This window comes from Rhinolophus hipposideros (genome assembly GCF_964194185.1).
Source record: "Rhinolophus hipposideros genome assembly, chromosome: 10".
Taxonomy (NCBI): domain Eukaryota; kingdom Metazoa; phylum Chordata; class Mammalia; order Chiroptera; family Rhinolophidae; genus Rhinolophus; species Rhinolophus hipposideros.
In genome coordinates, this window is record NC_138056.1 from 35,592,608 (window position 1) to 35,714,503 (window position 121,896).

The following is a 121,896-nucleotide window of genomic DNA, read 5'->3' on the forward strand; positions in this document are numbered from 1 at the left end:
TCTACCACTTATTGTGTGACCCAGGCAAGTTACTTAACCCCTCTGTACCTCATATCTGTAAAATGGGAATTATAATTGTTCCTTCCTCATAGGGTTATTGTGAAGCATAAATGAGTTAATCCATTAAATATCTGAGAGTCTGGCACATAGTACACTTTCAAAAATGTTAGCTGCTTTTCAAGTGCCTGTGACAGTTGTTTATGAGAGGAGAAAAGAATAGGTTGACTATTCCTCTTGTGAGTCATATCCTCTTGGGAGATATTATTTTTATGATGCACAAAATTGATATCCTTTTATAAGGCACATAAAGGAAATAACTGATCATTTCTTCCTGAAGAGTTTTCAACTTAATTTTATGTTTTATGGAGTAACTCTCACCTGAATCTTTTTAAATACTTCAGTGGCAGTACACATGCTCTCCACCCTTGGTTTACAAAGCAGGGCTTCCATTTAAATAATATTAGACTTTTACAATTCATGCTCATTTCTAAGCCCTTTAAGAGATGAGTCTTGGCTGTTATTTTAACTGAGGGGCAGAGGATATTAAATATAGGTGGATGTAAATTAATTTGACATTTATGAAGCTCCTGCTCTGTGCTAGGCACTGCTCTAAATATAGAGGATTTAGTGGTGAACAGGACAAACTCCCTGCTGTCACTGAGCTTACATTCTAGTGTGGAGGACAAACAAGGAACTAAAATAAGTTTTTAAAAGTATCAGGAGGTAACTGATAATTCATAGAACAATGAAGTGATGTTATATACATAAGGACCAAGTGACTGTTTGAGATTGAGTGGTCAGGGAAGTTCTCTCTAAGGAGGTAACATTTAAGCAGAGGTCTGAATGACAAAAAGGATCCAGCCTTTTTTTCTTTTCTTTTTTTGTCCAAAGAGATGGCATTCCAGGCAAAGGGAATAGCTAGTGCAAAGCAGGACTGAACTTACCTGTGCCTATCTGCTTAGGAATGGAAAGAAGGCTGCTGGAACATAGCAGGCAAGGGGCAGAGCCACACAGGATATGTGAACAGGGAACAGATAGTGTGAGGCTTTGTACTAAAGGCGAAGTTTATTCTCAGTGCAATGGGAAGCTACTACAGAGTTCTACTCAGGGGTTAGGGGATCTGATTTACCATTTAAAATCCCTCCAATTGCTGCATGGGGAATGAACTCAGGGGGCAAGACTGGATATGTGAAGACTGGTTAGACAGTGGCTTGGACCAGGATTATAGCAGTGAGATGGCAAGAAAGGTCAACCTGGGAATTAATATTTTGGAGGTAGAGCCAGTAGAATTTACTGATTGGGATGTGAGAAAATAAGAAGAATCACAGACAACACCTCACCTTTTGGCCTATGAAACTGGGCTGATGGTACCAATTATTGAGATGGGTAATGAGGGGGTGGGAAAGTGGGGAACAGATGTGGGGTAATAAGGTGAGAGCTCTTGATATGTGCTTATCTTAATTCTGAGTTGCTGATTAAACATCCAAATGGAAATATTGAATAGACAATTACAGAAGTCTAGCGTTCAGGGTACAAGTCAGGGACTGGAGATATAAATTTGAGAATCATTGGCCTAGGAATGATATTTAAAACCATGGGACTTGACGAGTTCACCCAGTTGAACAGTATAAACAAAGAAAAAAAGTTGAAGACCAAGTCTTTGAGCACTCCTACCTTTGGAAGTCTGATAAAGGGGAAGTTGCTGACAAGAGACTAAGAAGTAAGCAGGAAGGTGTAACAGAAGGAAAACAAGGTGGATCTGGTGCCATAAAAGCCTAGAGAACAAAGTGCTCCCATGAGGGAGGGATCACTAATGTCAAAACTGCTTAGTGATCCAAAAGGATGAGGACGGAGAGTTGATCGGACTTTGGCAAGATGTGGGTCTACAGTGACTTGATTGGAGACTTCTCAGTATGTGGAAGGGGTAAAAGCCCAGTCTGGGGTGAGAAAGTAGAGTCAGCAAGTACAGAGTGTAGTTTTGAGCTCTGCTATATAATAGGAAGCAGAGAAACCAGGCAGAAGTTGGAAGGAGGGGGTTGTAAGGTCAAGGGAGAGTGGAAAGTTACCCGTGTGGTGGAAGTTAAACAGGTGACAGGCTGGGTAGGGAAACTGTGAGAAGGGAAAACACAGATCTAAACTTTGTTTTCTGGCCTCAGGGAGTTTATGATCTTGTCTGGGAGAAGTTGATAGCCTAAGAAATTTAGGCTTTGGATTGAATAAAACAGTATCTTAATGCTGAACACAATGCCAAACAGTAAGAGCTCAGGAGATGGAAGGAAGCTCTAATTACAAAACAGTTTGAAAACACTCTAAGATAGGAGGTCATTAAGAACTAAACTGAGTAATTAGATATTAGAATTTCAGAAAAGGGAAAAAAAGGTTTGGTTACTGTCACAGTGACATACTTTCCAATTAAAAATCAGGACCCATCATAAGACAACAGGTTAAAAAAAATCTGTTAATATATTTATGTGAAAATTTTTGCAAAGCTCTACAGATTTAAAACACCACTTTAGTAACTTACTTAAACAATTGCCTTTTTTGGAAATTTTATTTAAATTTTATTTAAATTCTATGTATCCCCAAATACCCTGAGCCGTTTTCAGGCCTCCGTACCTGTGCTCATGCCTTCCCTTTCTGGCTGAAGCACCAATTTTACCATAGCTTTTAACACAGTGTATTGGTAGTTTCTATTTGTGTACTTTTTTTTCTTGTTCTGTCTTTGGGTTTTCTAGACTGTAAGTTTTTCAAGGGCAGGGTCAGATTGTATTCATCTTTGTTTCTCTTGTACCAAGCCGAGCTCTTGGCTGATCTCTACCAATGTCTATGGAACCCAACTGAATCTAGTATCAGAATTGTGCTAGACAATCCTGGACACATCTCCGTGAAGGGCAGATAACTTAAACACCCCACTACAACTTTGACACAGATTTATAACATGAGAAGTAATCAGGACCCCATCCTTCGTCATATCCTCTAAGTCTCACAACTCCAAACATAAATCCTAAACTGTTTTATATCACTTCCAGAAAAACTTGTTTTTTCCCTCATTCAGTTTCTATTTAAAGTGAATTAGCATCCGGAGCAGTCTAAATATACTTCAGGCCCAAATTACTAAGCTCTCTTTCATTTTTTCTTGTTTTTAATTTGAAAGTATTACGTGCTCATGGTAACGAAGACAACCTGTACAAAAGTAGGATAGTGTAAAAGGAAGGCTCCCTCCTATTGCTGACCTCCAGGTCCTCTTTATAGACACAGCCACTATTATCAATTTCTTTTGTATCCTTCCAGTGGTATCCTATCCTATTACAACATACTCCAATTTTTAAACATAAATACTGGCAATCCAAAGATTATTTTGGCAATTGGCTTGTTCCTTTAACAGAATATACTGGAGATTATTCCATAATGGAGATTTTTCCTCGTCAGTGCATCTTTTAAACAGCTGCATGGTATTCCACTTCCCATTTTATGACATACCATTGTCTGTTTAACCTATTCCATATTGATAGAAATTTAGATTGTTTTCACTCTTTTCCTACTGTGTTTATTATGTATTAAATTATGTTGCTCCCAAAATTCATATGTTGAAGTCCTAACCCTTAGTATCTCAGAATGTGGCCTTATTTGGAGATAGAGTTCTTATAATTGAGATAAAATGAGGTCATTAGGATGGGCTCTAATCCAATATGACTGGTGTCCTTACAAGAAGAGGAAATTTGGATAGACACTTAGGTAGAAAGATGATATGAAGACACAGGGAGAAAACCATGTACAAGCCAAGCAGAGAGGCCTAGAATAGATACTTCCTCAGAGCTATCAGAAGGAACCAACCCTGCTGACACCTTGATCTCAGACTGCTAGCTTCGAGTACTGAGAGACAATACATTTATGGTTTGAGCCACTCAGTTTGTGGTACTTTGTTCAGACTCTACAGATCTCAAAGGAAAACTTAAAGTTACCATGGGAAATTGTCCATTCCAAGCAAAGAAGCCCCACGACAGTTAGTCCCCCTTAATACTAAGATGGTTGAAATGAGGATCCTTTGATACTTCTAAATTCTTCTTTTGTGTGCACAGTTAGAAAAAGCTAACTATAAAATTAGGTAGAAAGAATGGAAAACATATGTTTAATTAGGCTTTTGAAGCTTCAAAATGAGGATTTAGATAATGGATCTACCTATGATGTTGTTTAGATGTCAATCCAATTCTTTGAGGTATTAAAAATGGCCGTCCTTATTTTAGAAGGGGGAAGGTCATTTGGAACTTGACTTGTCAAGGACGGATAGAAATTATAAATGCCTCCAGGGCAAAACTGGGATCTAAATGTTCTTTTATAAACTAATGAGTTTTTCTCATGGCTAAAAGGTCTATGTTTGTGTCTATGGGTGTTTATATATGTATGTTGTGAATGTGAGACAATTTCCTACCTCCAGTTGGTTCTGTTAAAATTAATTTAAAGGCAAGTGCTTGTAAGGATTTGGGTATTCTAAATTCTCAGAAAATTGGAAACTAACCCAAATGCTTTTCAAATTTACATGATCTGTGATTAATCTTTAGTAAATAAAAGCTAGCTTAAGTTTGTTGGTTAATTAAAACAGACATGTCTTAATTTTACCTCAGTTTACAAAAAAAAAGAATCATTAGTGAACCTAGTGAACATAGGTTTTCCTACTTTTGGCTTATATGCCAATGAAATATCTTATCTGCTAATGAAATGTTTTTGTTGAGGAAGCATATGTTTATAAAATTATGAAATGTATATGCCAGTAAAAGAACCTATATTTATAGAGGTTATAAAACGTCTTCATGAATTTGGCTTCTGAGTTTTCATTAGCAATTGAGGTTTTAAGGGTTTATATTTCAAAATATATAGGAATAACTTTGTGGTGTTCCAGAAGGGCCCCTGGAACACCTCAAAAGCTTTGTCTTTTATGTTAAATAAAATGCTTCATAGGAAGCATTGTAAAATAAGTGATGAAAAACTTCTAGGGTATATTGTATGGATAAACTATGGTTATAAATTAGACAAATAGTTGCCGCTACCAGGAAGCCCAAAATGGCTGCTTGGTTCTTTCAGGCTCTCATTTTTCAGTTTTTACTTTCCTTCATGCATCACAGTGCATTTAAGCTGGATTTAAGTTAGATGAAGGGACTTATGAACTGACATTATTGAAAGGAGACATCTTACACTGTTGCCAAAGTGTGATGAAGTCACTTTAAGAAAATGCCAATTTGGTAACAGCTGCCTTTCACAGTGAGCTCCCAGGGGACAAAAGACTTTAAAATTTATTAACTGCCACCTAGAAAGTTTGTATTTTTGGAAAGGACATCATATAAAAGACACTTTCCAACCTTTTTGGAAGGGAACTTATCAGGCACTTAACCACAAATGGACATCTACCTATCTCTGATACTCACGTCCACTTACAATGGACAACAAAGACTGCTCTAGGATGAGAAGCTGCTGACATCAGAGATAGACAGCTATCCCAAGACATTGACGAGGCCTGTATACCTATGGATTGATGTTTAACTCAGAAACCACCATTTTGTTTGTCTTTACCTGTCTGCTAATTATATTAGTCATAATAATAGTTATACTTGTTCTTTGGGTTTTTCTACATAGTCTGTTTATGATTACTGATGTAAATGTTATACTAGACATAAAATACAGAAAAATGAGACAGGTGGCAAAATTTGGGTCATGATAGTTTACAGGATAGAAATGATCGAGTGTTTTTTGCAATGAAGGCTAATGAGACCTGACTTCCTCCCTTTACCTGCCCTTCTCTTTTTGGGAAAGTTTGACTTCAACTCACTCCACGGTTATGGTATTGCCCCATCCCCAGTGGTCCGACAAGATGATGTCGATACTAAGACTTGCTAGGAATGAGCCTTCCCAGTGCTGTGAGGCCACACTATCTGACCAAAAGGTTGGTAATCAATGCATTCTTCAGACTGATTTAGGACCAAAGTGGGGAATTGTGGATGAAAAAGGGGTTCTATAGACCGTAACCTCACAGGTAGATATGATCATAAATTACTAAGTGGGCAGGTAATCATGCCCCAGGAAAATAACTTCTTTAGTAAAAGGTTTATCTTTGCCTTAAGCAAGCCCTGTTCATTATTCCTGTGCATCTAAGTTAACACACGTTTGCAATGCTAGAGTAATCCTTTTTCAGACCCCTTGGAGACATAACTACCCTCAAGGGAGCACATAATCTTGTTAACTATCCTATAATCCAGTCCCCACCTTCATGTAGTCACTTAGTTCTCTCTTTAATTCCAAATGCATAAAAGAAACTGCACACTGTCATTCTAAGGATTCCCCCCTAGTGTGTTGAGCTTTTTGCTTCTAGGCATATCCTAGTTGGCTCAAATAAATTTTTATAGAAATTCTCTACAGATTTGGATGTTTTTGCATCAACAGAAACAGTGTGGAGAGGAGAAACAGCTGTCAGCTATGTTCTTTTTGGTTCCAAATGATAGCAGTACCAGTATGCACTTTCTCCTAGAAGTCTGTGCTTCTGTTTTTTACATATGCACCTTCATATGCCCATTGCCAGACAGATAAGATATACTAAGGGAGGGCTACACCTAGCAATTTGTGAATGCTGCTCTTCAGGGATCTGGAGAAGCACGAAGGTCCCCTTGTTCTTATTGGGAGCCTTCTGGTGGATCACAGCCTACAAAGTATTGACCATTCAAGACCCATAAGAAAACAATTGAGTTGGAACTGCAACAAGGAATCCACTGAAAAGAGGGCCCTCTGCTGCTGGGACCCAGGGAAAATATTTCACGTAAGAAAAATACAAATAAGTCAAAGTTAATTTTCCCCCAAGACACAGTGTTCTCTCAAGGCCTCTTTCTTTTCTTGTCTTTTTTTTTTTTTTCCTCCGAAGGCACACAGTTCCGGAGCAGAAGCTAGGAAATCAGCCCCAAGATAAAATTGGTTTTCCCTCCCCTTTTAATCTTCTGAAAGAGCTGCCAATTCTAGAAATTCCTCCTATGATGAGAAGATAAAGCAGAACAATGCTGTGGAACTAAGCAAATTCCTAAGGGACATTCTTCCAGGGTGTGTAAAGCCTGCCTGGAAATGTGTATTTCCATGGGGGGGGGGCGGGGTGGAAAGTTTGGAGTAGGAAGGGTGGGTAGACTAGAGTTGGTAGCCACAGCCATACAGAATAATCATAAACTTCTCCAGAGAATAGCAACTCCATCGAGTCTCACCTCCTGGGAGGTGTAGGCATGTTTATTAGTGATTAGAGTGCTTCATCCATTTCACATTCTCCAACCTCTCCCAATCCCCTCCACCCCCAAAAAATAAGAAAGGAAAAATATCTGACATATTTCTTTCCCATTATGTGTTGGAAGTAATTTTCTGCTTCTCTTACAGCCTTCTCACAAGGATTATTTTTTAACTGAGAATTGCAGTTCAACTCCGTCTACCACATTAGACTGTGAATCTCTGGAAGGCGCAGACCGCCTTCTCTTACTCTTTAAGGGACAATCATGTGGATTGGAGTCAGAACTCAGTTTGAATCATGACTCCAGCTTCATCTGTAAACGGGGATAATTTTTCTATCTGCTTGACGTGGTTATGTAATTTTTACATCTAACATTTGAGGGCAAAAGCATAATCTCACTCAATTCTCATGAGGAAGGTATTACTAGGGAGACTGTATGTAAAAATATTTTGTAGCACAGAAAAGAGCCGACAGGCTGGGAGTTGTTGGGCGATCTTACCTGGCTGCTGGGGGGATCACATGAGCGCTTGTGAAAGCGCTTTATACAATCCACGTTATTGGTCACTAATTACACACCCCACAGCACCTGATCCACCGTGAGGACTCTGTAAACAATGGGGTGGAGGGAATGACTGTGTATCTTGTCTGTTCCTTTCAGTCTTCCAATCACAAAAGTAATCTCCGCGCGGCCTGGGGAGGAGATCACGAATCTGGGAGCCGCCGCCGAGATGGAGGCGAGCGCGGAGTCCCAGGAGAGGGCACGGAAACAATACAGTCCTTCAGTGGTTGGCGGGCTTCGGACGCCGGGCCGGAGTCCCCGAAGGCGCCCCCTCCCAAGCTCTGGGGCCGCCGGGAGAGACGTCCACAACCGGCTCGACATTCCGCGGGCGAGAGTTGGACCCCGACTCCCACTATTCTAGCTGGCGCCACACGGGACTCGCCCAAGCCCCGCCCACTAGCTCAGGTAGGCCCTCGCAACCAGCCAATCCGGAAGAAGCCTGGGCGCAAAGGCGGTGCTTCCCCGACCGGAAGTGACGTACTGTGCTTGGCTGGCGGCGGAGTCGGCCGAAGCTTTCTGCCGCGGCTCAGGCAGCTGAGCGGAAAATGGCTCGGACCGCGGCGGCTTCGGCGGCTCGGCTTACGGTGGAGGCGGAGGCTCCAGCGGCGTGAAGTGAGGAGCGGTGAGTGCGGCGGGGGCCAGTCCCTGGAGCCCTACTCTGCAAGGGCGGCGAGGGACCCCTGGGATCCCGGGATGGAAAGGTGCTTTGCCGGGGCCCCGATTTCCGCGGGTGCTCGCCCCTGACCCTCCATCCCGTACTCCTGGCGCCGCCGGAGCCCGACTCACCTCCCTCCGGGCCTTGCTTCCACCCAGGCCGCTGCCGACTGCGCCGCCGAAGGTGCAGGGGGCGCGCCAGCACCAGGCCCCTCTGGTCGGGGACTGGGGCGGGGGAGCTGGGAGTTCGTTTTGTCCCCGAGGGAGAGCGGAGGCCACCCTCTGGTCCCTCGGGACGGGGCTGGAGCCGCAGTGGCCGGGGCTCTGGGAGAATTGTGAAGTTCTGGCGAGTGTGTGTTGCACTTCTCACTGTGCCTCCTCCCCCACTTGTTTTCACCTCCTCGTCCCATCTGGGGCTTCGGGGGCTAACGATCCTTTATCTTCTCCCGTCCCCGTGATTGCCTTTTCCGCCGCGAATCCACTTGCTTCGCGAAGACACTATTATTTCAGTGTGTGTCTTAGCGCATCGGCTTTCTCCGAGGGCGGTCCGGTGAACTCTTTCCGAGTGACGGAGGAAAAATAAATAATTGAAGAAACAAAGCACATACTTATTTTCCTCACTAAATGGTTTGGCTTTGAAAATGAGATTCTCCAGCTGTGGAATTTTTTTTTTTTTCGGGGGTTGAGGAGCAGGGATGGAGAAGGGAAGTAAGGAAGGCGAAAACTAAACGGGGAGGAACGCCTGGAGACCGCGGACGTGGAAGCAACGAAGGTGGTAGTGCTTTCCCTCTATTCCCCTGGTGGAAGTTGAGGTTGTAATTATATTTTTATTTTCAACAGTGGGTGTTGCATTGCGTGTTAAGGAAGGAGGCCTTCCTCTTTGAACAAGATTACCTGTTACATAGGTACCTTAAAATCTTTCCAGGTGGGTGTCAAGCAAAAAAGTGCGGCTGGGAAAATTGTTTAATACGGTATTGGAGGATCAGAGCCATGGATTGGGAGCGATGGAGAAAAAAGAAAGCTGTGCTTAGAAGAGTGGAGGAGACATAATTTAAAGGGGGGAAGGCTGTACGGAGGAGGTCCAGGAACGCTGATTCCAGGAGAGACTTTGTACCTTTGCCTCCTTGGCTAGTGGTCAAGTCTCCACGGGACACTTAGCAGCTCTGCCATAGTTGGGCTTTTTGCTCTTACGGTATTCATAGTAGCGAATCAGATTGAAGTGCCTTAGTTGACAGCTAAACATTTGAAGATAACTGCCTCTTTAACATTAAGATGGTCTTTGAGTACTGAAAAGCATTGTCACTGAGAGAAAAGACATGTTATTATTTAATTCAAACTTAATTCAAAAGTATTTTATATAGGTACAAAGCACATATAGAGCTTCCACAAGTAATTTTGCCTACATTAATAGATTCTAAAGTAATCTTTTTCTTATGAAAATCTCTGTTGTTTTTCGTATGAAGGTTGCTTGCGGTATTTTTTTTGGAAAGCGATATAGTTTAATGTTTCCATCGGTAAATTTCACAACTTTTTCTGTTTTATGGAATATTAAAGTTGATATGCTTGCATTTAGGAATCTTAGAAACTGTAACTGTAAGTAACTCGCTGTATATTAAGCCTGTGATCTTTTTGTTTCTCGCTTCCGCCATGAATGGTTCTAAAATTTTAAATTAATTGATTGAAAATTCTCATGTCCAGGAATCTTTCTTTCATCTTGCACAGTGTCTCGCTTAGTAAGCACATTCAGTAAATGAGTGTTACTTATTCAGAGCATCAGACCAAGCTTTTCAGAGCAGCAGTGTGACACACTTTTTTTTAATGCTTTATAACTTGTGTTGCTTTGATAACATAAATTAACCATTTTATTATGTATTTTCCATATTCCAAAAAGAATTTAAGGCAGGTAAATGATAAAGGTGAATGTTTTAGTGCCGTGGCTTCACATTGTCTATGACTTGATTAGTTACTTGTACCTCAGTAGGGCTAAAAATTGACCCTCTGAAAGCTCTTACTGTTTTTAGAGGCCGTGTAAGGGTGCCTGGCACTGCAGTGGTTCCAGAGATAAAAAAATGAATAAGATAGTGCTTGTCCTCAAGAAGTTCTTTAGTCCGTCCGGGGAGAAAAAGACAAATCACAATCGTATGGTTGTAAGGGCAGTAGATCCAAGTAGTACAGGATGTGATCACCTGGGCCAGGGGATGAAGAGGGAATGAATGAGTGCATCTTATCAGGAAGGTGATGCTCAAACTGAGTCTTGACCAATGAATTCCTTCTGTTAGTGAGGGTGGGATTAAGGTGATCAGGTTCTAGACCCCGCAGGGATACTACTGAGCAGTGAGATAGTAAGCAAGCTGCTTAATATCTCTGGTATCTGGTTTTTTATTTGAGAGTTGACTCGCAAATAAAATCAGTGCTGTCCAGTAGAAATATTAACTGAGAGCCACATATGTAAGATATTTTATATTTTTTTTGGTAAGTCTTTGATATCTGGTGGCATTTTACACTTATTACACATCTCACTTCGGACCAGCCACATTTCAAGCACTCAATAGGTGCTTATGGTCAGTAGCTACCATATTGGACAGTGCAGATCTACAGTATGCAAATTCTGCTTTTCTACCTTCGATTCCTGCTTGAAAATGAAAAGCAACTCCTATGAGAAATGTGTTACTAGTAATTTAAGTTTCTAGTCATTTTGATAGTATTCATACATGATGCTCTCTTTTTGTAATTAAGGTCATACTTGGAAATGATATATTTCAGGTTGTTCATAGGGTTATGATTGGGACTAGAAGAAACTTTGTTTTTCTTGTCTCTCTAGTGGTCACATTTTTGATAATCTTTTTTTTGTACATTTATGTGTATTTTGTATCCCCCTTTCTCTGCAATCTGTTATTTGTCCCATGTGACGGATTCAAAACAATTGGAGAGGACACATGGACATTTTAAGTAGTTAAAAAGGAGATTTATGCAATATTAAACTACCTTTTGGATTTCTTAAAATTTTAAATTTAGCTATTTACGTTCAGAACAGAATGGGATTTTGAAACATTCTTGATTTTAACAGATTTAAAGGCAATCACTATTGACTAAGTGGCATTTATCTTTTAACCTTGAGAATGCATTTTGAAGATACTGTATAATTTAAACATCCTTACTTTTAGACATATGGCTCTCTGTTAGTCTTACAGTACAGAAGGTTGCATTATTTATATGAATAAATGATGTATAATGCGAAGTCACTCAATTTGCTATGTATTGAGTTTAGTTTAAAAAAAACCCCAGTAGCTTATTTTAAATAAGTACTGATGACTAACAATGATAAAGTAAATAATATCCTAACATTTGTATTGATGGATGATTATTGCTTAACTAATGCTTTCCCCCTCCACAGACCATATTTTCTGTGAATTAAATATGGCGAGTATTTTTCTCATTTTCTTAGAGAGGAAAACTAAGCCCAGTGAGGCTGTGACTTGTTCAGCATAATATATTAGAGGCATTGCTTCAACTTAAACATTGTCTTATAATGCTAAGCCTAGTGTTTTTTTCTTTCATGTAGTACTTGAGTGTTTAGATAAATAACACTTACCAGATTTTGGAGTGTTTATTAAAGAATGGATGCTTCCTGCTTTTAGGGAGTTTACATTCCACTTAGGAGACCGACTACAATACACATAGCAGAAAGTACTTTAGTTATAAAAAATTGTTAATGGGAAAGAGAAGCTGTAAGGAATAGTATAGGTATATTTAAAATAGATGAGAGTTAATGAGGCAGGATTTTTTGTTTTTGAGTAGAGTTTAGATCTTAAACTTGCTGTAGGAAAAAGGTGATGAGATGTCAAGGACAGTTACTTCAATGTACACAGAACAACTTGGAAACTTAGGTTTAAGGAAAGATTTGGTTTGCAAGGCTGATTTGAAAAGATGACAGGAGAGAGGTAAAGTAAGAGATGAGAATAGATAGCTGCGATAAATAATTTAGAGGCCAGTGGTCAAATTTTCTATTGCTCGGGTTAGTCAGGAAATCTTAGCACAGCCTATGAATGTGTGGCTTGAAGGGTGTGGAAGAGATGGTGAAGAGGACTAAAAGAGTGGTGACTATAAACGAGCAGCAGAATAATGCTAGTTTCTGTTGTGAAATGAGGAGAGGTTTGACAAGGAATCTGACTATGAGAAGAGAAAGGAATAGGCAGTACTAAAAATTGGTTAAAAATTTTGCAGTATGGGAGTTACTAATTGAAGCAGGCTATTTAAAAAAAGAAATTGGCAATTTACCTTCAGAAAATAACAGAAACAAAAAATTAAGTATTGTTAAAGTTCTGCTGTGAAATGAGAGGAAAAAGCAAAGACAAAGTCCTCTTTCAAAATAAAAGTGAGGAAACTGAGAGGAGAGAATAGAGAAATCAGTGCAGGCACTTACCTTGTTGATGGGAGAGAGAGAGACATGCTTAGGAAAATACCTGTCTAATTAGAGAACAGGAACACACTATTTCAAATGTTTTATTTGCAGTTTTGGAAATTATGTGAAGCATGTATTTCCTCCCCCCTCCCCCGCCAAGATAAGCACTGAAGGAGACTTAATTATACCTGTAAGGAAAACCATAGTGCTATGAGTTGCCATAACCAAACTGATTTATTACGTCACTTTATATGTGTTCATAATTTAACTTATGACTGTTTTGACTCCTCTTTTCAGTTTAGAGTGTAAGTTTTTCTTAGATTACAGTGCTGCGTTGGGAAAAGGTGCTCTTTCTCTTTGGCTCAGGTTTCATAGCCTGGTTTCATCTGACTAGATCTTATGACACTTATCAGACTGGTATTCTGCCTGTATTGAAATGCATGACATGACACTGTAATTGTTTAACTTTTTAAAAAATAATCAGATTTATTGAGATATAATTTATTTACAGTAAAATCAATCTATAAATTTACAGTAAAATTTACAGTAACATCAATCAGTAAAATTAGGTGTACAGCTCTATAAATTATGACAAATAGTGACAATGTGTCACTACTACCACCACAAGATATAGAATATTTCTATCACTCCAAAAAGCATCTTTATGCCCCTTTGTAATCAGTACCTTCCACTTACCCTTCAGTCTCTGGCAAGAACTGATTTTTTTTTTTCTTGTTCCTATATGTCATATAAATGTTGCTTTTCCAGGATGTCATATAAACTTGCATTATACAGTATATACAGCCTTTTAAGTCTGGTGCTAAATTAATTAAGTCTTCATTTAGCATAATGCTTTCGAGGTTCAATAAGCTGCCTTAAAAAATTAACTAATTTTTAGGAACATTTTAGATTACAGAAATATTGTAAGATAGCATAGAGAATTTCCATAAACCGTGGACCTAGTTTCCCCTATTATTTTTCTATGTACATAAACTATTGATTTTTAAAATTCATTTCAGGTGCAAAATACTGATATTTGATAATTGTCCACAACACAAGATTCTAGAATTACCATATTTTGTCCTGTATAAGGCTCACATTTTTACCCACATTTGTGAAGGAAAAATAAGGATGTGCATTATACATGGGTAGTACTAATTCCATATCTATATAAATGTTTTTAATTATTTTATTTATTTGTATGAGTTAAAAGTGTAACTCTAGAAATCAAAACGATATCCATATGCAAAATAATACCCTGAAATACGATTATCAGTTTTGTTGAACTTATGATGAACTTGTAACGACAAAGAGTTCTTGGCCTTCTATGATGCGTAAATATCATAAATTTGTTACTGGTACATAGCATTTCTTGTACGTTATATCTGTTCTTGTGTTTTATAATTATTTGTTACATAAAATTTCCTGTACCATAATATATTAAAAACATAAATGCTAAAATTCCTTTATAATATAAAAAAGTATAAATCTAAATGTTAACAAATAAAAATTTGAATTAAAAAGTTAAAATGGAAGATTTTTTTACCCTGAAAGTTTGGGCCAAAAACGTGGGTCCTCATTGTACACAGGAGTGCATTAAATATGGCAAAATATGGTAAGTTTTTTAAAAAACTATTTTTCAATTACAGTTGACATACAATGTTATATTAGTTTCAGGTGTACAACATAGTGATTAGAAGTGATCACCCCCATAAATCATGTACCCATCTGACACCATACATAGTTAGTATAACATTATTGACTATATTCCCTATGCTATATTTTACATCCTTGTGACTATTTTGTGACTACCAATTTGTACTTCTTAATCTCTTGTTCTTTTTCACTCACTACTCCCAACTGCCCTCCCAGCTGGCATACATCAAAATGTTCTGAGTTTTTTCTGTTTTGTTTGTTTATTTTGTTCTTTAGATTCCACATATAACTGAAATCATATGGTATTTGTCTTTCTCTGACTTACTCTACTGAGCTCAGTATCCTCTAGGACCATCATTGTTGTTGGAGATGGCAAGATTTAATTCTTTTTTATGGCTCACTAATATTACATTGTATGTAGTATGTACCACTTCTTCATTTAGTCATTCATTGAGGGACACCCAGGTTGCCTCCACATCTTGGCTGTTGTAAATAATGCTGCAGTGAACATATGGATGCACATGTCCCCTTGAAGTAGGGTTTTGGGTTTCTTCGGATAAATATTCAGAAGAGGGATTACTGCGCCCTTGTCTCTTGTTATACATAGCCTTTGTTTTAAAGTCTATTTTGTCTGGCGTAATTTGAAGTGAGTCTCTTGTAGGCAGCATATGTAAGGGTCTTGTTTTCTTATCCATTCAGACACCCTATCTTTTGATTGGAGCATTTAATCCATTTACATTTAAAGTAATCGTTGCTAGATATGTAGTTATTGCCATTTTATTATTCATATTTTTTATCTTTTTTTTTTTTCCATCTTAAAGAAGTCCCTCTAACATTTCTTGTAATACTGGTTTGGTGTTGATGAACTCCTTTAGCTTTTTCTTGTCTGGGAAGCTCTTTATCTGTCCTTCAATTCTAAATGATAACTTTGCTGGGTAGAGTAATCTTGGTTGTAGGTCCTTACCTTTTATCACTTTGTATATTTTGTGCCAGTCCATTCCTGCCTGCAAAGTTTCTGTTGAGAAATTAGTTGACAGTTTTGGAGCGCCCCTGTAGATAACTAACTGCTTCTCTCTTGCTGATTTTAAGATTCTATCTTTGTCTTTAAGCTTTGGCATTTTAATTATAATATGTCTTGGTGTGGGCCTGTTTGGGTTCATCTTGTTTGGTACTCTCTGGCTTTCTGGGCTCGTATGTCTATTTCCTTCACCAGGTTAGGGAAGTATGTCAGTTATTTTTTCAGTAGGTTTTTAATTCCTCTCTTCTCCTTCTGGTACCCCTATGGTGCGAATGTTAGTGCACTTGATGTTGTTCCAGAGGCCCCCTTAAATTATCCTCATTTTTTGGATTCTTTTTGTTGTTCTGTTGGGTGTTTTCCGCTACCTTAACTTATGAGACTGACGCGCTACCTACTGCGCTAACGAGGCACCTTACCTTAACTTATAAATTGCTGATTCGATCCTCTGCTTTATCTAACCTACTGTTGCTTCCCTCTAATGTAGTTTTCATTTCAGTTTTGTATTATTCATTTCTGACTGATTCTTTTTTTTATGTTTTCTATGTCCATTTTTATGTTTCTGCTGTCTTTGTTGAAGTTCTCCCTGAGATCATTGAACATCCTTATAACCAGTGTTTGGAGCTCTGCATGTAGTAGATTGTCTCCATTTTGTTTAGTTCTTTTTCTGGAGGTTTGTTCTGTTCCTTCATTTTGGCCATGTTTCTTTGTCTCCCCATTTGGCTGCCTCCCTATGTTTGTTTATATGTATTAGATAGAGCTGCTATGTTTCACAGTCTTAGTAGATTGGCATTATGCAGTAGGTATCCTGTGGGTCCCAGTGGTGCATTCTCCCTGGTCACCTGAGCCGGGTGCTCCAGGTGTGTCTCTTGTGTGGGTTGTGTGTGCCCTCCTGTTGTAGTTGAGCCTTAGTTACTGTTTGCACATCAATGGGAAGGATTGACCCTAAGGCTCATTGGTTGTGAGGACTGGCCATGACTACAGTGGAGGAGCTGCTGTGTATGGGCTGACTCTACAGAGCAAGATTTGCTTTAGAAAGGCTCTGGTCCCTGCCCAGTCTGCCCTGTGAGTGTGTTGTCCTTGGAATCAGCCAATTGATGCTTGGTCAGAAGCTGGCCACCAGGCATGCCAGCCTTTGGGCCTCCTGGGAGGGGCCCTGCTGCAGGCCAAGTTCAGCCACAGACTTGCCCTGCCAGGGGCCTCCTTGGCATGAGTCACAAAGTAATCCAGAGATGGCTGCCACCTGCACTGGGCTTGGAGGCACTGAAAAGGCAAAGCCATGAACTGAGGCCAGCTGCTGCTAGTGCCAGGCTTGGGGCTGCTTAGCAAGAGGTATGGGGCATGCCAAGACCTATGCTGCTTGTTTGGGGTTTGTGAACTTTTGAGAGATTTTGGGAAAGTCTGCAGTATGAACTAAGATAGGCTGTTTGTATGGAAACGCCACAGGAAGTGGCCTGAGTGGGCCTGAAAGTTGGGTGAGGCTGGGTCTCAGGACATCACCAGTGCAGGTGAACAGTGTGAACCAGGTTGATGTAGACTCAGGTACAAGCAGCTGTCTTTGTCTCCACACTGGGAGGGGGAGGGCTCAACAAGAAAATGGATTTTGCCAGCACCTCCGTCTGGGAGATAGCTGCCCCTCCAGCCCTCTCTCTGAAGCCAGACAAGTCAGTTCCTTCCTATGTGTCCCTAGTGCTTTTCAAGCCACTTTCATGTTGCTGGAGCTCAGAGCAAGTGAGTCCATCAGCAAGTAAGTCTGTGCTTGGGTCCTTTAAGAGGAATGACTGGGACTCCAGCTACGCTCCCTCTCCCTCATCCACAACATCCAGTGGTTGTGGGAATTTCTCAGCACTGGAACCCTGGGCTGGGGAATCTGGTGTGGGATAGGGAGCCCTCGATCCTCAGTGGGGGGATCTCTGAAGTTGAGATAAGCTCTCCTGATTTTTAACCCCACATGCGGGTGGAACCAGTCCATTTTGCCTCTCTGCTCTTCTGCCAGTCTCGATGTAGCTTCGTTATGACTTTAGTTGTAGGACTTCTGTTCAGCGAGACTTCAGGCAATTCTCAGTGATGGTTGTTCTGTATAGTTGTAATTTTGATGTGGTTGTGAGGAGGCAAGCACATTTACCTGCTCTGCCATCTAGACCAGAAATCCTCTAGAATTAAGTTTTTTGAAGTTAAATTGTGTGAAGTTTTGTGTTAAGATGATGACTTTTATTGTGAGTGAAAATTTGTCATTTTAACCATTTTAAGTGAACAATTCTGTGACATTAATTGTATTTACATGTTGTGCAACTATCACCACTATCTATTTGCAAAATTTTTCATTACCCCAAATAGAAACTTTATACCCAGTTAGCTGTAACTACCCATTCCCCTTCTTTCCAAGCCCTGGTATTGCTAATCTACTTTCTGTCTCTATGAATTTACCTATTCTAGGTATTTCATATGGGTGGAATCATGCGATATTTATCCTTTTGTGTCTGGCTTATCTAACCTTGCGTAATGTTTTCATACATGTTATAGCATGTGTCAGAACTTTACTCCTTTTAATGGTTAAATAATATTCCATTGTGTGTAACGTGCCACGTTTTGTACATCCTTTTGTTGACGGACACTTGGGTTGTTGCATCGTTTAGCTATTGTGACTAATGCTGCCCTGAGCATTTGTGTACAAGTGTATAAGTCTGCTTTTAACCCTTTGGGGTGTATATCTAGGAATGGAGTTGCTGAGTCATATGGTAATTTTGTTTAATTTTGTGGAAACACCAAGTGTTTTCCAAAGTGGCTGCACATTTTATACTCCCATCAGCCAAGTAGGAGGATTCCAAATTCTCCACATCCTTGTCAACACTTGTTATTCCTGTTTTGTTTTAAATTATAGCCGTTTCAGTAGCGATGAAGTGATATCTCATTGTGGTTTTGATTTGAATTTCCCTAAAAAGTAATGATGTTGAGCATCTTTTCATGTGCTTATTGGCAATAAGCTGGGTTTTTTTTTTCTTTCTTTCTCTTTTGCAAAATGGTTTATTATCCCAGAAGGAGGCCCTCCATTGGAATAAGCTGGGGTTTTTAAATAGTAGGAACACACTTATGGTTCCAATAACTAGACAGAAGTGGTATATATGTTTTTAATGTCATTATATACCAGGCATTTTATGTATTTTTTAATTTAACCCTACAACACTATGACACATGATCTGTGTTTTACAGATGAGAAAACTAAGACAAAGGCAGATAAAGTAGCTTGCTTAAGATTACACAGTGAGAGGGAGGTGTGATATTCAAGCTCTGGTTTTGCTACTTACTACATCTTCTCCTTTTTTATCACTGTTCTACAAAAGTAGCAATTTTATGCAGTTGGTTTCATGAGAAAATAAGATTTTGTTAGCTAAAGAAATTGATGGAGTTTGGGTGGAACGTTCCAGAAGTATTCATGTCAGTTTTTCATTATTTTTCCCTATTTTGGGGTTCTCAGTTGCAACTCAGTTTTATATTTTCTTACCTTAATTCACGTTGGAATGGAGGCATATACCATAAATTTAGCACAAAAGCATACTGTTTGTTATTTGTCGTGTTGGAATTGGGTGATGTTAGCGTGTATTTAATGATTCATGTTAAATGAAGGAACAGTAAAGTAGTCCAAAGTCCAGCAATTATCTCCACAAAGCAGTATTACTGTTGGGATTCTGAGTTAGATTGAAAACTGCTTTGTCAGTAAAACGTCTTTCAATAGGAACCTCTTGCTGTGATTGTGTCCCCCCTCTTCTTGTCTCCCTCCCAAATACTTGCAGTTATACACATACGCAGTATAGAAAGTAGTTCTGGATGAATGCCCTGGTTGTGAATCTTTTATGTGTAGAATGTTGCTCCTAAGGGCTGAAGGTAGTATAATGACTGCTAGTGCTTGTTAGAGTACAGGGTGGCCATTGCTTTTTGTCCAAATGGGAGAATGAAGCCCTTTATTAATTGTAGTACTTGGGCAAAGCATAATTTTAATTGTGATATGGAGGTTAAAGAATGCCATTATCCAGGCCAGGCTCATCCATCTTTAAACTTGTGAAGAAGCTGGGAGAGGCTCTTCTCTTAGGTTTTCCCATGACTCACTCTTCTTATGTCCAGGTTATGGTTCTAATTTCATCTTTTTCCCTGACTAATAAGAAGAGAAAATTCTTCTATTACATATTTATCACCTTTGTTTCAAAATAGTAAATCTTGCCAATGGTGAAATATTTAAAACTATCAGTTTAGATAATGAAAAGTAAATCTTTCCACCGTTGCCTTCCCAGTACTCCTTTGTTAGGTATTGACTTAGTAGTTTCTTACCGTTATCACCTGGCCTCCTACGGTGTCTTCCTTACCTAGTCAGATCCTTCCACCTGTGCTTCCGGTTCTGTCTTACCTATATCCAGGATCTGAGCTAGTATTTATCTCCTATCTCTTGTGCTTGTCAGACTTTGTTCCCTGAAGCCTTCTCTTCAACCTATCACATGTTGAAGGCCTTTCCGGTTTTTAAATAGCCAAACCTGACACCTCCTCTTGTCTACCTATCTCTCCTAGCTCTTTCTCTTCACTGTCAAAGCATTGAAAGATTAATGTCCTTCTTACTTTAATTCCTTTTTTAGTTTTCCATACTTGTATAAACTGTCCTCTTTGAAAATCACTAATGAGGGTTTGTGGGGGAGTGGAAATGTTTGTGGGGGAGTGAGGAGTGACTGCTAATGGGTAAAGGGTTTCTTTTGGGGTTAATGAAAATGTTTTGAAATTTGGTAGTGGTGGTCATACAACTGTACATATAGTGAAAACAACTGAATTGTATGCTTTAAATAGGTGAATTATATAAGTGAATTATATCCCAATAAAGTTGTTCTTAAAATAATCAGAAATAGGGGGTGGCCGGTTAGCTCAGTTGGTTAGAGCACGGTGCTGACAGCACCAAGGTTGCTGGTTCAATCCCCGCATGGGCCACTGTACCCTCCTTAAAAATGGAAGGAAAGACTTAAAAAAAAAAATCAGAAATGAACTCTTAGATCAAGAGTATTATTTTTAGTCCTCATTCTGTAGTTTCTTTATACCTACTGTGTTTCCCTGAAAATAAGACCTAGCCAGAAACTCATCTCTAATGTGTCTTTTGGAGCGAAAATTAATATATTACAGTAAAATAAGACCAGGTCTTATATTTATTTTTGCTCCAAAAGATGCATTAGAGCTGATTTTCCGGCTAGGTCTTATTTTCAGGGAAATAAGGTGGCTGTTATTTTCCTCTGACCTTTTGTTTCTTGCTTAAGTACTGGTGGCTCTCATGATTTCTTCCTTGTCTCTTTCTCTTCCCTGTACACATTCTCCCAAGGCAATCTCAACTACTTTCAGGACTTTAGGTCTTCAGTTTTACATAGATAACACCTCAAGATTCATCTCTAGCCAAATTGCTCTGTGAAGCCCAAGGCTAGTATTTCTAATCAACAAGCAGACTTGAACTGTATTTCCCACAAGCACTTCAAAATAGTAATGTGTTTTTGTCTGACTGAAAAGGACCATGTGGTTCTGAAGAACTGTTCTGAGAATACGTGTGATTTTCTTCTTCTCGCAGCGAAAGAAATTAATGGTTTATTATTTGGCACATTTAAGATGACTTCTGGGCTGGGTGGTGGCTCAGGTGGTTGGAGCTCTATGCTTCTAACGCCGAAGGCTGCCGGTTCGATTCCCACAGGGGCCAGTGGGCTCTCAACCACAAGGTTGCTGGCTCAACTCCTCGACTCCCACAAGGGATAGTGGGCAGTGTCCCCTGCAACTAAGATTGAACACGGGCATCTTGAGCTGAGCTGTGCTGAGCTCCTGGATGGCCCAGTTTGTTGGAATGTGTCCTCTCAACCACAAGGTTGCTGGTTCGATTCCCCCAAGGGATGGGGGGCTGTGCCCCCTGCAATTGACAATGACAACTGGACCTGGAGCTGAACTGCGCCCTCCATAACTACGATTGAAAGGACAACAACTTGACTTGGAAAAAATCCTAGAAGTACACACTGTTCCCCAATAAAGTCCTGTTCCCCTTCCCCAATAAAATTTTTAAAAAAAGATGACTTCCAAATACTTTAAATGAAAATGAATGAAACAAGAGTGGATTAAAACTATTGTATCTATTAGGTTAAAATACTCCTTTTAAGTATGAAATTTTTGTGTACTCTTAAGTCTCTTACAGATTACCAAAGACACTCTGCAGTGAAGAATTGCTTCCTAATCTGGTTGATGTTAGATTTCATTTCATTTTTTTGTTTAACAAACACCTGAATGAAAGCTTGCTTGTTTCAGGACTGTTCTGGGTGCTGGGGGTATAGGAACCGAACAGATAAATCCCAGCTTAATGAAATTTACAGCCTCGAGGGGAAAGATAGACAATAACGTTAAGTAAAATATATGGTATACTGGGTGGTAAAATGCTAAGGAGAAAATAAGCCAAGTGCATAGGCATGGAGTTAAAGCCAGTTGTGGTTTTAACAGGGTTATCAGTGAGGACTTGACTCAAATGTCACCTTCTCAATTAAGACTTGCAGAAGGTTAGAGTGAGCTGTTCAGCTATCCAGGGGAAGATCAGTGCAGTCAGGGAACAGGAGCAAAGGCTGAGCGAGAAGCATAATGTATTTGAGGAAAACCAAGGAGGCCAGTGTGACAGGAGCAGAGAGGAGAGTGTCAGGAGAGAGGTAACAGGGGGGCCAGTGCTTGGAGAACCTGGTGGACTGTTGCCAAGATTTTACCTTTTCTTGGAGCTGTTGAAAGTGCTGAGCAGAGGGCTGAGAAGATGTAGGTTTTTCCAGCATCACTGGCTGCTGTGTGGAAAATAGTCTGAAGCGGGGCGGGATAGAGGGGTGGCAGAGACAGATTGGAAGGCTATTTCAGTAATCCAGGCAAGAGATGATGGTTGGATGGTCTAGCATGGTAGCTGGAATATAATGAAGAAATGCCTAGATTCAGAAATATTTGAATGGAGAGCCCGTACGTAGAGTTTATGTACACATCCATAGCTGTCTGATAGAACCACCACCAAACATTGCTGCCTTCCTGACAAGCTATAATTGAATTAGTATTTTCTAATTGAAATAAGAAATATAGTAGATTTACTGGAGTACATAGAATGGTGAGCGTGTACAGTCACCTCCTCCACTGATAGGAATATTCTACTATTCATTTTTAAATGTTTTACAATGCAGCAAGTATTCTTACGTAAATGGATCATGTTATGTGCAGTGTTCATTATTAAATGGCTTACAGATGGTGAAAATTTGAGAAACCATATTTCATAGTTTAGTTTCTTTTGCAGTCTTATCCTTTCCCCATATCTCTTAATGAGTAAGGGTGGTGTCCGTACTTTAGCCTATAGATTGGCAAATGAAGAGGGATAATACAGCTCTATTTGTTTTTTGGTTTTTTATGGTATCACTAAAGAGTTGAACTTCTTGTGTTTATAATAATTTGCCACAAGTAGGTAAAAAAACACCCATATACTATTTATAATGCAGGTGTTGTTTATTTTTCAGATACCATGTGTAATATACATATGAAAATGTAATTAACATGTGGGGAGTGGATTCTTTTATTATGAAATAGCACGTAAGTGCATAAAGCATATATGACTAACACACAGTTGTAAAATAAATACTTGTATAACCAGTCACTAGGTTCGGAACTAGAACATTGCTGGTATCCCAGAAGTTCCCTGATTGAAAATCTTTCTCCCTCCTTCTGTGAGTAACCACTATCCTAAATTTTGATAATCCTTTCATTTCCTTCACAGTTCTACCATTATATAAGCATTCATAAGCAATATAATACTTTTTTTGAACTTTGTATGAATGTTTATAAGCATTCGTAAACAATATAATGTTTTATATTTTTGAACTTTGAATGGAATCGTATGTATTTTTCTCTCTCCATTTGCTTAACATTGTTTCTAAGTTTTATCCATTTTTTAAAAAATTAGTTTGTTTATTGACATTGCTGTATAGAATTTCATTAAATGAACTGTGATATACTAATAAATAATTGGTCTTTGTCTTTGGTTCCTGTCATGCATCTTCTAAAACCCTCGGATCTCCAGAGTGTCTTGTATGCTAATGAGATGACTGTTGTCCAGGACCTCTAGATAGCTACAGGACGGGACTGGTCACCAGAAAGACCAAGGTTTGACTTTGAGGGTAGGAACTTTCAACCCTACCTCCTAACCTCTGGGGAGGAGAGAGGAGCTAGAAATTGAGCTAATCACCATGACCAGTGATTTAATCCACCATGCCTATGTAATGAAATCTCTATTAAAACTCCTAAATTCTAGGGTTTGGGAGCTTCCAGATTAGTGAACACACTGGGGTCCTCTTGGGAGGGTGACGCTTCCAGAGAGGCCATGGGACCTCCATGCATTCTCCCACCCCACCCTTACCCTGAGCATCTCTTCCACTGGCTGTTCCTGAATTGTATCCTCTATAAAAAACTGGTAATAGGTAGCCATGGTAATATCTAGCAAATTATCAAACCTGAGTCGGGATCATGGAAACCCATGATTTGTACTCAGCTTGGGCAAAAGTGTGGGTAACCCAGTACTTGGAAATGGCATCTAAAGTGAAGACAGTCTTACGGAACTTCGCCTACGTGGTGTCTGACACTAAGTGTCAGAATTGAATTGAATTGTAGGACACTCAGTTGGTTTCAGGGGAATTGGATGTTGGTGTGGGAAAAAACCCCGTATATTTGGTATCAGAAGTGTTGTGAGTAGAAACAGACCATGAACATAAAGTTTATTCCCGTTCATCCCTGCAGTGGGTGTGTTTTCCTTCCCCTTGTTTCATATCCTTGTTACAACTTAGTATTGTAAGATTTACAAATTTTTCTCAGTGTTATATGTTTGTAGTGGTATCTCACTATGGTTTTAATATGCATTTCTTTGATTACTAATAAGATTGAGCCTTTTTTCGTATATTTATTGGACATTGGATTTGTGTCTTTGCCCATTTTTTCTTTTAGATTAACTGTCTGTAACTTGTAGGAGTTATTTATTTTGGATTTGAGTCCTTTGGTTATGTGTTAAGATCTTCCTTTCTGTGGCTTGTTTTTAATCATTCTCTTGGTGCCTTTTGTTGAATAAAAGCTCTGAATTTTACTATAGTCAAATTCATTAACTTTTTCTCGTATTGTTAGTGCTTTCTATGTGTTTAAGAAATTTTCCCCTTCTCAGATTCTAAAAATTTGATAGTTTTTCCTTTCACAGTTAGGCATTTGGTTTGTCTTGAGTTGATATCTGCTTAAGATGTGAGGTAGAAGTCCATTGCATTTCCCCTCCATTTGCTCTAGTAACCATTTATTGAAAAAGTTCTTTGCCATGCTCTGATTTGCCACTTTTGTCTTAAATCAGGTGTCTATGTAGCTTTGTGTCTGTTTCTGGGCTGTTAGCCTGTTCTTTAGATTTATCTCTTCCTGCATAAATACCATACTATCTCAAGTCAAGTTAGCTTTATAATCAGTCTTCGTTGGGTAGAGCGAGTCTTCCCATCTAATTCTTTTTCAAGGGGGTTTTGGCTATTTTGGCCTTTTTGGTTAGCAAATACATTTTAGAATAGCCTTGTCAAATTTTATTTTGCAGGTCTGTTTGAATTTTGATTGGGATTGCATTGAACCTATAGATTTATTTCAGAAGTGACATCTTTATAAAATTAATTCTTCAAATTTGTTAATATGGGTAAATATCCTATACAGTCACATAGTCCTAGTATTTGTCAGCAAAGTTTTGTAATTTCCCCTACAACTTTTTGTTATATGTATTATTAGTTAGTTGGTGGGTATCGTGTGTATGTGTGTGTTGTAAATATTACCTTTTTGAAATTTGAGTTTTCTGACCATTTGTTGCAGGTATACAACAATTGATTTTTTGTATGCATGAGTATTATATCCATCAACCTTGCTAAATTCTGGCCTGTAGTTCTATTATCTGCATAGTCTTTGGATTTTTTCACTTAGTCTGTGAATAATATTTTGTTGCTTCTTATTTTATCCTACTGTGCATTTCGTTTTGTTGCCTTTTTGGGTGTCTGGGAAGCTATAAAATGTTGATCAGAAGTGGTGGTGGCCATCTGGTTTTTGTTCATGGTCAAGGGAAAGCTTTTAAGGTTTTACCATTAAGTATATTTGTTGACACCCTTGGTCAAATGAGGAACTTGCCTTCTTTTCATAGTTGGCTAAGAATATCTACTGAGATGAACGTATGCTTTTTCTATTTTAATTCTTTATTGATGTGGTAAATTGCATTTTGTATCTAAAACTGAGATGTTTAGGACTTTCTGTATTTGTATTTGTAAGATTGGTTTATTTTCTTTTCTCACCCCTGGCTGGTTTTGTTAGCAAAGCTACAGTAATTTCATAAAAGATTTGGGGAATATACCTTCTTGTCTATTCTCTGGAACAGTTTGTGAAAGATTGTTATTTCTTCCTTATATAAAGCCAGTGAAGCTCTCTGGCCCTGCAGTTTACTTTGAAGAAAATATTTTTGACTACTAATGGTTGTAAGTTTATTCAACTTTATGTTTCTATTTGAGTAAGTTACTGTCTTTTAGGAATATTTCTACACTTTAAATTTTATTTACTTAAATTTAGTAACAGTATCCTTTATCTTTCTAATCTCTGCTGTATCTGTTGGATGTCCCTTTTTTTATTTTCTCAATTACAGTTGACATTCAGTATAATTTTATATTAGTTTTAGGTGTACAGAATAGTGGTTAGACATTTACATAATTTACGAAGTGATCCCCCCATTAAGTCTAGTACCCACCTGGCACTATGCGTAATTAGAATATTATTGATTATATTCCCTATGCTTTACCCCCTTTTTTTATTCTTGGTATTGTTTATTCCGATCTTATTTTTTCTTGATCAGCGTTACTAGATATCTTATTAGTATTTTCAAAAGAACCAACTTTTGCCTTTGTTGATCTTCTCGGTTGTATATTTCCTGTGACACTAATTTCTTCTCCGTTCTTTATTCCCTTCCTCCTGCTTTTATTTTGCTGTTATTTTTCTAATTTCATGACATGGATGTTTAGTTCATTAATTTTTCAACCTTTCCACTTTTCTAGCATCTTTAAAAATTACTATAAATTTTCCTTTATTTACTGTTACAAGTACTTAACAAGTTTTGATATGATGAGTGTTTTTCCCCATTCTCTGTAAGTTAGTTATCAGTTTGGTATACAGTTAGCTTTAGTATATTTTTTAAATTGTTATCACCTTAACATGAGTAAGGGTAAACATTTTTACTTTTTTTTGTGAACTGCTTATGTAGACTATTAATCCCTTTTTCTGTATTGTTTTTCTTTATGATCTTGTTATATATTAGTAAAATTAGCTCTGTCTCTGTGATATGAGTAGCAAATATTTTTTCCCAGTTTATTTTTTATTGACATTTTTAATGGTTAAGTTATTTTTATATTACCTTTCAGCACCTAGAACAGTGCCTGGTACAGAGTATACATCCAATACTTACTGAAGAAATGGATAAATTCAGTGGTGCGTGTTTGTCAAACAAAAGTTCTTTCTTTAAATATTTATGTACTTGAATATTCTCTCATGGCTTCTAGGTTTTGAATCATACTAGGGCAGCCTTCTTTATGTCAAGGGTACATAGAATTCTGTTTTCTTTGGATTTTATGAGTCTGTTTTTTTACATTTAGATATTTAATCTTTTTATAATTTATCCTATTTGGCCGATTGTGAACACATTTCTCTATGAAATGTTAACAATTTCCTAATTGCAGGTTAATTGGAAATTATATACTTCAAAAAGATACGACAGGCCTTAGTTAAAAGGTATTACTGGGACTTAAAAAATAAAATTTTCTTCTGAAAAAATAACTAATAGGCATTTGAGATACTTTATTGACCTGAGGGAAGGGATGACTTTTGGGAAGACAAAATTTTCATTACTATCCAGAAAGTAATGATGCTGATTTGCTTTGCTTTTTTTACCCCCTCTCCTCATAAATTCTAACCTTGTGTTGTCCACTAGCCACGTTTGGCTGTTGAGCACTTGAACTATGGCTAGTCTTAGGTTGAAATGTGGTAAGTATAAAATATGTACCAAGTTTTGAAGACTTAGTATTAAAATAATGTAAAATACCCCATGCATTTTTTAAAATGTTGATTACCTGTTGAAATGATAATATTTTGGATATAATGGATTAAGTAAAGTATGTGATTAAAATGTAATTTGTTTGTTTTCACTAATATAGCTATAAAAAGTTTTAAATTGCTTATGTGGCTTGCATTCTATTTCTATTGAACAGTAGTGCCCTAACCTAATCTTACCCAGTACAGGGGCAGTCTTCTGTTTTGTTTTTGTAACAGATTTGTACAGTGCCTAACACGAAAGAACTTGTTTCTTTTGTCAGATGAGTTTTTCCCTCCACGAATCAGTAGCGAGAGTATCATCTTGTCTGCTGGAATTTTTCCTTTTAACACAGATGGAAATTTTAAATTTTCTGTTGCCATCTCCCTCTTAGTTTTCAAGATAATGTTTTCTCTCCCCACTTGTTTATTCTCAACTCATCCACGTGATTTTTCAATTTTACTTGAATTATTAATAAATGAGTTTTTTTAATGTTTTTGTTTCAGAATTTGAACTTCTCTGTTAAAAGAACTGTGTCTTAAATTCTCTAGTCATTGATGCATCATTCAATAACTACAGCTTGAGAGTAGAAGGTGAATAAAACAAGAATTCCTGCCCTCGATGAAATTATAAATTTGCCAGTAATCTGGTGATAAAAAATTAACTAGTAAATCGGTACATGATAAAACTAAAAAGCGGTATTAACTAAATCATGATAGAATTAAGAGAAACAATACAGTTTATTAGTGAAGATAGAAATTAACCCTTGGATTGCGGAAGAAAGTTGTTCTTTAAAATGGTTAAAGTATGTTTAGACACCTAAAGATTCCAGATAACTGTTAAAATATGTCATACTGAATTAGAACTGTTTGAATTTGAGCCCTGATTTCGCCACTTGCTAGATGTTATGAGCTTGGGCAGGTTATATAACTTGTGTGCTTAAGTTTCCTCATTTGTGTACCAGGGTCAATAGTAGTAGCTACTTAATAGAAAGATTGTGAGGATTGAATTAGTTAATATATTGCTTGAAGCAATGTTTGACGTATAGTAAATATGCTACAATTTTAACAAATACTTTCAATGGTTACTATAGTCTTCATAATTTGATTTTTAATGGTGACATGGTATTCAGTTCTAAGGGGGTACTGCAATTTATTTTTCTTTGTGATTCATTTTCAGTTTAGAGGAGAAATATTTGTATTGTCAAACTCAAATCTTTGTTTTTCCATTTTCTTAGGTATCTTGAATTTTAAGATCAGAAAGCATTTAGATGTGTAGCAGAACTGATTTTTATTCTTTTTTCTGAGATTTAAATTTAAATTGTAAATGAATTTCTACACAGAAGAAGCCAAGAGCTTTTAAATTAATTGTTTTGGGCCTGCAAATGGTATCCAAAAGTTGAACTGAATAGTTTAATTGCCTTCTTTTGAAGAATTTTAGAGTGGCTAAAGCGCGGTGATCATCACGGTGCTACTTTATGTTGGGACATTTTTGACATGGTATAGTCATCGTCCCAAAACTAGTTATGGGAAAACCCAAGTTTTCCCAGCTTGGGTTAGGAAAACAGTACTGAAGTTTTCATTTTGAATTAGCATGTAGGAAATTATTTCCTGCTAAATGTTTGTCATCTACTAAAGTTTTATTTTTTTATTTCCTGCCAAATTATTATTAAATTATTTCCTGCTAAATGTTTGTCATCTACTGAAGTTTTATTTCTAAAAATTAATGGAGTGTGTCACTTACAGTAGCTCCAGAAAAATAGCTGAAGCACAGGGTTACTTTTGGCCACCTTTTAAGTCCTTTATTACCTTCTGAGCATACGTGCAGGATAATCTTTTGGAAAACTAAAATACGGTAATTTAGCTGCTAATACACTGCTCCCTACTGACCAAAGTTGAACTTACTTTAGCATATACATACTGCTTTACGTTGGTACTAGGGATACAGCAAGCGAACGAACTGATGTGAAAAAAAAAGCACATTCATTGTTAAGATATATTTCAAACTATTTTATACCATTGTCAGTAAATGAAAGGTAACATTAATTTGAAATTTTTGGATTAAGTGTGTTCTCCATTGGATAAACTGTACCTTAAACTCGCTTAAAAAAATAATCCAGATTCCCGTTTCAGAACAATGTCCTGTCATTACCAAATATGGTAGCCCGGAGAATATTTGAATAACAAATTGGCATTTTGCTTGTGGAAGATGAATTACAGTCCATTGTCTTTTATAATGTTTATCTGTCTTGATTTTGTGAAAAATAGGTGGTGTGCTGTGGTGTTCATAACAGGCAATTACATTTGATTCATATCTCCCACCATATATCCTTTCTCTTGTGCAGTCTGAAATCCCTTCTTCAGGACTGTCCATTAGTCCTCATTCCATCCTGTTAAAACACATATACGTAAAATTAATTTACATATTAAGCAAGGTGATTTTAAGTGTTGCCGGGAATAAAGACATGAACAAAGCAGGCTTCTGCACTTAAGTTTATTTTAGTCTGTTGGGTAGATATGCAGGTTAGAGTTTGTGTTAATAAAGATATTAATTATTATGGCAGAAAGTAATTCTAAACAGACTCAAGCAAAGAGGTGGATTTATTGGCTTACATAAATGAAAAGACTGGCCTTGGACATGGGTTAGATCCAGATGCTTAATGTAATATCCAGAGTCTGTCTCATTTCGTTTAACTTAGCTCCGCTCTCTTCTGGCTTGGATACATTCTCAGGCAGCATCTCAAGTGGTAGCAAAGATAGCTGCAGCAATGCCAGGCTTAAATCCTATCAGCTTAGCCACCTCAGTGATAAGCTTCCTTTCTAAACAGTTTCAGAAGTCCTGGGGTTAACTCTGATTGGCCAGACGTGGATCCTCTGGAGTGGTTGGGGGAGGGTCGAGTGGGGGTGTCGGGATGGTCTAGCCCTGTTTGAACTAGGTGGAATTAAAAGGACATCAGTAGTTTCTGAAGTTATAGATACTAGTACCACAAGAAAGCATGCCGAACAGGCAAAAGCAACCATAAATCTACAAAATAAACATACAATTTTTAGTTGAGCTAAAAAAGATGAATTCTGATAGGAACTGCTTTAAGAAAAGCTTCAGACAGGAGGCTGCATTTGAATTGGGCCCTGAAGGACAAGTAGATGTTTTTTCCCAAGGCAGCATGAGTAAAGAAAGGACTTTCTAGGTCACTCATTTGAGAAGTTTGGCAGTGAAAGGATAAAATTAAAATGGAAACTACTAAAGTCTAAAGGAGAATGTTGAGAAAATTTCCACCTCAGTATGGAGAAATCTTTATGGCAGAGGAGCAGAAAAGCAAGTAAAGGAGGAATTAATGCAAAGGAGGGAATCATTCATTATAAAGAAGTAGGGGAATTCAGTGGGATTAAGAATGTAAGTAGAGGGGACAGCCTTAGAAAAAGGGAACGTCCATTCCCTGAGGACAAATGAAGGAAGGTGGTTGCAGTGGCTCTGGCGGTTAAAACAGAAATTTACTGTTAAATAGGTAAGTAGCTTCAGTTTTGTGTTGAAAGTACAGAGAAAAGGTTTACCAGTTATCTACTGCTATGTAACAAACCATCCCAAAGGATTCTGTGGGTTAACAATTTGGCTTAAACTCAGGTTGGGTGATTTCTTCTGCTGGTCTTGGCTGCTGTCACTCCTGTGGCTGTGGTCATATGGACCGTGGATGGGTGACTGTAAGATAGTGGCTTCACGCATGTGTTTGGTGGATGGTGCTGGCCGCTGCCTAGGCCTCTCTCTGGCACGCTCCATTCTCAGTGAGCATTCACCTGGCAGTAGCTGGATTCAAAGAAGTGAAGAGTCAGGCCTTTTATGACCTGGGCTTAGAACTCCCACAATCACTTCTTTCATATTTCGTTGGTCAAAAGCAAGTCACAGAGCCAACTCTTGTGGTGAAGAAAAGAAATAGACGCCACCTCTTTAAGGGGGAAGCAGCAACGTCACGCTGCAAAGAGGAGTTTCTACCGGAATGGGAGGAATTTGTGCCTGTGCTCCACTCCCCCCAGCACTTTATGGGGAAAAATTTCAGTCATGCAGCCAAGTTGAAAGAATTTCAAAGTGAAAGAATACTCGTGTGCCTACCACGTAGATCTACTGTTAACATTTTACTATACTTGCCTTATATATTTATCCATCTATCATCCCTGTTTCCATGAATTCATCTTATTTTTTTTTGATGCATTTCAAAGTAAATTGTAGACAGCAGTGCTTTCCTTTCTTTAAGTACTTTGTGTATATTTAGCAAGAATGAATATTTGTGTACAGTTTTTTATTTTGATAAAACTTACACACAATGAGTACAAATTTTAAATGTACATTGTGTAATATTGCGGTCTACCACTGAAGGGAAAATTTTGGAATAGCTTCTCTGCAAAATGCCTTATTTAACCACGGCTGTGTAAAAGAATTGCAAAGGACGTCTCCTTGAATACCTTTTTCTTCATGTCCTCATCACTAATTATTTTTCCATTTAGTATTGCCTCAACACTTGGGACTTTCATTTGTGACATATTAATTTGAATCTGCTTTGGGTGTTTCCCTATAGCTTTTCATTAACTATTTTTTGCATGTATACTGTTGATAAGCACTACGCTATTATAGAAAAAGATGTGAACAGGACCACTCTTGCTGTTTAAGTATTGAAACTAGGTGTATCTCAAACCAGGTGAGATCAATCGTAGGTGCCATTTATTGAGTGCTTATACTCAGGGCCAATGATAAGCACTTTTAGTTGCATTGTTTCATTTAATCTTTATAATTTGAGAGATAGATACTTTTTCATTTCAGAAGTTAGGAAACTAAGGCATGTGGAAAAGTTTTCACTTGCCCAAAGACTTACAGCTTCATAAATCAAGGTGATGTGACTCCAGACCCACATTTAACCCCTGTGTCATATTGATTAGATGCAGGGAATGTGCCATCTGTTACACAGGGAAAAACTAAGCTTTTAATTGGTCACATTGCTTCACAGGGCAATCTTTATCTAAATTAAGTGTTTGTCTTAAATAGAGAAGTATACATTTTAAAACACTGATCTATGAGAAAATTTAATAAACTGTCTTCTAGTCCATGAATAAATATTTTAACAATTTGAAAAGGAGAAATTTTAGAATTATAACTTGATTTAACTGAAGATAATCAGAAGTGTGATCAAAACTATGTGACAAATTCAGTTTTTCATATGGCATTTTGATAGAATAAATACTTCCTTGATTTTATTGACTAGGTATTGAGTACTTTTATTACTAGCTTTTGAGCAGTTTAACAAATAGCAAAAGATTGAAACCATTTTTGCCTTGCTATTTGCATAACAGTAAATCCTGTCTGAAGTCTTAGAAATAAATGAGTAGCATGTAAGCTATTTCATGCCAAGAATTCTGCCAGAAGTACCACTGGAAAATGGTAGCCATTGTAACAGCTGAAGTAAAAGCTTGTTAAATTCAGGAGCTAAGTTTCCTATTAAGTCAGGGAATTGGATAAAATCATGTATGTCTAAACATCTTCCTTAATCCAACAGTAACTATACAAGATACTTTAAAAGTGTCCCTTCACCCAGATTTCCCCCAACTGTTCATTTTATTTTATTTTATTTGGTAGTGTATTTGTAAGTGGCTTTAAATCCTAACTGAATTATATGGGGTAGGTTAAAAACAAAATATATGTGTTTAAAAAATCTAATTGACTTTATGTTTATTTTTGTGTATAGGTCTTGCTACTTTGGGAACTACAAGGAACAAACAGATTAGGGGAAGGTTGGTCTTTTCAGTGGACATGGCTCAGATATCCAGCAACAATGGATTTAAACAGTGTTCGTCTTCACATCTGGAACCAACGAGAACAAAAGATGTAGACAAAGAAGAAGCATTACAGATGGAAGCAGAGGCTTTAGCAAAATTGCAAAAAGACAGACAAGTGACTGATAATCAGAGAGGCTTTGAGTTGTCAAGCAGCACCAGACAAAAAGCACAAGTTTATAACAAACAGGATTCTGATCTCATGGTGTTTCCTGAGTCAGATACCCAAAAAAGAGCAGTCGATATTGATGTAGAAAAGCTCACCCAAGCGGAACTGGAGAAACTATTGCTGGATGACAGTTTTGAGACAAGGAAAACGCCTGCCTTGCCAGTCGCTCCTGTCCTGAGCCCTTCGTTTTCAGCACAGCTCTATCTTAGACCTACTATTCAGAGAGGACAGTGGCCAGCTAGTTTCTCTGGGCCTTCCACTTACACTTTACCTTCTGTTCATCAGTCAACTTACAGTAGTAAGCAGAGCGCATTCCAAAATGGCTTTAATCCCAGAATGCCTAGTTTTCCATCCACAGAACCTATATATTTAAGTCTTCCAAGACAGTCCCCATATTTTTCCTATCCTTTGACACCTGTCACACCCTTTCATCCCCAAGGAAGCTTACCTACTTATCGTCCAGTAGTCAGTCCGGACATGGCAAAGCTGTTTGACAAAATAGCTAGTACATCAGAATTTTTAAAAAATGGGAAAGCAAGGACTGATTTGGAGATAACAAGTTCAAAAGCTGCAATCAGCACTCTACAGGTATCTCCAAAGTCTGAAGATATCAGTAAATTCGACTGGTTAGACTTGGATCCTTTAAGTAAGCCGAAGGTGGACAGCGTGGAGGTGTTAGGCCATGAAGAACAGAACAGCGTGCCAGGTTTGCTAGCAGAGGATCCCTGGGATGCTGTTCTCCTTGAAGAGCGGTCACCAGCAAGCTGTCACCTTGAACGGAAGGTGAATGGAAAATCTCCTTCTGGGGCAATGGTAACAAGAAGCCAGTCTTTAAATATTCGAACAACTCAGCTCACGAAGCTCCAGGGCCAAATAGCTCAGGTACGGTCTTTTCTTACTAACTTCTCAAACTGAGTAGTACAACGCAATTCATTTTTGTGGGCATGATTTATTAGGCAAAAAATATTTTTCATTTTGAATCTTGTTTTCTTCATTCTTAAGTGTGCTGTGACCCTTAGATTGTGTGGTCAAGGGTTAAATGTGTTTTGGTCTTATTGAAAAATGACTTGCTATTAATACTATCTTTTCTAGGATTATAAATTTTAAAAACCTCTTATCAAGGATCTTGCTACTATGGATAGGCATTTAAGATCATTTTTCTCTGTCTCTCTATGTCTTCCCATTATATATGGTCCTACTTTTTCTTTCTTCATACTTTTTGGTCCTACTTTTTCTTCCTTATGTCTTTTATTTTTCAAGACAAACAAGGAATTCTGGTTTTCAACCCTATCATAGAAATTCCCAGTATATTGTTTTATTGTTTTTAACCATGAGTGAGTGGAAGGGAGAGAGGGAGACTAACCCTAGAGAGATGGGCGAAAAGCCATTTAAAGGACTCTTCACACCTGTATTGATAAAAGCAAAGAATGGGACTATAGTTTATATGATGTAGTTGCTGATTCCTATAGTCTTACCATCTGGAAAAATCAGTTCAGGGGGGCACTGGGGCAGGATGTCTTCCCTCAGAAGAGAAACAGTGGAGTTTAGACTTTGCCTTTCCTAATATAGGATACCTAATTGCAGATCTGTGTTTTATTCTTATTAACTTCTGAGGCTCCTGGGACAGTTGAGCGTCATTTTCACCTTGATGTGAATGATATCATTCAGCCCCTAATTTCTCTTCAGGCACTGGGAACAAGTAGCATTCAGGGAGGGAGAAGTGAATTTTGCATAATCTGGGTGTGTTTATGTTCAATTGTTGACTTTAAAAGGCCATTTTGGGGAGAAAGAAGCAGGTATTAAGGTTTAGAAGAAAGGATGGATCTATTTTGGATGACATGATCAGAATCCAGAAAAATGTTAACCAGTGTAATGGTTTCCAAATGTATTTTGACTACAGCTCACAGTAAGAAGCACGTTATTAAAAACTCTCGTAAGCTTTTCAGTACTATTTACATATTTAGTAAGAATCTCTGAACACTTTCAATGTAAAAACTCACAAGTTAATTATACATTTTAAATCGAATCATAAATATAATCTCAGATTATTTTATCTTAATAGTACATGTCTTGGTTTTTGGTTTTGTTTTTACAAAAGTAACAATTATTTCTGGAAGTTTTTGAAGGGAGAAGGAGAAACTTTAAGGCAAGGATCATCATCAAAAAAAAAAAAAAAAAGTACGGGGAGGACATACCTAGGAGTGGAATTTCTGCTAATTCTTGTTTAGCTTTTTGAGAAACCACCAAACTATTTTCCGTGGTGGCTATATCATTGTACATTCCCACCACCAGTGTCTGAGAGTTCTAGTTTCTCTACATCCTCACTAACACTTGCTATTTTCTGGTTGTTGTAGTCTAGCCATCCTCGTGGCTGCGAAGTGGTATCTCACTGTGGTTTTAATTGCCTTTCCCTGATGACTAAGGATGTTGAGCATCTTTTCATGTGTTTATTGGCCATGTGCATATCCTTTTGGAGAAATGTCTGTTTAAGTCATTTGACCAGTTTAAGAATTGGATTACTCATAGCAGTTTTATTCATAATAGCCAAAAAGTGAAAACCACCCAAATGTTGATCAACTGATGGTGGGTAAACAAAAGTGGTCCATTCATACAATGAAATAATATTCACCCATAAAAAGACATGAAGTCCTGATATATGTATGTATGCTCAGCACGAGTGGACCTTGACAATATAAGTGAAAGCCAGACACACAAAAAGACCACATATTGTTTGATTCAGTTTACGTGATATGTCCAAAATAGGCAAATCTATAGAGAAAGGAAGCAGATTAGGGATGGCTGGTTAGCTTGGTTGGTTAGAGCGTGGTGCTGATAACACCAAGGTTGCTAGTTCGATACCCGCATGGACCACTGTGAGCTGCGCCCTCCTTAAAAAAAAAAAAAAGAAAGAAAGCAGATTAGTGTATGCCAGGTGTTGGGGTGTGAGATAAAGGAGGGGATGGAGAATGATTGCTTCATGGGTTCAGGGTTGTTTTGGGGGAAGGGGGTGATGACAACATATTCTGGAATTAGAACATTTCAGTGTTCTAACCACAGTTAGAACCTGTGGTGATGGCCACACCATTGTGAATGTACTGAAAGCCAGTGAACTGTACATTTTTAAATGGTTAAAATGGCAAATTGTATGCTCTGCATTTTACCTCAATTAAAAAAAAAAAAAAGGCACTTGTCCCCCTGATCCTTCCATCCTGCTCAGGCCAGGTCACGGGTGAATTCATATTTGGGTCAGTGTTCCGATAGAGAGATCCCTCCCCAACTGTGGGTCTCCTTTCTACCTGGTGAGGTATGGCAGCTTGATACCATGCAGCGTGGATTAGGGGGACTAGCTGTTTACAGGAGTTGTTTGGGAAGGCCAACCGCCTGGAAGCTGGAGACCTCAGGAACTAAGGAAAGTTATCTCTGCTCTCAGAGAAAAGGAAGCTCCTGTCCTGCAAGGAGCGGAGTACAGGCTCAGCCCTCCCATTGGCAGAAGGCAAAGCCCCTCTTGTCCTGGCAGCCCAGGAGGAAAATCCAGGTCACTTGTAAATAATCCTGCTCCTTGCATTACACCGTTGTATGTATGCATTCACCTCCACAATGTATGCGTTGAAGCCACAATACATGGATTATATATATTTTTAATAAAATATTTATAAATGAACTTGATTTATTTCATTGTCTCTGTATCTTAAATCCTAACCTTCCCAGCATTGGAAAGTTATCCATTAAGGGAAACAGATTGTTCCAGGTGAGCTAAGATGACTATTCCAAGTGAACTGTGGTTATCATCTTAAACAAGTTGAGGTTTCTGGAGCGAGTGGAATTATTTACTGTCCTACGATCTAAGACTGGGACTCAGAACCTAAGAGTTTCATGCTTTTTATCTGTACTGTAGACATTCAAACTGAACTCGTGTGTGTGTGTGTGTGTGTGTGTGTGTGTGTGTCACAGACACAGTAGATAGTTCCTTAGAATCCTATGATGCCAAAGCGACCCATATCTATTTTATAGTTGAGGAAACTGAGATGTAAAGAAGTTAGGAATTACTCATTGTTTTCATGTAATCATGGTATTGTATGTAGGTAAATGAGCTCTTATACTTTAGAGATGTATACTGAAGAATTTAGAAATGAAGTGTAATAGAGTAATAAGTTACCTGTTACAAGCGATAATTCAAACATGGGTCAAATAATCAGCCTCCCAAACTCAGTGTGTGTCAGTCCTGCAGAGGAGTTTGGGCTAACTCAATCCTGCTTTTACGTGTGTTTGCGGATGTGGGCAGGGGAAGGAAGTGGAGTGTGGAATTTAAGGGGAAAGAGAACTTTTTCACACATATCGTAAGTGATTCTGAGACAGCCAACCTGTTCTCTTGAACTGGCGTTTGGAACCTCGGGGCACCTATGAGGTTAGGAAGGTGACAAGACAAATAGCAAAAGTTAAAAATAGAGCACCCTGGGAACAGTTTCTTTGTAACTTAAAACCCCTAGCCTAGGTTGTAATGCCTTTGCTGAAAACTGCTTCCTTTCTCTGCTGCCCTCTTTAGTTTAGACTGGTCACTTCTGGTTCAACTCATGTTTTGTCCACCCTTTCCTTTGGTGGGGCAGGACTGTGGTACCTATGTCCACCCCTTATACTTTCTCCCTGCATACATTTTTTCCTGTTCATTTTTAGTATTTGTCACAGTACCTTCTTGATATTTTCCTTATTTGGGGTGCTTTCAGAAAGAATTTCACAGGACTAATGAGGATAGGTAGTCTCCTAAAGATAGAAAGAAGTTCCTAGCAAGATCTGGGAAATCAGATCACGTGGAAGATGCAGAGAACGATTAGTTGCTCAGACTCTTAAGAATTAACTAGGCTTCTTGGCAAGACCAGTTTTAGCAGAAGCATGTTCTTAGGTTTTATTTAAAGTATGGTGGAAGGATCAAAGAGAAAGCAATTGAGTTATGAGAGACGTGAGTCAAAGCAAAAATAACATGGCTTGATCAGTTGATTAATCAGAGATTGGAGCTAGATGACTACATGTATTTGCATCAACAGCTTTATTAAATAGCACAATGTCTGAAATTTGAGGTGGCTGAGGCTCCCTGCCCTGTCTTGAAGGAGTCTTAACTGCAGTATGGCTGGGATACAGTTGTTAATCATTCCAGTATACTCTGCCCTATTAAAACCTCATCTAATGATGATTGTATTTGAGCACCAGATTCTAAGAAGAGCCAATGGTAAATTATAGTGTATCTTGAAAAGACTACGGTCATTCAGGATCTAGAAGCTCTGTCATATAAAGAACTGTTGAAAAGATTGGAGATATTTTGCCTGAAGAAGAGAATATTAATTGGAGATAAGTCACTTTGGATCTGAGAGTTTCTTCATCTGTAAAATACAGTTGGTTAGACTAGATGATTTCTCACATCCCTTTTAGGAATAATATTTAAAGTTTGGAAAATTGCCATGTAGAAGAGGAAGTGGACTTTTTTTTCTTTTGAAGTTTTGTATTTTGAACATAGTTTCTCAAACCAATTCAGGGAGTAGCATATCTGAATATTACAGTATTGTTAAAAAAAGATGAAATAGTGGTGTACTAAATTTTTCAGTCTATTAAATAAGTATGTTACTTAGTGCTATTAAGTAGCATTTTGTGGTAGATTTTAATAGCACCAAGGGGTAGCAAGTGCTGAAAGTTAAATACATTTTATAGAAAACATGAAATTAAGCAAATCCTATTTGTTTATATATTTCCTATGTGAATTGAGAAATTTACTAACGATTTTAAAATCCATTGTCCCAGAAAGTAGGACAAGGAACAGTATTCAAGGAAGCAGGTATTATAGTTAAATGTTGACAAAAGAACTTATAAAAATAGCTATTTAATAATGGTCCTCTTAGGTCGTCAGTGCACAATTATTGAAGGTATTTAATCAGAGGTTTGGTGTGCACTTGTTACAGACGCTCTAAGAGAAATTTTATATTCAAAGAAAAGTTCTAAGCCCTCTTACTGATTATAGGATTTCATTTTCTGTGTACAAGAAGTTCTGTTTCATGTAGGCCAAAAGGGCAAGGTAAGCAGAACACCATTAGTGTTGAAGGTCAGTGGCACACACATTGGGTGGAACTTTTAATTTTTCACACACCATTCATCGCTATTTGAAAACTTTTCCCTGTGGTTTATGTTTTTTGTTGGGAAATAAGATTGCAACGTCTAAGTTTTAAAATGACTTTATATAGTTGAGTATTCATTTCCTGTAAGAATTTTATGCTTCGTGGTAAAAATTCAGAAGGGTGTTTTTCTTCTCATTCAGCAAGCTTACTTCCTGTTTCCTTCTAGTGTCGTTTGTTTTGTTAATAATAATTTAAATACTTTAGTTCAAGTGTTTTGTGAAAAAACCAGGAAAAGATATACCGATTCATACTGTCTTCTGGCAATTTAAGTTTAAATCAGACTTTTAGTTAATAGCTATATATTTAGCTACTTTGAGCAGATTTCAAAGATTTTACTAGTGAATCAAATTGTTTTCAGAGATGTGGTTTTGCAAAGTTCTGTGGATATTTACTCTTTCTAAAAGTTAGTTGTGTTAGCATTATAAACATTTATATCCCCATTGACAGAATGTCTAATTATCATTAATTATAAAGAAGAGGGAAACTTGAACAAAACGTGATTTTCATTGTGCAGTGTACTTTCATTGTGAAGTACACTAATTGAATGGGTTACTGAAGTCTTTGTAAAATTTTTAAAAATTTCAAATAAAGTAGTAACCAACTTTGTTCTGAATAGTAACTGGTGTGTGTGTGTGTGTGTGTGTGTGTGTGTGTGTGTGTGTGTGTGTATTTAATGCTTAAAGTAAATTTATTGAAAACTTGGTTGTGTGCCATCTAATTTCTGGGATAATGGCATGAACCTTGGACTTGTGTAGGCTTTCATATTCTTATAACTGCTTTACAGAGATGTATTGATAAGTTTTTGTGAATTATTTAAAATCTTTATCGCTTTCCTTAAACCCGTAATCTACCCTTTTCACTGCCGTCTAGTAGATGACTTTGCTACCTTTTTTTTTTTTTTTTTAATGCTGAAGTCAAGGCCATCCTTTATACGTACTTGTCCACCTTAGATTTACCCTTTCTGGTTTGAGGGAAGAAATATCCCTCCCCTTTTCCAAAACTTAATTCTTTCACCTCTTTTCTTATTCATGTCTCCCCAAAGTATTTTCTACCATTATTCTTTAAAAAGGAGTTTTCACTCACTGCCTTTCCAGGCTCTTACTGTCCTCCATTGTTCTCACCATGTTGCAGAACTTACTTCTGGGAACATGAATACTAATTGCCAATCTAGTGACCCTATTCACTGTCCAGCCCAGTTTGCTTCATTTGCAGCAATTGACTACATCCTTTTTTTTTTTTTTTTTTTTTGAAACTTCTCTTCTGTTGCCCTGGTTAAATCTCCTTCCTAGTGTCCCTCCTGTGATCTTTGACTCCTTTTCCTTTGTTTAGCTTCTAAACATAGGCATTCCCCCAAAGTTTCGCTCTTGGTTGTCTTTAATATCTCTTACCTGTTCTCTCTTGTTCGGTGCTTTATTCTTTAGGCTCCAGAGTACAGAACTTGAAAGCCACTGGTCTAGACTCTTGTAGCAGTGTAACTGTTTGGCTCTTTGTGGCTGAGATGCTATGATGCTTAATTTTTTTTTAATTAAAATTTATTGGGGTGACAGTGGTCAACAAAACTACATAGGTTTCAAGTATACAAGTCTACAATACATCATCTATATATTGTATCATGAGTTCACCACCCAGAGTCGGTTCTCCTTCCATCACCATGTATTTGACATGATGCTTAGTTTTATGTGTCAACTTGACTGGGTGCTGAGACCTTTAGTCAAACATTATTCTGGGTGTGTCTGTAGGGTGTTTCTGGATGAGATTAATATTTAAATCAGTAGCCTGCATAAAGGCACATTATCCTGCGTAATATGGATGGGCCTGTCCAATCAGTTGAAGGCCTGAATAGAACAGAATGGCTGACCCTACGGCCAGTGAGGTGATCCTCCTCCTGCCTGACTGCCTTAGAACTGGAAGATGTTTTTTTTTGCCGTCAGACTCAAACTGAAATGTCGGCTCTTCCTGGGTCTTGCGTCTGACTGATTCAGACTGGAACTCCACCATCGGCTCTCTTGGGTATCCAGCTTGCCAACTGCATATCTTGAGACTTGTCACCCTCCATAATCACATGATCTGATTTCTTAAAATAAATCTATATGTGTGTATGTCTGTGTGTGTATGTACTATATATAAGTAGTATATATATATATATATATACACACAGACATACACACATATATATAAATGTAAAGAGATGTCCCAGCTTGATGCCTAGTGAAGGCAGCCCCTTATTGTGTCCCTCAGCCTGCTAAAGAGACTGTCTCCTATTGATGGAGTTTGGACCCAAAACCCCGTTGGCTGGGATACTGCTCTCTCAGTGATCCTGATGGATGCTGACAGTAATTAGCAGAGAATTTCCCTGTAGAAAATTGCAGAAATCGGATGTTCCCCAAACCTAGGTGTTCAGCTCTGGACTGGAATTTTTGGAATACAGTATTTCTAGATAATGACCAAATAGCTGCATGGATTTCCAAACCCAATATGTTTATTTACTAGAGAATTCAGTATCTTCTGCAACAAATCTCTGCTTTGTTCCATATATTGGATAATGGCATTAGCAGTTTTTTCAGTATTGATTTTCATTTGTCACTTCCATTCATTGAAAAATATTTGAGCGTATACAGTATGAGAGTTACACATATTAATCATTTGCAGACCCCACCCTTAAAGAACTTGGGTTATAAGGGGGAGACAAGATGTGTGTGCATATAACGGCAGTGCAAAACAGAAAGCCTTGAGTGCATATAAAGTATGTACAAGATCAATGGAAAAAAGATAATTTGATGTTTTGGTTGTTTGAGTGGAGTTTGAGAGAGGGATAGGGGTCAAGTGTTGAGGGACTAGGTGTAAAGTTAAAATGGTTTTTTTTTTGTTTTAGAAAGAAGGGAAAAAAATCAAATGCTAATATATGAGATGAAATCATTGGCAGCCCAGCTGTTTTTCACGTTGTGGACAGAACATTTGGGTTAATTTACCAGATTCTATTATTACCTTAATGTATGAATAGAGTATTAGTTATTATAATCTATTTTTGTCACTGTCGATTGAAACTTTTAACCTGCTTGAAAGGAAGAACCTAATTCATGAAAGGCACTATGAAAAATACATTTTGGTTAAAAAGATCTAGAAATGTCACTAAGGACATTCAAAATCTGTTAATAAGTAAAACATGAAAAACAGTTAAAGAAGGAAAGATGATTATTGGGTCAAGCAAAAATACAGGTTTTCTATAGTATTACTTCTGCAAAGGTCACATGTTTTTCTCTTGACGTTTTTAAGGCTTTTTTGGAGACTTTTTTAGAGGTAGAATGGCATAGTTGATTAAGTGTGTGATTCTGAAGCGAGGCTGCCTGGGTTGAAATCCTACCTCTGATTACATTAGTTGTGTGACCCGTGTGTGAGTTAATTCTCTGTGCATCATTTTTTATTCTATAAAATGGGGATAATAATAGTATAAAACCTACCTACTAGGGCTTTGTTAGAAATAAATAGTACATACATACCTACCTGTAAATTTCTTACAGCAGAGCCTGACGCGTAATAAATGTTCAGTAATTGCTAGATATTTTTCTATTGTAAAATACACTTCTTAGCCACTTTTAAGTGTACAGTTCAGTGGAATGATATTAAACACATTCACATTGTTGTACAGCCATCACCATATCCTCCCCCATAACTCTCTTCATCTTGTAAAACTGCAAGTATACCCGTTAAGCAACAACTTCCCGTTCTTCCTTCCCCCAAGCCCCTGGCAACCACCATTGTACTTTCTGTCTTTATGATTTTGAATTCTCTCAGTACCTCATATAAGTGGAATCATACAGTGTTTGTCTTTTTGTGACTGACTTATTTCACTTAGCATAATGTCCATCCGTGTTGTAGCATATTGCAGAACTTCCTTTTTAAGGCTAAATAATATTCCATTGTATCTATCTCATTTTGCTTATCTGTTCATCTGTTGATAGACACTTGGGTTGCTTCCACATTTTAGCTGTTGTTTGTGAATAATGCTGCTGTGAACACGGGTGTACTAATATCTCTTTGAGACCTGCTGGGTATATACCCAAAAGGTGAAATTGATAGGTCATATGACAGTTCTATTTTTAATTGTTTGAGGAACCACCATTTCCGTGGCTGGAGAATTTTACATCACTACCAACAGTGTATAAGGCTTCCGGTGTCTTCACATCCTCTCAACATTTGTTTTTTGTTTTTTTTTAATAGTAGCCATCCTGTGTATGAGGTGGTATTTCACTGTAATGTAGATATTATTTTTAATAATACTCATAATTAGAAAAAGATTATCTTATAGATCAATAGATTAATGAAAATTACTGCTATTTTTTTAGGAGATTATTGAAGGAATTACATAGTGCCTTATAGTTTTTCAATGTTTTGATTCTTACGGCAAATTCATTGGTTATACGAGTATATAAGTGAATTTTAACTTGTTTTTAGAGAGAGCAAACATCCAAAAATTGAACCAGTGGTTGAGTGCCTTCTGAACTGGGTATAAAGCTCTACAAAAATATAAAATTCAATAAAATTTGATTCTTATCTCTAAGGAGCTTTTACAACAAGATGTAATGATATAGTGTTTGGTTCAGACTAAATGTTTAGAAGTGCTACCATGTTTCCCTGAAAATAAGACCTAACCGGAAAATAAGCCCTAGCATGATTTTTCAGGGTGATATCCCCTGAACATAAGCCCTAATGCGTCTTTTAGAGCAAAACTTAATATAAGACTCGGTCTTATTTTCGGGGAAACACAGTAGGAGGTAAGAATTGCTTCGTAGTGAGTAATCATAAAAGGCATGATAGATGAAGTGATATTCCGTTGGGCGTTAAATCTATTAAAATTTTAATATATTTTTTTTCACTTGTGTTGTGAGGGCAGTTTAGAAGGAAGGCAGTGAAGACAGATAAAGTTTCAGAGGCCAGGTAGCTCAATTTGTGTTTTATAGGAACAGGATATGATTCAAGCTAACTGGAACATAGAAATCATTTGGGAAGCTCTGGGAAGCATGATTGGATTAGACTGTGACGAACTTGGAGTGTCATACCAGAAGATGTGTTAGAAACATCGAATCCCAATTTTAGGGTAGTATGATGTATTTGCCACTGTGCTTGTTTCTGTAACACAAATTAACTGATGTAATTGGTAAGTATGAGATTGATGTCAGTATAATAGGGAAGTAACAACAAAAGAACATGACAAACAAATGAAAAAACAAAAGCTTATAGACACAGACAATAGTTCGGTGGTTACCAGAGGGTAAGGGAGGGAGGGGGGTGGTAGATGAGGGTAAAGGGGATCAAATATATGGTGATGGAAGGAGAACTGACTCTGGGTGGCAAACACACAATGTGATATATAGGTGATGTATTATAGAAATGTACACCTGAAATCTATGTAACTTTACCAACAATTGTCACCCCAATAAACTTCAATTAAAAATAATAAAAATAAATGAAAACTTTTAAAAAATAGGGAAGTAGCATTAGTTCAAACAATCTTTACCAGCATATTAACATTTTAAAGCAATCAAGAACAAACTTTCTCACAATTAAAGAGAACATTAGTAATATAAAAAAATAGTAAGAAAGACGCTGAAAAGTCCTGCAGAAGTGTTCTTATTTAGTGAAAACGGTGGTTGTGTGAGTGGCTTCAAGAATGTTTTCATAGGGGCCGACCCGGTGGCTCAGGCAGTTGGAGCTCCGTGCTCCTAACTCCTAAGGCTGCTGGTTCAATTCCCACATGGGCCAGTGGGCTCTCAACCACGAGGTTGCTGGTTCAATTCCTCGAGTCCCACAAGGGATGGTGGGCTCCACACCCTGCAACTAAGATTGAACACGGCACCTTGAGCTGAACTGCCACCTTGAGCTGAGCTACCTCCCGGATGGCTCGGTTGGAGAACGGGGCAACTGGACCTGGAGCTGAGCTGCTCCCTCCACAACTAAGATCGAAAGGACAACTTGACTTGGAAAAAAAATAAAAAGTCCTGGAAGTACACACTGTTCCCCAATAAAGTCCTGTTCCCCTTCCCCAATAAAATCTTTAAAAAAGAAAAAAAGAATGGTTTCATATTCCACAGTTTTAAGTACTCTGGTGAAGCAGTTTAGTACAAAGAAGCTGTGAAGACATTTTCCTTTCCATTAAGAATTTTGTTCAAGAAGTCTATATCTTGGATAACACTTTTAAGTTTATTGAAATTGGCCACCTACAAGCAATGCCTTCAGACTTCCATAGCACAAACGAGGAAACAGGAGCTCCAGGTTTAAGGTTCCAAGTCCATAATGCTAGGTGCAAATTCGAGTGGAGATTGAACTATGCCAGTATTTTTATTGGGTCTTATTATTTTAGTTAGGGCTTTGATTATAAAGTTACATTGATTTTGAGAAATCTGCCTTAACTCTGTTTTACCTATAAGCTCTGTTATTTTTAGTTGTGATTTTTCTAGAACTCAAGACTTGGGTTTTTGCTTTTTTTCTTCCCCAAGTGTACATATCACAGTCTAGCAGAAAGGGCTCTGCCACATTTTAAAAGAAGAAAATTCATAATCTTGTATTCCATGGTCATTGAAATCCATTAAAACTCTTGAAATTTATATACTGTGTTCTGGTTCACTTAATTTTGAATTGAGAGTGTTCCAATTCTAATTTTAATTGAGATTTACATTTGAAATTTGTGCCAAATTAAGTTATTTTTATGTAGTAACCAAAATACCTCTAAAAAGACTGCTATTTGGCTATGCTTGGGTGGTGAATTTATTTCCTAAATGTTGCACACAAATTTAGATCAGATATAAATTAACTTTTGAAGGACTGTCAGATTGTTTATATAAGTTTATTAACATATTACAAAATGCCCACTAACTCCTAAAACTCATTCTTTTACATAAAGAACCAGCTGCTTTCTTGGAACATGAAGCCCAAGTTAAATACCGTGTTTCCTTGAAAATAAGACTTAACTGGAAAATAAGCCCTAGCATGATTTTTCAGGATGACATCCCCTGAACATAAGCCCTAATGCGTCTTTTGGACCAAAAATTAATATAAGACCTGGTCTTTTTTTCAGGAAAACACGGTATGTAGACTTCCTGGCTTATTAGAGGAGTCCCAAATGGACTTGATCTCTTCATTTTCTTAAAATACAGGATACTCCCTTAATTTCATTCAGCTGTTAACTTAGCATTAGTTTCAGGAAAGTTTTGAATGGAAACATCTTTAGCATTCCATTCTTATTGACCAATACAAAGAGTTGCTTATTTCTACTTTTGAGCAAGTGAAAACCAATGAACTTTAAAATAAGGCTTAGTCAGCATTACTTTTAGAGATAGGAGTCCATAATTTAAAACTTTGTTACTGATGTAAATTATTTTATCATATTTTTGTAAAAATGTGTTTATGCTGTGCTGCTATTTAGAATTTTGGGGATCTTATACTTTTAAATAAAAACACTTCTTTTGATTACAGAAAGACCCAAAGGGGACCAGTAGTTTGCCAATTGGGAGTTCTCTTCTACAAGAAATTGAAGTACAGAATGAAGAAGTGGCAGCTTTTTGTCAATCCATTACAAAGTAAGGAATTTTTCTTTATAAAGATTTTTATTAAATGCTCACTTAAATACTTAACGTGAACCTGAAATCTATGTAACTTTACTAACAATTGTCACCCCAATAAACTTAAAAAAAAAAAAAACTTGAAAATTAGCTTTGGTAATAATTCTAAAATTTTAAATTATTTTCTCCTTGTGGCTTAACATTTTAAGACAGACAGTTAACTAGCACATTAACACAAACTACAGTTGAATCTGTCTTCTTGTTACATTTCTTAGCATTTAGAAGGAAAAACTGAACACAGCCAGGGTTCTCCGTGTTTTCTTTCCATTCTATCACCATATTACTCAGACTTTTGTTGTGAGTGTTAGAAACCCATCTTAACCTATCTTAAATCAAGAAGGGGTATGCATTGGTTCACAAACCCATATAGCAGAAAGAGGAAGGATGGGACAGAGCTCAGTGACAGCCATTTCCAGGAATTCATGCACTGTAATCGAGCCCTCCTCCCTTTGGACTCTTCCTTTCCCACTTCCTATCCTCTACTTTCTCCCTTTTCTCCCCCTACCCTTCCTCCATGCATGTTGGCTTCATTTTTTTCTACTGCTGATGGGGTTTTGAAGCAGGGAATATAGCTACTGATAGCTTAGACTTCACATTCTGATATTCTTAAAGGAGAGGCAGACAAAAGGAGTCTTCAGCCAGCTCCAGATAGAAAAAAATTCACCGGAGGATAAACACATACATTGTGTCTGAGGAGATAAGATATGTTATCAAAAAAAGAGAAAATAGATCACTGGGGAGTTTATTCTCAATCCTGTATTTGTCCCAGTGTGGTCTGCTTTAAGCAAAGCAGAGTTTGGGGTTCCCATATCATTTAACTAGATTTTCTAAACTACTGGTAATATTTCATTAAAACTGTTTTGCTTTATGTTACCTTTTAATCAGCATTTCTTTTCTGCAGAATATCTTAGGGGGGAAAAGGAAGAAAACCATCTGTAGAGCTACTTTTTCTTCCTGCAAAGGTTACTCTTAACTGAATTTTTAAAACTAATGTTTTTCAGTAGGCATTTAAAATAGACATTTAGATGACTTAGCATGCAAATTACCTGTATTAAAAATTACCTATGCCTTTATGCCATTATACCATTATGTATGTGTGGTTAACAATTTGGAAATAATCTTTTTACCTTAATGGTTTAGAAATAATCTGTTATGTGTTCATCTAGTTTCTTTAATTTTCTCCCCCAACAAGCCCTGTATGCTTTCTTTTTGACTGTTGAGTGACTGTTGCATTTGAGAAATTATGCTCTCTGATCTGCCTTTTCCCCCCATTTGAATCTTTGAGTTATTTACAAAAACTGCCAATAAGCTAAAATGGTTATTTTTATTTACACACAGACACACACACACACACATACACACACACAGACACACACACACACACACACACACACAATGGCTTACGTAATGTGAAATCCCAGATGAACTAAAGAGAGAATGAGTTCTTTTTGAAATTTTATTTTTTTCAGGAGAGTATGCAACAAATATTTCAGAGCAGTAGGAAGTAGAGGTGTTTTTGAAGCTGTTCGAGGAACTTCTCTTGTTCTCCTTTGACGTTGGAGGTTGGGGTCAGGAAGTGTCCTTGAAAAAATTAATGGCTCTTTCAATTTTTTCCAATATGTTCATATCTGCAATGCATTTTAAAAACAAGCACTTATACTCTTAGCCAATTCTTTAGTTTTTGAAATCTCCTAACATGATTCATTTAATCGTTTAAATTCAGCTGTGAAATTAGTATAAGACTGTCAGGATAATAATTGTTTACAGTTAAGATTACTGTATAACAGACTTGGAATTTAGTGCCAGTTCTAGGCCTTGTTTTTTTGCTTCTATTAAATTAGGGAGTTGGATTATTGATCTCAAACATCTCTTTCATTTAAAGCTCTTTTATACTTTGATTCAGGACACTATTAACTGTATTTTTCTGGTTTTTTCTTGTTTTCTTTTCACACTCATTGTAAATTGATAAAGCTTGCTATATCGACTAGTTATTGGTTCACAGAAAATTCTTAAAGGAGTGTGAGATATCAGTAGAAGTTTTTGCTGCTGCATTTGTGGTTTCCCTAAGATGAGAAACTACACTCTAGGCTTGTCATCCTGAATGACCTTCTATTTCTTTTCTTCATATATGTTTCATATCTAATATCTATATCCTACAATAGTGTTTTGACCCCCGGGCCTCCCTATATGTTTTCAAGGACTTTATCTGTAAAATTTTATTTTAAACAATGCTGTCTCTATACTTTTCTATAAAGTAGTGCTAATTCAATAAAAATCCTCATTTTTATCTCTTCACTTTTAAAACCCTCAATTTTATCTCTCTTCTGATTTTTCATGATTTGGCTCTATCTGTTGATTGAGCACACAGTAGGAAAATAAACTGTAAAGGACTTTAATGTATGCCTAGAGATATTAAATTTCCTAAACTATAGAGCCACATTAAGCAAACAAAGCTGTTTCTTTGGTTGCAATAGGGAAATAGAAATGTTAGAGAGAAAATGAAACAGTTAAAAATACTCTATATAGGTAATCACTGAAGAACGTCATACTGTTGGCATAGTGTCCATAAAAGTACTTTATCTGGTCTGTTATATTGAAAGTGAATAGTGAAAAGGAAATGATTTCCCGCCAAAAAAGTCAAGTTCATTGCATGCAATTTTTAGTCATTGGAATTTTTGTCTAAAATTTTTGTTTTCTGAGCTACCCTGTTTCCCCGAAAATAAAACATAGCCGGGCCATTAGCTTTAATGCGTCTTTTGGAGCAAAAATTAATATAAGACCCGAAATTATATTATTTTATTATATTATATTGTATTATATTATATTATATTATATTACATTATATTATACCATAAGACTGGGTCTTATATGATAGTAAAATAAAACCAGGTCTTACATTAATTTTTGCACCAAAAGATGCATTAGAGCTGATGGTCCGGGTAGGTGTTATTTTCAGGGAAACACGGTATCAGGAATTTGACTTTCATCATCCTTGAAGATTTCTGAAAATTGAAGCCTTATTTGGATGTAGACAAAAATTCTCTACCATTTCACATATTGGTTAATTATATGATATTCTGTGAGCGTCTGTTTCATACTGTAGAAAACAAGAATACCAAGTATGTGAAAAACAATATGAATCTTAGGCTGGGTCCTATGAAGATCTTGCCATTGTTTTGCAGAGTGGTAAGCTTTGTAGCAGTCAAATATCTGAAGATAATGTGTCCACATCTAAAGATGCATTTCCAATATCAATTTAAGTTTATTACTTATTACTTTTTTTTATTTACATTTCTTTTTAATATTAGATCCTTTGTGGCACTTAAGTTTACAGTGCAGAAACCAGATTTGTTCGTTCACTTTTCATTCATTTGACAAAATACTTATAGCACTTATCAGGTACTAGGCCCTGTTCTGAGTGCTTTTATTACTTAATTCACGTAATTCTCATAACAACCCTATGAGGTTAGTAGTAGTAGTATTAGTATCCCCAGTTTACAGAAGAGGAAACTGAAGCAGCAAGACTTGCCTAAGGTGACACAGCTGGTAAGTAGTCAAATCAGGGTAGAAACTCAGGTTTAAATCCTGGCTCTAGAGACGGGTCACAAACTGACAAACTTGCTGCCCCTCCAGAACCTTTCTTTCTATCAACTCAATCTATTTCATTCTATTCCTATGGCTTGATTATTTTAATCTCTGCAGAAGCAAATTGACAGTACTCCCAGCATATTTTCCATTTATAGCTCTATGGAAAGCAGATGGGAAGACTGGGACTTGACTTCTAACCTTCAGAAAAAAAGTTAAAGGAAGCTTACAAGTCTAAAGAAGGCATCAAATCCTCCTTTGTCTTCCCATAGCAGAATTACTAACTGGAGATGAGCCATACACCATGCTCACATATTTAAATTTAAACTATATTGAGGCTCTGAATACCTATGAATACCTTCACAGGCAGTTCTTACCATTCCCTAAATTTGAGAAATCATTTTAAGGGAATAAAGGCCACCTAGCCCTGTAAAAACCCGTTGTCTATGTTTGTTTGTTTGTTTGGTTTTTTAATCATTGTCTAACAAGCAGAAACAATGTGTAGGGAAAACGGATCTGAGAAAGAAAGGTTTGTGAAAGACAACAAGCTTTTTATTCCTCTGGCAATTATAATTTAGAGCTAAATTGCCTACATTATCAGTGATTCATTAAAAATGTACCATTTTGTGTAATTATACTGTGTAGCAAAAGAATCTGAAGCAGAGAACCTCATTTAATACCATGTATCCAGTGTATGCTTGGCCAATGTTGATAATGTTACCAAAGATATCCTGGCAGTGCTTAATCTCTTGCCTTGGATTCTTTTTATTTAAAAGGCAAATGCTGGTATTTGGAGTTTTGACAGGGGTCTATTCATTGCAGTTCTCATGAGCTGCTCTAGAATTGGACAAAGGCACAGAACTGAATGGCTGTAAGCATGCAAAAAAGCCTTGTTCAAGACTCTCAAAAGCAGCTTAAAAAAAAAGAATTTAAATTCTTCTTTCTTGTGAACAGATTGAAGACCAACTTTCCATACACCAATCACTGCACAAATCCAGGCTATTTGTTAAGTCCAGTCACAGTACAAAGAAATGTATGTGGAGAAAATGCTAGTGTGAAGGTCTCCATTGAAATTGAAGGATTTCAACTACCAGTTACTTTTACATGCGATGGTAGGTTTGTATTCCCCAACTGTCTTGTTTTGCTCTGATTAGGGAGAAAATGTTTAAAATGTTAGTAGCATTCTCTTCATAAACCGACTTTGTTATTATTATTCTGTTAAGAAAATTGTGTATGTATGTGGTAAAATACTTACCATTCATTAGTTATCCTTTTAAAAAACCTGGCATTTTATAAGATAGTTTTCTGGTTAGGACTAGTGGGAAGACAGTTTACTTTTATCACTACTATACATATTTCTCTGAAAAATACTGAGTACTTTTGTTAATCAGTGGCTCTGGGCCAAAACCCCAAAGCATTAGATAAAAAGGCTAATAAATAGTTAATTAGGTAGAAAGTCCAATTGTTTATTTTCTTTTTTCATTTTATGGCAAGAAAAACGCTTGTTTATAAAGAGCTGTTAATGAAATTGAAATTCCAGTTATCTTGCTAAGCTCGAAGTAGAAGATAATTCTCCTTTGGTTCTAAGTCTTCCTTCCAAATGTGATGTGTGGGTATCGTTTTTAGAGATGTACCCCCAAGTGTGTAGGAAATTTTTTGTTACAGTTTTAAAAACTACCTTTATCTTCTTTCATAGTTTATTGCTTTTCACAATGTATATTTTACTAATGAGATTCCAACAATGGAATAAGATTCTATATTTCCTCAATGCTTTGGCTTTAAAACTGCCATTTTTTTCTTTAATGGTTATGATTTGGAATATGTCCAATATTTGGATACTTTTTTGTAGTTTTGCACTTTTCAAGGCCGTTTTAGAAAAATATAAATCTGAACCAAAATATTAGCCAACTGTAAAAATCATTCTTTTAGTTTATAAAGGAAGAGTTATTCTTTTTAAATATACCTTACATTTGGTTTCTGGAATTGTTTAAATCTAAGTACAATAAGAATTAAAATGGAAGGGAAAAAAAGTCAGTCAGCCTCATAAGCATGAATATCAGTGCTTACCCATTGCTAGCAGATGTTTTAATTTGTATCAAATTTTGATTTGCTACATCAAAATCTGATTGTTTTAAAAAAATACTTTGAATGCATATTTGCTTCATAAATGTACACGTTTATAATGTACATCTCTGTTAAGAAATGTAATCATATTATGGTACAAATGGTTTGTATGTTCAAATGATAAATGTTGCCATACATTTGACTATTTAGAAATGTAGCCATTGTATTAGATAGAGATTTTATGGCCTTTTCTGCCATGTTGTTAATTTTCATGAAGTTTGAGTGTAGTCAGTGTCTTCTAAATTGAACATAGGAACTCAAAGTATAGAAATAGGTCCCTTTAAAGGTTACCTTAGTTTTTAAAAGAATGGTAATTGAACAGCACTTCCTACTTGCTAGATTTTTATTCTTCATTGGAAAATTTACCAGGCAAACATTTAAAATCGTGATTCTTTTTCCTTATAATTTGTTTTAAATCATTGTTTTCTAGGTACTGCTAAATGTCATCCTTTTTGGAGGCGTCTGCAATTGGAAGATGGCTTTCTTAGCTTAAATCTTCCCTGTCTAATACAATAACCATTAGCCACATGTGGCTACTAAGCACTTGATATGTGGCTAATATAGATTAAGATGTGCCACGAGTATAAAAATAGACACTGGATTTCAAAGACTTAGTTTGAAAAGAGAATGTAAGATATCGCCTCAGTAATTTTTAGATACTGGTTATATATTGAAATGGTATTTTAGATCTATTAGGTGAAATAAAACATTAAAATTAGCTTCACTTGTTTCTTTTTACTTTCTTCATTGTGGCTACTAGAAAATTTTAAATTATACATGTGACCTGCATTATGTTTCAGTTGTATAGTGCTGTCTTAGATTATAAGAAATACAATCTGGATAAATGTGTACTTAGAGTTAAATGAACAAAATGAAAATGATGGCTAACTCTTTTACAGTGAGTTCTACTGTGGAAATCATTATTATGCAAGCCCTTTGCTGGGTGCATGATGACTTGAATCAAGTAGATGTTGGCAGCTATGTTCTGAAAGTCTGTGGTCAAGAGGAAGTGCTGCAGAAGTAAGTGCATTCATTTAACTATTGAGCAACATCTTTTGAAATTTCATTTTTAATAACTTAAATTAGACAATATTCAAGTTATATTTGTAATCCCAAAATACTGAATCCTACTGAATTGATTCATTGTATTAGTAAACTTGTATTGAGATGTACTTTGTCTAAGAACTCATGTCTAAGACAGTGGAGGGATTTCAGAGGTAATTAAGACATGGTATTTCCCTTAAGAAGTTTATAGTCTCAGACGGGAAGAGTGGTGGGCAATTGGTAAGTGATAAGTGAATTTAGTAGCTTTTCTTTTTGCAAAGGATCAATAGTCACATCATTATAGACTGTATTTTCCTTTTGCAGCATGTACTATTACTTTATACACAGTAGTCAGCTGTCATTTCCTTTTTAGTTACTGGAGATAATCATTATATGACTCTTTCTGAACCGGGTAATTATTGCATCTAGCTTTTAGTTTACTTATAGATTTAGTCTCTCAGTCTACTAGAAATGTCCTGTCCCTATTTTTCTTATTTTCTCCTTCATCTTCTTTCTTTTTTGCTTTGATTCCTCTCATATAGAATTATTCCTGTACTTAAACACTCACATTTGGTTAAAATACTATCTGTATTTTACCATTCTCTTCAATTTCTGATGCAGATACAATGTATATTTTACTCTCACCTCTGTAATTTTTAGTTTGAAGAGAATAATACTGATGAATAATTAATATATTTTAACAGTAATCATTGCCTTGGAAGTCATGAACATATTCAAAACTGTCGAAAATGGGACACAGAGATTAAACTACAACTTTTGACCTTCAGCGCAATGTGCCAAAATCTGGCCCGAACAGTAAGTGTTTGTCTTATAACTGAATTGCATTTCCTTAGATCTAAATAATTCTGCTAATTAGCTAATTTGCAATTTGTACATTTGCCAAGATTTCTGGGTTGGACTGGAAGAGATGAATTCCCTACCTCAATGGGAGTCTTCAGTGGATGGATAGGGTAGGTTTTCAATCATGCAGGTTTAGGTAGCATGCTACTCAGAGCTGGAGGCCTATTTGAAAATCAAAGTGGAAGAATTAGAAACTTGATTTGTAATAGTTTTTACACAAGTGTGAAAACATCAGGGTCAGTCAAGGACAAATGAGGAAAAAGGAAGGATTTTGAGTACTAAATATGGTTTTGGGGAAATAAAGCATCTACATTAACCTTTGTACCACATTGAGAAAAATATATTATTTTTCACCAAATGAAAACTAATTCTGTATTTTAAAAGTACAATACTTTCTTTTGAGTTTAAAGCAAAATAGCATGCAGGAAAACTTTTGGGTGGGAAAATATCAGTTATTTCTACTTTTTCTTTTATTTTCTTAGGTTTTGCTCATATGTTAGAATTTATTTCAACTGGGTGAAAACTATTTCACAAAATTCAAAAGTACATTTTAGCAATCATTAGTAACTTCTCTTTTCAGTTTCTTAAGGGTTGATGGTCTTTAGTGTATTTGCATAGTGTGCACTTATGGTAGAAGAGACCAATATTTTGTTTATTGAGGTTAAGGTGGAAGGAAACTTGATTATCATTAGAAAAAAATGCAGCCATTTAAACAATCTCTTCCCTATCTGGTTCCCACCCCACCTTCATTTGGCTGTCAGCCATCTTTAAAAGTATTTTTAGCTTTGTATTCTCTATATAGAACAGAAGGAGTTTTTTCTTTGGGAGTTATTTATCTATCAGAAGCTAGACTTAAAAGCATTCATGATTTTCCATTTAAAGAAACAAATCCTTTCAGAATATTGATTCACTTTTCTTCTGAGTCAATTACAAATAATACTTAATTCTGATAATGTTAGTCTCGGTTCTGAAAAATCACTTCAGTTTTTGGTTTTTTTTAATTAAAGTTTATTGGGGTGATAAGTGTTAGTGAAGTTACATAGATTTCAGGTGTACAATTCTGTAATACATCATGTATACCTCACATTATGTGTTCACCACCCAGAATCAGTTCTCCTTCCATCACCATATATTGGACTCTGTTTACCCTCTTCTAGATCCACCCCCCTTACCTTCTGGTAACCACTAAACTATTGTCTATGTCTATGAGTTTTTGTTTCTTCATTTGTTTGTTTTGTTCTTTTGTTGTTTTCAATTTTATATACCACATATCATTGAAATCATACGGTTCTCTACTTTTTCTGTCTGACTTATTTCGCTTATTAGCATTATAATCTCAAGCTCCATCCATGTTGTCACAAACGGTACTATTTTATCTTATGGCCAGATAGTATTCCATTGTGTATCTATACCACAACTTCTTTATCCATTCATCTATTGAAGGACGTTTTGGTTGTTTCCATGTCTTGGCCACTGTAAATAAAGCTGCAGTGAACATTGCAGCAGGTATGTCTTTATGAATAAATGTTTTCAGATTTTTGGGGTAGATACCCAGGACAGGGATTGCTGGGTCACATGGTAATTCAAATCACTTTGGTTTTAAGAATTTATCATACCCTTAACTATAGGTAACTTGTCAATAGAAAGACCAAAGAGTGGATTTGATTTTTTCGTAAACATTTGTGTATATGTTTGTTTAGGCAGAAGATGATGAAACTCCTGTGGATTTAAACAAACACCTGCATCAAGTAGAAAAACCTTATAAAGAAGTCATAACAAGGTGTGGCATCTAAAGTATTCATTGCAGGTTTTCAAACTTCATAAACTTTAGGATGTGAATACATTTATTTTGGTGAATAAAACAATCATTTTTGTATACAGTATCCTTCAGCCACAATCACTGTCTTTATTTCAGACATCCTGTCGAAGAACTTTTAAATTCTTATCACAACCAGGTGGAGCTGGCTCTTCGAATCGAAGTAAGTCTTAATTCACATTTTGGCATGATGACTTAAAGAATGTTGTCTCTGTTCTCTTTTAAATATTAGTGTTGTCATCAGACTAAGTATTTTAGATGGATTATTTATATTATATTATATTCTTGATGTCAATGTTTGATGACTTGTTTTCTGACCCAACTTCTTATTAACAAAATTTCTCAATAATGCTTAGCCAAGATGTCTATGCTCACTTCAACTTTGTTACTAAGAGGAACCTCCAGTCAATTCAGAAGCATTTCTTGAATGCTTACTATATGCTAGGTGTTGGAGTTATGAAAATGAATGACCTAGTCCCCTCCAACCAGGAACTTAAAACTAGTGATAGGAGATTTAAATAAAATTTCAGTATGGAATAGTAAATGTACTATATAGGTATGGACTGGGGTTTTGTGAGGAAATTGAAGAAGAGCACTTTCCCCAATTTGAAGATTCCAGGAAGGCCTTCCAAGGGGGATGTTGCCGGAGTCACATCCTAAATAGTATGAGTTAGCTAGAAGAAGATAGTTGGGAGGACATGTGAGCAGAAGCACACAGGTGTGATACATATATTGGAAGTATATATGCACTTAGAAGTGTACGAGTACGAAGAATATGAAGTGTGAAGTTGAAGGGTGGGAGATGCCGTTGGAGATAGCCAGATGTAAGTTACCATTTTATAATACATATTAAGGAGTTTTACTTTATCCTTAAGATCAGGGGGCCATATCCGGTCCACTTTCTATTCTTGTAAATGAAATGTTTTGGGAACACAACCACACCCATTAGTTTATATGTTTTCTATGATTGCATTTGTGCTCATCCTAGAGTTGAATAGTTGGGACAGAAACTGTATGTGCTACAAAACCAAACATATTTACTATTTGCTATTTTACAGAAGAAGTTTGCTGATCCCTGCTCTAGCCATTTAAAGTGTTTTTAGCTAAGGGTAGGAAATGGGATGGGGTCCGTGACATGGGTAGTCCTGAAATGTGAAATCACTCTGGCCATACTGTGGAGGTTATATTTAGGGTTGGCAGGATTGGTTTCAAGGAGATTACTTAGGAAGTAAGTGAAAGATAATGAGTGTGATGAAAGTTAAAAAGGAGGGAACTGATAGACAATGTTTAGGAGATGAAATTGGTAAGATTTTGACAGGTAATGAGATATGAGCAAAGAAACAGTGTAGGATGACTTCCATATTTCTACCTGGCAGTACATTCTTATCAGCATATAAACATCTTCATTTATTCAATAAATTTTTACTGAGTATCTCCTCACTACAACGCCCTGTTTTAGGTGATAAGGATTCGGCAGTAAACACAAGAAACTGTAATCCCTGTCCTTAGAGAGTTTAACTTCTAGTTGGAAGAAACAGGCAATAAAATACACTAGCAAACTATATGTGCTATCAGGTAATAAGAGTTACAGAGAAAAATAAAGGAGGAGGGTGATATTGCAGTTTTAAATAAGGCAGTCAGAGAAGGCCTCATTGAGAAGATGATTTTGGGTAAAGAACTAGAGGAGGAAAGCAAGAAGCTATCTGGTTATCTGGGGGGGAGGAGTGTGCGCGGTATATTTAAGGTCCACTAGATCTTTGTAGCTAGAATAAAATGAGGGAGGGGACAAGAGTAGAAACAAATCAATTAAGATGCTTTGCTAGCAACAGGAGAGATGATGATGGCTTGGACCAGGATGGTTACAGTAGAAGTGGTGAAAAGGGGTTGAATTCTGTGGTGTACGTAGTGTGATTAAAAAATAGAGTAAATGCTTAAATTTTAAGAAAATTTATTACAGTAAAAGGCACACTGCCATTAATCTTTCTCAAAATACTCCCCCTCGCTTTGAACACACTTATCCCATCGTTCTTGCCACTTTCTGAAGCAGTTCTGGAAGTCCTCTTTTGTGAGTGTCTTTAGTTGCACTGTCATGGCTGCCTCGATGTCCTGAATCATTTTGACTTTGGTGAAGAGCCAGAAGTCGCATGGTGCCACATCCAGTGAATAAGGTGGATGAGGACACACCGTAATGTTTTTATTTGACAGAAATTGCAGTACCAGAAGCGTTGTGTGACACGGAGTCTTTCCTTTGTGATCAAAAAATACAGTGAATTCTGCTGCCAAGTGCCATCCAATGGAAAGGCAGGGAAGCCTTAGTAAACTGTGTGTGACAAGTTTCAACTTGTTTGGCACAGTCAGTCAGGTATGAGCTACAGTTGAGAGGTATATTTTAAAGTATGTAGTAAATCATCCTCCATCATGACAACGCTCCGTGTCACATATCGCTTCTGGTGTATGGCAATTTCTGTCAAATAAAAACATTACAGTGTGTCCTCATTCATCTTATTCTCCGATCTGGCACCATGCAACTTCTGGCTCTTCTCCAAAGTCAAAATGATTCAGGACATCGAGGCAGCCACGACAGCGCAACTAAAGACAGTCACGAAAGAGGACTTCCAGAACTGCTTCAGAAAGTGGCAAGAACGATGGGATAAGTGTGTTCGAAGCGAGGGGATATATTTTGAGGGGAATTAATGGCAATGTGTCTTTTACTGTAATAATTTTTTAAAATTTAAACATTCACTGTATTGTTTGATCACACCGCGTATTTTGAAATTAATGCTAGGATGATTTACCAATAGATTGACCGTGGAGAAAGACAGGAGGAGAGATGGAGAGCAAGAGAGGGGAAAGGGAGAGAAAAGTTAAGCGTAACTCTAAGATTTTCTACCTGAGTATTTGGAAATCTGGAGTTGACTTTTAATGAGATGTGGAAAACTGAGAGGAGCAGGTTTGGGGGTAAGATCTGGTACTAAATTTTGGACGCTATGTTTGAAATGACATTATTCATCCAAATAGTGATGTTGAGTAGGCAGTTGGATATGAATCTGGAATTTAATGGAGGAGGTCTGGCTAGACATAATAATCTTGGGAATCATTAGAATATAGAATATATCTTTTTCAGTCATAAGATTGAATGAGATCACCAAGAAAATCATTGCAGGTAGAGAAAAAGTGTTCAAGGACTGAACCCTGGTTATATCTCCCATTTTAAATAAAACAAAAAGACACATTTCCCTGCAGCAAACACACCAGTTCCCTATTCTCCTTGCAGCAGAACTCTTGAAAGTTAATCTGTTTTTGCAGCTTCAACTTCCTCTTATGAATGCATTCCAGTCAGGCTTTCAATCTCAACACTTCCATGAAACTGTACTTAAGAAGATCATGAAGGACTTCCATGGTCATGTTTCTAGTAATAAGTTCTTAGTCTATTTTCTCAATTTTTCTGTGATGTTTGATAGAGTTGATTGTTTCTTTCTTGAAACACTCACATGGTCTCTGGGGTATCACCTTCTTGGTTCTACTTTTCACTTTATCTGGTGGCTTCCTCCTGATCCCTTTTCTTCCAGACCTCTGGACATTAGGATGCCCCAGTGCTCTCTTCTTGGACCTCTTCTCTCTATAGTCACATCCTAGGTGATATCACTTAATCTCATGTCTTTCAATACCTTACATCTGCTGATGACTCTGCAATTTATATCTCCAGACTTAACCTCAACTCCAAATTCAAATATCTATTACTTGATATTTCAAATTTAAGATATAAAAAGCTGAATTTTTAAATATACTACCCTTCATATCTATTCATCACAATTCCCCTTCTTAATAAATGGCAACTGTGTCCTTTCAGTTGCTCAGGCCAAAACCTTGAAGTCATATCTGATTTCTCAAGAAAAAGATCTTTCACATCCCACATTCAGTCTAATTCCTGTCAGCTCTCCCTTGAAAATACATCGAGAATGTGACCACTTTTTATCACTACGAAAGCCACAGTCCTACTCAGTTACAGTATTTCCTTACTGGTCTCTCAGCTTCTACCCTTGTCTTTATATAGTCTGTCTTCTGCAGGCAATCAAAATGACCTTTAAAAAATAAGTTACTAAATGCATTGTGGTGTCCTGGATTGTATTCTGGAAGAAGAAAAGGAAATTAGTGGGAAAACTAGTGAAATCTGAACAAAGTCTGCAGTTTAGTTAATAGTAACGTACCAGTGTTAATGTCTTAGTTTTGACACATGTAACATGGTTATGTAAGAAGTTACTCAACCAAGCTTCCTTTAATGTTACATGGGAACTCTTCATACTAGTTTTGCAACTTTTCTGTAACTCTAAAATTATTCCAGAATGAAAGCTTTCTTTAAAAAAATGAAAATAAGCAGAAAAAAGCCAATGTAAATTAGAAGAAAATCAAAGCCAAAAGAAGGTTCTTTGAAAAGATTAATACAATTTATAAACTCTTTAAAAAAATGCTGTCATGCTATCCTTTTGCTCAAAATTCTGTTTACTATCAGTAAAATTCAAAGTCCTAATCGTGGCGTTAAGGCCCTCTGCATTCTGACCCATTACCTCTCTGGCCTGGCTTCCTACCCCTTTTCTCCTTTGACCTGCAGGTGTGCTTCCCAACTGGGACTCTGGTGCTTGTTTCCCCTGCTTTTCATGTTCTTCCCCTAGGTGACTTGCGTGCCTTACCTTTTCAGTTCATTAAGGTTTGTGCGCAAATGTCTCATCAGAGAGCTCTTCACTGATCATCTTATCTACAATAGAGACTCTATCATATTTACTCCTATTTTTTTATAGCTTTACTGAAATACCATAAAATTTACCCATTGGAAGTATACAATTCAGTGATTCTTTTAGTAAATGCATAGAGTTGTATTTTGACCACAATCCAGTTTCAGAACCTTTTCATTACTCAAAAGTTTCCATGTTAAAAAAAAAAGAAAAAAGTTTCCAAGTGCTACTTTGCAGTCACTCCACATTCCCAGCCCCAGCTCTAAACAGCTACTGACCCGGTTCCTGTCTCGATAGATTTGCCTTTAATATTTCATGTAAATGGAATCACACCCTATGTAATCTTTTATATCTGATTTCTTTTGCATACCATACTGATTTTAAGCTCTGTCCATGTTGTAGTATATAAGTTGTAGGATGTATCCATAGTTTGTCCCTTTTTAAAAATTGCTGAATAGTTTGATTGTATGGATATAACACTTTTTGTTTATTTGGTCACCAAATAATGACATTTGGACTATTCACAGTTTTTGGTTATTATAAATAATGCTGCTATAAGCATCCACGTGTAAGGCTTTGTGTGGTTATATGTTTTAATTTCTCCTGGGTACGCGGTAAGAGAGGTCAGGGAGTTACAGCGGTTTTAAATGCTCTTCACCTTAGTTTTTTAGAGATAAGATGTTAATTGATTTTAATAAGATGAAGTTAGGGTTGCAGTAGGGATTCTGAGGCAAGGAGTAATGAATGGTTAGGCTTCATATTCTAAGGGGAATGCAAAAGAGCTGACCAAGAGCAGGTAAAAGGAATGTTTAGTGGCATGCAGGTTCCTGCTAAAATTGGAGACTGCTGAATCTGTATGATTGTGAGATTTTCTTTCGAAGTGCTCAGCTGCCTGGTAGAAGAAGCAGAGAAGTCTCTGAGCTCAAAGAACAGGTTTTGTCAGAATGAGGGTGTGAGAGCTGGCAGCAACGCAGATTGTGATCAATATGATATTGTAGGTAAGATTCTGATAGGGTACATTATTGGGCTTGAAGATGCTGTGAATTTTCCACATGGACATTTATGTAACTGAGGGTTATTATTGGATGCAGGGGAGAACGTCAGATAAATATCCAGAGAAAAATATGGCATGGAGTGGGGGAAATGACTACATGTCAGTGGCAAGGCAGATCAGTCAGTCAGGGGCCGAGTCAGGAGACAGAAACTATAATATTAATAGTTCTTTGAACAGGGAAATTTAAAGAATCATTAATTACTACTAGAGGACTCTTAAGACAAGAGTTGGCATATTATTGACATGCTAATTCTGGCCTGTCTCATGTTTTCCATGTCACTTTCCATGCCCTAATAGAGTTGAATTGTGACAGAGACTGTGTGGCCCACAAAGCCTAAAGCGTTTACTATCGGACCTTAAAAAAAATTTGCCAGCTGTGCTCTAAGGGATCCAGAAGTAACAGGTGCAAAAAAGCAGCTCTCGACTCGAGGTTGAGGAGCAGTAGAGTGTGAAGGAAGTCTGGAGACTCATGATAGAGCCTCTCCCCAACCCCAAGTTGAAATTGAACCTCTTTGAAGAAGGTTTAGCTATCACAGGAGCACACAGCTTGCCTGTGGGAAAGAAACTTGCCAGAACTGTCAGATTGAGTGATCATGGCCGGATGGTGTGGCTGGCATTGTTCTTTGACCTCCCAGCCTGAATTGAAAAATGGAGGAAGGGAACCCTGATGAGAAGAATCTTCATGCTACTGCCTTTGAGTATCCCTTTGATGCTTTTTATTGACAAATCCTAACACTGTGCCAGCTGGCAAAGGAGAAACGTTTATAGGGTCTATATCCAGTATCACAAAGTAGAGCGAAGAAGGGTAGACTTGCAACTAATAGAAAATTACTTGATAATTGGCACATAAAAAATGGTGGAGAATAGTGTAGGAGAATGGTATGAGCCTCAAAACTGGAAAGATTCTGCATGAAGGTGGAGGAGTAAAAGTAAGCAGAAATATAAGTAAGCAAAAACGGGGAGCTAGATAACAGACCTTCAAGCCCTGAGGACCGCAGGGTAATTGGGTGTTTGAGAAAATGTGGTGGTTTCGTGGCAGCATGAAGGCAAAGGGAACATGCAGTTTATGGTAGCCAAGCCTCAAGGGCGGAAAAATTTTAATTTTTAAGGGATGTTACAGTACTGAGTTTCAGCCCCTTCTAATAGTACTTGGCATGTAAGTTTGACATAAATGTTTCATGAGTTAATTCATTATGTAAGAATTTTTTTTAATGAAATACATACTTTAAAATGATGATGCAGGAGTGGAGGAGTATTTTAAATCCTTCTCATCGCATAAATGATTTTATAATACATTTGTACATGTACACTTTTAAATCATGGTAAAATCAACTGTGGCTGAATAATTCAGAGGGATTGTCCTCAAGAAGTTTTTTCATCAGACAAAACATTTTTTTAAAAAAAGAAGGTTGTATAGATGCAAATGATGCTTAAAAGTTGACTCACTTCTAGTTACTGTTGCTCAGTGTTAGTAATATGTGACCAGCCTCTGAAGAACTTGGTTTTTGATAGCCAGTTTTTGCAGGAGGGAGAGAAGGGTTTATGTTTTTAATGTGGAGATTATTTCCAAATAAGAAGAAAAAAGATAACTCCATTTTTGTATGATTTAGAAATTTGTTATTGCTGTTGCTTCTGACTCATATGAAATTAATGGCATTTGCTTGTGAATAATTGTGTCAGACAATGTGAAAATTAACCAGGTGCTGCTTTTTCCTACTTTAAACTATATAATTGAAAAGCTGTTTTATTTCTTTTCTTTTTCATCACAAAAGAGTAAAGGATATCTGTTCTTAGGCATATCAAAAATGTCTAGTTTCTAACTTCATGTCTGAAATTGATCCTTTAAATTCCACATACTTACATTTATTTTACTTTTTATTTTTAAAGAACCAGCACCGAGCAGTAGATCAAGTAATTAAAGCCGTAAGAAAAATCTGTAGTGCTTTAGATGGTGTAGAGACTCTTGCCATTACAGAATCAGTAAAGAAGCTCAAGAGAGCAGTTAATCTTCCAAGGAGTAAAAGTGCTGATGTGAGTAGTTTTTTTTCTCAACTAGCATTTTGTTAAAACATGCAAATATGTGCTTAAGTGAGCATCTGTCACTTAAAGGGGGAGACTTTTGCTTCTGCTGGACAAGATGTTATCATTCTAACTTTGGCTTTTGTTTGAGTTGATTGCGTAAGGTGAGGAATTCCTGAGAAGAGATGGGCTGCCTTGGAGAGTTGACATTGCATAGGTGGACGCCAAACTGAACCTTTGGTGTGTGGAGGAGGAGCTATGGCATAGATGAGTTGGTTGGGGATTTTAAGGTAGACACAGAGCTTGAAGGACCTGGATGGTAACAGGTGCCATTTCTCCCTCTGGATAGAAATGCCTATGTCTGGCAGTAGGGGAAGCTCCATATTGGACTGCACCTCCTCCTTGTTGGAAAGACCCACAAGCTTCAGTAATAGTGACTTACTGCCTCAGCAGCAACCGGGTTGGGAGCCCTCTTTTGCTAGCATACTGTTGCTTTTAATAAAAGCTCTCCCCGTGGTATTTCCAAGGGGATTTAATTGACTGTGTTCATACAGATGTTCATAGCTCTTATTGGAAGGATGAGAAAAGGTGGATCACAAGACGTGATAAATTTAAAGTTATGTTGATGGTATGCTCCTCAACGGATATCTAGGTGATAGATAGCTCAATCCATTTATTCTCACAGAGAGCCTATCTGTATGCTATACAAAAATTTGGGTCTTTTATTATGCGCTTGTTCTTCGAAATTAAAAAAATACATATGAAATCACTTGGAGGTGATCAACTACCATGGTACTAATGTCGTCTGAGCTTTCTATTCATTATTTCACTTGCTGGGTAAAGTAGGAGGAGAGCTCGATTTAAATGCTTACAAGAGTTTTTTGGAGAAACTAAATGGTAATAGAGTTCTACCATGTTTCCCCGAAAATAAGACCCAGCCGGACCATCAGCTCTAATGCGTCTTTAGGAGCAAAAATTAATATAAGACCCAGTCTTATTTTACTATAATATCAGACCGAGTCTTATATAATATAAGACCAGGTATAATATAATGTAATGTAATATAATAATATAATATAATACAATACCAGGTAGAATATAATATAAGACTAGGTCTTATATTAATTTTTGCTCCAAAAGACACATTAGAGCTGACAGTCTGACTAGGTCTTATTTTCGGGGAAACATGGTAGTTTCTTTAAGGAAATCCATGTTATGCTAATACCATGTTTTCCCGAAAATAAGACCTACCCCAAAAATAAGCCCCAGTTAAGTTAGTCAGCCAGACGGACACATTTAGTATGTTATGACGATGTTCCAGAAGAAGATGACATGACTGTATTTGAATAAACGTAGATTGTTGTAGATGAAAAAATAAGACAACCCCTGAAAATAAGCTCTGATGGAGCAAAAATTAATGTAAGACCCGGTCTTATTTTCGGGGAAACATGACAGTGTAGCAACTAATGGAAAATAAAATACTGTATTAGTGTACTTCACGTTTTTGGGTTTCCAATGTTAAATTGTTTAATGAGTGAGATTTTGTTGTTTTTGTATATTCTGCAATAATTCTCAGTTATTCCATGATTTTCTTGATACTAAAAATAATCTATTTGATTGAGTTTTTTTACTTTCTTTCTTACTGTTTTATTAATTCTGCAGACACTTTTGGGAGATTTTCCCTGCAAGGGGGTTTCTGGATACTGCATTTATAATTAATTGTATTGAAATGAATGAAAGGTAAACTTTATTACATTATGGGCAGTTTTCTGAACTAATTTGTATGTGTGTATGCAGGTGACTTCACTGTCTGGAAAAGGAGACAATAGCAAGAGTTCATCGAGGGGTATGTCTTTTTAAGTTCTTTAAATTTTATCAGTAATTGTTGCTTTTTCAAAGAGTTATATTAACAACTTCTTTAAATCTAGGCTCACTGAATCCTGAAAATCCTGTTCAAGTAAGCCTGGACCAATTAACCGCAGCAATTTATGATCTTCTCAGACTCCATGGAGATTCTGGGAGGAGTCCTGCAGACTGTCCCCAAAGTAACAGGAGCGTCAAGGAAGCATGGACCACAACGGAACAGCTCCAGTTTACTGTGTTTGCTGCACATGGCATTTCAAGTAACTGGGTATCAAAGTAAGTGACCATTTAAAAGAAAATATGTACAGCTCTACCTAGAAGTTGTTCTAATCTTGTAAAATGCCAGCATCTGCTGTTACCTTGCTATTAAATGGATGATACGAAAATCACCCAGCAACCTTGTGGTTTTCATAAAAATTACAGAGATGTTTGAAGCTGTTCCAGTAAAAAATATCACTCCTACTACATGTGAAAAAGGCAGGAAAATATATGTTTAAACTTACAGGGGCAAATGTTGATTAATAAATTAGTATTAGTATTAACTATTATTAGTATTAATAATTAATAAAATTAATAAATATTAGCATTAATTATTAACATAGTTAATAATTAATTAGACTGCTACTTTTTGCCTTTCCTTTTTGGAACCAGGGTAATTTGTAACAGAGTGTTTTGGCACTAGACTTTAACACTTTTTTCCCCCTTTTTAGTAGTTTACAGTTTAGGCTTTGAAGTCTACAAGAGCGTATTTCTTCTATTGAGTTTTTAATATGGTGGGGTTTTTTTGTTGTTATTGTTTTGGTTTTTTGTTTGTTTTTTTGTCAATATCATAAAGTTTGCCAACTTCAACTTATTTCGAAATGACTAATAAAAACTAAAAAGTCTGAATTGCGTATTTTAAATGAAGTCATTTCATAATAGTTTAATGCTATAAAATAAGGTAAACCCTGGTGAAGCCATACCAAACAAATTCTGTTTAAAATTGAGCTTTAGATAACACAGATAAGTAAGACGTAAAAATAATATAATGAATGTGATACATTAATTCATTCAATAAATATTTACTGAGCACCATCTGTGAGCAGTATTCTTAGTGCTACTAGGGATGAGCAGCAAACAAGGCAGCAAAACCTCTCTGCCCTCCTGGAACTTGCATTTAAACGGATACTACTGCTTTCTGAAGGTATTTAATTCTTTTAAATAGTTATAGGGATAATACTATCCACGTCTTCTATACACACACAAATAAATTTAGGGACCCAATGAGTAGAACAAATACTTACTAGCAGACAGTACAGAAAACTGCAGTAATAATTAACATAGAAAGTTAATAAAATACTGAAGTAAAGAGGGATAGATGGAATGAGGTTGAGAACAACCATTAAATAGCTAGGGGTGTTATGTGAACCTATGAGATTAGATTTGAAATATAATTAGAATGATGAATATGTTATATATATGAACAGAGTGGTTTACGTGTAAGTCTAGCAGTCAGTTAGAATACTAGTAGAATACAGTTTGATTGAACCTAAGACTCCTTCCCTACAAGATTGCCTGATTATATGTAACCCACTCTGTACTTATGGCAATTATGGGCTAAATTATTTCTATCAAATGAGAGAATATAATGTCATCTGTCCCCATGGATGGAAGCATTCTAATAGATTGGGAACACTGACTCAGTGTAGTCAGAACAATGCACTATTAATATGCTTAAATGACTTTATTTCAGTGGTTTAGCAAAGGAAAATGGTATCTACAGAAGATAATGTTTATACTTTTTCTTCCTAGAATTTACCTAGAAATGAATAATTACTCAGTGTCATTCAACTAAAATCTAAAGCTAGTAACTAACTGAACACAAAATTCAGGTAAATTCTCCAGCTGGTATCATTTTGCCCCTTAGAACGGCAACTAGGGATATGTGTTTCCTTCTGTATTTCCTTTGCTATACCTCTGTTTTTACAGAATTTGCAATAGTTAAATTTCAGATGTTTTTCCATAAGTTCAAATAAATGGTGGCCAAATTATTTCAGATAATAGTCACTTTTAGGGAAGAATGGCTAATATATATTTGTATTAGTTAACTAATTTGTATTATCAAATAAAAATGAAATTAAACTCTTTCCTTTCTCAGTTATGAAAAATACTACTTGATATGTTCCCTGTCTCACAATGGAAAGGATCTTTTTAAACCTATTCAATCAAAGAAAGTTGGCACTTATAAGAATTTCTTCTATCTTATTAAATGGGATGAACTGTAAGTGAAATTTCTGGCTTTTTTTCTTTTCAGTATGCCCTGTTCTTTACTTTTTTTCTATATATGAACTCTAGTTTTTATTTTATCACAATTTCCATTGAACCCCTTAAATTCTTACTGACATCTTTAAGGTCTCTTCTAGATAGATTCTATAGAATAGACTGAAATTCTTATTTAAAAATCTGAAATACTATTTTAAATCTACATGTTAAATTGTAGAGAGATGCCTTTAATTCTTCCTAGACTCTGTCAAGTTAAAAAAATACATATAATTCTAGAAAAATGGTGTTTTATAACATTGCTTACTTTAGTATTTATTCTGTAACACTGTGTATATGAAGCCTAGTTTTTGGTTGACAGCTTTAAAAAAGTTATCTTAAGTCCATGTACAAGATGATATTTTGCACTGTTAATATTTTTTAAATATTGTTTTTAAACTAAGGAAATGCTTTCATTATTTAGGCAGATAGATAATTGCGGAACTATTTTTTATTCTGCATTTAATAAATAGCTTCCTTTTTAATTATGAAAATAACACATGTCTACGAAAGCAATCAAATAATTTAAAAATGCATATAGGGTAAAAAGTGTCCCTTTATTTTCAACACTTACCATCTCATGGCTCCTCAGAGTGATCACTATTGACTTTACGTGTTCTTTCAGGCTTAAAAAGAAAAAGTATTGGTAAACATATATGTCTGTGTGTATGTGTGTATGTATGTACATACACATATACATACACATATACATACACATATACATCTCAAATCAGAAACATTAATCTAGTTTTTCCTAAAGGAAATAAAAATGACTACTATTATTTTGCATAGAAATTGACATTGGAAGTCTTAAGTAAAAGCATTAACAATGTTTTAAGAAAGAAATGATATATTTTAATGAAAATTTTAATGAAATGTGTTTATTTAAAATTTTTACAGTACATGTTAGCCAAGCTTGCTACTTAAGTAAGGATTACTCAGGATTAAAGATATTTGATAAATCAAATAAATCACCTAAAATTTTCGGTTTCATTAAAGGGTTAATCTTCATATTTGATCTAATTCGTGTTTTTATCAATACCTTTTTCCCCCATAGAATCATTTTTCCCATCCAGATATCACAGTTGCCATTGGAATCACTTCTTCACCTTACTCTTTTTGGAATTTTAAATCAGAGCAGTGGAAGTTCCCCTGATTCTAATAAGCAGAGAAAGGGGCCAGAAGCTTTGGGCAAAATTTCTTTACCTCTTTTTGATTTTAAACGGTAAGTGTAACTGAGTGACAGTGAGTTAACGTGGACACACTGCAGCATCAGAATTAGCTAGAGAACAGGGTGGGGGACCGTGACGTACAAGAGATAATGACCTGCCTTAGTTTTTCCAGCGTGATAAAGGACGACAATTCAGAGACACAGATCAGAGGGAACCAAGTTATTTATTCTGCCATAATTTGAACATATCGATATGGGTATTCATAGGATTGTTTGCCACTCACTGTTTCAGGACAAAAGCAGAAGCCAGTTCATTCTGTAACTGTCATTTTATGTAAAGCACTATATCATTGACATAATAGTTGTGGTTTTTTAGGTGCCCCTGATATTACTAAAACAACTCCATTTTTCCTCTGCTCATCCCTTTCTCATCCTTAAGTTTCAGAGTCTACAACTGGACATTATTCCCTTCTCTTTACCTGACTGCCTGACTAACCTACCGTTACTCCTTTGGGCCCCTGCCCTTTAATCTTCAAAGGTCCTACACGGGTGCAGAAATTCATGGATACTTAGGGGTAAAGGAATTCCTTTTGAGCTTTGTGTCTACCCGTAGCCAGTGGAATAGTGTAATCTATCTGGCCTTTCCGCTGACTATTTTGATTATATATTTTAAGTAATAATATGTTCCATGAGACCATCAGGAATCATCCTAAATAAAAAAAATAAAAAAATCAATTGAATTAAGTTTCCTGTGGTACATGGTAACATTCTGAAGAGTGAAGCTGCACATTAGCATATTAAAGTGTCTCTAAAGTTCTGCAGTCAAGCCTATCGTGTTTGATAACAATATTACAGTAATAACAAGCACATAGTATTTACTGCATGCTGTGTATTAGTCTGAATGCTATCTGTATATCCGTATATCCCTCACAACAACCCTATGACGAGAGGTGTTGTTCTTATCCCTTTTTATAGAGGGGAAAATCAAAGTACCAAGAGCCTAAGTGACTAGCCCTGGGGCACTTAGCCAGGTAATTAATACCCGGTAGAACTGGGATCTGAATCTAGGCAGTCTGGCTCTAGGCTCTGTTTTCTTAACTGTTATCCTGTATCGCCATTCTCAAACTTATTGGATACCATGGTGCTCTTTTTGTTCTAGATTATATCTTTTGAAACATTGTGTCCCTCTGGACAGTTTGAAAAATGATTTATTAGTAATAACTGATCTATTGAACCTACAATAAAACAATTAAAAACTGAGAATGAAAAATTATGCTAATCTAGTTCTACTTCCCTTTTCCTTTTAAATGGCAAACACCATTTGATTTTCTAGGAATTATTTATTAAAATCATGTAATTTTGATACACCGACTTCACAAATTTTGTTCTTAAAATATTCTTTTCCCATGTACTGAACTATAGCATTTATTTCTATATTTTTCTTTTAGTTATTTCTCCTATATTGGAGGAGGCAATATAATATTTTTTTATTCTCTACCTTTTTGTGGGCTCAAATTTTATTTGACACCTGACATAACCAAAGACTGCACCACCAAAGACTAGAGAAAAGCAGTTGAAGAGATTATTAATGACATGTGTTTAGAACCTTTTGCCAAATAGGATCCGTAACTACTCTATAACAATTGGAGGGGAACTGTGTTCTCAGTTGTCTTTGATAAATTAACGTCAGGGAATAGTTATGTGAGAAAGTAAAATGTAATTGTTATCATTATCATTCATTTTTATAAATAAGTTCAGTTCTAAAAACCTTCTTGCTCTTGAAAGCACCAAGAGTCTTTGCTTCATTAGAGATGTACCATCACATTTTGCCACTTTTGTTTTATAGTAATAAAAAAAATTTTTAGATGAATGACAACATTCTTTCAAAATTCAAGAGAGTTAGGTGCTGGGCAGTTGATTTCTGTTAGACAATTAAATAGTTTGTGTCCAACACTGCTGTTAAAACAGTGAGCACATGGCATTAAGCTGGAAGCTTTGCCAAGTGCAGTGACCTAGGTAATCTTAAGGCTTAGCATTCAAAAAAGACTCAGAAATTAAAAGGGAAGATGATTTTACATTAACATATATAGAGAAACAGTGTTAATTAGTGCAGTTAATGTACTAGAGTATAGTGATCAGAAATCTTGGTCTTGAAATTCTTTTAAAAATAATTTGTGTTTTGGTTCAACTTGTATATAACCTGATGAAGTTAATATCATGCAAGCCAAATGACTTAGATGCATTTTAGTCAGCCTTCGATAACAAATGAGTTAACTCATTTTTAAATAAACAGAATCAAGCATTAACCTGCTTTTCCTTTACAGCTGTATCTCAGGGTTACCAAGTAATTGATGTGAGAAAGTTTTTCGTAGAAAATTTTCAGTTAATAGATACAGAAGGAATCCTAGAATATCACAGTTTTGCAACCCTTACTGAAATAATTTAGGCCAGGGTTTCTTAGTCTCGGCACTACTGACATTTTGGGCCAGATGATTATTGTGAGAGGCTGTTCTGTGCATTGTAGGATGTTTGGCAGCACCCCTGGCTTCTGCCCAGTAGATGCCAGTAGGACCCTCTGGCATCTGGTAGTACCAACCAAAAATGTCTCCAGACATCTCCAAATGTCCACTGGAGTCCAAATCACTCTTGGTTGAGAACCATTGACTTAAGTAGTGATTATCAGAGCCTGCTTAAAACCATTAAGTGATGTGCTTTTCCTGGAACTTGATAGTGGATGGTTTTAGACTGACAGCACCTGAATCAACTGATTTTGTTAACATCACAGAAAGAGAGATAAACCAAACAATGTATGCCTCTTTATTTGATAAAATAGGAAGTAGTATACAATAGAAAATATTAAGAGTTCTTGCCAGATAACTAAACGTGAATCATATCAAGCTTCTGCAACTACTATTTTATAGAAAATACAGGCTATACAGGGACATGCTAAATGACCAGTGGAATGCAATCAATAAAATCGAGGATATAGAAAAATCTCAAAACAAAAGATCTGGTTTCTTCACTAAATGGCAGGGGGGAAAAAAATGAGAAATAAAACAAGAGCCAGCAAACTTTTTCTGTGAAAGGGACCAGATAGAAGTAGTTTAGGCTTTGTACGTAGTATAGTCTCTGTCACAAAGACAAAAGCAGCAATAGACAATATATAAGTGAATGAGCTTTATTCTAATAAAAGTTTATTTACAAAACCAGGTGACACGTTGGAGTTTGTCGACCCTTGAATTAAAAGATAACTTAAAAAGCTTATATAACCAAATGCAAGTGTTGGACCTTGTTTGGATCCTTATTCGAACAAACCAACTATAAAATAAAATTTGTTGTTGTTGAGACAATCAGGAAAAGATGTATACTGACTAGGTAGCTGATGATTTTAAGTAATTGTTAATTTTAAGAGTGATAATGGTATTGTACTTATTTTAAAATAAAGCTTTATTGTTTAGAGATATATAACATTATTTACAGATGAAATAATATGATAGGAATTTGCCTTAAAATCTAGTTGTGGGTGAGAGTGGTTCTACAAAAGACAGACTATAATGTGTCAAAGATATAAAGGCTATTCACCTATAAGAGAAAACATTAAGATGGGAATCTAGTTTGGGAAAGGATATTTGCTGTAACAAAGTTTAATGAAGTTTATAGTTTCTTGCTTTTATGTATCGTGTTATTTTTCAGAAATTTCTTCTGTGCGAAGATATATGATATCTTTATTGATAAACGTTTTTAGTTTAAATGGGCCATAAACTGATAGTCTAGGGCAAGTGTAAGCATGCTACAGCCCACCGCCTGTTTTTTGTAAATACAGTTTTGTTAGAGTGCAACGCACATGTTTATGTATGTATTGCTAATGGCTACTTTTGCAGTGTAATAGCTGAGTTGAGTCTCTGCAATGAAGATTGTATGGCCCAGAATGTCCAAAATGTTTACTATCTGGCCCTTTGGAGAAGTTTGCTGACCCCTTAGTCCAGGGCACAGATATAACTTTTCATCTCAAATGACTGTTGCCATTCGCAAGTGGTTACTGGTTTGAGGGGCATATGTTTTCTTCGAGTAAAAGTCAGGGAGCAATTCTGTAATCCAAGCTACCACCTTGAGAAGTATTCCTTTGTGGACTGTCCTGAAAGACTGTGCTTCACCTTCCTGTTTATAGAAGTCATTTTGCGGACAGGTGACTCTGTCTTTACCCAGCTTGTGTTCTATCCCCAACTGCATTTCTCCTACGAAATGTTCATTCATTCTTCTTCCCTTTGTTTTAACCCCCACACATCAATACATTTACCTAAAGGATCAGTACATGATGGAGAGTGACTCCTGACGTGTTCTTAAAGATGTTATTTTACATATATATATATGTAAATATATATAGAGAGAGAGAGGGAAAGAGAGAGAGGATGCTTCATAAATGTTTGACTGCTAGCATTTCAAATTCATTACCATGTGTTGTGAGTTTTGAATTAATTTTTAAAATGAAAACCACGGTGTTCTTCTATTTACATTCATGAAGGTTTTTAACATGTGGAACTAAGCTTCTGTATCTTTGGACTTCGTCACATACAAATCCTATTCCTGGAACAGTCCCCAAGAAAGGATATGTGATGGAAAGAATAGTGTTGCAGGTAATGGTACTTCTTGACATGTGGAGAAGTTTAAATTTAAATTTCTTTATAAAAAGTGTATGTGTACCATGATTTAGGTTATCATTAAAGAAGCAAAATTGATCTTGTTTCAATCTTAGGTTCTATTTTCAATTTCAATGTCAAACCATTTCCTATTTCTGAGAAACAGTAAAATATACTTTTGTACCCATCCCAAGTAACACATGCTCTTGAGAATTACCAACAATGGTAATCACTTTAAACAAAATGACAAGAAACATTAATAGTCAATCTAAAATTCACCCTGATGGGTAAAAAAAAAAGATTTTCTCAAAAGACAATGAAGGTAATGTAATAAATATGTGGCCTGTTCAGTGTAATTTGATCAACTTCTGTTAAACTTTTAAGGTTGATTTTCCTTCTCCTACATTTGATATCATTTATACCACTCCTCAAGTTGACAGAAGCATTATACAGCAACACAACTTAGAAACATTGGAGAGTGATATAAAAGAGAAACTTTTTGATATTCTTCACAAAGATTCATCACTTGGGTATGCTCCTTTGATTCTGTTTTTTGCTTGGGTATCTCTTACAATGTAAAGCTCAAGTTAATGGTTTATTAAATGCCCTGATTTAGTTCATGATTTAGCAATGTTCTTGGTATGGAAAGTTTTCTATATCTGTTTTTAATTATATAAAACGACTGTATGACTACATAAAAATTTAGAAATTTGTATAGGTCAAACTTTTTACACGATCAAAAGGCAAACAGACTGGGAACTGTATTTACAGTAAATAGCAATAGATTAATTTCCTTAATGTATAAAGAATCTTTTTATATCAAGATAAAAACCAACTACTTATTAGTAAATTAGATAAAGAATATTAATAAGTAATTCTTCAGAAAAGAAATGCAATGCCTGTTAAACATCTGAGAAGATGTCAACCTCTCAGTAATCAAGGAAAGTTAATACAAGATACCATTTCACACACATCACTGAAAATTAGATTGTTGAAAATTAAAATGTTTCATCATATAAAGTGTTGATGAGGATGCAGAAAAATGGGGATTATACTGTTGGCAGAATTCTTAAAAGCTTTTGGTGAGCAATTTGGCAAAACCTGCAAAGGTCACAATGTGCATAGTCTGACCTAGCAATTCCACTCCAGTTAGTTATATATCTTAAGGGAAACCTTTTTATATTTGCTTGTGGAGACAAGAATACTCATTGCAGTATGTATTTGCATTTTTGTAAAACTGATAGGGAATGTCCATTAATAGGGGTTAAATCTATGATACATTTATCCAACAGAATGCTATGTAACTATTAAGAATGATGTTATAGGGGTGCCGGATGGCCCAGTTGGTTAGACCGAGCTCTTAACAATAAAGTTGCCAGTTCAATTCCCACATGGGATGGTGGGCTACATCCCCTGCAACTAAGATTGAAAAAAACGGCGACTGGACTTGGAGCTGATGGGCTCTGGGAAAACACACTGTTCCCTAATGTTCCTCAATTTAAAAAAAATGAAGTTATAGCTATGTACTAATACGTAATAAGATGTTAAATGAAGACAGCAAGGAGCAGAATAGTGTTTGTAGTGTCACCATTAAAAGAAAAAGGATTTACATATACCTATGTATTTACTTCTATATAAATGGACTCTCTGGAAGAATACAAGTTTAGGCAGTTGACACTGGCAGGGAGATTAGAAGGAGAGAGACTTTGTACCTTTATTCAATATTTGGATTTTTTCAGTATTCCACATGAATACATTTCAGTGCATGTATTATATGCAAAAGTAGTTGGATGGGTAGTAAAATAGTGAGGTCTTTCTTTCACATAAACATTTGTCATTAAGATTAAGTTAGGATCTCCAAAACAAGTCCCTTTTTCATTTTGAATATTCCTCATTGAGCTGTGTAATCAGCTTCTAAAATTTTGTAATAGCATTTGTGTCTTATATGACATATGATAAAATGGACGAATTCCTTGCTGTTAGGGTGGATTTTGCTTATTCAACTGATTTCTAGTGCCTGGCATCTGGTTAGAGCTCAAAAATTTTTATTGTACTGAATTATCCTTAATTTTCATAACTAAGACTCTTTTATCAAGGCAGAATGATTTCTATCCCCCAAATTAGGGTAAATTAGTGCTGTTTGCTGCACATTGCGTTTTGCTATTCCAAATTAGTATTAATGATTCTACCAAGAAATGGCTATCCCAAAATGAATACATTTCTTCTTTGTATTTTTAATCATTGAGACTATAACTATCATTATGATATCATTGAGAAGTAATTTAATTTTGTTATGTATGCAGACTTTCTAAAGAAGACAAAGCCTTTTTGTGGGAGAAACGTTATTATTGCCTCAAATACCCAAATTGCCTTCCTAAAGTACTAGCAAGTGCCCCAAATTGGAAATGGGTTAATCTTGCCAAAACTTACTCATTGCTTCAGCAGTGGCCTGCATTACAGCCTCTGACTGCATTGGAGCTTCTTGATTCAAAGTAAGTCAACTGTAACTGAATTTATTTGCTCTGTTTTACTGTCAGTTTTTCCAGTAAGGTATTATGTTGCAGGCGTACTTCCCTTTGTTTTAACGTGAAAGCAATTCAGTACAATGTAACTGTGTAAATGTATAGTTTTACAAACATATCTTTTCATTGAGGTTATTTAAAAGACATGTCATGTCATTTAAAACTAGCCTAAAGAGAGAGTTAGGTTGTAAATTTTGGATAATTTGTTATATTTTTATGATGTAGGCCAGAATTAATTTTCATAAGCTTAAGGTTTCTAAACAGTTCCCTGATAATAGAATTTGTATAGCACAGTAAGATTTTCTTCCTATATATAAAAAAAGAAGCACATTGTTTTTGAATAAAGAGCTATTTGAGCATTGTTTGTTAGGAATAGATTGAGATTGTGTTTTCAGGAAATACAGCTTCATTAGAAAGAAATCATCATCAAATCTTGATTTTTTTGTGGTACTCTTCTAGATTTGCTGATCAGGAAGTGAGGTCCCAAGCTGTGACCTGGATCGAGGCTATTAGTGATGATGAGCTAACAGATCTTCTTCCACAGTTTGTGCAGGTGAGGTTTTTACTTGGTTAGCGACCCTCCTTACTTTCCCCAAAGCTTTTATGAGTAGGGAGCTTGCTAAAGGATACCCTTTTCGTTTTGATACTTCTAGAGTATGGATATGTTAAGGTGCATTGCCTTTGGGTTTAGTGTCTATTTTTTTCTACTATTGTCAGCTGCCCTATTGTAATTCTTTCACTTTTTAGATTCTCAAAACAAACCAGACTTGAGCTTTTCTTGCATTTTTCTTTTCTGGCCATTTAAACATAGCTAATGAATGTTACTCCCAGGTATATACTTTTCTGCTTGATTTTATTAATTTAGCCTAAGTTAATTCATCTCTTTTATTTTGATCAGTATTATCTTTCATCAACAAGAGTAAGCTTTATATAATTTCTCTTTTGATATTTTTATACTAACAATGTAGTTAGCCTGGGTTTGACCATTAGTAATTCTTATTTTCCTTTATGTATAGGCATTGAAATATGAAATTTATTTGAACAGTTCATTAGTGCGCTTCCTTCTGTCCAGGGCATTGGGAAATATACAGATAGCACACAATTTATATTGGTAAGATTTAAATTTTCTTAAGTGCTCTATTTCCATTCCTAGTATTTATACAGATGACATACTCTGAAAGTCTAAATGGTATACTTAGACTTCCTACTGTGAATAACAGATGTTTTATTGAGGCAATATTATAAAGATGCTAAATTTTTTATGTCCTTAGAAATGAAACAAAAAATAACAAAGCTCTCTGTTGCAAAGATACTTAGCATGGGAGAGCTCTATACTAGTGAATAAGTTTTCACTTGCTTACACAGCTTAAAGTAAATTCCTGGATACCAAAAATTGAACTTGCTAAATTGATTTTTGAGAGATGTTCATCCAGTTTTCAGAAGTGGCTGACGTAAATATTTTGCTGTATTAGGCTCCTCAAGGATGCCCTGCATGATGCACAGTTTGGTACCCGATACGAACATGTTCTGGGTGCTCTCCTCTCGGTAGGAGGAAAAGGGCTCAGAGAAGAACTCTTGAAGCAGACAAAACTGGTACAGCTTTTAGGAGGAGTAGCAGAAAAAGTAAAGCAGGCTAGTGGATCAGCCAGACAGGTATGTACGCACAGGAGGGAACATAAATATTTTGATGTTAAAGGGTCTGTACAGTGCTGACAAGTTGTTATTCTTTCTCAATAGACATCCAGTAGAACTCTAACTAGACCTGTGCTATTTTGAGATGAATTCAAAGGTTGTTTAAAATCTATAGGAAAAGATTTCACAACCCAACTCAGAAAATCCATGCTTTTTAATTCCCATGCTTATATTTCCTTTCTGGTTAAAATTGTTCTCTTGAGTTTCTTTTTCATTATTTTGTTTTTTAACCTTTTGTAACTGTATAAGTAAAACTATGAATTGATGGTAATGTTTTAAACATCCAAATAATGAAGAAGTTTATAGAATAAAAAAATTAAGACTCTTCCATCTTTATTTTCTCCCTGTAGTTCATAGTTGGCTGTAGATCCATCTTGGTAATTTTTTATGATTTTACACATGAATACACTTAAGTATACATACAATTTTTTTGGAGTTTAAAACAATTTTTTAATAGAAACGTGTGTATGTTGTTGAGGTAAAATTTACATAACATTTACACAAATTTACATAAATCCACCATTTTAAAGTATACAATTTGTTGGCTTTTAGTACATTCACAATGTTGTGCAACCACCACCACCACTGTCTAAATCCAGAATATTTTCATCACACCAAAGGGAAAGCCTGTACCCACTAATCACTCACTTCTCATCCCTCTCCCCTGCTGCCCACCCTGATAAGCACTAACCTGCTTTCTACCTTTATGGATTTGCCTATTCTGGACATTCATGTAAATGGAATTATACAATATGTGGCCTTATGTGTTTGGTTTCTTTCACTTAGCCTAGTGTTTTCAAGGGTAATCCATATTCTAGCATGTGAACGTGCTTCTTCCCTTTTTATGGCTGAATAACATTCCATTGTGTAGATAATACCACATTTTGTTCCATCCATCAGTTGATGGACATTTGGCTTGTTTCTACTATTTAGCTATTATGGAAAATATTGCTATGAATATTACTGAGTTTCTGAGCACCTGTTTTCACTTTACCTAGAAGTAGAATTAGTGGCTGGTATAGCAATTTTATGTTAACTTTTTGAGAAGCCATTGAACTGTTATCCAACTGCACCATTTTATATTCCCACCAGCAATGAAGGAGGTTTCCAGTTTCTCCACATCCTCACCAATATTTGTTATTTTCTGGGTGTTGATTTTTAATTTTTATTACAGTCATCTAGTGAGTGTGAAGTAGTATCTCATTGTGGTTTTGATTTGCATTTCCCTAATGAGTAATGATTTTGAGCACATTTTCAGGTGTTTCAGGCCATTTGTATATGTTCTTTGGAGAAATTTCTTTTGTAAGCCCTGTTTTAATTTGTTTGTCTTTTTGTTGTTGAATTGTTAAGAGTTCTGTATATATTCTGGGTACTAGACCCTTATCAGATATACTATTTGCAAATATTTTCTCCCACTCTGTGGATTATCTTTTATTTCCTTGATAGTGTCATTTGATGCACAAAGATTTTAATTTTATGAAATATAATTTATTTTTTCTTTTTGTTTCTTGTACTTTTATTGTCATATCTTAATGGATTCTTATTCATTGTCAAATCTAAGGTTGCAAAAATGTATACCTATATCTTCTAGGAATTTTATAGTTTTACGCTTATATTTACATCTTTTGTTCATTTTGAGTTATTTTTTATATGGTATGAGATAAGGGTTCAATTTCATTTTTTTACATGTGGTTATACAGTTATCCCAGCATCGTTTGTTAAAGAGACTGTTCTTTTCCATTGGATGATTTCGGCACCTTTGCTGAAAATCAGTTGACCATAGCTACGTGAATTTATTTCTGGACTCATTGATTCTGGTCCATTGATCTATATGTCTATCTTTATGCCATACTGTTTTCATTACTGTAGCTTTGTAGTAAGTTTTGAAATCAGGCAGTATGAGTCCTTTGTTCTTTTTCAAGATTATTTTGGCTAATTGGAAGTCCCTTGCAATTCTGAATTTTAGGATCAGCTTGTCCATTTTTGCAGAAAGCAGTTAGAATTTTGATAAGGACTGTGTTGAATCTATAGATTGATTTGGGAAATATTGCAATCTTAATATTAAATCTTCCAGTTCATAAACATGGGCTGTCTTTTCATTTATTTAGATCTTTAATTTCTTTCAGCAGTTACACTTTTTTTTTTGGTAAATTGCTTTTTTTACTTCATCTTGGAGAATTCATGTCAGTACTTTTAGTCATACTTCGTTTCTTAATGGGTACATAGTATTACAAGGTACTGTAGCATAAATTCTGAACTGTTACCTCTAGGTCAATAGGTTGTATGTGTATTTTTTTTTTTTACCCAAACCGTCCTGCAATGAACTTTAGAAGTTTTTGCCCCTTGGCTAGTATTTCTTTATAGGATATTCCTACAGATGAAATAACTGAGTTAAGAGCCATGTACATTTTTAGTTTTAATAGTTTCTATTAGATTGCTCTACCAAAAAAAGAAAAATGTATACACTTGCCTCCTCACCAACAGATTGTGAAAGTATCTGTTTCCCATCCTGTTGCCAGCTCTAGATGTTCCTTCAATTTTTCATCTATTTTTCATCTATTCAGATGAAAAATTGCATCTCATTTTTGTTTAATTTCTATCCCTTTGACTGTTAGTGAGTTTTAACTAATATGTTAAATACAAACGTGTACTTTTGCTCCTATATTTATAGCTTTGTCCATTGTGATTTCATTTTTATAGTAAAAATCAACACTCATTAGCAATAACTCTTTTTGACCATTTGACAGTTGGGGCATTTTAAATGTTGGGTTCACATCATAATTTTGTTGTCTTAAAAATAGGTGTTTATTTTCATTAGGTACTTACAGTACCAATCTCTTTTCCTAGGTTGTCCTCCAGAGGAGTATGGAACGAGTACAGTCTTTTTTGCTAAGAAATAAATGTCGCCTCCCTCTCAAGCCAAGTCTTGTGGCAAAAGAATTAAATATTAAGGTGACACATAAAATACTTATAAGTTCATATTACATTTCAAAATAATGTGTAGGAAGAAGGCAAATGGGCAAGTATGCTTAAGGCAAAAGAGGATAAAACCTGCATAGGTTGGTTATAAATATTTGTGGCTGTCTGTCTGTATAAGATCTGTATTTTTCTCAGGATATTTTTACCTAATCACCATTTCTGAAAGAACAAAACAGTGTAAAATTATTTACTACCTCAAATTACATTATTTTTTACTATGGTATAATAGCTATATGAGAGGTATATATTGTAATTCTAGTGATAAAACTACCCACTCACAGGTTGGCATTTTTTCCTCTTCCCTTACGAATATCCAGATACACTTCCTGGGTTTATAGCATTTTTTAGAGCCATCAGAAAGTAGTTGAGTAATCATCCAAATTGAGTAAAATATTTTGAGTAAAATTGAGTAATATATATAATATATTTTGAACTAGGCTAATAATAATACGAATAGTGGATTTTCTCAATCATGAGTTCAGCAAAAGCAACCAATTAATTCATCCATTAGTGTCTGTGATTTTGAAAGGCCAGGGTCCAACTATCCATAAAAGAGTTTCAGATTTCATTTTGGTTTTTTAAAGTTGACATGTGGCTACTCTTCATTGAAATTTAACAGTGGGTGCTTGACTTGCATAATTGTCATTTGGGGGCAGGGTGATTACATTTTCCCCTTCGGTTTTGTTATTTGCTTTTAAATTGGTCACACTGTCTTAAATTAGTTTTTAACCAATTTTAAAATCAGAATTCATCTTTGCTAATGAAATTGTTTAATTTAGTGTCACAATTTGATTTCATGGCTTATTAGTAATATTAATTTTAAGAATACCATAAATAGGAGAAGTAGAGATTTCATCCCAGATTACACTGATTTAGACGAAAAAGAAGAGTACACAAACTTTTGTGCTTTGTTGAGAAATTATGACACTTTTAAAGTTCAAATTTTTAATAATTTTTGTCACAATTTTTTAACGTTTTGCTTCTCTGCCTAGAGAGTAGTAGATGATATTTTACTCATATGTGCTATAAGTTTCAAAAAGTATTTTTATTTTATATACCTCTTATCTGCCAGATAATCTATTATTTCATCTGCCATAAGTTAGAGGAATAAAGTCAGAGGACAAATGCCTAGGACAAAAAATTCTTAAACCCTTTTTTATTCCAGTGTTATCTTTCTAATGCTTAACATGTTGTATTTGTAGTCATGTTCCTTCTTCAGTTCTAATGCTGTGCCCTTAAAAGTCACAATGGTCAATGCTGATCCAATGGGAGAAGAAATTAATGTCATGTTTAAGGTGAGCAAAATAAGATTGCTTTGTTTTTAAATGAAAATTTAATTCTTTTCTCAAATTCCTTTTCCAAAATTGCAAAAGTAATGTTGTTTATTTAATGTTTAATTAAATTTAATTATTATGTGAAGGGTTATCACTGACATAAACTGTTTCCAGGCAGATTTGGGAATAAACGCAACTCGGCTAGAGCTGCTGCCATGCTGGTTGAGCACATCATAACTCCAGGCACTGCCTTTTACACAGATTGTGATGTGCATGGTACCCCCTGGAGCTGTGCAGTGCTGAACTGCCAAACCCTGAGCAGTGGTGCTGTGAGAAGCAGCAGGAGTGGAGTGCACAGAGTAATCTATTATCAGTCAAATTTGTGTGCATTGTGATCATAATTAATATATTTTGAAGAAAGAATGGAGAGTTTTAGCTAATTCAATGAGGTTGATTAGTAGATGTTCATAAAGATAGCTTCTCTTGAACCGCCTTTTATATATATAGCAGCTTTCCATATACTTGGATCTGGTTTTGGACTCTATTTTACTGATGTAGTTGCCTTTTCCTAAAATAGGACCATCTGTTTAAATACAGAAATTTTATACATTAAGTTTCAGTGTTTGTTAAGGTAAATCCCCCCCCCCTTATTTTTTTCATAATTTTCTTGGCTAATCTCAAGATTGTATTCATCATTATGAGTTTTTAAGTTATTTTATCCAATTAAAAAAAAAAATGAAAACTTGATGTGATTCTAGTTAGAATTAATTTATTTTGGGAGGCGAACTTCTTAAAAGTAAACTTTACTTTGAGATAATTGTAGATTCATAGTTCATTATACAAAGTTATACAGACATCCTGTATACCCTTTACCCAATTTCCCCTGCTGGTGACATCTTGCAAAACTATTGTACAGTATCACAATCAGTATATTGGCATTGATACAGTCAAGATATGGAATATTGCAATCATTTGAAGGTCCCCCCATATAACCGTTTTACAAAATTGAATATAATTCATATGCCATAAAACCCAACCTTTTAAAGTATGTACAATTCAGGACACTGAGACGTGAAGAGGTTAAGTAACTTTCTCTGGAATGCTGCAGAAAAATTAAAAGGTAGTTCTATTAATCTCTTTTTCACTCTTTTCACTATTTCCCCTTCCCCCCCCCCGTATAGCATGTAATCTCTTAAGTCATTTGGAAAGGTTTAAGTTTCATTTTGTTTCCTTGATTTCAAGGTTGGTGAAGATCTTCGGCAAGATATGTTAGCTTTACAAATGATAAAGATTATGGACAAGATCTGGCTTAAAGAAGGACTAGATCTGAGGATGGTCATTTTCAAATGTCTCTCAACTGGCAGAGATCGAGGTAAATCTAACTGTGTCTTGGTATCTTTGGGGGGCGGGGGAGGGAGTTTAGAGTACATCTGCCCTAAGGGTCCTGATGCTGGTACACTGTGATTTCAGTTGTTTCTAACTTTAGTTTTGCTTTATTGATTCATTTGCTCATGATTAAATAACTCAGTAAGTAGACCTCATAAATGCTTTGCAGTAACCAGAGTTACCCATTAATTGACCCAATGATGACTTTATGGTCTTTAGCTTTTGAGTTAAAATTAAGGCCACCTTTAAGTTAAACCAACTGTGATTTCATTTCTGTAAAATAAAATAATGGTGAAAACGTTTCTTTCTACTAAAAACTTCATCTCATTTATTGAATGTGTTTTTGTCCTTACCACATATGTTAAATGTGAATAATAATAGTATTACACTCATAGAAATATTTTGATAATTAAATGAGATAATGAAGGTAAAACACTCCAGTATCATACATATTAGGTGCTCAATAAATTGCAATTATATCATTATTCCCATTCCACAAATGTTTGTTGCATATCCACCATCTGCAAAATGCAAATAACATGTGCTGATATTTTAGAGGAAAGCAATTGAAGTTATACACAAGTAGTTAGAACATGCTTTAGTAAGCTAAAAGCTCTAAGAGAATTACAAAGGCAGTTCTGTAGGGATTTAAAGGAGAGAAAAATCACCTACAGTGGTGGAAATGAGAAATGCTTCACAGGTTCTAGTCATAGACATCAGGAAGTCACCTGAAAGATAATCGTATTTAATCATCCTTCTAATATTTGCCATTCAATTTATGCTTAAATGCCTATAACGAAAGGAATTCACATCATCTCAAGGTAGTCCATTCTGTCCTGGATTGTTCTCATAGCTGTCGACTTCTTCCTGGTATTTCAGATGAATGGGAACTGACTGCTGGTGTCTTCTAACCATCAGTTCCACTTTTGTTCATAGACTATCATATAATTAAGTCAAATCCTTCTTCGTGGTGATCAGTATTATGGCCTCAGACCCTGAGTTCCATATTCTTCAGCGATTTGTCACATGTGACTTTAAATTACCTTATCACCCAATTGTTTTCACCTTAAAGGGTTCAAGTGGTTCACAGTCTCTAAGAATGGTACCTGGATTTTGTAGAATGCAGAAGGGTGGACAAAGTGTAACGCATGTAGAGCTTATTAACAAAGAAAACCATTGTGCTAGCTCCTGCTAAACCATATCTTGGCCATTTTGCACTTGTACATTTTGAATCTTAGGCGCAAGTGTAGGACCATAAAGTCTGCGTTTTGTCATCTGTCATCGAACCTTGTAGTTTGTGTCATGAGCCAATTCGAAGGACATACATTCTGTAGCTTTTGCTAAATCATTGAAAAACATGTTTATTAAAAGGGCCAAACCCTTCTTGCACATCACTAGAGATCTCCCTTTGGGTAACTGTTAAGTCTTTGGGTATTTTATTTTACTTGGTTACTCATTTACTTCATTTTATTACCAATACTCCACATTTCTCCATTTTATCCATCAGGGCAATATGGGAGCCTTATCACTTTTTTCCTCAAGTTAGAATGTACAAACTTTATCTTGTCAAAAAGGAAATATGGTCAATGTAAGAATTCTTGATGGTTCTTTTTCATAGAAGTCTTATAAGATGGAAGTTGTTTTGTCAAGTAAGATTTCACAATAGACTACCATCCCATTAGGTTAGTTTTTCCGTCACTCATTTATTTCATCTAAGTTGAACGTCTTGTTTCTTCTTATGGAATCCCATGTAACTTTGGAGGCGATCAGATCACTCTTGTTTTTTATGTTCATAATTAATGATTGAGTGCTTATTTTGTGCCTTGCCCTGTGCTAAGCTTTTGACTTGTGTTATCTGGCTGTATCCTTATTTTTCAAATGAAGAAATCACATCCACATCCTCTCTGAAGTTTTTAACAAGCACCTCAGTCTGTAGTAACTCTTCCCTTCTCCAGAGTCAGCAATTGTCTTTAATACTCACCAGACAGTTACTGTATGTTTTATATCTTCTCTACTGGATTGATTGGAAGTTTCCTCAGCTTAGGGAACATATCTGATTTACAGATAGTAGTACTTTGTATATCTTAAGAACTTCGGTCCACTGTTTTGTGCACAGTAATTTGTACATATGGATGTTTGATTATGGAATTAGAAGTTAGTATGTATATTAACAATTTGATTAAACATAGTCATAGAATCAAGATGCAGTTACTTGTTGAAAGGTAGTCACTGTGAACTATAAACTAGATGAGGCAACAAAACAACATCAAAGATCCAAATGAATTCATTCTGCCATAAGTGACCAGAGTACTAGTATTATAACCTGGCCCTGCATAGTTTTTTTGGGGCGTGGCCTGGAGTCCTTGGCCTGCTTAGTTTCTTCCAGTCCTTTATTAAAAGCAGGTCTCTGTATCCATATCTTATTTTGATGCCAATGCATCTCCCTTATGTGAATAATATGTGCACATAGTAAAATACCACGTAGCATGTAGCAGAACAAATTGAAAGGTAAATATCAGTTTCCTCCCACACCTTCATCCCCAATCCTAGGCCTCCTACTCCCAAAATATGACCACTTATACAGCCCTCTGGGAATATTTTGGGTATATTCCAATATACGTAAAGTCTTTCTTTTAAACACAGTTCTCCATTTGGATTTTGTCTTTAGAAACATATTTTTGAGATCTTTCTACATAAGCACGTAGAGATGTACTTCATTGCATTCCATTGTGTAGATGTCCCATAATGTATTTGTTTGATGCTTGTTTTAAAGGAATTATGAGGAAAACGAAAAATGAGTTGAAAAATGAATTGTCCAGCCAGGGATATATACCTTAGTTAGGAAGACAAAACATTCACTTGAGACTTACTCATGTCACGAGGATAATCGTAATGTTTGTCCCTTTGAAAAGTCTTAATGTTCTCTGAACGTTGTTTTGCCCAAGTACATGATTCGAGACATTATTTTGTGAAGTGGGAAGTATGTATCTTATAAGTAATTTCACTAAGGAGGTCAGTGTCATCTAGTTTGTAACTAACATTTTTATTCTATGTCGGGGGTATCACATGGATATACAGATTAGAGTCGTGAATAGTTAAATTTATCTTCTATATTGTGGGTCTTCTGAAAATAAATAATTTCGATTGCTCCCATTTGCTAGCATGGGCTGGCAGACTTAATTTTTTTTTAATGACAATTGTTAGCTGATGTCTCATATGAAAGCTTGAAAGCTTTAAATTTTATAAAGGCTTACTTTTGGAGACATTTTCACATAGCTTAATGTTTCATCGTTACAGGCATGGTGGAACTAGTTCCTGCATCAGATACCCTCAGGAAAATCCAAGTGGAGTATGGTGTGACTGGATCCTTTAAAGATAAACCACTTGCAGAGTGGCTGAGGAAATACAATCCCTCTGAAGAGGAATATGAAAAGGTGATTAGCATGTCTCTTTCGTCTAAATAACTGTTAAAAATATAATCAAGTGCTTTGATTTTCCAGCTCTGGTGACTAGCCATTTAGTGTAACTTGGGAAAACAACGTCTTTCTCCAAGTAAAGAAAAGACTATAAAAAGAGAATGCATTAATGGCAGGAATCTGAGTGAAACTGATGCTAAATTATCCAAAAAACTTTCCAAACATGTATTTAATGGCCAGAAAAACAAAGGTATTTATATAACCCAGAACGTTAAATTTCCGAAAGGTCTTGGAAAAAGTTATGGAAATAAAATAAAGTGGCTGCATCGTGTGGTAGTTAAAAGCGAGATTATGGGTCAGACTCTCTGGGCTTGAATTCAGGTCCCAAGTCACTCACCAGCTATGGAGCCTCAGGCAGATGACTTGACCTCTTTGTGCCTCAGTGATCTGTGCCGTAAAATGTTATATATTATGGTATTACAGTGTATATTATGGATATAAAAATATAGTACCCTGTTTCTCCAAAAATAAGACCTAGCCAGACCATCAGCTCTAATGCGTCTTTTGGAGCAAAAATTAATATAAGACCAGGTCTTATATGTTATGTTATATGTTATGTTATGTTATATGCCTGGTCTTGTAGTAAAATAATACCTGGTCTTATACTAATTTTTGCTCCAAAAGACGCATTAATTAGAGCTGATGATCCGGGTAGGTCTTGTTTTCGGGGAAACACGGTATAAGGTTATTGTGAGAATTGAATTAATACATTTGAAGTGCTGCGTAGAGTAAATTCTGTAATTGATAGCTGTTAAAATTGGAGGCATCAATTTTTATTTTTTATTTTAGTATACTTTTGAATTACATAAGAGGAATGGGAAATCTCTTAAGACATAAGGTTCCAATGATCTTAAATTGGCCTAAGGAAGATTCAAGAACACTTTCAATGTTGATGTAAGCTCCCAGCTTTAATGTCATTTGCCTACCCAGTTTATGTCAAATCATTAACGTGTCACATTTGCGGATAAATGCATACAAATGCTATCTGTTGACCTAAAAAAGTAGAGGAATTTTGTCTTTTGTTGGTCTTCTAAAATGTTTGAGAACACTTTCTTTTCTTTCTTCTTTGTGGTTTGGGGAAAGCAGTGCAGCAGAATCCAATATTTGTTTATAGTAATGTTGGCTCTTTTGTGCTTTTCCGGTAACTTGTTTGACACAAAATCATGGTCAAGTAACATGCACTGAGTGTCTTTTATGCATTTGGCTCTTTTATGTGCTTTACTAAGTAAGAGGGAATGTAACATAGTGGAGTCACATTGCCTGGGTTTGAATCTTGGCTCTTCCCCTAAATAATTCTGTGATCTTGGGCAAATAACCTCTGTGTTTCAGTTTCATATGGAAAAAGGCAGAATAACAGTACCTATGTTAATGATTTGTTGTGAGATTTAAATGAGTTAATGTATACATACAACATACACACATCGGCACACACATGTACTGGGAGTGTCGAGGGGTGGAGAAAGAGAAACAGTGCTATGCCTGGTTTGTGATAAGTGCTGTGTAAACGTTTGCTATCTTCATCATCAGTAATGATTTTTGAGGGATTATAGAATAAAATTAAACACATATAGAGCCATATGACTACTCCATTCAAAAATATAGTATCTTGAGAATAAATGCACATGCTTTAGATAAAAATATTCATTGTATGTATCCTGCTGTATTCTTCTGTGTGATATTATGTTAGCAACTTAATCCCCAGGACAAGTAGGACCAAAGTGGAAGAAGGTCCCCAGCTTTGAGAAACTTAACAAATGACACATAAGGAGTCGCCAAATGAGCAACAAAACACATTAATTATATTGTTATATGTTTAAAGCTATAAGCTGACTTTCTTTACACATACCCTCCCTACAAGCCAAAAAAAAAAGGAAAAATATTCTTTTTTTCAGATTAATCTTTGTCCCAGTGTTACTGCTTGTGGTAAGAGCCTGTGAGGAGCAGGGTTCCACAAACATGATGCTTTAAATGGGTTCAAAGGCAGCACATACCCTACGAAGGGCCTGGCGGCATCTCAACCTATTAAAAGACAAAAGCTAGAGAGAAGGGACAGTAACCACCTTTAGAAGGGTGTTTTGTTTTGAAATATGAAAAGGCTGGCTTTTGTTACCATAACCCAGTTTAGAAGCTGTTGAGAAAGTGCATTACAATAGTGTTTTCAAAGAGCGATGAATTACTTTGATCTTTGTAAGCCTGCTTCCTTTATAAATATTTTTTTTTCTAAAAATAATTTTATGTCTTTATTATCTAGGCTTCTGAGAATTTTATCTACTCTTGTGCTGGATGCTGTGTAGCCACCTATGTTTTAGGCATCTGTGATCGACACAATGACAATATCATGCTTCGAAGCACAGGACACATGTTTCACATTGACTTCGGGAAGTTCTTGGGCCATGCACAGATGTTTGGCAGCTTCAAAAGGTACTGAGGTGATTGTTGTTGTTGCTGAAGAAAAGAGGCGCTTCCTCGTTCACAAGTTAATGTCCCAAACCTTGCCTTTTTTCTTGCTGTTCTTTGCCTTGTAGCTCCCTTTGAGCATAACTGGGGATGAAAAAGCCCTGAGAGGACAGTACCACAAGAATGAGTGTGTGTGTGTAACCTTTGCTGAAGTGAATTAAGGTGTATTTTATTTTATCTAGTTCATGGTACCTATTGGAAATGTTCCCATTTGTATAATGGCAATGAGTATAAAATTTTTATCTCTGTATATTTGTAACTACTATTTGATCTTTATGTGGGCGTGTGGATATATAAATAGCCCCTTGGGAAAAAGTTTCATATGTAAGTTCTATCTAAATATTGAGATTATATGATGACTTTCCTGAAAATGAGAATTTTCAAGAGTTATGCCAATTCAAAACTGCCTGATGCTAAGTTTCCCGGTTGGAAATGGTTGTGGCTTGGGTAGTTTAGTTCAATAACTGTGTAATAAGAGCAATAGCATTGTTTGAGTATCTTCTGTAAATAATACTTTGTGTGTACTGACTTCCTTTTTAAATAGGGACCGGGCTCCTTTTGTGCTGACCTCTGATATGGCGTATGTCATCAATGGGGGTGAAAAGCCCACCATTCGTTTCCAGTTGTTTGTGGACCTCTGCTGTCAAGCCTACAACTTGATAAGAAAGCAAACAAACCTCTTTCTTAACCTCCTTTCACTGGTAATTCTGTTCTTTATAAACACTTACTTTTATATTCATACTTCTGTGTTTCAATATCTAAAAAAGGATATTTTGTGATTTTGAAATAAAATTTACTATAGTTTCAAATGTCAGATAAGTTATTACCAACATATTTAAAAATTGCTGCTATGTGAGACATGCCAGACACCATTTATAGAAAATACAAAAAACAAGTCACAAGAGTAGTTCCCTTGCAGGTGAGGAGTGACAGTAACTGAAAGGGACCTTGAGAGCGTCACCTGGGATGCTGGTAGATGTTCTGTGTCTTACTCTGGGTGTGTTCAGATTGTGGACATATATTAAGTAAAAAGTACAAACAAATGAAAACCTGCTATGATTATTGTGACTGAAATTGATGTGAAAACAGAATACTAGACAAAATGTCTGATATTATTCCATAACACAGCTATTATTCCAAAAACTGACTTCGTGACTTCCAGCAGTTGACTTCTTTGGCCTCAAGTTTGTTCATTCATAAGAGAATCACTTAGGTTTCTATAACACTAACAAACTCCTCAAAACTGTGATTGTTTTTGTTTGCTTTCGTTCTGATTACCTGGCCAGCTTTTAAGGAAGTGTGGGGAAGGAACTTTTAAAAAATTTAAGTCACAAACTATTTTTTCTCTCTCTCTATAGATGATTCCTTCGGGGTTACCAGAACTTACAAGTATTCAAGATTTAAAATATGTCAGAGATGCGCTTCAACCCCAAACTACAGATGCAGAAGCTACCATTTTCTTTACTCGGTAAGGCATGTGGAAGTATGTTAGAGCAGGTCCATACAGTTCAGCTTTGATTGGTTTTCTTTAGTATAAACAAATGCTGTAGATCAAAAAGCTGATTCATATTATTAGCAAATAGATTGTTAAAATTTTATTTACTGAATACGTTTAAAGGATTTGCAACAGGATTTTAAAAAATAAGTCATTTCTCTGAAATATGATCTCAAGCTTTATTTAGTATATAATTTAAATTATAAACATCCCATTTATGAACTGTTTCTGTGAAGGTTTTTTTCCCCTCAAATGGTAACTGTCCTAAATTTATTTTTGAGGATTCTGCCAGATCAGATTTCATGGATACCTTAAGTGCTGAAAACAGCAAACTACAACACTACTGTAGTAAATTTACTACTGTGCTGTAGTAAATTGTTATTATATGACATAGTACTTGAAACACTTATCCCAGTGATTGCATTTGAACTTGCCATTATTGCTTTAAAGGCAGGGCTTCCTGGGAGGTCTGTTCTGTCTGCTGACCATGCTGGTCACTGGCTGGTGGAACCACCTCGTTATAATGACACAGCAGAGAGGGGCGTATGAGCTCACGTTCTTTTCTTTCCTTTTTCTCTTGCCTTCTTCCTCTCAGTGGAGAAGAGGTAGAAAACACTGACTGGACTTCTCTAGTCTCAAGAGTCTGGGCTGAATTGAATTGAAGGAAGCCGACTTTTGTATAGCCTTCCAAACTAATCCTGATAATTTAGGTATTGATGGGTTTCGTTTTGTTTTTTGTTTTTTTAAGAGCTTTGTTGGCTCCCCTGGGCAAAGCTGTACAGCAAGCATGTATTAGACTGCTTTGTCTGCCATAACAAAATGCCATAGACAGGAGGCCTAAACAACAGAAATTTATTTCCTCACAGTTCTGGAGGCTGGGAAGTCCAAGATCAAGGTACTGGCCGAGACGCTTCCTTGTGAGGGCTCTACTATGTAGACAACTGACTGCCTTCTCCCTGTTTTTTTCAGATGAAAGAGGGAGATATAGAGCCAGAAAGCCTGAGCTTTCTTGTCTCGTCTTTTAAGGGCACTAAGCCTATTGGAGCTGGACACCCTGATGACATAATTGAACCTTACTCACTCCATAATGGCCCCATGGGGTTGGGGCTTCAACATAGGAATTTGGGGGGACACAAGTGTTCAGTCCACACATAGCAAGGCAAAAACCTTTGTGTGAGGTTCTCTCACTTCTGTTTTTGGATCTCTTTTCTTTCTGAGACGTCTTGTTTCCTTTCCGTGCCTCAAATGTTTTATCCAGGCCCTCCTTCCAAATTTATTTCCACCAAACTCCCCATCCTGCCAAATCTTTTCCCAACTGAGGGACGTTATGATTATCTGAAGAAGGACACTGATACCAGATTCTACCACTCTGCTGTTTAAGAGAAAAGTTTTTTTTAAAAATTTGGATTACTCTGGATGCTTCCTTCTATACCTGTTTAATTGTCACATACCCTGTTTATTACAAGGGAATGAAATAATGAAATCATCTTTTTGGCATTATACCAATAATATTCTGTCCCTAATAGCTTTTTAATTAGTATTGGACTCCAGAGGGCTCAAGGTATCCAAACCTCATTTCTTGGAGACAGTGGGATGGGATGGAAAAGAGACTTCTGTGCTAACATTTTTTGTTGGGGTGAGACATATTTTCATGGGCTTTTGGCCTATCGAACAAAGGGAATCCCTGGCAAAGTGAGAATCTGCTTAATATTTTAAAAGGAATGAAAGTGTTTTTCATCTTTTATTATGTTAAAAGAATTGAGCATGTGTTCTCATGAACATTTACTGTTAACCCATTTTCTGGTTATTTTGTAGGCTGATTGAATCAAGTTTGGGAAGCATTGCCACAAAGTTTAACTTCTTCATTCACAACCTTGCCCAGCTTCGTTTTTCTGGTCTTCCTTCCAATGATGAGCCCATCCTTTCATTTTCACCCAAAACATACTCCTTTAGACAAGATGGTCGAATCAAGGAAGTCTCAGTTTTCACTTACCATAAGAAATACAACCCAGATAAACATTACGTAAGTTTGGTTTAGGTACTTGGAGAGACTCGTGCCTGCATTTTTGTTGTCCTTTCTTGCTTCCTTTACTGACTCTGCTCAGGTTTCAAGCATTTTTTGTTTTCATACTTCTCTTCCGTGGATGGTCCAAAAATAAGTAAATGTACTTGGAGCATCCCTAATTTGCCCCAAAATCATGAGGGACAAATGATATTCCTTTTGGGCAAGACTAGAAGGGTAGTACTTAACTATTTTGCTTTTTCTCCTTCCTTCAATTTCCTCTTGATTCCAAAGATGAAGCTTGCTCATTGTAACAAATTCAACCAATATAGAAGCATGTAAAGCAATAATCTTACATTCTCATTCTACTCTCCAGGGATGAAGTATTACTCACACATCTCTCTGTCTCACACACATAATTTGTTTTGGAAAAACAGGATCTTCAGTGCACTTTTCCATACCCAACAATAGTGTAGCTTTATCATCATTTTTTATGTTATTTTTCACCCTTGTGTTAATATTTTGCAGCCCTGTCAGTCTTTAAATTTTTGACAAATTTTAGAAAGCGACTTCACTATTATTTTAATTTTTGCCTATTGTATTAGTAGTAAATTTTTATATGTTTATTGAGTATTGTATCCTAACACCATTTTATTGAGCAGTCCGTTTCCACCTGCCCCCAATGAATTATCATGCCACCTTTAAATACACTAAATATATATAAATAAATATAGATAGATAGATAGATAGATAGATAGATAGATAGATATCCCTGAATTCATTTCTTCAGTAGGTATATCTGACTCTGTCTGCACAGCATTTTACTCTTTAAAGTACTGTGACTTTATATAACAGTTTAAATATCCAGTAAGATAAGTTTTCCCTCATAACCCAGCTGCCATAAATTTTGCCTTTTTTCTCCTTTACCCTTAAATGAACTTATTAATAGTTTCACTCGAAATGTACTAAATTTACAAATTTGGGAAGTACATTTATTATACTTAATCCTGGAAATCAAATGACTTTCACTTTCCAGTCCTTATTTCCATATATTACAATGGTTAAGGTCACTCTTAGAATGTAGTTAGATGTGATATAAATTACAATGAGTTTTATATTTGCTGTTTCATATTGGTGACATATATTACGCAGTTAAAAGCACTGGTATTACATATAACAGTAAACCTGTAGATTTTCTGTCTGGAAAGGTTTTATTATGAATCTAATGTGTTTGGGTGTGGTTTCTTTTCAGATATATGTAGTCCGAATTTTGAGGGAAGGACATCTTGAGCCCTCATTTGTGTTCCGGACGTTTGACGAGTTTCAAGAACTTCACAACAAGCTCAGTATTATATTTCCACTTTGGAAGTTACCAGGGTATGTTCTCATCTATGTACTTTAGTCCTTTTTTATAGGAAACTATTTATTTAGTATCAGGTGAAAGTCAAAAACTTTGTGTTAACGCTTAGTAAAATACTGTGGACCATATGTGACTTATTTTCCTTTGTATCATTACTAGTCATAGACAAGGAACTGTAAGTTTTTGTTGAATGAGTAAATGAATAAATGATCAAGATCTTAAACTTAAAATGTGGGATTTTCCATCTTTCTAATTTTATTTGCTGCTTTGAATTTGTTATCTCTACCATAATAAACAACACAAAATAATAATTTGGAGCTTTGGTTTTAAAAAATCAGATTTTAAATCACTGTATTAATAATCTATGTGGTTATACTGAGCTCCTCTAAAAAATAAAAAGCTGAGGCATTGAGATTAATTAGATTCTTAGTGCTTAGTTTTGTATCTGATATTCTTTGGAAATCCTCAGTTTTAATGTAGTATAATAACCAATAGATTTCCTGTATCAAGTTGCTCATATTCTTCTCAGACTAGATTTCTAAAGTAAAGAGGCAGCAAAGTGGGTATCAGTTTATTTTCATATGCAGTCTCATTTTCCCACAGCCACCACAGTAAGCAGAGTTAGGATTATCTTGATTTGGGCTGTATGTCATTTGTGGGTTTTACTGGTATCTACGATAGCTATGCTGAGTAATGATTATTTTGGAGGATAGGATCTACATAAAATATTTGTGAATGATTAGTCTTGAGAAGAAATAAGTAGAAAATAGTTTTATCAAAACCATGTACTTTTTGTACTAGGGTTCATAAAAGAATGATGTGGTATTTGAACTATTTCATCTCCAGTACTTTGAAATCACAAAATTTACTTTATAGTGTATTAAGACTCTACTTTGTATTTAAATATATAAAAAGTGTACTTCTAGGTAAATACTGTACTTGATTCTATAAACACTTCCAGATGAATTAATTTAAATCCCACTTCTTATTGTTTTTCTTTTGTAGCTTTCCTAATAAGATGGTTCTAGGAAGAACACACATAAAAGATGTAGCAGCCAAAAGAAAAATTGAATTAAACAGTTATTTACAAAGTTTGATGAGAGCTTCAACAGATGTGGCAGAGGTGAATGTCCTACCTGAAAAATAAACTGTTTTTTTGTGTGTGTGCTATATAATATTTAAACTAATGAATCTCTTTCCTCTTCTATCTTAGTGTGATCTTGTTTGTACTTTTTTTCACCCTTTACTTCGTGATGAGAAAGCTGAAGGAATAGCTAGGTCTGCAGGTGAGATTTTTTTTCTCTCTTTATTGATAGTTCATGGCTTCCCTATGGCCTGCAAGTCTGTACTTCTCAGTGGATGTGAAGAGTGACAGTAGGGTTACTGGCTGTGGTTCATTGAGAATGAGGAGGGTATTCTTGCTAAGGTGGTGTATTTCTAGATAAATATAACTTCCCTAATATTACTAAAGTATGTATCCAATGGCGAGGTTCTTTACCCATTTTTTAACCTCACATGTTGTGGTCCTGGAGTTAAAGCAAAAATTTTTTGTTGCAGCTTGAACCACTGCAAGCAAGGTAAAATTAAAGATGGACACATTTATATTTTCAGATGCAGGTCTCTTCAGTCCAACTCCAGGCCAAATAGGAGGAGCAGTGAAATTATCTGTCTCTTACCGAAATGGTACTCTTTTCATCATGGTGATGCACATCAAAGATCTTGTGAGTGATTACAAATAATGATGATTATAGAGGAAACCCATCCCTTGGTAAGAAGCATTACTGTTAAGGGAATGCTTTTCTTTGTAGGTTACTGAAGATGGGGCCGACCCAAATCCATATGTCAAAACATACCTACTTCCAGATACCCACAAAACATCCAAACGTAAAACCAAAATTTCACGAAAGACTAGGAATCCAACATTCAACGAAATGGTAAGTTAAAATCATTTCTAAAAAATTCCTAGATTTTTGTTTGAGATTCAAAATTTTATATCCTTTAAATTTAAAATGTTTAGGTATTGGTTGCTGAACTATTTATTGTACTAGTAAAGCACATCAATAGCAGTCCAATGGCATTTAACACAGTGATGCAGATTTGAACCTCAGTCATAGACCTTAGGTTTTAAGATCTTAGGGGCCATTATTCATCTGCTTTTCCAGTGCTTGAACCCCTCCTAAACCATTTTTTAGAAGGGATGTCCAATCTGTGCTGAAATACTTCAAGGCTGTCCAGTTTGTTTGGGGCAGCTCCAGCTCTTAGGTTATTTTTTTATACTGAGCTGAAATCTTCCCTCCCTGTACATTTGCCTCTGTGGATCTCAGTTGTACCTGTTGGAATCACACAACTATTTTTTTCCTACTTCTACATGGCAGTTCTTCACAAAATTGAAGTTGAAATGCCCTTCCTGTTTATTCTTTTAAAATATCTTTAGAGTCTTCACCTTTGCTTGATAGGATGTAGTTTCAAAATCATCCTTCTTCTAATTTGTTGTGGTCTGTGAGCAGCCCTCTTAAACAGAGTGCTCCTAACTGAAAACAGTAAACAAAGCACCAACTGAACTGTGTGGAGCAGAACCATGACTTTGCTCAGCTACTCAGGGTCAGCGTAGATGGTTCATTTATTAAAACCCACTAACCCTTAGTCAAGTACTTCATTAGGATAAACACCGCATTATTTGTGTACGTTGACATTACATCCACACAAAATGTCTGAATAGAGATCTGAGAGCAAATCTGAGTATTCATCAAGGTTATTAATATTAAAATCACAGCATATCCTGTCAGCCCTTTAAATGCATATAAAACATTTGGTGAAGACCAACTGGTATTATTCTGGAAAAGTAGTATTGGCTTTTTTCTAGTTAGTATTGTACTTTAAAGAAAATGAAATGTTATGTAATTTCATTAACAATTGTCACCCCAATAAATAAATTTTTAAAAAAAAGAAAAAAAGAAAAATAAGAAAATGAAATGTAGTCATGTTTTTTAGTTCTTATAGTCAGTGAGAAGGACTATATTTAGGAGATGTTTCTCAGCAGTTATGGTGAGGCTTTCTTGAAGGAAAAGAAAAGAATTCTAAGTGTTGAATGTGGTGTGTGAAACTCCAGATTCACTGTAAACTGAATTTGTAGTTGGTGAGTTTGCACTGAATTATGGATAACCCGAAATTATCATTTCATGGTATATAAAATCCAACAGAAAAAGACAGCAAAAGGAAATTTTAATTCATTTTCTGTAAATTATAATTATGCTATCCCAGCTGCTTGCCTCCTTCCAATCTCCTTTTCCAGCTATCATCTTAATGCATGCTGCCATGTAATTTCTTTTCTCCATACCTCCATCTCAGGAAAACCATGTTTCTAGTTTTTAGTAAATGATAATTTTCTACTTTGTGCATTGCTATGTGAGACACTCTGAGGCATGTGAATACAATCCAAGACTCCTGAAATACATCTAAATTATGAGACAAATTCCACCAGATATGTTGTAATCAATGTCATTAATTGTAGCCACTGTCTGATTAATAATCTCATTTATATTTTTACTTAAAATAATCCAAGGAACCAAACAAATAATTTGTAACTTTCTGTTTCTTTTTGCCTTTGCTGTAGCTTGTGTACAGTGGATATAGCAAAGAAACATTAAGACAGAGAAAACTTCAACTGAGTGTACTCAGTGCAGAATCTCTGCGGGAGAATTTTTTCTTGGGTGGAATAACCCTGGCTTTGAAAGATTTCAACCTGAGCAAAGAGACAGTTAAGTGGTATCAGCTGACTGCAGCAACCTGTTTATAAGCTAGTGAATTTCTGAGCTTTGGAAACACGAACAGTTATAAACATGTGCGCACACACACACACACACACACTTCAGAACTTTGTATAGTATTTTTATACTTGGACAGAAATTATAAAGTAAATGAACTTGCTATGTTTCAGCACGTGTTGGACCAACAGTCACATAACTAACTTTTATGAATTTGTTAAAGATATTGCCATTTTTAAGTCATTACATATTAGTAGAATGCTGTAAACCCTAAACTTAATATATATTAAGTTCTGAAAAAGACTTTGAGTTGGTGAAGGATTTAATCCTCTCTTGAGTAATTCAGAGTCATAGCTTTAGTTTGGTCTAGTATGCATTGTTTCTTACACATTCACAGCATGTTTGTTTTCGTGTTTTTGCACCTTCTACAGCCTTTACCACTGTGCATGTTTGCAAACACCAAAGGACGGGATGGTGCAGGGTGTTACCATAAAATGCAGCTGCTGTTCACAGGGCTGACAAGCAAAGCACAAACAATAGATCGTTATGTTAAGAACTACTAAGTAGTTTCTGGAAGTAGGGGGAAATAATATTGATTTTTATTATTCATGTCTTTAAAGCCCTTGTCGGAATTAAGTGCCAATCACTGAAGTTGTAAATAATGGTGCCTTAACTTCACGGGCTTCCTTGGCACTTCCTTCTGAGTTTTCTTTCCTGACTTGATAAATAATTAGTAGTTTTCACTCGCTTTCAACTTACCCAACACAGGAAATTATGTATATTTACTAATGTTTTTCCCATAGAAAAATCATTTTCTCTGTTTCTGATGTGTGACTTAGTTAAACCGTCAGCCATTTGATTTGTGTTTTTGTTGTCCAGTAACTGAATGAGACTCATTGATGTAGCTGTACACTAAATTCCATCATTCCATTGTAGTCCTACGTTTATTCCTAGGAGTGTGAGTTGCAATTTGGTAGTTCCACTTCCATATATCTTTACTCCACTCCTGCATTAAACAAGTGAAAATTGTTTACCCATTTGCCCATTCCTGTTTGGTAGAACAAGAGGCCCAGGACAAGAATTCTAGGGTCCAGACTGAATTTCAATGTAGACTTTGATGGCAAAGTTTGTCTTGTAAGCGGTCTTACTGACATTTGTAAACATTGTACATTCACGTAAATTACTCAATGTAATGTGATTCAGAATCACAAGGGACATGATTGAAATTATTCTACAGTAACCATTAAGAATAAGATTGTTTTTTATTAGTTATTCATTCAATTTCACACATAGTTATGTAAATACTATATTAGTTCTCATGGCTAAAATGGAAATTTACTTTTTAAATTAGAGATTGTAGCAATCTAGGTGCTGTGAGATAACTGACAAAATATGCAGTGAAGAATACCAAGAAAGGACAATTCAGTTGTCCAGAACAGAATTTTTACAAACTGTACAAATGTTTAATGAAATTGGTGATACCTGCAGAGCAGAAATTGAAGAGCTGAGGATGTATCAATGGGACGGGCTTTAAACAAACAAACAAATAAACTTGAAATTTTTGGTGCCTAACACTAATGGTCCATTTGTAGGAAACCCTGTAAGTATGCTATATGAATATCACCACCGTTTAGTTTCTTTTTCTACATATAGTTCACATTTTCTTAAAGTGTATAAGTACCTTTGCAAATGTAAAAAAGTACTAGATAGTTTCATTTAAACTTTTGAGACCTAGTTCCATTCCATGAGTTGTCACTTAGCCACTGTAAAGAGAAAGTACGGTTTTGGCAAAAGGCCATTGTTAATTGGATTCAATGTATACTGTGTATTTGCAGACTGTTACTGCAGTGTCTCTGAGCACAAATAGAACTAGAAAATGTGATGTCACTTTTCAATGACAAGAAATCTGAATTCTTATCTAAAAATGTATATTGTGATTAATACTGTACAGTTAACAGAGTTCAGAACAAGTGGTAATGTTTTCTCTTAATTTAACTCATTTTGTGCATTTTTTTGTCATTAAAATACCACACACACACTTAACATATATTTTAATATAAGTTATTTCTTTGTGAAATGCTAATCTTCAGCTCTTACCAAAAAAAAAAAAAAAAAAAGGGACAGAGGCGCCTCTTTGCACTACTACTATCAATAGATTTTAAATCAGTTGGTTTTTCTTTTTACATTTTTTTAAAGCTTGCATTAAAGTAAATCAAACAAAAGTTTAAACAAACTGGCCAAGACACTAATTTTTATATATACTCACAAAGTTTTATATCTATCTTTATCGAGTAAAAATAATTATGCTACACGTAAGTTCTGCACCAGAAGAATTCTTTCCTCTTGCAGTGCTTTGGGATTTGAAAATAATGGTTTACTCTAAGAACCTATTATTTTCTCTACTGAGGAACCCAATGTAGAACTTGCACTGACATTCTTATTACTGCCTTTATAAGAATCAGTAGGTATCTAACTGTTAAGGCATGAATGATCTTTGATATTCTTTTATCTTTTCAAATTAAAATTGTATAAAAGTTTCAAAATCTTGCCTTAAATGGGATAACTATTTTTTCTAGGATTCAAGTATTGTGGCATTTAAAGAAGAAAACAGTCAATTTTGATACTTAGACTTCAGATTAAAAAGGACTAAAGCGGCATTCTATAATCAACAGATTTACTTACATGCTATTTGACTAGCAGTGCAAATATGAATGAATATAGCAGTTAGTCTCATTTATAAGAACCAAATACTTTCATTATATTAAAGTAGTGAATAAAGATGTATGATATTTTTATTAATGCCTTGAATATATTCAGTGGACTGAATGTGACTTTGTAACTGTACTACGATTGTATTAAAATATTTCTGGAATAAAGGAACTCGGCTATAATTTCTTTTCTCGTTGACATTTTAATGTTTTTGGTTCCAAACTTTGAGCTCACTGTTACTGTTCTTTGCATCTCACCCAGGAGTTATTAAGTTCAAATAATCCTGAATTTCAGAACTGGGCTGTCAGTTGCCCCTAAAGATGTCCAATTAGAGTGCCTGATTTCTAAGTGTGGTCGGCATTGCCACTTTCCTAGAGCCTCCTCACCGTTTCATAGAAGTGAAATGCTTCGGTGAGTAGGGTCCCTGGCTTTTGGTAGTTTATTTAAATATTAAATAGTGCAGTAACAGCCATGTTATAGACATATCTACACAACGGGGAAATGTTGATTCTTCTACCGTAACATGTAAAAGGGCCCAGAGACCGTGAAGAGCAAGAACTTAAACAATTAGAGCCATTTTCTTGGAGGTGATGAACTCAGTTAATGTCAAAAAAAAATTATTTTACTCTTTTGAAACTCTTTATTGTGGAAATTTTATACATACTGTGTACGAGTATACAAAATTAGACAACAGTATAATGAATTCCATGAATGAATCCATCATACATCTTCAATAGTTATTATTTTGGGGCTGATCCTATTTGATCTGTATTAAGTAGGATGTGCCTATGTGCAGATATTTTTATTTTTTTCTATCTAGGATTCTTAAGTCAATCAGTAACATCGGTTCTGCATAATTTATTAATAATACGAATTCTCCAATTCATAACTCTTCAACTGTTTAACTCATCCATTGAGTTTCTAATTTTGGTTGTTGTATTTTTCATTTCTAGAACATCTATTTGGTTATTTTATTTGTTTGAATCATGATCCAGGAAAGACACTCACAAGGCTTTAGGAAAGATCAGTAGGAAAAGAACAGGTTTTTCAACACATGGTGCTGGGACAATTAGATAACTGCAAAAGAATAAAGTAGGACTCTTACAACATATATAAAAATTGGTTCAAAATGGATCAATGATCTAAACTTAGCTAAAATTACACTCTTAAAAGAAAACATAGGTGTCCATCTTTTTTTCCCCCTCCTTCTTCCGACTCCTCCCCTCCCCTCAAGCCGGTGTTTCTCGACACAGCTCCCTGGCCCATGCTGGTATTACAAGCCTTGTGCTCCCTCCGGCTGAGACAGTCAGCAGCCCAGCTCCAGGGAGAGCTGTTGTTCACAATCTTAGCTGGAGATGGTGCAGCTCACTGGCCCATGTGGGAATTGAACTGGCAACCCTCAGTGTTAGGAGCTGGGCGCTCCAACCACCTGAGCCACCAGGTTGGCCCCATCTTTTTAACCTTGGATTAGACAGGTTTCTTAAGTATGACATAAAAAGCACAAGCAACAAGAGAAAGTAAAAAGACAACTCACAGAATGGGAAAGAATAGTCACGAGTCATATATATGATAAGAGTGTGATATCTAGAATGTATAAAGAACTTAAAACTCAACAGCAGAAAGCCAACCCAATTTCTACATAGGCAAAGGACTGAATAGACATTTCTTCAAAACAGCTAACAATCACATGAAAAGATGCTCAACCTCATTAGTCATTAGGAAAATAGAAATCAAAACTACAATGAGTTACTAATTCCTACCCACTAGGATGTAGAGAAATGTATTTTGTTTATCTTGGAGCCCCTATTCACTGTGGGAGTATAAAACTGCAGCTGCTGTGGAAAACAGTTTGGCAGTTCTCAAAAAAATGACCTCTCACCCAGCAATTCATATATTGTGTGTGTGTATAAAATCTCAAGGAAATTGAAAACAGGTACTCAAATCCTTGTACATGAATGTTTATAGCACTATTTATGGCCCAAAAGTACATACAAGCCAAATGTCCATCAACTGCTGCACAGATCAAATGTGACACATCCGTATAGTGGAATATTCAGCCATAAAAAGGAAGAGCAGTGATCTTGCTACACCACGGATAAATCTTGAAAATACGCTAGTGGGAGAAACTACACACAAAAGGCCACATACTATCTATTGCATTTACTATATGAAATATGTAGAATAGGCGACTCCATAGAGACAGAAAGATTAGTGGTTGCCAAGGACTGTGGTTGCCAAGGACTATGGTGGAGGGGAGACAGGTGAGTAATTGCTTAAAGAATACGAGGCTGCTATTTGGGGTAATGAAAACTCTGGCGTTAGTGGTGATGGTTGCACAATATTGTGAATGTACTGAAAGCCACTGAATTGTACACTTTAAAATGGTTAAAATAGCAAATTTTATGCTATGTGAATCTGACCTTTAAAGGTCATAAAATCCATTTTTTAAAACCATTTGATCACTGAACCTCTTCCTTTTAGAAATGTGTTAACAGTGGTTCATGTAGTAAAATTATAACTTTCCCCTTTTTTTATCTTTAAAAAATCAGAAGGTCCCTATTTACAAAAGAAGTTCTCAGAAAAGTACGTCACATAAAGGCCACAGGGCATGGCTTAATATTAATAGAAGGTAAACACCACTTGATTAAAATTCAACACACTCAACTACATATTTTATCTATGGTGATCTTGATACAAACATGGCCAGATAAGGTGAATTAAAAACTAGCGAAGGGCTCAAACATGACAACCAAACAAAAAAACCTGAAATAACATAATTTCTATTCCATGAATAAATATTTTTCAACATTTCTATATCCTTATTAGGAAAGTCATATGGTGTTTTTAACAGCTGGGGGGTTGTTTGTTTTTGTTTTTAACCAGAGTGGTATTCTCAAAACAATCCAGTACTGGTGTTGGTTATATCATAGACATCCCTCAATCTTTCCACTACAAGACAAGTGTGACGATAAATCAGGGCTGAAGGCAAATCATTCCAGCAATGCTTAAAAAACTCATGTAATTAAATAACTGACCTGATCCAAATCACACACAGGTGTACTGTAATCCAGGTCTAGATGGCCAAATTTTACTCTTCCCACTATCTTCGAGCGCCTCCTGAAATAAAGTTGGTAGTCTAGATATCTTCAAATGGGGAACAAATTACTTAGGTTCGTAAGTGCCTAACTCCCTGCCTGCCAGGCAATGATCTGAGTGCTGGAGGTAAAAGCAATGAACAGTCTATCCTCAGAGTTCAAATGTTATTGGAGGCAGACAACCAAACAAGCAACTAGAAAAGAAAATGTCAGATTCGTGTGCTATGAGGATAATCAATAGGATATTGGGAGGGAGGAGGATTACTTTAGAATCTCAAGTTTAGATGGTCTTCCTCAGGAAAGCCCTGAGATGGCAGAGCCCAGGGGTTTGGATTGTATTTTAAATGCACTGAGAAAGTGTAGCGGGGGTTACTCAGGGGAGTAATAAATGATCTGATTTACGTTTTTAAAAGATCACTGACTGCTAGATGGAGAATGGGTTATATGTGTTTGGGGTGGACATGAGTTTGGACATGAGTAAAGCACAAACAGCTGGGATACCACTGAGTTGCCCATATGAGCGGGTGGCTTGGATTGGGGATAGCAGTGGAAACGGAGAGAAGTGAATGTATTTGTGATACATTTTTGTGGTAGAACTGAGATGACTCTAAAGGGAATTAGAAAGGAAAAATCAAGACTCCAAGGTTTGTGGTTTGAGCAAATGGATAGCGTTTAACTGAAAAGGGACGTGGAGTAAGTAGGTAGGGGTGAGGATTGGGAGTTGGAGCCCTGTTAAAACCTATTCCATATCTGGGCTGAAGATGTAAATTTGGCTAACAATAAGAAAGCATCTGGGCCAGCTGGTGGCTCAGGCGGTTAGAGCTCCTAACTCCGAAGGCTGCCATTTCAATTCCCACATGGGCCAGCGGGCTCTCAACCACAAGGTTGCCAGTTCAACTCCTCGAGTCCCGCAAGGGATGGTGGGCTGTGCCCCCTGCAACTAGAAACAGCAACTGAACCTGGAGCTGAGTTGACCCCTCCACAACTAAGATTGAAAGGACAACAACTTGACTTGGAAAAAAAGGCCTGGAAGTACACACTGTTCCCCAATAAAGTCCTGTTCCCCTTCCCCAATTAAAAAAAAAAAAGCACCTTTGCTAGGAAAAATAGATTACCCAATTTGAATGAAATTCTTAATGCTTTAGAAAGTTATGCATCAAATAATAGTGATCTGTTAAAAGAGCAGTGGAGGGGGATGTTTTAGTACCTAGAGTTTCTTTCAAAGTCTCACCAGTTACTTCAAACTTGTCGGTAGTCGTTTATTGATTTCACCTCCCTCCCTCCTTCCGGTCTGGTTTTGAACAAGACCCTTCATTTGCCCACTCTGTCAACGCATCCCTTGTGCCAGCACTGAGTCAGTCTTAAGAGTTTCAATAGCGGTTCCTTTTACCAAGAAGTTCAAACGCCTCAATATCTCCATCATCCTCAACACTTCCCTTCCCCTCCTTAGCTCCTGCCTTTGCAATCTTATTCCCGAAGCTCCTCCCGGTTCCACTCTCACTCCGGCACGCGGCTCCGTGAGGCTTCACCCAACACCCCTCCACCAAGCCAAGCACCCCACAGCCCGGTGCAAGGAAGTGTGGCGGGGTGCCAGGTGGGGGTGCATCGGGGGTAGGGGCCAGTGCCTGCTTTAAATTCCTGGGCTGGTACTTCCCCGTGGTCAGTGAACCGTCCCTTGAGAGATTAGGATTAGCGATAAAATAAAGCAGCTCTGGCTGGCTGTTAACCATTACCATGAATTACTTCCAGTGTAGGCACGCATCACCGTGGTATTGTACCTGAGAATGTATTAAGGGCAGAGACACACTTTGAGGATTCCAGTGCCAACGTAAGGACGGGCGCTGGTGACTGAAGGAACAATAACAGTGTAGGGCTGAACTTCAGGCCCCCAAATTCTGTGGGGGCGGGGGCGCAGATAACGGCCTTTCCGAGGACAGGGACAGGGACTGAGTCCACCAACCCCTGCAGCTGTCTCCGCTCCACGCCCACATCCAGTCTCGGATTCCAAGCGGCACTATGGTGGTTTTGGCAGCACTTCCAGACATGCACAGGCCCCGCTGGAAAAGGACTCAATTTGCCGCTCTAGCCACGAGCCTCCTCAAGGGCCGATGCATGCCGGGATGTGTAGTCCTGTTGCTTGAGAAAGGGGCTGCCACGTTGAAATGCATTTCGGGATGTGTAGTTAGGCGGACGCCGAGGGCCACGCAGCGTAACTCCTCCTCCCGCAGGCGAGGAAGCGGGAACGTGTGAGGTCATTTCCTGTGTGCTGGGTGGCTTCCGGAAGCTCTCCCGGTCCTCGCTCTCTTTTTTGCTGCTTGGCCACCGCCATCATGGGTCGCATGCATGCTCCCGGGTGAGCGCGGGTTTCCCTGCGAGAATTGCAGGGCTCGGCCGCGGGGATGAGGGGCAAGGAAGGAGTGTGGGCAGCGGGTCGGGGGGATGGTGTTCTGGGTGGCTGTGGCACGGACCACTTTACCGTACGACTGCTTCTCTCCCCAGGAAGGGCCTGTCCCAGTCGGCTCTGCCCTACCGCCGCAGCGTCCCCACCGTAAGTAGCGTGCGGGGACCGGGGACAGGTGGGGAGCAGGATGCCATCCGTCGCTCGGGGGAAGCGGCGCCGGCGTGCGGGCTCCGTGGGCCATGTGTGCCCGAGGAGCGCAGCCTGGAGGGCGCAGGGGTCGCTGTGTAGGTACCGCCCCTGGTTTCGTGCTAAGGCCGCGCTCTTTTCCACAAACAGTGGCTGAAGTTGACGTCTGACGATGTGAAGGAGCAGATCTACAAACTGGCCAAGAAGGGGCTGACTCCCTCACAGATCGGTGAGTGTTTTGGGGTCAGGCAGCCTCTTCCGTGTGCCCGCGTGTAACTTGCTGGAAAAGGCTGGAAACCTTTTTTTGCCCTTTTTTTCCGGGCTTCACTGTTGACCGAGACCTCTCGGTCATCATTTGTTGAACTCTCAAATTCTCACCCAGAAGATGATACACTTATTAAAACGTTCTGAAAAATGTGATGAGTATTTGTTGTGAGCTGGGCACCGTCATGAGTGCATTGTTCTAAGCCCTTTGCAAATACTGCCCTCGTTTAATTCTCACAATAATGGTTTCAAATAAATGCTAGTAGTTTTCCCCATCCTAACAGTTGAGAAAACACGCACCGTGTAGCTTTATAACTCGCCCCAAATCACACAGCTATTAAATGAAGGATTGGACTCACAGTGCTCGTCACACTTTCTCAGATGTGGTTTGAGCCTCAACTGTGTGTGACTTTGCAAGTGGGTTCACTCAGCAAATGTTGGCCTGGTATGTGATTCTGAATGCTGAGGTTCCAGTAGTCGAAAAAGGGCAAAATATATGCCCTCTTGGAGCGTATGCTCTAGTGGAGGTATCGCACATAACAGGAAGGACATGGTAGATAGTCACGTAGTCATACATGCTGTTTTGAGAGTTAAGAAAAATAATGTACATGAAATCTTTTTAAGAAGCCCTGATGTTCTTAATAAGATTTTTTAAAAGCTGGTTATTTAAGTAGCTTTGTCCGTCCAGCAAGCTCACTATGATGATGATCTTGCAACATTCACAGTTTATATTATTCTGTTTTTAGGTGTGATCCTGAGAGACTCGCATGGTGTTGCACAAGTACGTTTTGTGACAGGCAATAAAATCCTGAGAATCCTTAAATCCAAAGGACTTGCTCCTGATCTTCCTGAGGATTTGTACCATTTAATTAAGAAAGCTGTTGCTGTTCGAAAGCATCTTGAGAGGAACAGAAAGGTAAGAGCATAGGACTGCTTGTACTGGTTTATTTCAGTAAAAGGTAATGCATTGGATTTGATTTATCTAAAGTGGCTTAGGACACAAACTAGTCACACTAAAGTTGCTTTGAAATAAAAATTCTACCAGAAGAGATTGGTGGGAGGGTCCTTGCTTTCTCTAGGCATAGTAATAATTCAGTTGGTTGGAAATGTTAAGGTGTGTGTTTGCAGAGTTATGCAAATCATTCTTTCTTGGTCTCCTGGAAACCTTAAAAATCCTTAAGGACTTCGTGTAGCCACATGAACCCTGGCCTATGATTCTATTACCGGGTAACTTTTCATTAAAGTACATGGTGTCTATATATTCTTTTGTTAAAATAATGTTTGATAATGTTCAGTTGTTTTGGGTGGTTTTCTTGAATTCTACTAATTTTTTAATTTTTAGGATAAGGATGCTAAATTCCGTCTGATTCTGATCGAGAGTCGTATTCACCGGTTGGCTCGATACTACAAGACCAAACGAGTCCTCCCCCCCAATTGGAAATAGTAAGTATTCTCATTTGTTAACAGGTTAGCCAGATAGTAAATAGAGTAAAAGGACTGATTGTAATGTTTTGGGTCGTGGCTTCATGGTCAACCACTCTTTCAGTTCTGTCATTGTAGCAGGAATACAGCCATAGATGATGCATAAATAAACGGGTGTGGCTGTGTTCCATTGAAACTATTTACAAATACAAGCGAAGGGCCATAGTTCACAGATTTAGAACATGAACAAGCCTTTAGATAGATGCTGGGTAAAAATTTCAGTTCATACCACTGCTCCTAGGTGTTTATGTTGTGTTCATTTTTGCATCAGATGCTCACTATGATGATTAATGTCCAAACATTCGCAGTTTCCACCAGAAGGATTTTTTTCCTTATGTTGGCCAGTTCTTCCTTGGATGTCTGAGTGAGCATCTTAATTCATTATGCTTGAGCACAGTGAACTGATTCAAGAACTCAGCAGTTGGGTGCATTTAATATAGTTGGGGTTTATTTTAGCACTTTGGAAATAAGTCCATTAGCTGGGAAATTCTATGGATGAATATGGGGGACTTGTATTAATCCAGTCTTCTCCCCTCCCTCCTTTTTCCTTTTCAGCGAATCATCCACGGCCTCTGCCTTGGTTGCATAAATTTGTCTATGTACTCGAGTAATAAAGTCATTGTTTAATGAGACGCATGTTTTGTATTTCTTTCCTTAAAAAACTATCGGTGGGCCGGCCCGGTGGCGCAGGCGGTTAGAGCTCCGTGCTCCTAACTCCGAAGGCTGCGGGTTCGATTCCCACATGGGCCAGTGGGCTCTCAACAAAAAACAAAAAACAAACAAACAAAAAAAACTATCGGTGATTCATATATGTTGCTCTTTTTTGATTTGTGCTTTAGCAGAATTAGAATTGTGTAATTCTACAGAGCAATAAGATAGCATCCATTGTGCACCTGTTTATAATTGCATCAAGTTGAGCAGGTAAGGTGGTATAGAGGGTGCTGGAAGAGACTAGAAAGTAGTAGTGATTTAGTTATTTTAATGTCATTGGGAAAATGTTTCCAAGTATTTTGGATACATTTGATGTTAAATGTCAGGTAGAACTGTGATACATGTTATCTATAGGGTAACTTCAGAAATACACATGGAAGTGTCTGGAGAAGGACATCTTTAGTGTGGAGGGACCTCAGGAGGTAGTGATATTTTTTCCCAGACTTGCTGGTGAGGCTGAAAGATGAGGAAGAGATTCAGCAAACAGTAAGCAAGCCACAGTTACATCTGGAGCAGAGGGAACAGGAAGAACTGAGGGGAGCTCAGGTTCCTGAGCCTTGCAACTTTTGGATGAGTTAAAATGAAATTTATTCACCCAGATGTTGGCAGAATATTGGGTATCCCTGTTTAAAAGAGTTAATTCTCTTGAACAACTTGATGAGCTAGCTATTCAAGATTTTAAGACCAGTAAATGATAAACCGTGTGTTTGGCTGGTTTACAAAGCCATGCTCCTTGAGGATGCAGGAAAAGTTCAAGCAGGCTATTTGTACTACCTTTTTTCTAACTATATTTAATAATAAGCTTTTTACTTCAGCTTTACCTTAAGTAATAACAAAATTTGTGTTTGAAATCACACTGTTAGGCGAAGTCCTTTTCCAGAGACCACTATGTTAACAAGCATTGATAGCCTGTTGGATGCCGGGCACAGGAGGTACACACACCCAAACCACTGACCTTGGTCTTCAGGACCATCTAGCCACCTCGCCAGCAGTACGTGTTCTATGCTGGCTGTGCAGACTGATTCAGTCCCCCTTCCTAGTGGGCTCGCAGGTAAGGGAGACAGGTGTGGATAGTCTGTTGCAGTATTTGACCCATTTCTTACCTAGTGTTAGATGTGAGTTTTTAATCCCTTGTGCTTTTGTGTTCAAGTTTTAAAGTGGCTCACAATCATAAACCAAGAAATAAACTTACCTGTAATAGGCAAACATCTCCCAAGAGTGATGAACAAGTAAAACAAGGTCACACAAACCCTAGTTCCCATGTTTCCCCGAAAATAAGACCTAGCTGACCATCCGTTCTAATGCATCTTTTGGAGCAAAAATTAATATAAGACCAGTTCTTACATAAGACCAGGTAATATAATTAATATAATATCTAATCTAATACTGAGTCATATTAATTTTTGCTCCAAAAGATGCATTAGAACTGATGGTCAGCTAGGTCTTATTTTCGGGGAAACACAGTTGAGGATACTTGTTCCATAGATGTTACATACCATAATTTGTTTTGTAGTTACCCCAAGATAATTATTTAAAACTTTGTTATGAGAATCAGTGATCCTCTATTGTTTTACATTGGTAACTGATGAATATCTTATGCTTACAAATATTTTTCCCAACTTCAATCTGGTTTATAGTGTTTTTGCAGTAGAAATTAAAAATTTCTTGATACTATCTAATGATTTACCTTAATTTTTTGTGATAGATCAGTCTAATAAAATTTTTAATTTTTTCTGCTTCCTTCTGTTTAATATGGTATGGTTTTCCTCTGTCTAGCAGACTTAGACATTTATTCTTTTTTAAGTAAAAGTTCTCATGCTTTTTCTCAGTACATCTATTTTGACACAGTTGGAATCGGCATATGGATCTTATTTGTCCAAATCTACCCATATGTGAGCACCTAGGATTTGAAGATTTCCTTCAAACTGTTCTCTTCATTTAAAAATCATTTTTCTTTCAGTGACAGATGTTCATCTTAACTATTTTTTTATTTTTAAAATTTTATTGGGGATGGGGAACAGGACTTTATTGGGGAACACTGTGTACTTGCAGGACTTTTTCCAAGTCAAGTTGTCTTTTCAATCTTAGTTGTGGAGGGCGCCCCTCAGCTCCAGGTCCAGTTGCCGTTGTTAGGGGCAGAGCCCACCATCCCTTGCTGGAGTTGAGTCGAACCGGCAACCTTGTGGTTGAGAGCCCACTGGCCCATGTGGGAATCGAACCGGCAGCCTTTGGAGTTAGCACGTAGCTCTAACCACCTGAGCCACCGAGCCGGCCTTATCTTAACTATTTTTTAATTAAAGTTACACATATATGTGGCTTTAAAAGTTGAATCATTTTATAAGACTTAGAATACTTGTAGACCCTTCCCTTTCGCAAGTCTAGAGTGACCAATTTCAACTCAGCTATTTCTAAAAACTGAGGTGAAATTCACATAACAAAATTCATTTCAAAAAGGAATTCAGTGACATTTAGTACATTCATAATGTGCAACCACCACTCCTATTTAGTTCCAAAATATTTTCATCACTCCAAAATAAAACCCTGTACTCATAACGCAGTTAAATCCTCATTCTCTCCCCTCAGCTCCTGGCAAAAAACACTCATCTGCTTTCTGTTCCTATGGGTTTATCTATTCTGGATATTTCATACAAGTGGAATCATACAATATGTGACCTTTTATGTCTGGCTTTCACTTAGCATGATGTTTTTGGGATTCATTCACATTGTAGCATATATCAGTACTTCATTTTTATAACAATATTCCACATATGTATATACCATAATTTGTTTATGGATGTTTGGGTTGTTTCCACCTTTTTGGCTATTTTTAGTACTGCTATGAACATTCATTTACATGTGCTTGTTATGAGTCCCTGTTTTCAATCATTTTGTATAACCCTGTTTCCCCGAAAATAAGACCTAGCCAGACAATCAGCTCTAATGCATCTTTTGGAGCAAAAATTAATATAAGACCTGGGATTAGATTAGATTAGATATTTATTATATTACTTCGTCTTATATAAGACCCAGGTCTTATATTAACTTTTGCTCCAAAAGATGCATTAGAGCTGATTGTCTGGTTAGGTTGTATTTTTGGACAACATGGTGTATACTTAGAAGTGGAATTGCCCTAAATAATATACTATGATATCTTGATTTTTAGTTTATACCTCTTCACTTAGAATCCTTTTAATTATATAATAGTTTATGGTTAAGTCAGTATGTTTACATTTCTGTAAATATATATATATATATATTGTTGATGTAATTCTATACTTAATATCTGTAAATATGTGTTTGCATAAAATGTTAGTTCTTTCCTCTGCTTAGTGTTCTGTGTTCTAATTCATCAAATATCAGTATCTGCAATCAGGTTCACTTGTTTTTTTCTTGGTGATACCCCTCCCAGGACGCTCATCCTCTAGGTCCAATTCAGACATTACTGTTGAGACCTATAGTTCCGGAATGTTCTTTCGCCATCTGTGGGGATTCTTTCTGCCTCCAATGTCAGATTCCCTATGTCAGATTCCACATCCTATGTCTTCCTCCTTCCTGGTTTACTCCTTTTTGGTGAAACATTGTCATGTAGCTCCCAAAAAAGCGTCTCAATCCTTGGACCTCATTTCCTCTCTGTTTATGCCACCTCCTAGGTAATTTCATATAGTGTGTGGCTCTACGTGCTACCTCCAGCGGTTACTACACTAAAATTCATGCCTCCGGCACAGACGACCTAAAGGCGAGCATTAGATACTCATCCACCTGTTCAGCCTGCAGTTGGATAGCTAATACACACCTGGGCTTTATTCCAAACTGAACTCGGTGTTTGCAGCCAGACCTGCTTTCTCCCCAGGCATCTATTTCAGTAAATGGCAACAGGATTCATCCTCAGACCAAACACCTGAGTCATCCTTGCCTTTTTTCTCTTACACCACGTATCCATTTGATCACCAATTCTTCTTGGCTCTATCTTTTTTTTTTTTTAACTTATTTTAAGTGTGTCCTTCCAGGACCCATCAGCTCCAAGTCAAGTAGTTGTTTTCAATCTAGTTGTGGAGGGTGCAGCTCACAGTGGCCCATGTGGGGATTGAACCTGCAACCTTGGTGTTAATGTGCACCGTGCGCTAACCAACTGAGCTAACCAGCCGCCCCCGTCTTGGCTCTATCTTAACGATATATCCCAAATTTGACCACTTACCACCTCCACCAAAACCACCCTAGTCTGAGTCACCTCTTACCTCTACTGCTGTTGAAGCCTCTTACTTCCCCCTGTGACCCCACCGAGGTCTTTTCTACATCAGCATCTAGGATGATCTTTTAAAATATAAGTCACATGGTATCCCATATGCTCAAAAACTCCAGTAGTGGGCAGTCAGATGGCTCAGGTGGTTGGAGCACAAGCTCTGAACAACAGGGTTGCCAGTTCAATTTCCACATGGGCCAGTGACCACAACTAGATTGAAGGACAACGACTTGGAGCTGATGGGCCCTGGAGAAACACACTGTTCCCCAATAAAATTAAAAACAAACAAAACTCCAGTGGTTTCCCATCTCGTTCAGAATAAAATCTAAAATCCTTATCTTGTCCTACTAGGGGGTGTCAGGATCCTGGCAGGAAACGGATGTCATACTTAATTGAGGAATTTGGGCAGTGTCTTCTAAAGGAACTCCTTAAAAGTGTGATGTGGTTGATGTAGTGGAGCAGGGTGGAGAGTGGGTCTGGAGAAACAAATGGAAAGTATCAATATAGGGGTAGCTGCTCTCCCCCCCCCCCCAGCTACCGCTGTGTTCATCTCCTACCACCCTTGCCAGTCACTTGCACCTGGCTTCACAAACTTTCCAGGGTCATTGCCCTCGTTAATTCTTCTGCCTGGGAGAATCTTCCCGAGGTACTCATGTGGCTTGTTCCTTCATTTAGGTCTCCAGCTGTAACCTCACCAGAGAAGCCCTGTCTAAAAAATCACCCTCCCCCCCCAGCACTCCATCCCCCCAATTCTGTTCTTCAGAGTACTGAGTACTACCTGACATGTTGGTATTTTCAGATTAAGTAAGCTGCATTAGAACGGGGACCTTGTTAAACTGGTTACATCCAGTTTGTTAACATCCCTAGTACAGTATTACCTCGGTTTTCGAACTTCTCGTTGAGGAACATTTCATTTTACAAACCGCCGTAAACCCAGCAGTAAATGCTTCGGTTTTCGAACACGCCTCAGAAGTGGAACATGTCACACGGCTTTCTCTGAGTGCAAGATCCTGAGGCCTAGCTGTCGGCTGTTTTCGAACATTTCAGAACTCCAATGTTCTTCTGGAACGGATTACATTAGGAAACAGGTATTTAGAATAATGTCTGCCACATAGTAGGTTCTCAATAAATATTAGTTAAATGAATGCACATAAACATATTTTGAGGTCTTAGAAAAATTACTTTTTAAATTCTCACTGTTGGCAGATAGAGAATTTGGAAATGGACTCTAGATTGGAAATAATTTTTCCTAAAAATTGTTACCACTAATTATTTCTAGCTTAAAAACATTTTAAAAAATTGCTGTCACTAATTATTCTAGCTTAAAAAGACATAAAAAAAAAAAAAGCCTGCTGTCATGCGAGGCGGCCTGTGGGGTCTCAGCTCCCGCTCCCCACATAAGAACACAGGACATGGTGAGGCCAAAAAGGAACACCCACGGAACCATAGATAGGGCAGTCACACCACTATATTCTCGCTGGCAGCTGGGGTTGGAGACACAGGAGGCAGGAGCCACACTATCCACAACCCGCCATCCACTTGTCTCTGCCAAACAATCTCACTTGCTAGCAATCCACTTCTCTGCAATCTGCAATCCACACTCCGCCGCTTGCAGGCTCAGTCACCGTCTTCTTGCTAGCCCTCATTTTTTTGCTAGCGTAGCCACAGCAGTTATATTAGTGGCCAATGGCTCACTGGTTACAGCTGATGGCCAACTAGCCACAACTCCTGGCCATCCAATCACAGTCGACCACCATTTACTACCCGAGCCAGCACCTTTCCACGTGAGGCCGAGAGCCTGGAAACTGCACTTCTGGCTCTGTCCCCACACCTGCTGTCAGGAAGTCAGATGTCATTCTGATCCCCAGCCTTTGTAACCTGTGTTTTTCTTTTGTTATTTTATTCTCTTAGGATCATCTCTTTATTGTTTGGTGTTTTGAGAGTTGGCAATAATATCTTGGTTTTATCGTTTTTCATTTGTTCCACAAGATACTCGAGCTATTTCAGTCTCAAAGTTGTCTTGAAGTTCTGGGAAATTTTCTTGAATTACTACTTTAATATTTCTTCCACACTATTTGCTGTGTTCTCTTTCTGGAACTCATTACTTTTGCACGTTAGACTATCTGGACTGATCCTCTAACTTTTCTCATTTTTTTTAAAGATTTTATTGGGGAAGGGGAACAGGACTTTCTTGGGGAACAGTGTGTACTTCCAGGCCTTTTTTCCAAGTCAAGTTGTTGTCCTTTCAGTCTTAGTTGTGGAAGGTGCCACTCAGCTTCAAGTTGTTGTCTTTTCAATCGTAGTTGTGGAGGGCACAGCTCAGCTCCAGGTCCAGTTGCCGTTGCTAGTTGCAGGGGGCGCAGCCCAGGAGTCCAACCGGCAACCTTGTGGTTGAGAGCCCACTGGCCCACGTGAGAATTGAACTGGCAGCCTTCGGAGTTAGGAGCATGGAGCTGTAACCGTCTGAACCAGCGGCAGGCCCCACTTTTCTCATTTTTTACCAACTCTTGTCCATCTCATTTCCCTACTTTCTGGGAGGTTTCAACTTTATCTTCCAATCTCACTAAGTTTTCAATTCTACCTTCATATTTTTAATTTTCCAGAGCCAGTGGCATGATAGTAAATGTATATATGTGTGTATGTATGTGTATGTTTTTTATATATGTACCTATGTTGTGAAATGTATGTCGGTATGTTGGTAAATATTTAACTCTCTGGCGGGGAGGAGACAACTCTGATTTGCAGTGCTTACTTATTTCTATGGTATAAGAACTCCCACTATGGCTGATTTCAAGCTACGGGGTGGCGGGGGGGGGGCATTACAATGTGGAGTTGGGAAGCTATTATATAGTGTTTCCCTGTACAGAAACAATAAACGTAAATTACTTTAAGACCACTGATAATAGTAAAATAGTATAAAATAATTAGGAAATTATGAGTTTTGAGTATTACATTTGTTTTGAATATAATTTATTTACCTTTGAGTTTATATAATTTCGTTTTTAATAATGCCTGTGCTTCACTGGTTGAAGAATTCCTGAAAACTTAACAGTTGGCTCCTGCGAGACCTTACAAGCCAGATCTAGCTCACCACTGCTCAGAGCTCATTTTTGTTCCCTGAATTTTTTTTATAGAAATCTGTCAGATATATCTTCTCATCTCTGAATACTTAATGATAATCTTAAATTTTTTCTACCTCCACACTGTCTGTTTTGTTTGTGTGTCTTTTATGTTAGAGGGTTTCCCCCAATGTCCCGTAATCCTTTAAGGCTCTGGATTTCCATCCCTGCTGTATATAGTGTGCACAGTATTTGAATTGTATCTAGGTGCAGTTACTCCTTTTTTCTACTAGGTGGCGTATATTGCTGTTGCATCTACCCTGTACCTGCAGCTTATAATTTAAAAGTACTCTCATACTTGTTATTTCTTTGATTTTTACAACTTCCCAAAAAGTTGACTCCAGATTTTTTTGGAAGGAGGTTTGGTATAAATGTATTAATTTTTAAAAAAAATTATCCCCATTTTAAAGGTGGGGAAATTGAGGCCCAGAAAAGGTAAACTACTTTGAGATTCAAACTAAAGCCACTGGGATGTCTAGTGTGTCTATCACTATACCTTGATGCCTCTTACAAGCCTTTTCCTCAGATTTAAAATTTTTATTTATTTTTTATGATATGAACGGCCTTTATTGGTTGCAACAGGAAATTGAAGAGGAGGGGATACGACAGCTTCAGTTCGTGGGGCAGCTTCACACTCTGTTGCTAGCCTTCCTCAGGTTTTTTTTATTTCTTTTTTAAGAGAAGTGCAAATAATACAAGACCTGTAATAAGTCAACTTAAAAATTATTAACAAACGGTTTAGCTAATTCCTAATGTATGAAGATATCGATTAGCGAAACCAAATTTTAAAATCTCCAGAAAGTAAGTGAATTTAGGCACTGTTCTCTTTTATATTGTTTCTCTAATTTTGTTACCTATGAGTAAAAAATTAGCCTTCTCTTAAGCTAAGGATAAGAGTTGCCTTTCAGCTCCAAGCGGTTCATGGCATCCCAGGCTCACCTGTAGTCACATTGATTCTTGCACTATTACCCGTCACTGTGGCTACAAACACAGTGACATAGATAGCAGAAGGTTGGGAACGACATATCCTCAAAGTAGGATGGTGGTACCTCTCCCAAGGGAAGGAGGTGAGCAGCAGAATGGGGCAGGGCTACCCAGGGAGTTTCAACTGTGTTCGTAATGCTTTATTTCATAAGCTAGGTGATATATGCACGGGGGGGGGGATTTGCTATATTCTCTGTCTTTCTGTGCTCAACATAATTCTTTAAAAAGTCTCTATGAGGTCTAGAATTTTAAAAGCAGTTCATTCACTCAGCAAATATTGATGAGCACTTTTGTGACATGCATTCTACACCAGTGAACAGCAATTTAGGGTCTGGATTCATCGCTAATTCATTCAACACATTCACTAAGTGCCTCTTGTGGGCAAGGTGCTGGGACAGATGCTAATAAGATGACATACCTGACCCTGCACCTTAAAAGATGTACGGACTAGTGTGGCTAGACCACATTCATTAAGTGTACAAACCTCACAAGGTAGAAATTAACTTCAGAAGAGAGGAGAAGATAAAGTGTTAAGGAAAAATCAGAACATTTGGGAAGGCTTCCCAGAGCAGTGGCAGTTAAGCTGGATCTTGAAGGACATGTTGGGCAAGGGGGTTGGGGGAGCACCCCAGTAATAGAGCCTCCTGTGTAGAAGGAAGATCATGAGCAATGATGGTGGTGGGAGAGTGCAGTGTGAAGGACCAGTGACTATTTCAGTTTGGCTTTGAACTTAGTAGCAGTGACAGAGTCTGGGCCAGGGGGCCCAGATCCAGGCTGAGCTGATGGACTATCTGTAGGAGACACACGACCAGCGCTATTGGCTGTTAGTGAGGGCCAGTCGGGGGGCGGGTAGGAGTTGCTTTCTAGAGCCTGGGTGGGCACAAACAGGACCTGGGCCTGTGGAGAGAAGAGTAGAGTCCACAGGACCTAGCAGCTGGTAGGCTTTGGGTTGGAAACATCGCTCACAGGTGGCTCTTCAATTTCGGCTTAAACTCCCGGAATGGAAAGGTCACCACTCAAAAAAATTGTTTTTTACTGCTGGGTCGTAGTTCCTCATCTATTTGCCGGGTCTAATATGGAGCCCTCCTTCACAGACTGTGGTGTGGGGCCGGGAGATGAAGAGGAGGGACAGCTTGGACAAGTAGAAAGAGTGCTGTGTCTGCAAGGGGGCTGTCCTCTGGTTCTGGTAGTCAGTGTGCCTGCGGGTGAGCCGGCTCAGGGGCCCATATGAGGAGCTGCTGCGTTGGGGCTGTGTCCTCCACTCGGGCCCGGAGCAACAGGCTGCAGTTGGGATCTCCTGGTTTGCGTTTGGGGCCTAAGGGGGACACCATGCCTACAGTGGGGAATTTGGGACAGAGACCGTCTTGTACTGGAGGTGTGGGATGGTCCTGTGTCACCCGGGGGGTCCCGCTCTGCTAGCATATACTCTACCAGTCCAGGGGAAGGGCACTTCGACTGCTCTGGGATCTCAGCGTGGGCCACCAGCGTTGGCCCTCATACCTCACTAGCAGTGCTTTTGGCTCAAAGATTGGGGCAAGGCTGGTCTTCAAGGAAGACTGACAAGGTATCAGGCAGAGCCCCTCCTATAATTCTCCAGCTAACAGGTTGTAGTGCCTGAAATTCCATTGTTGGAGAGGCACAAACATTTCCTAGAGGGTACCTTGTTTGAGAGCCTATACTAATACACTTATTTATGAACAAATTCACAAAGATTCAAAGATCATGGTTGGTGTAACTAGTAAAGCCCTAAATGAACTAAACGCATTATTTACACAAATCACGCTGAGCTCTCACTGCGTCTAACTCAGGATCAGGGACTCACAGATTACAAACTGTTTTGCCTCCATAACGTCATTGGAGCATTACAGCGACATGACTGCAGAAATTACTAAACTCCTTTGTCTCAGTTTTTCTCATAAAACAGATGTTAAGTTCTTAGAAAATAGATGTCAAGATGCCCAAGGTCACAGGCCAAGATGAGGCCACAGAGTCTGGACACTGGATTTGAGAAATAAGGTTTATTTTCATTTTCTCAAAGTAGCTGGGGGGTCTGACATCTCAGTGCTGCTGAAGGACTGCTTTCTGACCAGGACAGTTCTCTGACCTTTGAAAGCAAGATGAAGAGTGGGTGGGGGCTGGAAAGGAAAGATGTAGTTAGCCTAGGTGGGTGTATGATGGGACCCAGAGTGTATGGCAGGAGGGTCACTGAGGAAGGTGAACTGGGATTTGGGGGGGTGTTCAGTTAGCCAGTCAGGTGACGAGACTTAGGTTCCCTCTACCCCGCTGGAAGAGCCCGGAAGAACAGGGAGTCTGCAAATAACAAGTCAGGATGGAACCAGGTCTGTCAGTGCCTAAGCCCTGTTTTCTCCATCCTGCACTGCCCCCCAGGAGGGCTGTGTTAACTCTGGCAAGTCTCACTGCCTGGGTCATCCTTGCCTGGAAAAGAAGGAGGTTGGACCAGTTAGGTTCCAAGCCCCTGCTGTCCATGCCATGCTAAGTTCTGGAAGCAGGGGAAGCTGTTCAAGTCTCCAGGACCTTCAGAAGAGAGGCCCTGGGGCAGCGGGCAGAGTGTTTTCAGTTCTGACTGAATCACTTTTTCCTACATCCTGACAGATTCCTTTGTGGCCTTGTGCCTACCCGAAGATTGGAAATCAGGTGTATATGTGAGTCACCTTCTGGGCTCTGCCCAACCTGCCCATTTCTTCATTCAGCAACATTCTCTAAACACTTACAAAGGGCCTAGGCCCTCTCCTCTCCTGTCCCATCCATCCATCCATCCATCCATCCATCCATCCATCCATCCATCTAAACAATAAACATTTATTGAACATGCATCAGGTACTATTTTAGGGTTTGGGATATAATAGAGAGCAAAAACAGCCATGGTCTCTGCTCTCATGGAACCTACTGGGATTTGGAGGAGAGAGAGAATTAATCAAATAATCACCAAATGTAGATGCCAACTGTGACAAGTGCAACAAAGGAGATATGCCTGGTGCGACAAGATTCAATGATTACTGGGTGGGGGAATCTCCAAGAGGGCAGAGAAGGCTTCCCAGAGGAAGTGCCTCTCGATCTGTTATTTGAAGTAAGGGGGAGTGAAGTGGGAGGGGTGTGGGCATTCTAGGCACAGCCAATAGCCTGTGCAGAGGCCTCATGGCAGCAGGGAACACAGTCAGTGTGCAGGAAGGACGGGCTGAGGAGGAGGGAGGGAGGGAGGCAGGGGTCAGACCTGCCGGGCCTTGTAGGCCTTTTCACGGAACTGTCTTTTCTTTAGAGCCAAGGGGATAAAGGGTTTGAATTGGGAGTGGCATGATTAGCCTTACATTTTTAAAACGAATATTCCCCAGTCACTGTTTTATTTTTCCTATAGTGTTGGTTATTGTCATGCGTTTTAATAAGGCAATTTTTAACCCTCCAAGAGTTTTTAAGCATTTTTGTTCATTTTCATAACTTTTCAGGGTCTTTTCTCCCTGACTGTAATTTGTTTGAGCACTTTTCCATATTTGTAATAGTTGAACGTTGGAACTGCCTAAAGGCCCAATTGATGAGTGAACTTCTTGGGACCACCAACTTAGAATCACAGAGGAGGGAAGCCTGACGGGACATGTTATTGGGGTGCTCATTTTTTTGTTGGATACGTTGAGACTCTGAGAAGGAAGGGTC

General features: G+C 37.0%; 2 protein-coding genes across 3 annotated transcripts; both read left to right on the forward strand.

Moving 5' to 3' along the window:
- Positions 1 to 8,310: 8,310 nt before the first annotated feature.
- On the forward strand, positions 8,311 to 101,928 carry PIK3C2A (phosphatidylinositol-4-phosphate 3-kinase catalytic subunit type 2 alpha). 2 transcript variants are annotated; one of them, XM_081064376.1, is made up of 33 exons: positions 8,311 to 8,430; positions 33,400 to 34,538; positions 47,285 to 47,388; positions 51,970 to 52,127; positions 54,039 to 54,159; positions 54,888 to 54,999; positions 56,745 to 56,824; positions 56,960 to 57,023; positions 64,532 to 64,675; positions 66,461 to 66,509; positions 66,592 to 66,802; positions 68,664 to 68,786; positions 69,882 to 70,049; positions 74,518 to 74,629; positions 75,017 to 75,162; positions 76,936 to 77,124; positions 77,614 to 77,707; positions 78,171 to 78,265; positions 78,627 to 78,807; positions 81,694 to 81,798; positions 83,028 to 83,120; positions 84,342 to 84,471; positions 87,783 to 87,919; positions 90,213 to 90,382; positions 90,963 to 91,119; positions 91,777 to 91,886; positions 93,729 to 93,936; positions 95,168 to 95,292; positions 96,281 to 96,398; positions 96,489 to 96,561; positions 96,887 to 96,996; positions 97,084 to 97,209; positions 98,889 to 101,928. In XM_081064376.1, the coding sequence occupies exons 2-33, from the start codon at positions 33,465 to 33,467 to the stop codon at positions 99,069 to 99,071; spliced, it is 5,070 nt and encodes a 1,689-aa protein (XP_080920502.1). In that variant the 5' UTR covers positions 8,311 to 8,430; positions 33,400 to 33,464; the 3' UTR covers positions 99,072 to 101,928. The 2 variants fall into 2 exon arrangements, with proteins under 2 accessions (XP_080920502.1, XP_080920503.1); XM_081064377.1 differs by lacking the exon at positions 8,311 to 8,430 and adding an exon at positions 31,120 to 31,176.
- A 5,193-nt stretch (positions 101,929 to 107,121) lies between these two features.
- Positions 107,122 to 109,854, forward strand: RPS13 (ribosomal protein S13). Its single transcript, XM_081063739.1, has 6 exons — positions 107,122 to 107,196; positions 107,343 to 107,391; positions 107,581 to 107,659; positions 108,441 to 108,610; positions 109,037 to 109,137; positions 109,732 to 109,854. Exons 1-6 carry the CDS (start codon positions 107,174 to 107,176, stop codon positions 109,763 to 109,765), a joined length of 456 nt encoding a protein of 151 aa, XP_080919865.1. The 5' UTR covers positions 107,122 to 107,173; the 3' UTR covers positions 109,766 to 109,854.
- The last annotated feature ends 12,042 nt before the right edge of the window (positions 109,855 to 121,896 follow it).

Bases quoted from the DNA above. Each gene is read 5' to 3' on its own strand.
- PIK3C2A (XM_081064376.1), top strand. From the start codon at position 33,465: ATGGCTCAGATATCCAGCAACAATGGATTTAAACAGTGTTCGTCTTCA. The intron at 75,163-76,935 runs GTATGCTCCTTT...TTATGTATGCAG, and splicing joins CACAAAGATTCATCACTTGG to ACTTTCTAAAGAAGACAAAG. The intron at 91,120-91,776 runs GTAATTCTGTTC...CTCTCTCTATAG, and splicing joins TTCTTAACCTCCTTTCACTG to ATGATTCCTTCGGGGTTACC.
- RPS13 (XM_081063739.1), top strand. From the start codon at position 107,174: ATGGGTCGCATGCATGCTCCCGG. The intron at 107,660-108,440 runs GTGAGTGTTTTG...TTCTGTTTTTAG, and splicing joins GCTGACTCCCTCACAGATCG to GTGTGATCCTGAGAGACTCG. The intron at 109,138-109,731 runs GTAAGTATTCTC...TTTCCTTTTCAG, and splicing joins CTCCCCCCCAATTGGAAATA to CGAATCATCCACGGCCTCTG.